Source organism: Cryptomeria japonica, chromosome 7, assembly GCF_030272615.1.
Source record: "Cryptomeria japonica chromosome 7, Sugi_1.0, whole genome shotgun sequence".
In the NCBI taxonomy this organism is placed as follows: Eukaryota; Viridiplantae; Streptophyta; class Pinopsida; order Cupressales; family Cupressaceae; genus Cryptomeria; species Cryptomeria japonica.
In genome coordinates, this window is record NC_081411.1 from 736856475 (window position 1) to 737000653 (window position 144179).

At 36.1% G+C, this 144179-nt stretch overlaps 1 protein-coding gene across 1 annotated transcript; it reads right to left on the reverse strand.

Annotated features, from left to right (window-relative positions):
- Positions 1 to 28950: 28950 nt before the first annotated feature.
- Positions 28951 to 86437, reverse strand: LOC131044373 (receptor-like protein 33). The gene is made up of 7 exons (XM_059208949.1): positions 86143 to 86437; positions 83612 to 83800; positions 73787 to 73909; positions 50633 to 52607; positions 50446 to 50516; positions 49354 to 50171; positions 28951 to 29073 (listed from the first exon to the last, which is right to left on the reverse strand). The coding sequence occupies exons 1-7, from the start codon at positions 86435 to 86437 to the stop codon at positions 28951 to 28953; spliced, it is 3594 nt and encodes a 1197-aa protein (XP_059064932.1).
- Between the last annotated feature and the right edge of the window lie 57742 nt (positions 86438 to 144179).

Consider the following 144179-nt stretch of genomic DNA (forward strand, 5'->3'; position numbering starts at 1 on the left):
TTCTTCCAATACCCTATCCATTATCCAATGCATATTTTCCATCCTTTGATCCCTTTGATCCCATCCTTTGCATAAATCCTTGCCTTAATTTCATCTCTTTTTCCATGTCCTTATCCTACCAACTTCTTTGAGCATACTTTTAAAGGTCATGGTCTATTTTTTTCAAGGCTACTATCCAAACAAAAAGATGTTTGAGTCCTTCTTCCATCCCCTATCATGTGTCCATCTTCTATTGAAAAAGTCGAAAAAAAAAAAGTCAAAAAAAAAAAGTGAAAAAAAAAAAGTAAAGCAAAAATAATTCGTCCACTGGCCTGGCAAAAAGGCGCCTTGGGCAAGTACCGTGATGAAAACCTGGCAAACAGGCATCATGTGTAATCTGTGAACTTCTTGCATATTGTACTTGGGGACAGGTTTTATCCTATCATATCCTTTTGTCCTTCATTGTTCCATTATCCTATCAAACCCTTGTCATTACCCTTCATATCCTATTGTCCCTCATGTCCAGTTTCCCTTTCCACCTTTGATCTTGACAAGGCTGAGGATCGTCATGAGCATCATGCATCTTGTTTGCAGCTTTTAGTCCATCATAGCTTTTGGTCATTTATCCATTTGCTTATTACAATCTTTCATCCATATTCCCTGGCTTATTGCAACTTTCTGCCACTATCCCTTAGCCTATCCCAACCTTTAGTCCATATCCCTTACCCATTCTTGGTCTTTTTTATCCTATCCATATCTTATCACTATCCATACACTCTTTTTCATTCCTTGATCTTGATCTGACATAAAGACGCAAAATTTAAACATGGTTTCAAAAACCTCTTGACATGTCCCTCATGCCATGTCACTGCTTTACATTGTCATATCCAGTCCCTTGTCCCATCACGCAATAGCCCTTGAAAATTGCATCTGTATTGTCTCCATAATAAAAGGCCTTTGTCTTCCCTCTATCCACCAACATTTCAGAAAGCCTATTTATTCACCTGTCATATTCCTTGCCTTGCTAGACACTGGGGGCAAAATAAAAAAAAATTGAAAAAATGTCCTGAAATAATCCAAAAACATTCGTAAAATGTCCTAAAATAAATCCCTAAAAAACCAAATAATGTCTTGAAAAAATCCCTAAAAATCAAATAATGTCCTGAAAAAATCATAAAAATTGAAATAATGTCCTGAAAAAATCCCTAAAAATCAAATAATGTCCTAAAAAAATCCCTAAAAATCAAATAATGTCCTGAAAAAAGTCCCTAAAAAGTCAAATAAGGTCCTGAAAAAAATGAACAACAAAAAAAAATGTAAAAATTTGAAAAAAACAAAACAAAAATATCCCCTTTGTGCATAGACAGATCACTGAGCATACATCCAATGGCAATCAATCACACACTGCGCTTTACTGAAATCACGCATTTCACAAATGAACTTTTCAATCAAACCAGACATTCAAACTAATTAAACTTTTCATATCAATCAATCAACATCAATATCATTTGTCCTTGTCACTACTATCATGGGTCTTATACAGGGTGTAGTATACTCGAAACTAGACTATGTCCTGTCTTAGATGGGGTACCGCATTCCCTGAAACCAGACAACATGATCATCCTATAAACACTTTCAACTTTTGACAATGAAGATCAAGATGTTTGTTTGACTTGTTGGAATTAGCAAGTCTTATCATTTATTGATTTATCTTCAATCGTGTTCCTATGTTGCTCGATGATGTCACTGAGTGATTTAGAGTGACCGGGATGGTTCATGGTCCTTTTTTTGTGGTGTTTGCTGTTTGTGGAATGTTTGTCACAAACTGGGGCAACTCTATCATTGGGTGTCCGTGATAAGTAAGTTCGCTTTGTGAACACCGCACATACCTCGACCCTTGATGTCTGCACCCTAGGATGCTTCACTCATTCCTTGTGTGCGATGTGTCTGTCTTTTGCAAAAAGGGTTGTGTTTTAGCTCTGGCCTTCAATGCCATGATGCTCTGCATCCGTTTTGCTACATTAAATAAAGGTTCTCACCTACAAAGTGCATTGGTGAAAGCAAGCTTTTCTTCGTCTCTAACTGTCCTTTGTCTAATTTCTTTTTACTAACATTTCTTTTGTCAGTTTAGGTAGTCAGTTCAGTCTAGTTCCCCGATCTCCAAACACATAAGTTGCGACCTGCATTCATTGATTAGTACATTTGCATTATATCAAGCCCATATCAAGCATTTTATTCATTTCATATTATAAATGCATCAAAAAACATAAACATAAATGGTACATAAATAATTCATAAGCCATCCATACATGGAAAGTAAACATAAGCCATAACACATTGCATCCCATCATATAGCTGCATATCATATCATATATCAAAACAATATTGGAGTACAAAATTGGACTGTCTGTCCTAAGTATGGCTCGCAAGCTGAATACATAATGTCAAACTACATATGTCTTTGTCATATGGAGCATGTGCCTCTGCCACTGGGTGCTTCCTCTATCCTCCTCATCCCTGCCATGTCTCAAGGATGATGTCCCTCCTGTCCTCGGTCCTGGCTATGGTGGTCTCATAGGTCCACTCACCCCCATGCTACTCACTAACCTCCGAGAACGTGGCCTGCTCTCTATCCTCGATCATGCCCGATATGATGTTGCTCTCTGGTGGAACTGCACTCTTATATAGTGTCCTCCAATGGCGTATCTCCTCTCCAGTCTCTACCAACATCTGTGCCATCTCACGTGCACTGGCATCCCTAATCGACCCAATAAACTCAGTCACTCTCTTCTTTGCTTGTTGTGTCTGCACTATTGTTGTATCTCGAGCCGCTATCAGTCTGGCTATCTCTGCTCTAAACTAATCCTTCTCTTTCCTCAAGGTACCATTCTGTCTTTCTAATGTCGCAATGTGATCATGCTGACTCGCTATGGTAGCCCTACATATCTCCATCTCCTCTATGCTAGCTATCTCTGGCTCTATGGGTATATCCTGTAATGACTCTTGATCAGCTGAATCTGGCTCATACTCCTCATCATCATCGTCTCCTCCATCCTTGTCATCTTCCTCATCCTCATCATCTCCCTCATCCTCATCTCTATCCTCATCATCTCCCTCCTCCTCTCCAGTGAGTGGGAAGTCCTCCTGTCTCCTCGATACTGGAATATCAGGATCTGTCAATGGCACTGGCCATCATCATGCAAACCATCACTCATAATCCTCTATCGTTCCAGCATCCACCACATCTGATCTCCAATCCTACTATCTCTTCTATAGCTATGTGAAGTCAGCATATGCTATGTGTGGCTGAATCATCCTTCCACACTGACTCGTCTCTCTGTGAGATCGGGCGAAGTGTGCAGTCCCTCTTGGTACATCCTGTCTCTCTCCAAACTGTCATCTGACTCTCTTTGGCAGGTACATCTCAATCACTCTCTGGTGATTCATTGGTCGCCCAATCAGGTATCTCTCTTGTCTACAATACGGTAGCTCATCACTATCATCTGACCATCTAGGGCAATCAAGATATGGCCTCCATGTGAACTCTCTCAATTTGTCTAGCTCATGTCGCCAATATAATATGTATCCAAAAGGACCCTGTCTTAGTGCCCCCCATAGCAGTACACATATGGTTGGTGTGGTACTATCTGTCTCTCTACAAGCAGTCGACATATGGCTATGTGCTCAAATGCCCATACCTGTAACAGTGTGACCCCACAGCTCAATGTCTGCACCCCCTGATATGCTATTTGATGCAACTGAAAATATAGCATGGCAAGCACACATGGTCCCCATGTGTATACCGTCCCCTTTGTCACCATCCACTCTAGCACTCTTCCCCATCCAATAGGGAATCCATGTCCTCGTCTATCTCCTGCTAATAGGCATGCTATAACCACGGCTATCACCACATATCGCTGATCGTACTCTGCTGCCATGGTCTCCCAGCCAATCTCCCTCTGTATGATATCCAGATCATCTACGTCGCACTCAAATAATCTACACAAAGCATCTCTCCCTGTCCCTAGGTCATACTCTATCATCTCCCCATGAATCAGAATGCGGAGGATACGCCATACATCCTCTAGTCTCACAGTCACCTCTCCAGTCGCTAGATGGAAAGAGGAAGTCTCTGAATGCCATCGCTCTGCCAATGCGGTGAGCAGTCCTGTGTTTGCCCTAATCTCGGGCATGAATGTAATATAGTATAATCCAAGTCCTGCTAATGTATCTCTATTGGTACTCCTAAGTCTATGTCATAACATGAAGCAGTCAGGTCTATTCTCCCGTGTAATCAATGGATACTGTCGACTCTGCATCACAATTGGGGCACACTTTGTCAGTTTTAGGGTTTTCTCCTAAGGGCTGCATTTTCTTGTTTCATGCACAAATTAGGGTGTTTCTAATCTATTTTGACCTATCCTACCCTTATCCCCTTTTCCGGGATCATCCGCATGCTGTTTTTGGTCAAATTAGGGTTCTCAGTGCACAACTGCACCTGGGTACCCTGTCCTACACCTGTGTAGCATCAAGTTGCACCTGTGTACCCTACACAAGTGCAGAACATCCTACACAAGCGCAGGATGCACCCACACAGGCGCATAAGTCATTGATTTTATTCCCTGTGGGCCCCGCAATGTCCCGCAAGCAAGTCAAATTCATGAAATTGACAATATGGGTTTTTGAGATACATACTGCTGCTCTCATGTCATTTAGTCATCTGTAGGTGCATACACATTCCCCAAGGTGATCTTCCATTGGAATGTTCACCATCTCTTTGCAAGGGTCCTTTTCCAGAGCGACAAATCCTCCACTTTGGCTAGTGCAAATGAGCTCTTTTCCCTCTCTTTGTCTCATTTATAGATCTTTGTCAGTGCATAGATGGACGTGCACCCTCTCCATCTTATGCTGGTCATGGTCTTTTACACCTTCCATTGCTTGTCATCCATGCATCCGACCTTCAATTCTTGATCTGTTCGAACCTATCATTTTCTATCATTCTTATCGATCAATTGGCCTCTTTTCTGGCTGTTTCCAGCCAATTCCTTGAGGGGGCATGCATATGTCATTGTTATTTTCTGGGGCATTTTCATTATTGTTCTTTGAAACAACGATTAGAATCACATTGTCTCAAAGAGGGGCAAAATGTAGACGTCTAAAAATGGTCAATGCTTATGGAGTCATACTTTAACATTTGCGCATTGCCTTATTTTAGGGTTTTTGCATCGCATTAACATTTCTTCTATGTTGCGCACTTGTTCCCTATCATTTACGAGCATCGAGTCCTTTTTCTGCATTCTTCATTTGTCTCGCTTTCGAATTTGGTCTTGTTGATAATAATCTTCAGTCATGATTTTGGTCGATCTTATCCTGTCGCATCAATGTCCATGCTCATTTGGCATATTTTGACATCGTCAATTCGATTTCATTTTGGACATCATCAATCCTAATCGATGATAGAATTAGGGTTTTGTCCTCTTTTCAATCTTGCCATTTTGTGATCGATTTGTCATCGATTCTTGTTCTTGTCAATCTCATCAATTTTGCGATCGATTTGTCATCGATCGTTGTCCTTTTCAATCGTGTGAATTTGGATCAATTAGTCATTGTTCCTCGTTAATTGGCGCCTATCAATTTGGTCTCTTTATCAATCTTGGTCAGTTTGTCAACCAATCTCAATCGTTTGTCAGCATTGGTCCTTTGTTAATCAGAATCATGATCGAATCGACATCAATTATCTTTTTGTCAAGACCTAATTGTCATCCTTGCACTTCTAATTCATCTTCTAAGGTTTTATTATTTATTCATTTAATCTTGTTTGTCATTTTCCCTCTAGGTTAAATAATTTATTTATTCATCCTAAGTCTTCTTGTCACAATTAAATATTTATTTAATTGGCTAACTAATTCCTCCCTCTTTTTGTGAATTAATTAATGAATGAAAAATTATGAATTAATTTACCTAATTTTCCAATTTCCCAATTTTCTATTTTCTCCTATTTTTCTAATATTTCGCCTAATTTCATGGGAATGACATAGCAATCTTGTCATAATTTGTCATAATTTGTCAATCAATCAATTTTGCATAGCAACTTTGTCAATTTTGTCATAATTTGTCATATTTGTCATTCTTAAGGAGATATCTGCATTTGGTTTGCTTTAATTTCATTTTGAATATCTTGTCTTCATGTTTTCTATCGGATGTTTGTAGGATTTGTCATTGCAATTTAGTTTTCGTGATTGAGCTAGTTTAATTTATTTTTTGCTTTGATGATTTCCAAATTCCTATCTATAGTCAGATAACTGTACGGGTCAATTCAAGAATTCCCGTGTGTTTTATTAGTTGAGTAGAATGCATGTAGAGAGGCATATACCTCATATTTGGTTTTTTTTTTAGATAGGGCATGGGAAGGGGGAGCATGATGGAGCAAGTGCATGTTTGAAGAGAGCTCTAGTTAAAGAGAAATTGAGGATTTCAAGTGCAAATTTATCTGATGCATGTTCTATTGTTGATTGGTGTAGTTCAGCATTATCACATGGAGGTACTCTTGATTTAGCAGTGACCGGATTCTTTTGGTTGGTTGAGGAGGGCACAATGGGAGACAGATTGGATTCTCAAACAATTAAAGATTCTTCAAAGATGCATTCATTTCTCAGTTTAGATGCAAGTACATGGACCATTTGGACACGAACGTTGGCTTGTTTTTGTCAAAGTTGTGTTCGGTTTGAATGGGATCAGTGCGATTCAAGTGAGTGGGTTGATATGTGGGTTCCACAATATCTAACTCCTTTATCTCAAACAATATCCTTGTCAAATGATGACATGGAAAGCTCACTTGAGTATGACTGTCTATCAGATCTTGTACAACCAGGACATGTTTTTGTAGTTGTTGCACCGCAAAGGAATGAAGAGAGATCAAAATATTGGTTGATACGATGTGTATAGTGAAAATAGAAGCTAACACAACCAGTGACAGATGATGATGGGTTCACATATCCTACAGGTTGAGTTGTTGTTGTGGGAACTTGGTTGCGAACATACATGATTAGAAATAATGGCATACCTGCATTTGAAGACTATGAGAGACACAAAACCATTCTCATGTATTCACACCTTATTATAGCTACAAATGTCAAGTTGTTGAAGCATCAAGAAAAACCAAAGACTAAAGAGCTATGGATAGTGACTACTGTTGATCATGAAGCAATACTGGATACTCTTAAGCAAAGAGATGACCCTTCAGACACACTTGAGTAGTAGGTCTTTAATGGTGTCTTGTTTTTTTTATCATGTATTTCATTTCAAACAATGATCATAAAACCTTAATGTTCAAGTTTGTTATGTGTATATTAAGGATGTGTTCAAAATGTAGGTCTACTGATGAACATATTTTTTTGCAACACGGTTTTTGCATGCACATAGCTAGTACACTCGATATAATTAGAAGGGACATATTTTGCAACACGACTTATTATCATGCATTTGATGAGCATTACAATTTTTGATAATAGACAACACTATTTGACAATTTTTGATGATATAATTATTGCAAAACCTTTATGCTCATGCAAGCCTTTTTGATGATAAACAACACTATCACATTATGATTTTTGCATCAACATAGTGGGTTCACTCGATATTATTTGAGGGGATGTGTTTTTATGGTATATAATCCCACCTTTTCATTTATTATCATGCATTTCAGTTGAAGTGATTATCATAAAGCCTTTATGTTCATGCATATGCATTTTATGTGTCGACTAACAATTCTTAAAAATACAAGTTCATGCTAGATCATTCGCCGTTGATTAGTTTACTCTTGGTGATGGTACATATTCCTTGGGGTTATCAATATTTAGCTACTTTTTAGGTTTTCTTTTCAAGATCTACAAAAATTTACAGCCAAACACAACACCGTATGCTCTATGTGCATTAATGAGATTAAATTTTTGTTTGTAAACACTAAGTCCCTCACTTTGTCAGTGTGATTAAATTTTGTAAACTTTCACACACTATGTCAAGTGAATGTATTGCCATTCAGAAATGACAATATCTACCATTGTCTTCAACCATGCAGACAATGCAGTGAGAAGGGATTTAATCAACATGCATCTTTCTTCAAAGTTATGCTTGTAGACTTTGTAGAGAAATTGGTAAGTTTCATAATTATACAATCTTATACGTCTTAAAAATGTTTCAAATGATCTTTTTATAATTTGACAAAATAATTTATATTAAGTGTTCTAATTTGTTTCTTGTAGCACATTCATTCCACATAAAAAGGTTGCTTATTTTGGTCTTCATTTATATACAGGCATTGCACTATGTAAGCCTTTCTCTTAGAACATGAGGATGTATGATGCAGATGAAGTGGGATGTTGTATTTGTATATGGATGTGAATTTATGTAACTTTGTTATGATGATACGTGATGTCCATTAGCAAACCGGTTTAGTTATATTGATGATATACAATGTATATGTACATGAGTACATTGGTGTAGTTGTATTGATAATGATGAAAAATCATGTTTACATATTTGTTCATGGATGTCACATGCAAGTGTAATGGTAATTATGTGTCTACAGTGTAATGCTTGTTTATCTATATTTTTTCATCTATTGAAAAAATTTTGCCCTGATAAAATCGTAGGGAATCCTGAAAATAGAGATAGTAGGAAACCCTCTCATGGCTCCATAGATTCAAACAAATCATTCGCAGGTACCACAGATTTTGATTTAGGGCCCCTCAAAGTTTGACAATTTTTAGTACTTAGGACACTCAAGGGACGACGTCAGTAGGGTATGACCCTGAGCGTTCGTCCAAGTGGGGGGGGGGAATAGAAGCATGCATAGGGTAAGAATTCCTAATTGGAAATTTCAGAACCGATGGTTCATATCACAACGAGCAGAACGAGAAATTGGCCATGCGACAACATTTGATTGAATGAGACTGACGATTTTTTCATCAACTGAAAAAATGTTGCCCTAATAAAACCTTAGGGAATCTTGAAAAACCAAGATAGGATTTTGTAGGGACCCCTCTTGTGGCCTCGTAGGTTCAAATAGATCATTCACAGGTGCCACAGATTCTGAGTTAGTGCCTGTCAAAGTTTGACAATTTTTAGCACTTAGGGTGCTCAAGGGACGACGCACGTAGGGTATGTCCCCGAGCGTTCGATCAAGTGGGGAGGCCAAATAAGAGCATGCATAGGGTAAGAATGCCTAACTAGACATGTCAGAACTGATGGTTCATGATCATGACAAGCAAAATGAGAAATTGGTCACATGATAACATTTGATTGAATGAGACTGATGATTTTTTCCTGAACTGAAAAAATGTTTCTTAATAAAACCATAGGGAATATTGAAAAACTGAGATTGGATTTTTTAGGGACCCCTCTCGTGGCCCCGTAGGTGCAAATAGATCATTCGCAGGTGCCATGGATTCTGAGTTAGGGCACATCAAAGTTTGACAATATTTAGCACTTAGGGTGCTCAAGGGACAATGTCGGTAGGGTATGACCCCAAGCGTTCAGCCGAGTGGGGGGAATAGGAGCATGCATAGGGTAAGAATGCCTAACTTGACATGTCGGAACTGACGGTTCATGATCACGATGAGCAAAATGAGAAATTGGCCACGCGACAACATTTGATTGAATGAGACTGACAATTTTTTCACCAATTGAAAAAATGATGCCCTAATAAAACTGTAGGGAATCTTGAAAAACCAAGATAGGATTTTGTAGGGACCCCTCTCTTGGCGTTGTAGGTTCAAACAGATTATTAGCCGATGCCATAGATTCTGACTTATGACCCATCAAAGTTTGATAATTTTCAGCACTTAGGGCGCTCAAGGGACGACGTCAGTAGGGTATGACCCCGAGTGTTCAACCGAGTGGGGGGGAGAAAATAGGAGCATGTATAGGGTAAGAATGCCTAATTGATGTCGGAACTGATGGTTCATGATCACAATGAGCAGAACGAGAAATTGGCCACATAGCAACATTTGATCAAATGAGACTGACGATGTTTTCGCCAACTGAAAAAATGCTGCCCTAATAAAACCGTAGGGATTATTGAAAAATCGAGATGAATCATTTCAACACATGAATCCCCCATTGACAACTTTTTACAACTTTTGAGCAATTTTGCTAATATGAGTAACCTATGACTAGACAGAACAAATATTGGTCTAGATGACCTTATTGCATAAAAAATGATTATATTTCACCTTATTTACATAGAGAATCCATCAAAACACTTGTCTTCCAAATTTGACCTCGTGGAGGCCTAATGAGAAAGGAGGTCATTAAGTTTGGTGAAGTTGCCAAAGGCAACCAAATTTTACACTTACGATTTAGATGAAATGAATTATATATAATCTGAAGATTATACAAACAACACTTACGATGAAATGAAATGAATTGTATTGTTCATTAAATAACCATTATTAACCATTGTTAATTATTGGATTGAAGATTAAAGTTTAAAATGATAACACCATGCACACATGAGCAACAATTTATATGATCAAATATCAACTTCTGTATATATGAAAATGTCAAATGATTACAAGTGTATGTCCATACACAAATATGGCATAAATGCTAACTCAAACAAAATACATATGTCTATATACATGAATGTATGTCCATATACAAAATATGCATGCCAATTAGACATGTAAGCATCCAAAAACTATCTATAACATCCTAAGCTACTGATGGATCATCAAAATCAATCCTCTTCGTTGAACTTCTCGGCTCTAAAGGATCCTACACGAGAAAAAATAAATCATGATTAAGATTAGTTATATTATATAACTCACATTTGAAAAGTTAACATAAAAATGAACTATAATTGAACTATTCTTGTTTACCTCATCTCCATGTTTTCTCTTCGGCTTTAGAGGACTCTTGATGTATGTCTTCAATAGAGGAGGTATGTTTTCAATATTTTCATACACAACCTACATATGTTCACAAACATGATATTGATACAAGTTAGCATATAATTGTCGCTGATAATAACAAATTATATCTACTAAACATAGATAAAATAAACACACGCACCCGAGGCATCTCTTATTCTTCTTCTTCTTCTTCTTCAAGTACAGTGGGTGTAGTCAACAAGGATGTGAAGCCAAGAATTTTTTGTACATATACACAACAAGTATGTGAAACTATCAATCTATGTCTAGACATGTATAATCATTATAAGTTATTTAAACTATTCAGTCAATCATATTTGCATTCAATTACCTTTCCCTTGTCTCCAGTTGCACTACCAAATCCCGAATCACATAGCCCCGCACTCGTGCTACTTGTGCCCTACAAGAGTAAAATAAGATATACATGCGAGTTACTACATAATCCAATTAATGCCAATATAAATGATGAGCATGTATGTACAATAAAATACAAATGACTAGGTGCAATAATATATGTATCGTAAAGCTATCAAGGCCAAATGAAATGGCCGTCAAGGTACCCTCCTGGATCTATGTCAACTCCTCCTCTATCATCAACTATTAAATAGACCATGTAAATAAACATTAGTACTTAATATTATCTAGATTATAAATATTTATTTAAAATATAGAATAAACCGTGAAAATACAAATCTTACCACTACATCATCAATGTATGATGATGGTGCCTCCTCGCCTCTAGCATGCGAGGACTCTCCGGGCTATCCTCCAATCCCTGTCATAACATCTCATGCATTGTGCATCTCATGCACTTCATTATCTGTAGTGTGCGTAGGAGGATCAACAAGTTGTCCAACTAGACCCAAGCATAGGTGCCCACACATGACACAACTATGGGGCACACAAATGTGTGAAGCTGAGGAGGACATGTCAGTGCCACTAGATGCACTGCTACCATCAAAAGAAGGCTGAGCTACTGCCCCAGCCTGAGAAACCAAAAGGCTACTCAAAGAGTGAATAGTCAATATGGTTTGTGATGCCGCCTCGCAGATGATATCTGGATGTTGCACTGGAGGTGGGGGATCAACACGAGGAGGGGGGACATATGGGACCTAGACTACTCTGACTGCCCTAGGTCTCTCTTGGGGCATCCCTAAACCCACACCCTAGAAAGGTTGGATGTTAAAGTAGTTCATATGTTTTCCTAAAATAAACTCAACATACAATTTTTTGATGAAGTAGAAGGGGACATCAACATTGTTGTTGGGTGGTTTATTGAAAACCATCCACCAACGATCCCAAAAGTTTTCTATAATATCATCATTTGTGCACCATTTAATAGAAAGTTTTGTTTTTTGGGGGTCTATGGGTTGACCAGTGCGGGGATTCGCAAACAATGCAGCGATATCGGCTTTGGATATCTCAAGATCCTTGATCTTCTTATAGGATAACCCATCTGCATATTTTTCCCTCATAGAATCTTGCCACAAAAGAGTGCCATTGTGCTCCTCAGTATATACTCTTTATGGTGGACATGAGGGGATCTAACATTGGGTTTAGGCGAGGGATCCTACGATAGACAACTGCAATCCCCCTCAATTGGTTCAAATTTTATGAAATTAAATCCTAAATTGAGGGGGGGTTTGGCAAAGGAGGGTTTTGTGCAGGAGGTTTTGATTGCTACGGTTGTGGTTGATCAATATTTTCACTGTTATCCCCCATTTTAAACCTAATTGAATGTAAACAATTGAATTTAGTTAACAAATTTGAACAATTTTGTATTTGATTTTTAAAAAAACCTAGTTTTCATGAAAAAAACATATTTTGAATGAAAAAACAAATAAACATTAAAAAAAATGCAAACATTTAAATGAAAATGATGAAAAACAATAAAAATCCTACCTTTTATTAGATTTTTTTGCAAATTTGGGTCACAAAATCAGATATCGGGTCCAATTGGATATCGAATTTGCTTGAATTCACACAGCCCATGGGTAAAAATTAACCCACAGGCTATCACAATCCTCTTTTATTATCTCAGAGAAATCGGATATCCGATAAAATCGGATTTATCAGATATCTGAATTTTATAGTTAAATTATTTTAAAATAACAATATATTATATAATATATAATATATATTATAATTATATTATATATTATGTATTATTTAATATATAATATATATTATATAATACGTATTATTTATATAATATATAATTTATTTTTTAATTTAAAATTACCTATAAAAATCAGATATCTGATTTGCCCAGGTGTTTACCGTGCCAAGGTGTACTGACACCCAGACTAAGCAAAAAGTCAACATGGATTTTCAATTTTTTAGGTGAGTGGAAAAGGCTATTTTTTTCACATCCTCACTTTTTGGCCTCCCATGATCCTGCACTAACCCTTTAATTGGATAGAATGGGATAAGGTCAAGTGTGGTCAAGTATGGACAAATTTATGTGTGTACATTTTACCCCTCTTCAATATAGTGTCATGAAGTGATGTTATATCAAAGACAAATAAAACATAATGGATATAAATGGATAATGACTAGTAGCATGATACCCTAGTCACTAATAGGATTTAGGGAGGATGAGGAGGAGGTAGTAGTATGCCCCCTTGAGAGGACATGCGGGGTTCAAATAACGTGAGTGTGCTCTCAAAATGGATAGGAGGACTATAAGATGAAAGATGAAAGGGAAAAAGGTAGAGATGATGAAGGTTTTGATAAGAGGTAGTCTGAAGGAGACTCATGTTGCAATGTTATGAGCAACATAGATTTGATATTGTACTTGACGTTAAATGCACCAAGGTATAATGAACCAGGATGACAATGTGTGAAGTACACAATCAAAAAGTTCAAGTACAAACATATATACCTGTAGACACTTAAAAATAATTATTTTAATTATTTTAAGTTCTTTGCATAATTAATTTATTAATTCTGCCAATTCTTATTCCTCCTCAATATTAATCAGATATTATTAATGTTGTCACTATAGTTTGTTGATTGATAAATCAATCTACCCTTATTCTTTTAAAAATCCCTAATATTAAGTCTTCTCAAATTCCTCCTTTTAATTAATTAATTTCAAAGTTAATTAATCTAGGTGATTCCTACAAATCACCTTTTTCCTAATCCTTCATTAACCTAATGAATTCTTCTAGAAGCTCCCTAAACTCACTTGGCATTATTCTTCTAATTTTTAATTCCCCCCACTTATTCTCTCTCCTAGTCAAATCCTCCTACAAATCTTGTCTACCCTAATCCCACCTAATCATTCTTCTAACCCCTCCTAATGAGTTGCTAGTGGCTAATCATCATGATTATCCACAAAGTCAACCCTTTGTCCCTTCCATCCAACCACCTTCCTTAAATGATCTTTTCCTAGGTGAATGTGAGATTTTCAAAATCTCACATTCATCTAGGCATCCCATCCTCCAAGGAATTTTTAATTCCTCCTTATTCCTCCAATCCCCATGAACATACATTTTGAAGAATTTTTAATTCTTCATCCCCATCCCTCAAGGAATATTTTATTCCTTGTTCTTCCTTAGGCACATTGGGAAGTCTTCCCGATGAGCCTTGAGGAGTGTGGGGACAAGAAATGCCTTTAAGGCATATCTCTTGGTCTCCACACTTGTCTTGTCATATCCTCTTGGGCCTTGTGTGGGCTCACAAGAGATCTTGACCCTCCATCTTGGATCAATCCTAGCCCTCCATTTCTCCTCTTCTCCTCCTATAAATTGAGGACTCCATCCCCTTATAACTCATCTCCAAGTTTAGTAAATCCATGTTGTTGTTTTGTGCCTAAGAAATCATCCTCATACCCTTACTATACCAAAATTTGCACTCATCCATACAGCCATTTCATCCTTTGATCATCAATCCATCCTATATCATTTGTGCATAGTATTGGAGAGCCAATCACATCATTCCCATTGGACCGATCATATCAAACTAGAAAGAGGCACGTTCTTGGCTTCAACAAGAGTCTGAATCGGAGGAACAAGAGAACTCTATTGGCAAGGTATAAAGGTTGTTTTCATATTTTGTTATTTGGTTGTTTTATGTCTTTTTGTTCATTGATTCAATCTAACCTTGCAACAAAGAGTTTTTCCTTGGTTCATTTTGGCATGCTTGGTGGGACCCACATCCCTGAAATTTAATATCTTTCAAGCTCTCTTTGTGAGTTTTGATTGCAGGTATTGGAACAACTTGAGTGCCTGCAAATTAGCACGACCGACTTGAGATCAGTGCGAGTGAAAGACATTTCAGTGCGAGCGCTCCATATTCAAATTTATTTTCCCTCTCCCCTGTAGGTCTGCACATCGACGCGAGTGCTTCTAGAACAGCGCATTCAATCTAAGAATTTCCTACCTAATCTAACAATCTTTTCTATTTCTCATTCTGCTTTTTTATCTTGCTACTAACAGTCAAAATACATAAAAAATAAAATTAAAAAATCTAGGAAGAAAAATTTGTTAGTTTTACTAATTAGACGTTTTTTTTAGTACTCCCAGTTCAACGCAAGCAACCTGCAAATAATGCGAGCGCTCTACTGGATCCCCGCCCAAATTCAAAATTTTGAATTTTTTGAATTCTGCTGACTATATTGACCTTTTTCAGCGTGTACACTCGTGTTTCAGTGCAAGCAAAACTGTATCAGCGTGACCATTTCTCAGAATCCCGTCCAGCTTTAAAAATTGAAAAAAATTGAATTTTTAGCCTAATCACTAACTTTTTTTTTCTGATTTGTTGTGTTTTAGCGCAAGTGTAGGCACTTCAATGCAACCGAATCGAAACAGCGCAATAGTCAGGTATAAATCAACAACTCTTCTTTATTTTATTTTTTGTATTCATTTTTTGCTTTCGGTCCACTTCAGCGAGTATGCAAGCGTTTCAGCACCTACGTAGGCGCTTCAGCGCACTTGACTATAGATCAATGCATGCGCTGTTTCTACAGGCCTGTGGCTACTAATTGCATTTATTTTTTGTGATTTGTGCAACTTCTTTGATTGTCCAAGACTTAAAAAGACAAAACTACTAATCAAATGGTTTTGCAGGTTGCCTAGGAGTTTCAAACAAACATTGTGTCTCCTTTTTACTAGGCACCTAGATCTAATGAGGGGGTAAATAAATAATTTCTTTTTGTGTTTGTGAAAAGCATAAAGGTAGGAGAGTATGCTCTCGTCTATATAGAAGATTAGAAATCCAGGCCCTCCAAAATTTTCATGTTTGTCGCATGTTAGCGGGTCCGCCCTCCCAAGTTGCTCTTTGAGTCGGTGAGAGGGGAATGACCCAAGTGAGTACACCCAGACCTGGGGTTCCCAAGTCACTAGAATAAATAAGCCATTGAGATCAAAATAATCAATGGTTGGGGCTATATGAGAGTTCACTCTCACATTGGGTGCTTAGTAGGATCTTAGAGATCTCAATCACGCTTGCGTGACTACTCAGTTCTTGGTGCTTCGTTGGGCTATAGGCCTCAATTGCGCTTGCACAACTGTGAAGATTAGCTCCTAACGGGAAGCCATATTAAACACCTTGTGCATAGTGGCAAAAAAACTTCTAGTCATTAGTGCAAGAGATCGGACCTCCAAAGCTGCCCATATTTTTACGGCCCTTAGTAGAGACACATAGCTCGCCATGAGAAATTTTAATGGGAATTGATGCTTGGCTGCCCCATAGAAGTGAGTGTCGTGGAGGGGAGCCAGTAGGGTCAAGCATCTACGTGTCCGCTTTGGGTAAGTGTAGTTGGGAAACCAATTGGGATCTAATGAATATTGTCCTTGCTAGCCTTAGGAATGTTGTATATGAGCATGAGTGTCTTTGAGCTAAAATTCATTTGATTATTATGTTTTCTTTGCTTGATACTTACTTGCCAAGAGTAGATTAAACACATCATTATCCTCAAACACTTTGCAAAAACACTTGTCTAAAAACAAACAATTATCCAAGTCAAAGTCCTAGTCACAATTCCAATCATAGTCATACCCAAGTCACATCCTAGTCACTTTCCACACAAAGTCCCAATTGCGTCAAAACTCCATTTGTCTCATGTTTCATAAACCCAATTCATATAAGCATCCTAAGAAGTCAATCCACCGACCTATCAAGAAGAAGAAGCTCACACAAACACAACTCATTAGACATCAGAAATTTTGGTACACAAACCACAAACTCTTGCTTAAACATAGGACCTTCTTGCATCATTACCACGATTACGTCCATGGACATAGCAATGAGTTTGATGCTAGTGATGAATTAAGAGTTTGTGTCCTCCATCAAGGTTCAGGTTTGTCTTTTATCACCAACTATTGTCAAAATCAGGGTGGTTGTATCCCTTCGTACAACTTGCCATCCGAACCAATCATCTATTGAGTCATGTTCATGCCAAGGATAGCCTAATCACCAAATTTCTTCTAATCATCACTATCATCCCTCTTCAATCAATCATCCTCAATCTTTTCCTAAGGACTTAGCACATCAATTGATCATAAAATCAATCACCTTCAATTATCAAATCAATTCTCAAATCCAAATCAAATCATCTAATCCAATTTAACCTCACGTTAAGGTTGCATGCCTTATGGAGTTTCATTTAGACCTCATCCTTAATCAATCAATCAATCACTCAACTTTGTGCTTGAAGAAGAATCCTCTCCAAGTACCTTTGCCTTATCCTTTGATTCAATCAAGACTCTTATCTCATGTCTTTATTTTGCTTAGGGTCATTAGTCAACCCTTAGTGGAAGAAAGGCTTTTAATCATCATTCCAAGGTCTAAATTCTACCCAACTTGGTCATTACCTCACTTGTGGTTTCATCAACATTTCCCACCTAAAATCCTCATCCAAGGACTAAGGTGCAATCCTAATCAAATCCATGTCCTAATCCAAGGACCCTATCGATCAACAAAATCCATTCAAATCCTAAAATCCAAGAGCCTTGCTAAGTCCTCTCATCAAAATTTCTTCTCTCTTCAATCGATCTTTTCTAAGGATATTCTTGTATGGTCACAACTCGATCTCAAAAGAAAAAGATGGCTGAACAACAATACGGTATGCCAAACATTAGTGTCCTATATGAAGACCCTACATAAGATCCTACACAAAGTGTGCAACCTAGCATTCAAAATCCACTACAAGATCCTAATATGGTTGACCAAGATGAACTCTCACTGGAAGTGTGAACTTTCTTAGAAGACTCTTATAATCAAGAAATGATGGAGAAATTTATCCGACATAATCTTAATGCTCTTCTAAAGTATCTCCTTGAAAATGGAGCTCAACTCCCACCCGATTTTGATAGATCTACCCTTGGTCAACAACCACAAGGAGACCTTGCTTCCACTCATACCGCCACACCTGTTGTTCAAACTCAATCAATTGTGGCCCCACCGATCATTCAACCCCAATCAATAGTGCCCGCGACATCTGCCCCTGTGGTCTCCATTTTGCCTTCTTCCTTCTTACCATCTATACCACGATCAAATCCGATTTTGTCTATTCTCCAACATGCCTCTATACCATCTTCTTCTACCCAACCATACATTTCTATTCCACAAACCTCCATTCCCATCAATAATGTCGCTAACTTCATTTGAGCCTCACTTACTCTTGTCACAACAGTTTGCGGGTCACAACCGACTGTCACTCAGGTCCCTGTGACATCGGTCATCACATCTCACATCCCCGCTTCCTCATCATATCAATACATTAGTGGACCTTCCATAACTCATCCGATTCTAGGGGCAAACACAATTAATCATGTCCAAAATCCACAACAAGACCTCATTAAAGAAATTCAGGACATGAAAAACATCATCAAAGACATGAAGGAAGGGACTAATAAAAGCAAACCTTACTTATTTGAGGAATTTTGTCCTTGTCCTTATGACCCATCTATATCAGTTGCCCCATACCCACCAAGATTTGAGATCCCTAATTTCACAAAGTATGAGGGCAAAGGGGACCCTCGAGACCATGTTCAATAATTTAACATCCTATGTCAAGAAGTCTCTTATAGCGACCTATACCTTCGAAGACTCTTCCCTAAAAGTCTCACAGGAGATTCTCTTTCATGGTTCTCATCCTTACCTCAAGGTTCCATTACCTCCTTCCTAGACTTGGCAGAGAAGTTCATGGCACACTATGCCTACAACATGGCTAATAATGTTTCCATGATGGACCTTTGTAACACAAAGCAAAGGCCTGGAGAAAATTTTGCTAATTTCTTGCAAAGATGGCAACACCTCATCAATAAATTCCAATGGGACATGCCATAACAACATCAAATTGAATTATTTCAAAATAATCTGGTGCTCGAACTATCAAGGCCTCTGACATCTCAATGTATTAAATCTTTCCAAAAATTGACTGATAAGGGCCTATCACTTGAACGTGTCTTGTTAGAGGAACGAACCATGAAACATTACCAAAAATCAAGTCAAAATTATTCCTCTTATCATAATGATAAACCAAAATTCTGGTCCAAAAACAAGAACGTAGTCAATGATGGTGTGACTGATGCAAAACGGGTCCAGACCGTGGCCGCTCATCCAAATCCCACCACCACCAATCGCCAATTCAACAATCAAAATAATCAAAATCAATCTCAGGACCCAATAACAGGACTCCAAGAGATTTCACTCCTCTTGCTAAACCCACTGAAGTGGTGTTTCAAAAGCTTGTTCAAGTAGTCACAGTGGTCTTCTTGATTACTCACTCATTGGATCCCAATCAACCCAAACCTAGGTGGTATAATGAGAATGAATATTGTGAGTATCATCATATCAAGGGGCATGATACATGAAAGTGCATGAAGCTTAAAATCTACATACAAGATCTCATTGATAGGGGTGAAATTGAGGTAGCAAATGCAAAACTTGGTAATAGAAATGACAAACTCAAAATGTACCGGGAACCCTTCCCAAAACATGATAAAGGAAAAGTCTCATCATCTAACGCTATGAACTATGACTACATTAATCATATAATAGGCTTTGACTCTTTAGTAGGTCACATTGAGCCCGCATACAATCATGTCAATGTCATAACTATCCAAGGAGCTAACCCTCCCCCTTCCCAAAGCAGACCTAACCCTGCTAGGATAGTCATTCAAGGTGCCACACCTTCCACTTCCCACTCTCAGAGTGACTGCAATGTAACCACCCGCCGAGGCAGAGTCACTATTCAAGGAGCCCCTCCCCCACCAAACCCTCCCCCCATGTCTTCCACCCGCCGATATGACTTCCTTGACCAACTTGGGAAGACCCCTGCATAGATCTCCATCCTAGAACTTCTCAAGACTTCCCCTATGCATAAAGAAATCTTGGAACAACCCCTCCTTGAGTCTCACATTCCCGTTAATGTTAATGCTACCCAATTTCAAGCTCTCATTGGAAACCTTGTTGCCTAGCAACACCTTGTGTTCACTTCCAATGATGTTTCTGAAAATGAAGACCATAATAAACCTTTGCACATCGAAGCCCTTATCCAGAAACATAAGGTCAAATGTATCCTAATAGATGGTGGATCTGGACTAAATTTGTGTACATACAAGTTAATAAAACAATTGGGACTTTCTGAGGACCTGGTAGATACATCAAGAAGGATCACAATAAAAGCATATGATGATGCATAAAGAGTTTCTAAAGGCATGATAACCTTACCTCTTCAAGTGGGCCCTATCACAATTGAAACCCCTTGCCAAGTCCTAGATCTTGATCTCCCCTACAACATCCTTCTCTGTCGGCCATGGATTCACTCCTTGTAGGTCATACCCTCCACTTATCACCAATGCATCAAATTACCCTTCAATGGAAGAGAGATCACTATCAAAGGTGATCCACAACCTTTTCAATATTGCAAGCTCCTAGAAGGGAATAATCCATATCATTTCCCACTAAATAGACCCTTGCCAACTCCTCCATATGACGCATCAAATTTTGCCTCCACCTCATCCCAAGCGGACCCACAAATCAAGATCTTGGATAATGGCTATAGAGAATACAAATTAGAGGATGTCTTATTAATAGGCAACCTCCCCTTATCTCCCAAGTCATTTGGAAAACCAAAAGAACTCAAAAAAGATCAAAAACTAGTTATACAATGCAAAGACACCACCTTTCAGCAATGGGGCCCACTTGATGAGGAGAGCCTAAACATAGATGTTTCTTCATCGTTGTACCAGGAAGAAGATTAAGACCCAACAAAAATACCTAAAAAAATGTATCCAAAAGCATCACCTATAGTAAAAAAAATGGGTTACAAAGGACACGGCTTGGGACTAGAGGAGAAAGGAAGAAAAGCACACACAAATCCTATCTCCTACAAGTACAACAGAGGCTTGAGGTACACCCTAGTGTTTGAGATCACTATCATTGGTGCCCCTTCAAGTCTTTCTTTGGATATCGAAAATTCTGACAAAGAGGAGTTCCATGAAATGCCTTATGAATACGAAAATGACATCTTCTTTGACACTCATGTCAACACCATCACCCCCATAACCCCTCCCATTTCACACAAGCTACATCTTGTCCATCCTAAACTCATAGACTGGGGCCAATGAGACAAACCCACTTTAGATATCTGCGTTGATGATAACGCTCTCATTACTCTCTTGACTATATGAAATTTGGAAGACTGCAACAGAGTACATGGGATTCAACTACATGAAAATGGATACTTTGGTAGTCAATTCAATGCCCTTAGCCACAAAAAAGATAATAAAAGGAAAAAACATGATTCCCCAGGTGAAAACCTCTCTGAGGCACCTTTGGATGAGAAAAAAGTAAAAACAAACGGCATATCCAAAAGTGAAAACCTAGAAAAGGCACTTGAGGATGAGGGACTTGACCTCCCTACCATTGGTCACCTTCCACAAGACAGGTCAAATTTGTTAATAGAGGAAACATACAGTATCAATATGGGCACTGAAGACATTCCAAAAAATGTGCTCATTGCCAAGTCCCTCACAGAGAAAGAGAAGCAAGACTTCATCAATTTCCTCATAGAGAAAAATCAACTTCACATGGTCCTATGCTAACATGCCAAGTCTAGATCCTAACTTGGTGGTTCATAATCTTGCGGTCCACCCAGATGCAAAACCCGTAAAAAAAAAGTTGCACAAAATGCATCCACATATCGCACTCCTGGTCAAGGTAGAAATCCAAAAGATGTTGGATGCAAAATTCATCAAACCAATAGACTATGTTGAATGGGTATCCAACATTGTACATGTTGGCAAACCTGTTGGGGGCATGCACATCTGTACTAATTTTCGAGATCTAAACAAGGCTTGCCCTAAAGATGATTTCCCACTCCCCAACATAGATATGATTGTAGACCTTATAGTAGGACATGAGATTCTATCACTTATGGATGGATTTTTTTGGATATAATCAAATTAGGATTGCAGAAGAAGATCAACACAAAACTTCGTTCACAACACCATGGGGGACTTTATGTTACCGGGTCATGCCTTTTGGCCTCAAAAATGTTGGAGCCACATACCAATGTGCTATGACAACAATTTTTCATGACCTCTTGCACAAAATTATGGAGGACTATGTGGACGATATTCTAGGCAAATCAAAGACAAGATAGGAGCACATCCCTATCTTAAGGCAGATCTTTGAAAGATTGGAAAAATACAAACAGTGCCTCAATCCTAAGAAGTGTGTTTTTGGTGTCACATCGGGAAAACTACTAGGTTTCATTGTTTCTCACCGAGGCATCGAGGTCAATCCTATAAAGGTGAAAGCCATCATGGAAATGCCTCCCCCAAAGACCCTCAGACAACTACGCAACCTCCATGGGAAACTCCAATCTGTTAGACATTTTATTTCACAACTTGCAGATAAATGCCATCCATTTGCACCCATGTTGTGCAAAGACACAAAATTCAAATGGGACTGCTTGTGTCAAAAGGCCTTTGAAAATATCAAAGAATATCTGGTGTCACCTCCAGTTCTTATGCCTCCTACTCCTGGAAAGCCCCTTATTTTGTACATATGTGCTACTACGGTGGCATTGGGGGCATTATTGGCACAAACAGATGATCAAGCGAAGGAACATGCCATATATTACATCAGTTGGACACTACTGGGGTATGAACTCAATTATACCCCCATTGAAAGAGCATGCTTGGCATTGGTATTTAGTACACAGAAACTCTGACACTACATACTAAACAACAAAACAAAACTGGTTGCTAAGATTGACCCTCTTAAATATCTCTTGTCAAAAGTTGCCCTCATGAGCAAAAATGCTAAATTGGTCATGTTATTAAGTGAGTTTGACATTGAATATGTAGACAGAAAAGAAATCAAGGGACATGTTATCGCAGACCAACTGGTTGACGCTCCACTTCCAAATGACCATCCTATCCTTAAAGAACTGCCAGATGAATTCATAATGATTGTCACCACATCCTCCACATGGCAATTGTACTTTGATGGCTCTTGCACCCAAAATGGATCGTGGGTAGGAATACTATTGATCACACCTCAAGGAGATTGCATCCCAAAGTAATACAAGATAGCTTTTGCATGTACCAACAACATCGCAAAATATGAGGCACACATTACTGGACTATGCTTAGCTATTGAGTGGAAGATAAGGGAATTACAAGTCTATGGTGATTCCCAACTTGTCATAAAACAAGTCAATGACGAATACCAAACAAAAGATGACAAACTTCTCCCCTATCGTAGCATGGTTGAAGATCTTAAGAAGCACTTCACAACAATAAAGTTTGATCAAGTCACGCAAACAAACAATAGAGCTACATATGCAATGGCCACCATTGGCACCCTCCTTCAGATGCCAGCACATAGTCAGAAGTGTGAGTTCTTGCTTGAGAAATTATTCATACCAGCATATGATCTACTAGAATCCAAAATGGTGTGTGTACTCATTGGTCCCGAATCCCCTTGGTACCAAGAGACCTTCGCTTTCCTAAAAGATAACACCATTCCCCCACACCTTACCAAAACCCAACAACAAACCTTCATCCGCTGATGTGCTCATTACACTATCCTTGGAGACACCTTATTCAAAAGGCATTTTGATGGGTCCCTCCTAAGGTGTTTAGATAAACAAGAGGTTGAATGGGCACTATGTGAAGTGCATGAAGGCATCTGTGGGGCACACTCAAGTGAGATCACCTTGGCTAAAAATATTTTGAGAATAGGATATTACTAGCCTAAAATGGAAGTAGATGCATATAACTATGTGAAGAAATACATCCCTTGCCAACAACATGGCGACAAGATCCATGTGCCATCATAAGAATTGCAGTCATTCATTACACCCTGACCCTTCTCACAGTGGGGGCTTGATATCATTGGGGAAATCCACCCTACATCCTCCAATGGGCATAAATTAATTTTCACTGCTACCGATTATTTCACCAAGTGGGTAGAGGCCATCCCTCTTACTTTCACCACTAGTAAGAAGATATCCAAATTCATCTGGAACTACTTGATCTGTTGATATGGGATCCCAAAAGTTATCATTATAGATAATGGTAGACAATTCAAAAACTAGGATGTTAAAGAACTCTGCCTGAAATTCGACATCCAACATCACTTCTCCACCCCATATTACCCATAAGGTAATGGTCAAGTTGAGGCTTCTAAGAAAACCCTAATCAAAATCCTCAAAAAGACAGTCAATGAAGCTGGTTGTGATTGGCACCTACAACTCCACCCTTCTTTGTGGGCTTACCACACTTCCATTTGCACACCCACAGGCACCACCCCCTATTCCCTTGTCTTTGGTTCTGAAATCATCCTCCCGCTTGAGATTGAGATACCCTCTCTAAGGGTGTCACTGCAGAATATCCTACCAGATGAAGAATACAGAATTGCCAGACTACAAGAGCTAGAATTGTTAGATGAAAGGTGCCTCAAGGCCTTGAACCATCTCTGGGTATATCAAAATTTCCTACGCATGAGTTACCACAAGAAGGTCAGAACCCAGGAATTTGAAATTGGTGATCTTGTCCTCATGGAGAATCAGAAAAACCTTCAAGAAAGAGAAAAGAAAGGCAAGTTCGAGCCTAATTGGCTTGGACCATATGTAATCACAACAAAATATGGATCAGGGGCCTATCAGTTGGCTACTCCTAAAGGAGATCCTTTGAATGATCCAATGAATATCATGCACCTAAAAAGATTCTATGCCTAGTCCTCAGAAAGTCATCCATTGTCAAAAAATAAAAATAAAAAAATCATGAAAAATACATAAAAATGAGAAAAAGATTCTGAAAAAAGACCGCAACTTTGGTGAAAACCTGGTAAACAGGCACCTTGTGACACCAAAAAAAAAATAGAAAAAACAAAACATTCGTCCATCAGTAAAAACCACTTTGTGGCGCAATGGGCAAGTACCTTGGTGAAAACATCCATGCAGGTGTCAAGGTAAATAATATAGATCCATTGTCTATCAGGTTGGTACTCCATCATCCTCATTATCCAATTCGCCCATCGTGACATCCCCCCCCCCCCCCTCTCCCACCTTGGAATAAATCATGCGTATGATGATAAGTCTTACCCTAGATCATGAATAAAAAGTGTCCCATCAAACTGAGTTTGTGTGCCTCTATGTAAGATTCATGAAGTCTTGAGAACAGTCCTAAGTTCATAAGTTAATCTTCAAGGTCATCTGATCACTTGCCTAATCCAAAAATCCACCCACTCTATCCTTTGCCCTAGGGATGAATCCTTCCCTCACCTAGTAATTTAATCCTCCATCCTAATCCTACTCTTGGCAAGAGGTGTTAGTAGGTCATGAAGGAGTGACTTGTTTGATTTCTTGGATTTTTAATTTAGACTTGCATCTTTTGCCCTATGACTGCACCTATCGACGACTACCCACATTTTCCATATCCAGGTATGTTTACAATAGATGCATACTGGGGCATATTTTCATAGCATGGCATTTTTTGGATCTCTCTTGTATGAACTGGTGACCTGGTACTAGTGTTTATCAACACTTACTTTCTCAGGTACAAGAGATATCGGTGTGTTTGAGGGTTTTCTTGCATGCACCCACAACTTTGTATTAGTGTTCCTCAACACTTGCATAACTGTGTGTAAGGAATTCTCATTTGACTGTGAGTCAGTCCATGCCTTGGGTTTCTCATGGGATCTTGATTTCTATAATCAGTGGTGCAGGTTACCTAGGGCAATATCAAACTAGATTGACTCTCCACATTTTTGTGCACAACTCTCACCATCATTCCATCAAGTCCTGATCTAATAACCCCATGGAGTCCTCAATTCCCCTCCTCCCCCTACTATTCCATATTCTTCTATTTTCTATCTAAGTTCATTGTATTACTACTGGCATATTCCCTCTTTGAATTATGCATTCATTTCATCCACCTAGGTGGCATTGTTCATATAGATTTCATTGTCTATCCATCTAGGTGGCATTACCTATTCATTTCATTACATTACTCATTTAGATTCTCATAGATTGCATTTAGATTTCATTACATACGTCATTTAAGTTGCATTATCAATTCATAGTAGATGACATTAATGCATTCATTTAGATTACATTACATTACACATATATTTCATCATTCATTTATATGACATCATTTGCATAGCATTGATGATTTACATCGCAATAGCTGTATAAGTGACATTACATTCATTCCTCATATAGATTGCACCTATGCTAATTAATCATTCATCATAAATCATTTACATCTACATCTACTATTGCATTACATATCCATCATACATCTGCACATACAACATATATACACATAAAAAACATGATCACTCATCCTACATCAATAAACATGTCAGCAGCATATCATAAGCATACATATATAAGTATCCACACTGCACCACAAACAGGTCAGCACAACATATCCATAATCATCATCTATGAATCACATCACAAAAAATAAATAAAGTCCATCATAATAAAATACACACATCATTCGCCGTTGCAAATCATATATATGCATATAAGCTCAAAAAGATGAATATCTCTGTCATAATACAATGATCACCACGAAGGTTCAAAATATGATACACAAGCCAAAATGGAGCTATCTCTCCCCTCCTGTGTCTCCAACCCCCTCCTCTACACCTCCTCCACCTGATCCTCCTCCTCCCCCTCCTCTAGGTGGCCTAAAACCCACTGATCCTGACTCTGTGTGGGTCGTTGACTCTATGTCTTGTGGGATCGCACACTCTTAGTGTACGAGGCTGCTCATTGTGCCATGGGTACTACTCTATGGTATAGTCCCTGTAGTATCCTACCTCCCAAACTACCCTCTCTTCCCTATCCCTTTGCTGCATCATGTCAGAGTACATCTTCCCAAGCCTTACAAGAACCAACATCTGACGGGCCGCATCCCTCTCCCCCTGCAGTCGTGTCACATATGCCTCTACCCTTTGTTCTCAGCCCCATAGCTCCTCTAACTCGTCATCTTGCTGATGGAGAGCATCCTGTAAGGCCTTAATATCTATCCTTGTATGTCCTCCTCTAGCATCTGCTCAGATTCCTCCCTCTCCTCCCTGAGATCATCTACCTCTGTCCTTGTTGTATGGAGGCTCTCTATCAAATTTGCTATCTCTCACCACAATCACTACATCTCTGCCTCCATGCTCTCCCTCCCAGCTCTCTCTATCTATCTCTCATCCTCGAGGGAGTGAAGCCTCACCCGATTTGCATCTCTCACGCTATACTCTGTCAAGATCAGCCTGTGATACTCTTACCCTGTGCTCCACCTATGCCTCGGGAATATCCATGGGTACAACATCCTCTCCCTCAGCAACCCCTCCCTCAGCAGGCTCTCTTGCTGGTACTGCTCCTACCTCCTCCTCTCTGACCTTAGGATCCCTCCTCTATACCACCCTAACCATCCTCCGATGTCCACCAGCACCACGCTTTGCTCCAACCATGACTCTCTCACCTGGTCTGTCATCCTCCCTGCCAACTATCTGGTCTACCGCTTGCTGCAGCTCATCCTCCTCCAAAACCCTAGGAATGGTAAGACGTACTGGAAAGTGCCCCTCCCACCTTCTCCTATATTCCCCTATCATCCCCGAATCCTCTCCTTCCCCCAGTCGCTCATTCTAGACCAAGTATGACACTGTCTGAAAACTGGTCCTACCCTCCATTGGACTCACTGTCGGGCCCCAAGATCTCACCTCTCGTGTAATCCGAGGATATAATGGTATGTCTGCCACTATGTCGTGAACCTGCCTGAGTTGTCTCGCTACTCTATATGGTGCATAATAATCCATGATGTATACTAACCTGCCAAACATCTACATCTTCACTCCAGCCTAGTGTAGCTACCAATCCCCCCTCCATCTCTCACAACCCAAAAATGGCTGCCATGTAAACTGCATAAGCTCATCAAAGATACATCACCAAAACTATATAGATCCTATCTGGGTGTAATGTAGCAATCCCTTGTACCTATCTATATATGGTTGATGACCCTACCTATCCTGTACACCTAGTGGCCGAGTAACCGCAATATGCTCCCAAGCCTAGATATGGAGAAGTGTCACTCCCATAAACAAGCTAGCATACTCCCTATACACCACCAAATGTATATCATGATATAAGTGAGCCAACATCATGGCTCCCTAGGCATACTGTATGCCATCATGTACCATGAAATAAAGACACTGGCTCCATCCAACAGGAAATCCATGCGCTCTGAGATCCGGTATAATCCATCCACTCAAAAATTCATAAATCACCAGTACCACACGAGGAATATGCCGAATACCCATTGCCCTACCCAAATGCATTCTACTCATGTCCAGCATCGGTAGGGTCTCATACTTGCAAACCTCCTGAAGGTAAAAATTTGCTGCATCTAAATGGTACTCTGGGATGACACTGCGAACAAGGATCTTCAAGATCCTCCATACATAGAAGAGTCAATGTCGCCTTGCCAGTAGGTAGACGGAAGGTGTTATATCTACTGTCCCACCTCTCAACTAAAGTCATCATCATCGCATTATGAGCTCAAATCCTTGGTCAACTGCCCATAAAATGCAACCCTAGAGCAGCTAAGATCTCCAACTCATTCGACCGCAACCATCGATATAATCTCAAGGTAGCAGGCCAATGCTCCCTCGATGCCAGTGGCCCCAACTCAGCCTGCATCCAACAGTCCAATTCATCATTCCACATCCTTGACTCCTATTGTACCCTTAGGTACACCCATACCTTCAACCAATCCCAAAAATTCTAAACCTATTTCTAATTTTTTTCTTTTCCCAGTGCACATGCTGATTCCCTCCACGCTCGCACCAAAACCATGGCACTCATGCCATTTTGTAGGCGTAGGCACTAGCAGACACCCCTAACCTATCCTAACCCTAACCTTAAAGCTCCTCCATTGCAAGCGCTCGTGCAGTAGCATGAGCGCCTGCGCAATACCTTGAGTGCCCGCACAGTTGTGCGAGCGCACACGCTAAACACCAGTAAATCCCCAAAACCCCCTTTCTTTATGCCTTTTGCCTGCGAGTACTCACGCTACCCTATAGGCCCGCGCATTGAAACGATGATCAGTGCATCCACCTCACCTAAATATGGCCCTAAACTAAGCCCTAATTCTACCCTAAACCTAAAAATCCACAAAGGAGGATAGTCCTAGGTACCAGTGCTCCGTAGCCTATGGGTCTCCGTATCATTGGATCCTCTCGGTGTGATGCTCATGTGTGGGAATACGATCCATCTATCCTTCTCTCCTTCTAGGCTTTGATTGGCTCCAAGGCTTGTGTGTAACAATGACTCCTCATTGGGCCCTTTGTGGCTTATATGGACCCCCTTGAGGGCCGATTCTCTTCGTGGCCTCCCTCCTTCTATTTCCTCTTCTAGTTTTTCTTCATTTGCTTCCTCTTTCTTTTTCAATTATCTCCTCCACCCTAATTCTTCCTTCTTCATTTCAAGAATTTTTTGTCAATTTTCTACAAAAAACTCCGAAAAAAATTCTCGAGGGGGCATACACCACCCACGCTTTATGCTGGGCATATATTTCTTTTTACTTCTATCTTTCAGCCATCGCCAAATTTGCCACTGCATAAAAGAGGGGCAAAATGTAGACACTTAAAAAAAATATTTTTTATTTTAAGTTCTTTGCATAATTAATTTATTATTGTGCCAATTCCTATTCCTCAATATTAATTAAATATTATTAATGTTGTTACTACAGTTTGTTGATTGATTTATATAAATCAATCCACCTTTATTCTTCTAAAAATCCCTAATATTAAGTCTTCTCAAATTCCTCCTTGTAATTAATTAATTTCAATTAGTTAATTAATCTAGGTGATTCCTACAAATCACCTTTTTCCTAATCCATCATTAACCTAATGAATTCTTCTAGAATCTCCCTAAACTCACTTAGCATTATTCTTGTAATTTTTAATTCCCCCCACTTATTCTCTCTCCTAGTCAAAATCCTCCTACAAATCTTGTCTACCCGAATCCCACCTAATCATTCTTCTAACCCCTCTCCTAATGAGTTGCTAGTGGCTAATCATCATAATTAGCCACAAGTCAACTCTTTGTCCCTTCCATCCAACCACCTTCCTTAAATGCTCTTTTCCTAGGTGAATGTGAGATTTTCAAAATCTCACATTTCTCTAGGCATCCCATCCTCCAAGGAATTTTTAATTCCTCCTTATTCTTCCAATCCCCATGAACATCCTTTTTGAAGAATTTTTAATTCTTCATCCCCATCCCTCAAGGAATATTTTATTCCTTGTTCTTCCCTAGGCACATTGGGAAGTCTTCCCAATGAGCCTTGAGGAGTGTGGGGAGAAGAAATGCCTTTAAGGCATATCTCTTGGTCTCCACAGTTGTCTTGCCATCTCCTCTTGGGCCTTGTGTGGGCTCACAAGAGATCTTGACCCTCCATTTCTCCTCTTCTCCTCCTATAAATTGAGGACTCCATCCCCTTATATCTCATCTCCAATTTTAGTAAATCCATGCTGCTATTTTGTGCCCAGGAAATCATCCTCATACCCTTACTAAACTAAAATTTGCACTCATCCATACTTAGCCATTTCATCCTTTGATCATTAATCCATCCTTCCTCATCCATCCATCCTATATAATTTGTGCACAATATTGGAGAGTCAACCACATCATTCCCATTAGACCGATCATATCAAGCTAGGAAGAGGTGAGTTCTTGGCTTCAACAAGAGTTTGAATTGGAGGAACAAGAGAACTCTCTTGGCAAGGTATAAAGGTTGTTTTCATATTTTGTTATTTGGTTGTTTTATGTCTTTTTGTTCATTGATTCAATCTAACCTTGCAACCAAGAGTTTTCCCTTGGTTCAATACCTTATGACACCATGATATGGAAGACCATGATGCCCTTATTGCAATAGGATCCAAAGACCATGATAAATGAAAACAATTATAACACACAAAAGAAACAAATAAGCATGGACAACAAACCAAAAGAAAACCAAAATTTTTCCCCTAGAGACAAGTTGTAAACCAATTTTGATTGATTGATAAGGATGATAGAAAAGTTAATGATAAGAAAAATGCATACCCCAAGGATTGGGAAGGATACATCCCATGATAATGATTGGATTATAGATGATAAATAGATTATCAGTTGATTTAGATTAACTTTGATGGATTTCTTAAGAATAATGGGCTAGATTGCAAGATTGGATTGCATGAATTAGGATTTATTACATTTGGTTGGACTAATTTCAGATTTCTGGATTATAGGGATGAAACATGGATAATGTATTAGATATGATGGAAAGAGGATAAATAGATGGGACTTAATGGTGGTTAAAGGAGAATAAAGGGACATGATATTATAGAATTTAATGGAGGATATTATTGTTAAGATATAAGAATGTATGGGAACTAATGATAAGGGAGAACCAAGGATTCATAAAATGATGGATTAGATGGAGAGATTGCTTGTATAGGAGAAGGATGTATTGAGTGTATGGATAGTGATAGGATATAGAGGACTAAAGGATGAAGGATAGGTGAATGGAAATCCAAGGAATATGTTGCAAAGGAGTGCAATGCCCCACAATAGAGGTAATGGAATGAAAAATGGAAGGATGGTGGGTAAATATGTATGAGATGGAAGGTTAGCATGTAATATATTTGGATGATAGAGGAATTATGGCTTGTATTGTCCAAAGAATGCATGGATATTATTTTGCCTCTAGGTTGATCAAAATGATATGTAGGATGGATTTGGATAAGATGATGGATAGGATAGTCAAGATCAAAGATATGAAAGGGGGATGGAGTTACATAGGATATTGGATGAAGAATAAGGGATATAGGGAATGTGGACAATAGGATGGCATGGATGAAGCTTGCCCCCAAGTGTAGAGTTCAATAGGATGGGGGATTCCATATGACACTTTTTACCAATTTTTCATCATCGTACTTACCCAAGGCACCATAAGAAGTATTTTTCACGATTGGATGGATTTTTTCTCTTTATTTTTGTTATCTTCTTTCTTTCTTCTTTTTTTTGGGGGGGGAAATTTTTGGATGGATAGGGATGAGCATAAGGATATAGACAAGTTGACTTGGAAGATAATGGATAGGTGATAGGGGATGGAGGAAGGACTCAATTCAAATCCAAATTTAAAATTTAATGTAATTAAAAAAAAAAGAAAGAAAAGTAATAAATACACATGCATAAGAGAACATCAAATTTATGTGGAAAATCCAAGAAGGGAAAAACCACAGTGAGAATTAACTCACACTATATAAATAATATTATATAATTTTTTGGAGGGCTCACTACAAATCTCAGTACTCCCAGAAGGACTTGCAAATTGAGGGTTGGTTTCTTGGAGTAAGATACAAAGGACTTGCAAGGGAGGCACACTATCTTTGAGGAAAATACATGAATATCTGAGTTACAATGGATAAGCCTTCAACAACATTGAAAATAATCTCCTCTAAATGTAGTTGCTCTTGAATAACTATCTTAAGTAACCATTAGGCAACTTAGCTCCAATAATTCCACCACGTGCACTTACAGCTTCACATTTACATCTTCCACATTTTACTTCAATCCAACCAACTTGCAATTTATTTGGTCTTCTTTATATACCATTTAGAACTTCTCAAAACATTAATTAGTTGGGCTAGCATAGGGAACAAAAGAGAAATCCCACAATGTCAACCAAACAACATAATTATGGTGAAAGTGGTCATATTGAGGAGATAGAGAGGACTTATAAGCATCTTAATACATCATCAAATGTAGTCCCAACAAACACAAACTGGTTTTTATCCTCCAAGGTCAGTAACATGGTAACATCTAGGTAGAATGTATAGCACATAACCAGTCGGCCCAAAAACACTTTTCCCAGATGAATTCATACAATCTGGATCCCCACATAATATATTAGGAACCAAATGCAGGCCAACACAAACTCCAACACTGGCATAGTACCTTAGAGATACAATTCAAGTAGGAGAACAAACCTTGTTAGCCATATAACAACAAATTACCCTAAAACCCAACATCAGAGCAAACATGACACCAAATAGACTATCTAGCATCATTCAACTTACATAGAGATGTTACATAAACTCTTAACAATATCCTCATACACTTCTTGCACACCATCAAAACAAAATTAGCTTGCAAAACCAAACTAATATAAGATTATTCATTACCAAAACACTGGTCAACATAGTCATAAGATAAACATTGATAAACACACTTCCAAAACATTTCATCATTTAAAATCCAAATTGAGACACTACATGTAAACATTATATGCATTTCCTCTAAGCCATAGCAAAAGGAACATCAAAGGAAATCAATGTGGAACATTCTCTTGACTAGTGCTAACCAATCAATACACTACCAACATATTGCCATCACCAAAAACATCAAATCTAACACAAGGGACTTAAAAATATAAGAGTGCAACATCCATAGAGAGTAGAAATTATATCCAAAACCACAAGAACATATCTGTGAATGTGGAAGAATGCAAAAAATTATTCGAGACCATCTTCAACACACTTCCTACAATTTTCACTATTCATCAACTTTTGGATACTAAAAGAGCATTTTCTCACATAGAAGCAACAAAGGATACACTAAAACAACTTGTAGTATGCACAAGATCATTTGGATAAGATCACTTCATCATAATGCTTCTAATCTTCATCTTAATATCATTTGATATCATATCTACAATTAATCATAAACATTATCATCTTTGTTCTCCAACATATCAATAGCATCACCACAACATATTGAGTGTAGACATCAATACCAAGAAGGTGGAAATCCACAACAAAGGACCTCTCTCATCAACATAAAATATCAATGATCACAAGTTTCAATAGAATATATTAGAAATAACAAACTGTAACAACATGTACTATTATTAGTAAACACAACATATCAAAGCCATTCGACAACATCATAAATGTACTAGTGATGATCTCCAATCTCTTCCTCAACACTAATCCAATAACCTCTCTATATTCTAAGAATCATAATACTGAGTATCACATGAAATAATATAACAATATCAAGCTCATCAATGACAATACCAAGTCATTAAGACAAAACCTTCCAACACATGGTACATTATCTTTTCCATCTCAAGTTGAAGGTACATCATCTTTCCCATATTAATTTAATTTTGAATAAATTTCAAATATTGAGGTAGGTTTATGTTGGAATTACATGAAGATTGCATTAATGAAGTATAAGTGTTGTCATTGATGTCAATAGTAACTAGTAATAGAGTTGTATTGCAACTGGTAGTGATGCAGTAATGCAACCGGTAGTAGAGAAGTGAAGGAAACTAGTATTGGTATTTGAAGTAGAGTGATAAACCGGTAACCCTAACCTATTTATATGGTGAACCCTAACCGATGGATCTTGGTGAATAGGTTATGATGATCTATGATTGGATGATGATTAAAGATGGAGATGCCACATATGCATGATCCACGTGATGATTTTCAAAGTGGTTCTGGTGCGTAGAGATAACTGTTTTATCTTGGAAATGAGCAAATGCATAGCATGAAGTGAATAACGCATGATGAGTTACAAGATCCAATGTGCGGTGATCCAGGAGCAGTCGAAGTTGCCTTAAACAATGTGTAGCTGATTGCTATGTAATCCAACGGTCATGTTTGAACCGATATGTTTGTAAATTCTATGAGATCTTAGGTTTTGTGATGTGTTACCGACCTATTGTATTTGCTTTTAAGGCCGATGAGTTGTTTGTAATTTGTTGGCAATTTTGTTAAGTGTGGTAGTGTGATTGATTGCCAAACCAGAAGGAGTATCTGCATAATGTTTTGAAGGCAGATAAGAGTATAAAAGGATTTGATTAAGCAGAGTTGTGCTACTACTAGATCAACAAAGACCCTGTTGTTCTCTAACCATTACAACAGTTGAATCCCTTAACCGAGTAAGCTTTAACAGGCTTGGTGATTTATAAATCCTCTAACCAGGTGATCCATTAGCTTGGATTTGTAATCCTCTATCGAGGTTACTCCTAACAGGGTATTGTAGTCAATCCCTTAACCGGGTGGTCCTTAACCGGATCTGTTCCTAATAGGACATTTTTGTAAAGCTTCTAACAAGGCTTGGCTCATAACAAGGTGAACTTGAGAAGAGTTCAAAATACTTGTGGGTATTCATCCCCACCATGGTTTTTCCCATTTGGGTTTCCATGTCAAAAATCATTGTGTCAAGTGGTGAATGATTTTTTGGTTATATTTTGATAAGGTTGATATGATTAACTGGTAAAGCCACTTAGATATGATTACATGACCAGAAGTGATCTAAAATGAGTGATTACTGATGTTAGTAAAGTGGTTTAATTTTTTGGTTAAATGGTATGTGAGCTTTAGATCCATTCCACTATTATATTGATATTTTGGTCAACCAGTAAACTTGATAGTGTAGTTGTAGTTTTAGTACATAGTCTAAACTAGTTTTGCAAGTTGTTTATGAGTTGGGTTTAAGTTTGGTGAAAGTTTAGTTTGTTTTCTATCTACTAATTCAGCCCCCCCTCTCAGTAGTTGACTGGATCCTTATTGATTCATCATATCATCAATTGGTATCAGAGCATTTTAGGTCCTCTTGTGTTTAAGCCTAATAGCTTGAGGTAAAGATCTAGGAGAACATGATGAAGAAAGAAGGTCTGAAGTTCCATAGGAAAAAATACAGAATCTGGAGTGATAGGATGAAGATCTATATCAAAAGCTTAGGAAGTCAATATTAGGAACATGTTATTACTAAATATAACTTGCCTAGTGGGATTTTGTCAGATGATCAAAATAAGGAGCAACAAGAGAATAATCAAGCATTGGAGGCCATTATCAGTTCCTTATCCGATTAAGAGTATGTTGATGTCCATGGTTTGGAGAATGAGTTTGAAGTGTGGAATAAACTTGAGGATATCTATAGTGGTGATGAGCATGTGAAGATTTCCAAAGAGGAGAGTCTGAGAGGTAGATTTGATGATATGCAGATGGCTGAAGGAGAGAACATTCAACAGTATGGTCAGAGGATCAAGGAGATAGTCAGTGAGATCAAAAGTGTTGGTGGTATAGTGGAGGATACCACAATGGTTAGCAAGGTGTTGAGAACCCTTCTACTGGTCTACGCTATTTGAGTTGTAGTCATTCAAGAACTCAAGTCTATTGATAAATCAATTGTAACTCTTGACTCCATCATTGGTAAATTAACTGCATTTGAATTAAATGGTTTTGATGGAAGTGTTCAGAGATCGAAATATACATTTAGAGCTTTAGTTTCAAATCCACCGGTAAGAAAAAGCAGAGAAGCTAGTTACAGTAATGAGTCTAGATCCAACAGATTGGTTGATGATGAAGACAGTTTGATTGAGCTTGAAGAATTGTTGGCCAAGCGGTTACCCAGAGGTACTGGTAAATACACAGGTAAATTACCTTTGAAGTGTTTTGCATGTAACTGGATTGGACATATTGCTGCTAACTGTCCAAATAGAGATAATGAGCAAAAATGTGAGAAGTATAAGAAGTACAAAGGAAAAGGTAAAAGAGATTGTCTCATTACAGTGGATGGAGGAATTATAGATGAGGAATCTGAGGAAGATGCAAATGAGGATATTGTCTTTGTTTCCATTAAAGAAGAGACATAAGATCATAAGGCATTAGTCTCTCGCATGGATAGTTACGATGACTGGATTATAGACAGTGGTTGTTCACACCACATGATCGGTGAACGAAGTAAGTTTCTTACTTTGAAGGAATTTGATGGAGGTGTTGTGAGATTTGGAAATGACTCACCCTACATGGTAAAAGGAAAGGGAACCATCTCTTTGAATGAAAAAAGAAGTGCAAATGATGTCTACTGGGTTGAAGGACTGAAACACAATCTTTTGAGTGTTGCTCAACCCAATGACAAAGGTTATCCACTGGAATTCAAGAATGGAATGTGCAAAATATATGGAAGAAAAGGTCAACTAATTGCAACCGACAAGCAGACAAAAGGTAACTTGTTTCATTTAAGTTATAAACTCAACAATTGTTTAATTGAAAAAGTAGAAGATAGTATGCTTTGACATCGAAGATTCTATCATGTAAATTTTGATAACATTGTAAAAGTCAGTAAGTCCAAATGCCCTGTGTAAAAGTCTGGTTTGCCTCAGTTGGACAAACCGGTGAATGCCCTGTGTAAGGAATGTCAGTTAGGAAAGATGACATCCTCAACCTTTAAGAGAAAATCTTTCTCAGCAAAACATTTGCTAGATTTGGTTCATACCAACCTTTGTGGACCAATAAGGACTAGGAGTATTCAAGGTGATTGATATTTTATGATTTTTACTGATGATTGCTCAAGAATGATGTGGGTCACATTCTTGAAGGACAAAACATAAGCCTTTATCAAGTTTAAGGCATTCAGAGCCTTAGTTGAAAAAGAAAGTGGAAGAAAGCTTAAGTGCTTAAGAATTGATCAAGGTGGTGAATTTACTTTAGAGGAATTCACTAGATATTGTGAAGACAATGAAATTAAGAGGCAACTTTCTGCACCTAGGACACCACAACAGAATGGTATTGCAGAGAGGAACAACCTGTCAGTTGTTGAAGCTACAAGGACTATGCTAATACAAGGAGGTGTAGCTAAGACATTTTGGAGAGAAGCTGTCAACACAACTGTCTACACAATGAACCAGATACTGGTTAAAAAGGTAAGGATAAAACTCCTTATGAATACTGGTATGGTAGACCACCTAATGTCAATTATTTTAAGATTTTTGGTAGCATATGTTTTATCAAGAGAGGTGACTATGTTGGTAAGTTTTATGCTAAGAGTGATGAAGGCATATTTCTTGGTTACTCCACCAAGAGAAAAGCCTACAAGTGTTACAACAATCGGACAAAGAAGATCATTGAAAGTGCTAATGTCCAAGTGGATGAGTTTCCTAAAAATTTAGGAGAAATCAGTAAGGAGAAGGAGGAAGATGAACCTTACATTTTAGTTTTGGAACCAGAAGTTGGTGAAATGAATACTGTAGCACCAGCTCAGCCTGAATAGGTAGATTCTGTAGAAGATGGAGAAAGTGAAGAAGAAGAACCTAAAGACCATGATCATGTTATTCCAAGGTTTGTTAGACTCAATCATAATCTTGATCAGATTATTGGAGATAAATATGTTGGTGTGTTAATCAAAAGCAGAATAAGAGACAATTCTTGTATGATCTCCACTATTGAGCCTAGAACAACAAAGGAAGATTTTGGGGATGATCATTGGATAAAGGATACGGAAGAAGAACTTGATCAAATTGAGAAGAACAATACTTGGTCATTGGTACCTAGACCAGAGAACAAGAATGTAATAGGTACTAAATGGGTATTTAGGAATAAACTAAATGAAGATGTAGTGGTCAAAAATAAAGCCATACTGGTATGCAAAGGTTATGCACAAGAAGGTGAATACTATGGTGAGACATTTGCACCAGTTGGAAGATTGGAAGGTGTTAGGACTCTATTTGCATTTGCAGCATACAGAGGATTCAAAGTATATCAGATGGATGTGAAGTCAACATTTCTAAATGGAATATTGGAAGAGGAAGTCTATATTAAACATACAGATGGTTATGTTTTGACTAAAGCAAAGGATATGGTTTGCAAACTACACAAGGCACTATATGGTTTGAAGCAAGCACCTAGGGCATGGTATGAAAGACTGCATTCTCACTTGGTGAAGATAGGTTTTCAGAGAACTAGTGAAGACAACAATATATATCTCAAGACTAAAGGAGATAAGATACTGGTTAGTGAGGTATTTGTGGATGATATTATTTTTGGGGGCAATGATGACATGAGTGATGACTTTTCTAATGAGATGAAAAGTGATTTTGAGATGTCCCTAGTAGGAGAGATTATTTTTTTTATAGGTTTGCAAATTAAACAGATGAAGGAAGGTATTTTTATCACACAGTCCAAATATGTGAAAGAGGTATTGAAGACTTTTGGAATGAGAGACTGCAAACTAGTTGGAACACCAATGGTTACAGGTTATAAACTGTCTAAGGATGATTCTGCATCAGTGGATGAAAAGGACTATAGGTAAATGATAGGTAAACTACATTTGTTGTTCACAACAGACCGAATATTGGGCATGCAGTTGGATTAGTTGTTAGATTTCAGAAAAAGTCCTAAGGAGAAACACATGGTAGCAACTATAAGAATTTTTAGATATCTAAAAGGCACAATTAATTATGGATTATGGTATCCATATGTAGGTAGCTTTTATTTGAAAGTCTATATAGATGTAGACTAGGCAGGAAATGTTGATGACAGGAAGAGTACAATCGAAGGAGCATTCTCTATTGGAGGAAGGCTTGTATCTTGGAGCAGTAAGAAGAAAAGTTGCATATCACAATTAACTGTAGAAGTTGAATATGCTGCAGCGTACATGAACTGTACACAAGCAATCAGGATGAAACACATTTTGGAAGGTTTCAAGTTGAAGATTACAGAATCGGTAAGGATTTTCTGTGATAACACCATTGCAATAAACATTTCAAATAACCCAGTGTTGCATGCAAGAACCAAGCATATTGAGCTGAAGTATCATTTCTTGAGAGAGAAAGTGCAGAGTAAAGATGTGTCACTAGAGCATGTATCTACTAAGGAACAGTTAGCGGATATCTTTACTAAACCTCTGCCTAATGCTACTTTCGAGTATCTTAGAGGTTAGCTAGGGGTTGTACCCCTACATGAGGTCAATTAAACCGACGTGGAAGACATCAGTCTTGACTTATTGAAGATCTTAAAGCAGGATTGGTGTAGAGTGGAGCTATTCCACAAGGGGAGAAACAAGTTGCAGATTGGTGAAGCATGGAATGGTTAGCCAGCTGATATTGATAGTCACTTTGGCATTATTGTCAAAGGGGGAGAAGAACTAAATGATTGATAGGGAGAAGAACTATATATGATTGATAGCTAGTTACCAGCTTAAGACATGGAGACACAGTTAAAGGAGAGTACATGGAAAATGCAAACTAGGATTCCTATACCTGTGTATGTGCATTACTCTCAATCATCACAATCAAAAGGGTATTGATATTTGTATTGCCATCAATGTCAAAGAGGGAGTTTGTTGGCAGTGCATGAAGATTGCATTAATGAAGTATAAGTATTGTCATTGATGTCAATAGTAACCGGTAATGGAGTTGTATTGCAACCAGTATTGATGTAGTAATGGAACTAGTAGTAGAGAAGTGAAGGAAACTAGTATTGATATTTCAAGCAGAGTGATCAACCGGTAACCCTAACCTGTTGATATGTCGAACCCTAACCGATGGAGCTTATTGAATCGGTTATGATGATCTATGATTGAATGGTGATTAAAGATGGAGATGCCACGTATGCATGATGCATGTGATGAGTTTCAAAGTGGTTTTGGTGTGTAGAGATAACTGTTTTATCTTGGGAATGAGAAATGCATAGTATGAAGTTAATAACACGTGATGAGTTACAAGATCCAATGTGCAATGATCCAAGAGAGGTCAAAGTTGTCTTGAACAATGTGCAGTTGATTGCTATGTAATCCAATGGTCATGTTTGAACCGATATGTTTGTAATCTCTATGAGATCTTAGGTTTTGTGATGTGTTACCGACCTATTGTATTTGCTTTTAAGGTCAATGAGTTGTTTGTAATTTGTTGGCAATTTTGTTAAGTGTGGTAGTGTGATTGATTGCCGAACCAAAAGGAGTATCTATAGAATGTTTTGAAGGCAGATAGGAGCATAAAAGGATTTGATTAAGTAGAATAGTGATATTACTTGACCAACAAATAATTAAATCCGTTAACCGGGTAAGCTTTAATAGGCTTGGTGCTTTCTAAATCCTCTAACCAGGTGGTCCATTAGCTTGGATTTGAAATCCTCTATCGAGGTTACTCCTAACAGGGTATTGTAGTCAATCCCTTAACCGGGTGGTCCTTAACCAAATCTATTCCTAATAGGACATTTTTGTAAAGCTTCTAAAAAGGGTTGGCTCCTAATGGGACGAACTTAAGAAGAGTTCAAAATACTTATGGGTATTCATCCCCACCATGGTTTTTCCCATTTGGGTTTCCACGTCAAAAATCATTGTGCCAAGTGGTGAATGATTTTGTGGTTATGTTTTGATATGGTTGATATGATTAACTAGTAAAGCCACTTAGATATGATTAGATGACTGGAAGTAATCTGAAATGAGTTATTACTGATGTTAGTAAAGTGGTTTAATGTTTTGGTTAAATGGTATGTGAATTTCATATCTGTTACACTGTTATATTATTGATATTTGGTCAACCGGTAAACTTGACAGTGTAGTTGTAGTTTTGGTACAGAGTCTAAACCAGTTAGTTTTGCATGTTGTTTATGAGTTGGGTTTAAGTTTGGTGAAAGTTTAGTTTGTTTTCTATCTACTGATTCCCCCCCCCCCCCTCTCTCAATAGTTGATCGGATCCTTATTGATTCATCATATCATCAATTTACTATTGAGAACACTTCCTAGAATTTTGCATGGAAAGCTTAATATTTTTAATTGATACCAATGGGAATATTTAAAAATAAATTATTGATAAGACTCTATATATAATTATCAAAGATATTTGATTAAAATATGAAAATTATTTGTTATAAAGTTAAATAAAATTGAAAGATGTCAAATATTTGTTTTTTATTAAAGGAGTCAAGCAGGTTTAGAAGGGACCTGAAACCCTATTTACAAGAAGCTGCCATCAAACAACCATCAACAAACCATCAATAAGCAGGAAACTAGTACACACAAAAATAAAGAAAAAATCAACACAAAAAAATAAGAAGAAGCAGCTAATTCAAATTCTTTAAAGCTTCTTCTACCTCCACTTCAAGCTAAGAAAGGTTCATGGATAAATTCTTCATATATCTCACATCTTGTGCAGCTTGATCCACCATCTTCTTATTGCTCACCCTGGTCTGAGTACAAGGTCCTCTTGGACCTCCTCCTAAGTTGCCTTCTTTCCTTTCTCAATGGTATCAATGTCAATGAAGAAATATTTTTCCTCCTAATCCCTCTCAAATTTCTCAATTATAACTCTAACGCTCTCTGCACTAGACTGGATAACCTTGTAGTTGAAGCTAACCAAGGTTATTAAATTATTATTGATCCTTGTAGCTGAAGATGCCAATTATTTGTTGAAATGATGAGAAGTCTTAAATTTAGACACATAATGAAGATTCTTGGCCTAGGAACATTGGACACTTCAAGTAAAAAATCTATTTAAAAAAATAAAATGAATTCATATAAAAGTTTGGGTTCAACCTCACACACTAAAGATAGTAATGTCACTCAGCATATAATTACATTAGATATAATAGATAATCAAACAAAGAACACTTCTCTAGTAAGAAAAACAAGTGAAACACTAAAAATAAGTAGAAAAACACTAATGACAGTTGTTCGGAGATGTGAAAGATTTGACAACCCAAAAAACAATGAATTATGAGGGCAAAAGCATGGAGTTGTGTCACACTTTGGGCCAACGGAGGGTAGTCTGGCCGAACTGAGTTCGATCAGACTACTCCTTGATTGTGTGGCACTGAAATGGCTCTAGGAGTTTAGCCGAACTCCCTTAGTTGAAAAGCCACCATAAAAAAAAATCAATTTTTTTTGAAATGTTGAAACTATCCTATGTGGCTAGCCATGTGGCACCAAAAAGGCCAATTTTTGTGCATTTTTGCCAGATTCAACTTCTGGCTAATTTTTCATCAATTTGAATTTTTTTTCAACAAATAAAAAATACCTTTTGCAGATCTCAAAGTCACAAATCCTGTCATATTATTTTTTTACTATTTTGATAATTTTGAATATTTTTTATTAATTAAACATTGCGAGTAGCTTTTTAAAGTAAAAAAAGAGGCTCATTCGAAATTATAAAATAAATATCAATTGAATAAAATTAAAAAATAATTTTTCACTAGATGAGAGAATCTTCTTGAAAAGGGTATTTTTTGTTTTTGGTTAATGATAAATTTACTAGTCAAGAGGTGGCACCAACCAAAAATTGTCAAATTTAGCTATCTTGGACTTCAAAATATTATAATGAGAAAAATATACATCAAAATTTAAATTTTTATTTATTTAACACTGCATATATATGTTCTCTACTTGGAAAAATTTTTTTTTTAAAAAAAAAGTCCATTTTCATTTTCTTGTGTGACGCCAACTAGAACCCCTGATTTTAAGCATTTTTTAGCAATGAAAAATCTGTCATTGAAATTATAAAAAAAAAAATCAATTTTTTTCCTAAAAAATTTTAAAAATAACATACATAAATTTCATTAATATTTCTACATTTGGTCAGTTTATATCATTTCAAAATTCAATTTAGAAATATCACTTTAGTTAGATAGTTTTAGTTCTGTTGTCCGATGCCTTTATAAAAGTGTGACACAACATTATGCTTTTACCCATGAGCATTCTTTGGTAGAATCCCATGGAAATATAAAACTATATTTGAAGCCTTGAAATCCCTAATTGAGGTTTAGGAAAAATAACATAAGAGTATCAATTAATCCAAGAGAGATTGTAGAAAAGAGAATTGGTTGTCCAAACCATGAGCCACATCTAAAGAATTTTTTGGATATGACTAAACCTATTTTTTCTCCTAATTTGTAGAGATGTATCCACAAATCAAAATTATTGATTGAAGGTATTTTGAAATGGAAAATATTTTTAATATAAAAATAAATCATACATGCACAACTTGTTGTGTAGAGTATAGATTAAACTTTTTAATCATTATCATGTTTATCGACATATATGTGTAGGTTTATAGACTACTATGGTTTTACATGAGTGTACGTATGATAAAGACATCTTGATGAAAAATTAGGGTTTCCATCACAATAAGGATAAAAAATGCTAATTTTTTTACTTGGGGACCAATACATTAGGGAAAGATAGGAATTAGATAGATCTAGATTTTGATCTGATTCTAGGGGTTTAAGTGTGCCTCTTCTTTCCCTTGAGTTGAATTGATTTATTGAGGATGTTGAGATTAGGGTAAATGGGCTAGAATCGAAGTAACAATGTGTGAATAGTGATCTACAATTATCGGATCGAGCCACAAAGCTGGATTTAAGGATTATAAGAGTATTAAGACTTGTTCTTAAAAGGAGCTCCTAATTGGCTAGTCCACTAGGATGGTGGTCGCTTTGGTCCTCCACACCTTTTGCACTCCAATAGGGGATTGATTCGTCACTATAAATAAAGCCAATTTTGAAGATTGTAGTTCCATAATTGTTCCTGCACACACTAGAGAAGGTAAATAGGTTGGGGAAAAGGGTTTGCCTAAGTTAAACCTCGTTTAGGAATTAACCTTAACTGAATTATTACAAATATTGAAATAAACAATGGAAAGATATACCTCAGATCTACAATGGCTGATAATGATGCTTTGCTTCTTGAATGCGTAATCATCTATGTTGTATGAAATGGCATGAACAAGACAAAACCCTAATCACATAGACATGATTGCATATGAATGTTGTAATTTTCTCCAGAATGGCTGAATGAAGGAAATGTAGCCTTGAAAATCTCTAGAAATGCTTGATTGCTTGAATGAAATTGCTAGTTATGAAATTAGGTTGATCAAATACCGAGTTATATATGATGATCTAGGTCAATTTACTGGTTAGGCCAACCTCCAATGGTCACATAGAGCCACCAAATTCATTTCCCACTAGAGAGATAGGTCTCATCCCTCTCTTGAAAAATGGGCCTCATTGAGGGGGATTCAAGCACTGGGCACTCTTCTCCAGGACTAGTGTGCTAGCACCCTGGTCCTCCTCTATTAGGGGCCAATATTTTGGCCTAGTGAGGTGGACACCCCTCCAGAGAGTCATTTGGTAGGTGTATGTGGCATTGAAATTAGAGTTAAGGCACTTAACGAACTTTGATAAGAGATGAGGGGGATACACGCTAAAGTAGGGACACAAACATGAAGTGTAAATTGGCCTGATGATAATTTACTACAAAAGGTTCCACCTAGATAATCAAGGTATTTTATTTTAAATTTTTTATGTGAAAGAGTAGATGGTCAATTACTATACAAGAATTCGTGCTTATATGGAACATGTGATAGTTGTGGTCGCTTGCAATGTTTGATTTATAGTGTACACATAGATAATACACATGAAATTGAAAATAAAAAATGTAAGTTTTGAAAACTATGTCAGTTGCATATAGACTAAAAGATGGCAAAGAAGGAAAAACGAGTGAATTGGTGAGTTAAAATATAGTATTGAATCAATTTATTCCTATTTTGGAGATAATGTAGCGTATGAGTATGCAACACATACCCATAGAGCTTAATGGTTTGTCATGCAAGGACACATTTTCACTTGGTACCATCATTTTAGTTATAAATTTTGTAGAGAACTATACATAACAACTATAGAACGAGGTTCAGTCATAGTATTAACGCCACTCAATTTGCTATATTTTTATATATACTATTTAGTCATGTAATTCATAGTACAAAGGAAGATAAGAAGATCTTGAGGGAGTATTACTTTTATATCAATGATGATCGCCCACATTCTACAAAGTTTGTCGAGGGTTTCTTTTATAAATTCTACCATGATTTGATTAGTAGGAACACCAAATTTTGTTATCATACCATATGTTTAGATGATTGTGCATCGCAATTCAAGAACTTATAAATCTTTTTTTGGCTGCATAGGATACATAAGATCATTGGTGCTCAACATGTATGATTTTTTTTAGGATGAGAATGGAAAGAGTGAGCATGATGATGTAGAAGCGTGCATTAAAAGATCCTTAGCACAAGAGGAATTTGTTGGAGTAATTAGGATACCACCTTAGTAACTAGTTAATCAATAATTAATTACTTAAGGATCTTATGCTTTTATATTCTTAGATTGGGATAAATATAGGTCAAGTTGTCTCAAGCCATATGATTAAGACACTCATTATGTTGTAATTTAATCCTCCCCTAGGGTTCACATCTAGGATTTTTTTTATCTTTATGCTTTTATAAACATTCTTTGTATACATCGTAATAAATGCAAGTTAATTTAATATAATCTATTTGCAAGTTTGTCTCAATATCATATTCCTTTGTGGATCAATCTCTCTCAAGGTTGTATAACAATAATCATGGTTTTTTCTCTTTGAATTTGATAGGGATTTTAGTTGTAAGTTATTTTTGGGAGCTATGGGGCTAGCTATCATCTCCAACATGGTATTAGAGCTCAATATCTACTCTTTAATGGTATTAGAGCACAAGATCTATGACTTCCTATCCATTTTTTGTAAGGACCACCATAATACCAAATTAAGATAATTTACATAATTCACAAAGATACACATAATCAAGCATAAATAATTGCCACGCATTCAAATATACAAGGTCAGAGACATGAAATTACATTTCAACAAGAAGTTAGAGTGCACAAGCCAACAAGAAGGACATACATAATGATACATCTTTGAAGAAAAGTGTGTTTGATTTTGATTAGGTGCTTGATTGGAATAGTGTGTTTGATTTTGATTAGGTGCTTGATTGGAATGCTCTTCATTTGAAGGTGTTTTGTAACTTTTGGCACCTTGGGTTCATTTCTTATGCCATCTTACAACTATGACATACTAATTTGAGATCACCCATTGCCTTTATCTATAATGTTTAAAGATGCAATACTATCAACTAGTAACTATTCCTATTCCTATGGGAATGCAAATGTTTTAGTTAGGTAGTGTTCTTGGACACCAAATGTTGTTGAGAGTATGATCCAAATTCATGATATGGATTGTTGGTAGTATGATGTATGCTATTGTCTAGACTAAACTATACATTAACCAAGTAGTTGGAGTGCTAAGCAAGTATATATGTCCAAATGGGGCAAGGAGTATTAGATTAGAAATGATATTATTAATATACATTTATGACACTCTATATATTATTCTAATTTTTATTAAAGGACTTATTGTGTTAAATATAATTGATATGCAAGGATTCATCAATGTAGAATAAGCAAGATTTGTGGATAGAAAAGTTCTACTAGTGGTTATCTTTTTAATCTATTTACTATCTAGTGGTTAGCTGAATGAGAAAGAGATGAGTTATTCTTTTTCTTTTGGCTATAGAGGTAGTATACATAATAGCTACCCGTGCATACATTAGGGGATATTTTAGATTCAAAGATTATGATTAGATATATGTTTGGGAATGGATATAGTTTTTTTACTTTAAATATGCATAAATGTCACATGAATGTATAATAACAATTTTTTGAGACACGTTGAAGGTTAAAATATTATTATTGAGAAGGTGGATACTCCAATAAAAATTAAAAATAATGTGACAAAATAAAGAAGTGGGTAGATGTAAAATTGGTGAATTCAACATATAGTAGTTACATTATTTTTTAGAACAAACTCATGTGATCTTTTAGTTAACATATATAAAAATTGGGATATTGTTAAGACTAGGTGTAGTAGACTTTATAAATCCTAAAGGATGTGTTATTGTGGTATATTAATAGGTCCTCAAGGAAAGAGGCACACATGGTGAGAAATTTAATATTCCTTGGTTCAAATAGTAAGCCATTTATCACAACTCATCTCATGATAATTGTAAGAAGTGTTTAATATAGCATTTTATATATTGTGTATTAATTATTATTTTTAATATTGAAAATCAAATATATTAAAGAGATCAATTAATTTTAAAAAAAGGCATTACTAGTGGTCATTCTATATTGCCTTTTTTGAGCATAAAATAACATTTTCCATAATCTCATATACTTGTGAAAACAACCTACATAGTGGGCTCATAATTTATTTGAATTTTTGTAGATAAATTTAATCAATTTTTTAGTTTGACTTTTAAAAAATATTAATTAATATTTTTTTTTAGTGTCCTAATTTTATTAGATTAAAAAAAATGAGCATTTAGTCAATAAATTACATAGTGTGCATTAAAATTTGGATTTGAAAAATGATGTATAGATTGAAAGATATGATTACTTTTCCGTATAAACATTTATTAGTTGTATATCCTTAAAAATAATTATTAATCATCTATTGAAGTTGTGAGAAAAAAACTATAGTTTTTTTGTCCTAATTTGAGTTTCTTCTACAATTATTTTCCATTTTATCAAATCAAATTAAAGGTGGGCCATGTAAACTTCAAGCCAAAGTCAAAGAAACTACCAAGATAATGTTGATTATTTGGTTTGAAAAGTTCTAGCTAGAAATGTTAACACTTCTACGTTCCACAGGTTTCCAACCATTAAGATTGTTTGTCTTACAAATAACTTGAATTCACTCATGAAACCATCTACTTTGACATTTCTCTATTTCTATACATTATTAAGAAAGTTGTACATTGGATGCATCTTTCTTTTGAATGATACATTCTTTTTACAATGATACCTAACATGACCTTATTGTCAAGACCCATCCTTTTCATCCACCTAAACTACACCTAAAAAAGATTCTTTGTATTAATCACATTTTATTATATCTTAGGTTATATTCATGTTGCTTGGATCTATATAATTGATATTACATATAGATTACACATCTACTTTATTTCTAATTTTTTCTAAATCATATTATTTTTTAAAGATCAAATTATATCATCCCTTTTTATATTTTTCTATAGATTATAAAATTATCATATTTTATAGAATCTCAATTTAAACATTATTTATAAACAAATTCGTGAATAAGAATCTTCTTTCTAGAAATTGGTATTTTTGATCTTTACCCCTAATTTTTATTATAGCCACCATTAAATTTAGATCTTTACATAGATAATATGTGATTTTGTCAACATATACAATTAGTATGAAGAATACTTTTAGTATCTCTGTCGATTTGAGTACAATGTACGCAAAAGCGTATCAATTTCTTGCTTTCATCGGAATTCTCTTGATCTTCACGGTCCGAAACATTCGCCATCTCCAACTTGGCACAGGGAATCAAATCAACAAACCAAATCAATCTACTGTCTAACAAATCAAAGAACTTTACCCTCCATTTCTTCAGAAACAACAATGGAGCTACAATTATGCCCGCGCCCACTCCGAAGCTCATACCCATCAAAACAATGAAACTGTCAATTTTCTCTCTTGCCCTCATTTTATTCGCCCTTTCTTTCTTCTTAGGCTTGCTTTCATCCTTTGGCGAAGGCGACCATGACTCTTTAAGTTGTAACCCGAATAGACCTGGATTATGTGAGAAGGATGAGGCTTCAAATGTAAAAAACTGTCCTCCTTGCGGTATCTTTCCTGTAAGATGATTGTATGACAGGTTCAAGTAACTTAGGTATGTGAGAAGTTGCAATTCACTAGGGATTACTCCAGACAGTTGGTTTCGCGAGAGGTCAAGGGACTCCAACTGTGCCATGTTTCCCAAGGACTTGGGTATACCACCATCAATATGGTTTCTTGAAATATTAAGAATGATCAAACCAATCAGAGATCCCATGCCTTGAGGGATATGACCTGATAATCTATTGCTTGATAGATCAAGGCATCTTACCAAACGCAAAGCTTTCACATACTCTAGCTCTAATCCTTTGCTTCTGATGATTATTTTCTCTACATATTTTGAGCCTTTTATCGACCCAAACTCAAACTCAAAGAATTCTGTATACTCTAAGACATTTGACATACCCTTCATCTCTGAAATGTTGCCCGGAATGACACCTGTAAAACTATTCATTGAAAGGTCTAATATTTGAAGATGCAGTAACTTGCTTACATCAGCAGGTACATTTCCTTCGAATCTGTTTGATCTTAAGATTAGGAAGCTCTAGAATCCAATTTGAAGAAATGTTCCCTGTCAGTATGTTGTCTCCCACATCTAATATCTGCAACTGCGTACAATTTGCAAGTGTTGGCAGAGTTCCATTTAGACGATTTCTCCTGATTTTCAGTGTTTGTAGGGAAGTCATGCTTCCCAACTCCGCTGGCAACTCACCTTCCAAACAATTGTTCTCCAAATTCAATACCTCAAGATAACTGCAGTTTACAAAACCTGGAGGAATCTTCCTGTAAGTCGATTATTTGACAAATCCAGAATCTCTATAAACCCCCCTTCACAAATTGTGGATGGAATGCTACCACTGATATTGTTCTGAGACAGAGACAGGTAACTAGATTGATACTCGCCAATTTCAGCTGGAATGGATCCATAAAAGTGATTTTCAGACAGGTCTAACGCAACCACTGAAGGAGGAGGAAGCGGGAGCGGACCATGAAAGTTATTGTGATGCAAGTCCAGAATCTTTAATGCTTTAAGCCCCATTAGCTTGGAAAGTGAATCGCCTGCAAAACTGTTATAAGACAGGTTGAGCTTTTGAAGAGGAAGGGAATCCCATATCCACGCAGGAATATTACCCCACAATCTATTGTCTGACAAATCCAGATCGGAAATTTGGATTTGAGTTGATAAGAAGGCCGGGAACTCACCCTCCATGTTACATGATCTTAATTTCAAAGTTCTAAACGAGTTTTGGGGAACCCACGTCGGACTGACTTTCACAGTTAACGCATTGTTTGAAATGTCTAGAGATACCAGACTGGAGAGATTATGAAGGTGGGACTCTGTAAGGTTCCCACTTAACCAATTTGAGGATAGGGAAAGAACCTTCAGTCGAGATAGATATGAAATGTTGTCAGGTATGCAATCTGTTAACAAGTTGTTGCTTAGATCAAGCGTCTCAAGGGAAATTAGTTGACTAACGGAAGCCGGGATTTTGCCAATCAAGTGGTTATTACTCAGATCAACCAGAACAAGGGACTTAGTGTTGGCCAAGGAAGGAATTGTGCCGTTCAGTTTATTGTGGCTCAGATCAAGGTGTGTGAGGGAGGTAAGATTCATGTCAGGGGATGGAATGGCACCGGTTAATAGGTTCTGCCTCAAGTGAACATTACGGAGCTTCCCAAATGCACCTAACAACTTAGAGGGTATGTTGCCCTGCAACTGATTGTATGAAAGGTCGATATAGGCTAAAGGAAATGTTCCTAATGGATGCTTAGCGCCAAAGGATGGTATACTTCCTATTAACTTGTTATTTGAGATATCCAACATTATGAGTCCTGTAAGATTAACAATGGTGGGAGGAAGCTGACCTTGGATAAGGCAGTTCGAGAGATCCAAGAGTGTTAACGAAGAGATGTTCGCAATTGAATCTGGAATAGCTCCTGCTACGTTGGTTGTAGTAAGAACAAGGCTGTTAAGCTTCGCAGAGTGTCGCGGAAGAATGCTTGAAAGTTGCCCTCCCAAGTCTAGATTTGCAGACAAGTCAACTTCTTGCAGGTTTTGTAGGCTCAACAGATGAGGAGGGATGGAGCCATTGAGGTCACAGCTGCTAAGCTTGAGAGAAACAAGGTTGGAAAGGTTGTGTAAGCTAGAAGGTATGGACGAGAAGAAGGAATTGCCACCAAGTTGGAGGTGGGTTAGATAGGTAAGATTTGCAAGGGAAGGGGGAATCGGGCCAGAGAGCATACAGTTGTACATTTGAAGACGCCTGAGACTGTGCATGGTGGAGATAGCTTTGCCCCATTCATCGCTTGCCACTTGCATCATATTCACCCCGTCCAGCAGCAGCACCTCTAAGTCCCTCATGTTTCCTATCCACATCCGCATGTCTTCAATTGTGATGGAGGAAGAGGAAATGTAGTAATCTGTGGAAAGATCCAAGTAGCGCAAGGTGGACGTGTTGCCCAGCTCCCTAGGTGTCTTTCCAACGATTCCAGCGTTTGACAAGCTGAGACAGCGCAAATCTTTCAGCGTGTGGAGTTGCTGAGGGAACCCAACACCACTGAAGTCGTTGCAGCTCAAATCCAAGACTTGTAACATCTTTAGATCAAACAGAGGAGAAAGAACGTCTTTTTTATTACTCTCAACAGAAAGCCTAGTGATCTCGGAACGAACATCAGAGGTTGAATTCTGCGAAGCCACCGCCGGGTTGTTGGCGAAAGGATCGTGGAGATCCAACTGAATGACATGATTTGCTGTATCATCACATCGGATTCCTTCCCACTGGCAACAGTCAGTGGAATTATTCCAATTGTTCAGTCGACCAGACGGGTCGTGAAGACCCCGCTTGAAATCCAAGAGGGATTTTTTCTCATTTTCTGAACAGCAAGATACCCAACAAATCGGCAGCCACAGCACAAATCCCCCAAAGGTCCAGAACAAACTCTTTGAGAATTTCATTGGGTTTTGTTCAATTTCGCCCTTTGAAACGCCTGCAATTAACACCCCTTCCAAGAAATATTCGGAGGGACCATTCTTAGCAGAACAATATGAAGCAATCAACAATCAGTACTTGTTTGCATAAAGTCCCAGCAAGCGATCGGGAAATGGGAGGACCCCATTCCTATCGAAAGACACAAAATTGGAGTAATTTGTGACAAGTTGGCAACGTGCCAAGGACAACTTCTTCCACTGACGAGAAGGACAAAAAATTGATTGAGTTGCCAAGGCTATTACTGTGATCAACTGAATTATTGAAACTCAATAGTAAGACGAATATTATAAGTGGGAGGTGTGAACGAAGTCATTGAAAAAGCTTAGACAGGACGACCTATTAAAGTTGTATGGTATTTCCAGGAAGGTTCGTAAACGTGTAGAGATGAGAAAGCGAATAAATCTGCGACATATCCTAGTTCTACGGGGAAAAAATCTAGCGAAGCCGTAAAACAAACGTCAGGTTGTCGTAGGGGACGGGGATCTTTATCGAAAATTATCAACCGTTGGAATTGCATCGGGATTCTTTCTCAATTTTGTTTGAATATGGGCTTCAATCATGTGGACTTGTCGGCATAACTCATATTTTAATCTTATGCGGGTACCTTATTCTCATGGGATTTTGATTTTACACATGATTGCAGCTTATATATACTATGTAATTACTCGTGAATATTAATAGAGTTGTCTTTCCAAAATGACTACTTTTTGAGTAAAGAAATGTCAAGACAATATTCAGCAATATTGTAATGGTTTAAAAATATTCAAGATTAGCATATATTTTTATTTAGTTTTGTGTTTAATTTGGTGTAATGTCTTTGTATAGTTATATAGTTAAAAATTGTAAATATCTTTATAAAATTGGATATGTGCTTAGTTTATATGTATCACTTATCTTTATGTTTGCATGTGTCCATCCAAGTCAATTGATGTATCTTTTTTATTATAATCATTAATCCAATCTTAATCCATAGTCTATTCTTAACAAACACTATCCAACATACTATGTCTATGGTTGTGAGTCATCCTCATAACTATGATGTCAATTCACTTGATTGTAAAATCATAATCAAACATTTTAGTCCACCAACCTCTTGTACACTTGGGTCCCAAGCACACAATGCACAAATATTCGCAAGATAGTGTTATATCAATGTATAAAAACACATACATTAATTTGCATTCATTTAAACACATGTGAACAAAAATCTTAGAAGACGTGAAAAAACACAAGCACATTTCTCAATATAAAGACATTCAAAACTAATCATTCACATAATTTAATCTAACAAACACTCATCCTACCACATATTGCTTTTGAGGAGAAAGGCCTCATCAGAGCAGGGGAATCAAGCTTGAGGGTAGAAAGACCATGGGCTAGTGATGAGGCCTTTCTCCTCAAAAGCAATTGGAGACCAATATGAACCTATGGACAAGGAAGAACCCAAATCTTTATAATCCTCTTCCTCCTTAGAGTGCACCAAATCAACTTCCTTAGAAGGGGGAGAAAGGATTTTTTCTATTTAGCCCCATGAATAGGGTTGAATCAGGTAGGGACAAGTTTAGTCTTGGATAAGGAGGTTGTGCATTGGGGTCAATTTTGAAATAGGGGATCTAGAGAGATCAACAACCAAGTTAGAGTTTGGCATGAGACCAAAGGAAATCAAAGGGGTCTCGCTAGATGAGGTAAAAGCCAAGTGAAATTTATAAAGCCTTAGGATTAAGCCTTGCTAGAGAGGGAAGACACTCCCAACTTCAGCCATAACAACTAACTGGGATAAAGAGGAACAATTAACCAAAAAGGGAAATTCCTTTTGATGCCATACCTGAGATGGTTTAGCATTAGAAAGAGTTGGGTGTGGAATCGTTTGAATCTCCCATCCAACATGAAATACTTTATAAGCATGAGCACCACATCCTTCCAAACCTAGGGAAGGTTTTCTCTATTGTAACCACTCTACAATCTCAGGACACCTTTTCTCGACATAAAGAACCTCTTGAAGTCATCTTTATAGGTCCCCTTCAACATTTTGGGAAAATTCAAGTTTGGGTGAACTCACAATAATGGTTCCCACTTTTTTGCCACTTTTGACACTGAGATGAACATTTTTAAAATAATCTTCAACTTCCGACAACTATAACTTTTAAACTATTAAGAATTTGAAGATGATGTAAATTAGTGATTTGTAGCATTTTGTCTATAGATTCTAAATATATTTTTTTCAAATTTTTTTTGAAGATTTTTTTTTAATTTTTCCATCTCCCTCGAAAAGTAGTTTTTTACACCAAACTACATTTTTTAAGAGTGATGTGCCTCCCGAAACACATAAATTTGTTTCTATAAATGATAAAAAACTCTATTCTTTCGAATTTTGGTTTTTAACATCAATATCCAGGACTTGCAGTTGGTTTGATAGTGATATGTTGAATATTTTTTATTTTATTATTTTTTGAAATCTGACTAGTTATAATTTGGACATAGGTTTAGGTTTGAACACATAAATTGTTTTATATATATCGAAATTAATTTATGTTTTTGTTAGAAAGAAGACATCAATATGGAGGGCTTATATTTTTTTAATCTTTTTTGAATTAGTTTCCTATTTTTCCTAATGCATTGAATAGAGAAGTTCATGTTCGGTTAAAAACCAATATTTCATAAAATTAAAAAAACAAGATCATAATAAATTCACAATGTAATAAAATTATACTCGTTGGAAAGATTGCTCTTAGTACTACCATCTTATATTTTTGGGTTATCAAGATTCTTTCATTTGAGCCTAGAACCAAAGGTTTGAAGGCCAAAATTTCTTAGAATTGTGAAGAATTTTGGGAAAGGTGTCAAAAAAGGTTAGTTTGTATGAACAAATGTTTGAACGAAGGGTGTTCGCTCGAACCCCCTGGGCAAAATAATGGCACAAACATTCACATAATGACCTAGTTCGAACGAACCCGGCCTTTTGTAACGGACGATGTTCGTATGAACCCCAGCCAACCCAAATTTTCATTTTTCTAACAATTTAATATGTCATATAAATATAGATATTTTTTTTATTTTTTTAAACATAAATGATCAATATAATTCACATTTTTTAATGAAAGAAGACATTTGAAAGTTATTTTGAGGGAAATAATTTGAAGATATTTGAAGGTTATTTTAAAAGCATGGGGAACAAGAAGAGATGGCAAAATAAGACTTCAAGGAATTATTCACCCAAAATGGAACAAAGATATCGAGAACAAAGAAGGAAAATATATTATGATGCAAATATGTATTTTTATTTAATTTCTATTTAAATTTATATGTATTACATACCAAAAATTGTGTTTATTTGATAGTATTAGTTAAATATTTTTATGTAATAATTTTATGAAAATTATTTTAACTATTATTAATTTAATTTATATAATAATTTTGTCTTAATTAATTCTAAATGATGTTATTTTTATTAAATAAATTGGAAATGGTAAGATTAAAAATAATTTTGTTTTAATTTGAAATATGTGTGTTTTTGCATTTCAAATTCCATTAACTTGCTTGTTGTGTAATTGACATTTTCTCTCCCACCTTAAGTCCATTTATAATAGAGAGTTTTAATTTAAAATTTAGATCTTTAGGACCCCTCTCTTTCCCATTTATAATTTAATTTAGATAGTCCATAAATATATAATTTAATTTAGATTTTGAAACCATGTGTCTTTTTAGTTTAGCAAACACTTCAATTGGTGCTCTAAAATTAATAAACTTGTCTTCTGTGTCTTGAGCAATGGGTTCTTTTTGTTTTATCCTTAGAAAGGGGCCTGCCTCCCAAGTAGCCCTTAAGGATCAGTGAGATGGAACAACCCAAAGTGGTAACAAGATAAAGCCAATCTCTTCTAGACCACTATAAATAAAAGTGATTGTAACGAAAGTTGCAAGTAACAGGTGCTGGAATGGCATAGCAATGTTAAATTGCCAGATCTATGCCCACCTGAATGGATGCCCTTACTAGTGCCTTTTATGTGTTAGAAGCTCAAAACCTTCTAGTTGTTGGGGCAGGAGGTCAGACCTCTGGAGCGGCTTACACACATACGGTTCTTAGTAGAAATACAAAGTTCGCCACAGGGAGTTTTCATGGGGACTGGTACTTGTCTGCCCTGGAGAAGTGAATGTTGTGGAGGGGAGCCAGTGGGGTCAAGCACCTAAGTATTCGTTATGAATTGCATAGCTCAGAGTAATCCCCCAAGTGAGATTCAACAACGATTGTCTTGGCCAGCCCTAGGATTTGTGCTTGCATAATCAAAATGATCAAACACTTTCAAACAAACAAACATTGTGTCTAATTTGATTTCAAGTGTATGCAAAAATATTTCACATTATACTTGAGTCCCCTTAAGACCTATATTGATAATAGGACCTATTATGTGATATTAGGGCCTATTATATGCGATTATAGGTATGTCTTAAATATGACATAATATGTCTTATTATGACTTAATATGGCCACGTATGCAAATACATTTCACATTATATACTTGAGTTCCCGTATGACCTATATTATGTGATATTAGGGCCTATTATGTATGTGATATTAATGACCTATTATCGCATAATTTAGGTCCTAATATCACATGTAATAGGTCCTAATATATGCATAATATAGGTCTTAAGGGGACTCAAGTATAATGTGATTTTTTGCATACGTGGTCATATTAAGTCATAATAAGACCTATTATGTCATAATAAGTTCTAGTATGTCATATTTAAGACCTATAATCGCATAATAGGTCCTAAAATCACATAATATAGATCTTAATGGGAGTCAAGTATAATGTTCAAAATATTTTTGCATTCGTGGTCATAGTAAAAAATATTCTCTGTCATCTTAAATTATGTGCAGAACGGGCTCGAAAAGAGATGGGAGATAAAATAAGGTACTCTAGAGAGATGCCTTGAGTAACTATAGTTTCCCGACTTTACTCAAAATAACACCTTTCCAACCTGCAAGTTTTCTCTAGATTCTTTAAAGAAGCCCGGTCTAGATCGACTCCTCCACCTTCCAAGTAGTTAAAGGTAATCCCTAAAAAGAAGATGAGAGGCTTGCAATGTTACATTTCAAAATCATGGCATTCTAATTTGGATGTTCTAGGGGACATTCATAAAGTAAAGAGCACTCTTACCCAATTAAAATTTTTTCCCCAAAGCACAAGATGTATAGTCTAAGAGTAAGGAACCTTCTTTGAATTTGATCTAGCTTCTTGGCCCATGAAACCAAAATATAGAAAAGAGATAGGAGATAAAAATAAGGTACTCTGCAAAAATGCCTTGAGTAATTATAGTTTCCCAACACTACTCAAAATAATACCTTTCCAACCTGCAAGTTTTCTCTAGATTCTTCAAAGAATCCCATCCTAGATCGACTCCTCCACCTTCCTAGTAGTTAAAGGTAAGCCCAGATAAGAAGATGAGAGGCTTTCAATGTTGCATTTCAAATCATGGCATTCTAATTTTGGATTTTCTAAGGGACATTCATAAAGTAAAGAACGCTCTTATCCAAGTTAATTTTTTTCCACAAAGCACAACTTGTATAGTTTGAGAGTATAGAACACCAGCCTTTAGCCTCTACCACCAAAGACAAGCCAAGCAAAAGGGTGTTATCCACAAATTGCTGATGAGAGATCACAAAAGGGGCAGAAGAAGGTTTAATCCCATTGAGAATGCCCTACTAAACACAAAGATTGATATTTCACTCCAAAACATCTTCCATGAGAATGAAGAGATAGGGGGAAAAGAGGGTCTCCTTGCTTGAGTCCACTAGAAGAAAAGAAAAAACCTATAGGAGCACCATTGACCAACACCAAATACATAGGAATTTTGAAGCAAGCCTTAATCAACTTTAAGAATTTACCCCTAAAACCAAATTTTATGAGCACCAAGGAAAGAAAGGGCCATGAAACCATATTGTATTCTTTAGAGATATCTAGTTTCAAGAGAATACTCTCTCTTCGGTTGTTCTCCATAGAGTGGAGAGTTTTGTGGACAACAAGAACAACATAAAAAATCTAACAACTTGGAATAAAGCCTTTTTTATTAATATGCGATAATAGGCAAATAATATTTTTTATATTTTTTACTAATTATATTAGATTGATATAAAATTAAACCTTGAATACCAAAAGTTGGCAAAAAAATGACATTTTGGAGGGATGTGAAGCCAAAAAAGAACTATACAATATCATGCAATTATTGAAATGAAATCTCAAATTTTAAGGTATGTTCTCTTTTTCTTTCTTTCTTTTGTTCATGCCATCTTATCAACATATTTCATGTGCTACATATTATAATATTAATTCACTTCATTGCAACCCAATTATTGACCTGAAACAAATAGCCATGTAGAAGAAAACAAGTGGACTAAAGTATACACACTATAAATACCAAGGATGATATGATATCATTACACTCTTTGGATGGTTCACCATCCGATCTTCTTGTAGTTTTGTAAATTTTATGGCTCTACAATTTCACACTCACTTTGGATCCACTTTGATGATCATATCATGTCTCATCGTGCTTAGTTTCAAGCCATTTCTAGGAGGTTAGTGCAATACCCTACTTAGTGAACTTTGTTTCAACCCAAACTATTGGGACTACAACACATAGCATCCCTATCCTCCTAGACTACGACACCTAGTGCTCCTGCCCAAGCATTTTGGCCCCAAATTTAAAATTACAATGGTTGGCTTTGTGAGAAATGACAAAGCATTCATAAAATAAGGTTTCCTTCTAGGGAAAATGAAGCACACAAAATATCCACCTTTAGATTCATGACCTAATGATAAATAGTCAAGGTTTACAATGATAAAGTATACATGACCTAATGATAAATGGTCAAGGTTTACAATTTTAAATTATGCATAACATGAATAAGTTTTCTTTTTTTCTTTTTAGGTTTTTGCATGGCCTAAAAAACGTTTATGATCTTGAATATGAATCTTGGATGGGGTATTTTTTATTAGTTTATTTTTATGGCAAATTATTATTTTCTTTGATGATCATATTGTAGCAACAAAGACCTATTTACATCACTTATCTTCAACAATAACAATGTATTTTAAATTTTTTCTATTTAAGACTTCAATCTTTTACCTATTATATTCTCCAATCCATCTTTATTGACCAAATGGATATGTGCATGATATAGTAGTAATTTTCAACAAATAATATTATGTCTTCAACTTGTAACTTTACTCATCAATTTTGTTAACTTCATTTCGAGATTTGACACAAACATGCAATAAACTTTTCGAAATTGTAGATTTCTTTCTTGCAAATTTAGAACAAATCTATACACATTAATTTTGAACTTCATTTCCTTTTTGTCTTTGACTAAAATTATAATTGTTTTGGCTACAAATTGTTTTTCACTTTTGAAAGCAACTTTTCTTTTCAATTAACAACAAGAGCTTTTTTATGGAAGCAATATAAGAAGAAAAATAAACTATAGTCCTCTTCCTTTAACGGTGACAGATACCTTCAGGGCTACTACATATTCTTTTTAAAAAAATACAATGTTTCTCCTTACTCCAATTGATTTAAATAATCACGTTAAAAAAATTGTAGTGTGATGTAAAAACCGGTCCAAATTGTCATGGGATGTCTAAGGAAATATGGTCCTTCTTTCATTTAATTTAATGTTGAAATACTTAAAATTGATAGAGTTTTATGTTGGGAATGTGAAGTCTAATAGTCACATGACCATTCCTCTTCTCTCATCTATTCGTTTCATAGCTGAATACGATTGTATAAATGGCTGTGTGCAGCCCATGTATGTAGTGGATTTAGATATCGATTAATCAAGAGTTATTCCTTGCTTGAGAGTGGACATAACCTTTATGGTGAACCACTATAATTTTGTGTCTCGTGTCCTTGTTGTATTGTTATTTTAGTTTCAGTTTTTGTATAAATAGATGTGTGCAGTCCATGTACGAATGTCTATTAAAGATTGATTAATAAAAAATTTTCCCTGCTTTCTGATGGATGAAATCAGTTATGGTGAACCACGAATATAGCTGTATTATATGTCAAATAGTTAAAGCTGCCCTATCTGTGTTTCCACATTCTGAATGCAAGTCTACGAGGGGAATTTCATCTATTACATGAGACAAAAATTCCCCTTTTGTTATGATTTGGCAGTCTGGGAGAATGCAAGGAAAGGTGGTAGAGTCTGGCTCTACACCTGCCAGTTCCATTTACTTGAAAGTTTCTAAAGACTTTTCAATTAATCCATTTTGTGCATATTCTGCAACCATTTCAGTCCGTGAAACCACATGTCTCGGAGGCATTTTGTCAAACACTTCGCATGCTCTGAACAACATATGTAAGAACAACTGGTGGTGAGAACTGATCCATCATGTTTAGTTCAAACAAGGCACAGGCACTCATCCGACATATCATGGGTATTCTCTCATATCCAATCTTTTATTTTCAGTGGTAAAATATATTCATGTTATTCACATCGCATTTGGCAAAGGTGTTTGTCCGTGGAGAACCCCCGGACTTGAGGTGTGTTTTAAATTTTTTAATTATGTTAAAAAAAAAAACGAGCTGTTATATTTTTCTAAAATATTATGCCCTGTTGTTTGTTTTATATTTGTTATTATTATTAATGAGCACACAGTCAATGCAGAAATGGGTTTTGACTCTGATATTGTTCTACACTCGATTGTCAACTTTGTTTTTAGTATTGATTCTAAATTTTATGGTTAATATTGGGAGTAGTGTACCATATAAATAATGTTTGAACACAATGATGTTACAGAAAGAGAATTTAGAATTACTATCTGTCGATCTTTCTTGTGTTATGGTTTACTTTGATTAAAATAGTTTGAAGTATTTGGTCACCTTTTTTCAAGGTTTCTGAAACTAACTAAAAACTAACTAATTATTGAAAAGATTAGATTTTATTCTTGAAAAGATTTGATTAAAATTGTTTGAAATCCATGACTTTATAAGCAATTATGAACTCTTATTTAGTAGCTCACTTAAATATAAAATATCATGATTTTGGAAGTTTGAGTCTTCTATAGATGTCATTAAATCTCTATCTACCTACTCAATCTATCATTACATGTTTTCCTACTCTTAACTCATTGGAAATTTTGCATTTATAGTGATCCAAATTATGGATTCGGATGACAACACCTGAGTGAGAACCTGCGGTATTGTGGATTTGTTTACATGAACAAGATAAACATAGAATTGAAGCAAGCCAAAAAGTAATCTATTCAATTCAAAAATCCAACATATATCAGTTCATGAGATTCCAAGGTCACCAAAACCCCTTGAGAATCAAAACCCAATAGTCATATCTGATTATTTACATAATAAAATCCAAAACTACGAAAATTTAAAAAAACTATATGAAATTTTGTCCTAACTTTAACTAGACATAACTTTCTACTCGGGACTCGAAATCGCAAGCCGTTTAACTTGTTGGAAAGGTCTCCAAGAGTTGAAGGCGAAGTCCTAAAAGAACTTGCCTATGGTAATGTTCTAAAAGACATGCCAAAGTTTCAAGGGCTGAAAATGCCCCGAAGGCCTTCAAAAACGCCAATTACTAACTTATAGAAAAACTAAAAAAAATATGAATTTTTTTTTTTTTAATATTTCAAATTTGCTCCTGATCATATAGCCTACAACTAACATATCCACTAATCATCACAAAATATCAACAAAAATAGTCCGATAGCTAGATATGCACATCATTTCCACTAGACTACTATCAAACCCAGCCATTTGAACATACATGAACAGACATTTTTATTGATTTTTTCAAAGGACCAATGAAAATTGACTAAAAAATAGCCATCTAGTACCCTTGTATTCACTTGAGCACACCATTGGTGAACCTGCATAAATAAGTCAATTACATGCAACAAGGAAAATTTATCTAGATGCTACAAACTTTATAGTCACAAACATGGGATATATGGGTTAATTTAGCTCTAAGTGCATTGCATTATGTAAATTTCCTACAACAAGTTGTATAAGTAAATTTGATCTTTGAACAAGTGTTTAATATATCATATCTAATATTGTTATCGTTAGGTTTTAGAAGTAGACTTAATCTTAGTTCAAGTGTAGATTATGCCATAATCCTCACTAGAGCCATAGGTGTCAAAGGTGGTTCCTACAAATCAATATATATTTGTATATATTTCTTTAAAGGTAGTGTATGTGGCCCCTACAATCCTCCCATAGAAGATAAATAAATAAATATATGATTATTTACAAAATAAAATGATAGGCCCTATCCACTTATGATTTGTACTTAAAACATGTTTTAACCTCAACAACATGCGAGAAAGATTGTAACTCATCTATAGATCCAAGCTAGATTTTCAAAAACTAGATGAAGAAGTAACACCTTTCATGGATGATCTTGTCTAAAGGAGAGAGAATAATATAGGTACAAATACCACTCAATATATTTTAACCCAACATTTGTAATATAGTGACAACTTCATCTATCTATCTACCTAGCCTTACCACTAAATTTAGTTTATTTTTAATTTCATTTTAAGGGATTAAACATCTCTATATTTTGGGACCCAAATGGTTTATACATACAAATATATTTAGGCCACTGGAGAATTTATTTAATGTTTAGTGGACTAAGGGACACCAAAGTCCCCACATGTATTCTAGTTGACTAGGTTGTGTCCTCAACATCAAATTTCTAAAAATCCACATGTAATCAAAATTAAATATTAAATCTTGCTTGTGTTTAAAATTTTATGGATTTCAATTTTTGAGTCTCTAATAGATGTGATTATTTTTCTTCACTATAAGATTAAAATCATGGATTTGATACACCTATGAAGTGACAGTGTATGATTCATATGTGTCAATATATGTGAAAAATTATTATCTTTACATTATCAATATTTTATGTGCTTTGAATAAGTTAATTCTCATTTAGAGTTACCTAAGTAGGTTATCAAGAGTGAGGGACCATGGTGCTTGAGAACCACCATAGTGATATCATCCATACCCAATTCATTTTTGAAAATATTTCAGTTTCTATAGTATCTATGTAAACTAACATATGCCAACTTCTAAACACAATCTATGTAACCAAATTATCTCCTTATAGAAATGTGTTTCTATTATATATAGTACTTTAATAGCATAAAAACATAGCTTTAAGCTTCCTCATACTCATCCAGCTATCAACACCAATCAAATAAAACAAGTAGCCACTAGTGGATCTTTGACTATGCAAGTCACCTGCCTAATCTACATAAAAAATAAATGCATGTTTAATAAATTTCCCATGTCATTACAACAATGATAACATAATCAATAATCAAAATTTTCCCATGTCATTACAACAATGATAACCTCTTGACACAAGTCCAATACTCTATACCTAGGTTAGACATAAATTGTTATTTGAACTCTCACTATTTGGGAAATATTCTAGTTCTAGTATAGTTTATTACATACATCAAACTACCAACAATACTAGAATAATACACATTAAATACACATCCTTAAAATAATCATCTAACTTAGGATACATATCAAGTCTTAATTTCTATAGGTAGATAAATGCTCACTAGTTTGTAATCATGGATAGTAAATTATTGCAAAGAAATGTCAAAATTCTTATTCTAGCCAAGACAAATATATTTTAATGAACTCTATCTCGATTCATTTATTTTTTATAAAAATTAATTCTACCCCTAAATCCTTCATTTCAACATGTAGGGTAATGATTAAAATTTAATTATTATAACATTTAATGTAAACTGGAGATCCTCTTTTCTTTTAACACTACCTAGCTTCAATGCAAAAAAATAACAAAATTTTGATAACATGTCAAGGTGATTATTTCAAACATTAGAATGACTATTTTAACTTGGAAACCAATTTTCTTTATAATTTACCTCAAACCCATTTAGTAGTCACATAGGAATTTCCTCTTCAAGATCCCTATGCAAGAAAGTATTTTTAACATCTACTTTCTCTACTTAGAATTAACAAGTTACAAAAATAGAAATTACAAAAGTTAATGGAAGATATTTTTCAATAGGATAGAAAATTTTACCAAAATCAAATCTATCTCTCTAAGAGTATCCCTAGGCCACCAATCTAGCTATGCACCTCTATAAGTTATTGTCTAACCTTATCTTAAATAGCCACTTGAAACCAAGGGGATTCATTTCTTTATGAAAATTCATAAGATCTTAGGTGTCACATATGTTCAAGACCATTTTTTAGTCTTGCATGGCCTCTATACAATAATCAAACTCAATTGAAGAAGTATATTTCCTAAAAGATCCCAATTCATGATCAATAGATGACAAAGTAAACACACAATATAAATTATGTGGGCTATATTTCTAAGCTAGGTTATATTGTCTTATGGAACATCTCATGAGTAGAGTAAGAGACTTTTCATACTTATCCTATTTATAACTTTCACCTAAATATTCTTCCACTCCACCTTTTAATTTGTCATTTTGTTCTTCAATATGTGCATCTTCTTATTTCTTAACCTTAATCTCAAAGTATAATATTTTATTTCCTTGTTTTTACTTTGACTACATAATATCTTAAAATAATCTAAGCTCCTTAAAAATCACATCCTTAGAATAAATAATTTTCATGGTTAGAGGATCCCAAAGATAATAGTCTTTGACATTCTCACTACAACCAATAAATGTGCATTTCTCTACTTTTAATTCCAACTTGTATCATTTTTCCTTAGGAAAGTCAACAAAAGCCTTAAACTCAAATACACTTAATTATGAAATATAAGATTTCATACTTTTTTCGCACATTATAAGGAGTCTTTTATGAAATATTCAAACAAGGAGATCATATAATCAAGTGACAAGTCATAGTGTCTACTTAAAAGAATGGATCTAACTAATCATACTTCTAGCTTTTTCCTTTAAGATTCAATTCCTCCTCTATACAGCCCCATTCCACTCGGGCATATAAGAGATATTTTTCTGGAAAACAATACTTACATATTACAAAAATCATCATATTCATCACTATTGTCAATCTCAACTCATATACTTTCTTATTCCACTATTTCTCTACAACTACTTTAATATCTATAAAATTTAGAGAAAACATTAGATTTAAAACAAAAATTATATAGGTATGTCTTAAGTAATCAACAATAAATTTAATATAATAATAAAATTTACCCATTGAACCCATTCACTAGACCAAACACATGCAAGTGAATGACTTATAATAATCTATTTGCTCAGTTACTCCAAACAAGAAAGGTAAATCTATTTTTCTTATTAGACACGCAATGTTCATTAAAAGTAAATAAAAAAATTTATCATCAAAATAAATAGAAAAAAATCAACAATATTTTTGTTAATTAGTTTTTTAATACCCTTTTTTAATCAATGTGACCCAAACATTGGTGCCATAACATACATTCATTTTCAAAAGCAAATTATATTGACAAAATTATAAAATATAAAGACATCAAACCTAAGTAGAATCCCACATCATTAGCCTCCCATCACCATGGAATTCTCTCTAACCAATCTACAACTAAAATTATCAAATATTACATTTATTCTAAAATAATTCTAACTTGAATATAGAAATAAAATTTCTCACTAATCCCGAAAGGGTGGTGTATTTGACTAAGAGCTTTGGGTTTGTCCCATATAAATTCCGAGGTCAATTCTCTCCACCTTAATTTACCTTACTGTATGTTTCTTCAAAGCTGGTCTACAACCCAAAAGATTTATCGAGGACTCACAGGTAAATTCTCTAAGTTGAACTCCAAGTCACTGAACTACCCCTCGTTAAGAAAATAAAAATAAAAAACTCATTGAAGTCCTAGAATATGTAAAACAACAATTGATTTTTAAATATTGAGATCGATAGATTTTAACAGTTGGTGCCTAAGAATGAATAACGCCTCCATTTTGGAAAGCAAACACTGCTTACGTGTACCAAATGTTGATTACACCTGGAATGCACTTCAAACTCCCTCAAATGAATCTACTGCCTTACACATCTGTAAATCTCCGATTTTCATTTCGTACATGGCGGTGGGAGCTTTTGAAGCAAGGTCGTAGAAAATCCCATTCATTCGCTTTGCAAGTGATATTCGCCTTGCAATTCAATGGAGAAACAACCTACAAACTGCTACAAGTATGCACCATCGAGCACGTTGGTGTTCATTGGAGTGTGTGCTGTTTAAGCCTTAGGTGGATGTGTGCATTTGTTTTATCGCCGTCTGCAAATCAGATGTGAATATAGGTTTAGGAGTATTTCAGCAATGCTATTTTTTTATTTGGATCTTAAAAAATATTTGATTAATATTTTTATACCTTGCAACACCATCTCTAATTTTAGATAAAATCATGGAACCTTTTGTTGATCTTGGTCCTTTTAAGCCTTTACTCTATACATTATTCCCATTGAAAGGACTCTAATGTGCTTCTCATTTCTTTTAGTTTGACTTTGTTATCTATGGAGCTCATCATTGACATTTTATCAAAAATTTATGTTTTTGTCCCTATAGTTATGTGATATATGTCTTACCCCTTTCTAGGTGATATTGGGGTCTATATTAGGAAGTGCAAATTTATCTAAGGCAAGTGCCTTCCTTTCTTAATAAAACCATGTTTTGGCTACTATCTATAGCCAATCTAAGAAATCCTTCAATAGACCTCCTTATCAAAAAATGTTCTTGTTGTAGTGTTTTGTCTTTCTTATACTTGTCACATGCCTGAATATCTTAACCTATAGAAATTTATAAGTATTAGAGGTGATTGTGTCTATTTGTAGCCTTTATTGGGCTTATAGGTTTCCTCTTGCCAATACTCTTTCCCTCCATTCCTTGAAACCAAACATTTACATTTTTGTTTAAGACCTTTGATTATTTTAGTCATTTAGACTCCTCATTACCTATGTACTTTATCATGGATTTTCTTATGCTTCTACTCACTACTTTACCTTTGGCACTAAGATTTATGTCTCCATGTATTTATGTACCTATTAAGCTAAAAGACTAATCCACGAGCCTCAATTATTGTCCATTTACAATTTCCATGATTTCTCTCCTTTAGCATTAAGTATTCACCATGATTCCTAATTTGTGGATTCACTTTTCTTTTAGCCCTAAAACACTTGGGTTTGTTTATTTTCCCTACTCATTTTTCTCAACCCACTTCCCTTCTCCCTTCCTTCTTGTGGAACCCGTACTTGTAGGATTACTCATACCATCATATGCAAAAGGTATAAAGTATGTGGTAAAACCAAATTTTAAACCTTGAAAGTCTTCCACCTTATTTCCCTTGCCATTTTTTCTTCTAGCAATAGATACACCACATTTATAATCCTTAACCCATTTCCATTCACCTAATGTATGAACAAAAAATGGAAGATGAAAAAAACCAAGGAATCAATAGAATATTATGAACAATGATTTTTAAAGTGTGGTTAGAAAGATAGAAGATACAGTCACATAAAAGAAATGAAATGATTTTTTAACCTCTCAAATTATAGTAGAAATAGGTGAGAAGATTTTCTCTTGATATAAGGATGTAGTACAATTAATTGCCATAATAGAATCAAAGTCAAAGATAAGGGAGAATGATTTAGTAGGAAAGGATGAAATTGATCAATTTAATTAGAGTTCATAAATGTAATGTTGAAGTGATAAATTATAATGAAAGGTGAGAAAAATGAGACTTCTCCCCCACCTAGAGGAAGTACTTGAGTTTTGGTTTGAAAATTACATTAGGGAATAAATCTAAGGAGTGATGTTTGATAATTAAAGGCATGAAGAGGGCTATCGCAGTAAGAGAACTTGAGAAATTCTCTAGAAAGATAGAAAGTATATATTGTATGGTATAAAGTGGGACAAAGATGAAACAAATAGGTGTCCAATGTTACTTCATGAAGAAGAAGAATATGAACCAATAGTTCATGGATTGCCTAGGGAAGAATTTTTTGGATGTGTATGGAGAGAACATAGGGTTTAACCATAAGATAATTCAATGTTTGTTTGGCCTATGGCTATGGGAACTTTAATTGAGAGAAAGTATAAGACCACTTCACCATATATAGTACATGGTACTACAAATTAGTTGACATATATGAGCTTCCATGAGTTACCACGATAACTATTAAGGAGATGGTAGTGGAGGATACCATGATAATAATAGAGGTACCAAACAAAGGAACAAAAGGCCAAGATATTATAATGATGGTAAACTACCTAGACATTATGCTAATAAGTGCAAAATAAAAAGGAGGAAAATATTTATATAATTTTGTGGTGATAAAAGACATGATATTTATAATTCTTCCAAATTGAATAGCTCTATAATAACTTGTTGGCACCAATGATTAGAAAGTGAATAATTGTCTAGTCAAGATGTAAGATATGATGCTAAAGAAGGTAAGAATAACTAAGATAGAGGAGAAAACAAATCAAATATAGAAAGTGAATGTAGAAAAGGAGAATCCTCGTTGACAAAAGGAAATTTAAAAGTAATACAAAGGAGGAAAAAAAAAGGAAAACTCAAGAAAAAGGTGTCAAGTAGAAAAAAAGAGAAAAAAAAACTTCAGTAGAACGTTAGTAGCGTTGGATTAATAGAAACATATCCTAGGAGAACCTTATGAAGGTGAAGATGAAAAAACTGTATTTAGTTATTTAAGGGGGGACATGATTCGGTGATAGGGAATTCCAAAGAGATAATTAAGAAAAATAGGTCTATATACTAAAAAGAATTGGTGAAATTTGTAGAATAAGAAGAGGTTGGGGTTCAATGGTTGGATAGGATGAAGGTGGATAAGGTTATTCAAATAAACTCATGAAAGATGGAACTAAGGTTTTTTTTTTGACAAAGAGAAGTAATGAAAACTCAATTAGTTTAGTCAATTCTAGGGTTGGATTAAGGAGAAAACTTTAAGCTATTAATGTTCTTTGTAGAATTATGGGTTTCTTAAGAAGTGGACATTGTCAAAAAATAGAGGCATCGAGGTGAAATATATTACCTTAAAGCGATCTATCACCTATAATACAAGGCAGTACAAAGTTTTATAAACGTTGGATATTTATGCAAGATATTTTGATAGCAAAGCTTTGCAAAATATTCTTAATAAATACCCTCTTGATATTACAATAAAAAAGAACATACGAGATCTATGAAAGAGGACATTAATAATAGAAGATCAAATCCATAACATCCTCATTTATGCCTTGATTACAGTACATCGTTGATGAAATTGACCTACAATCCTATATTGACTTGAATGTGTTCCATGAAAAGATAAGTGAGATAAAGAAAGAAACCCATATAATAGGTAGCTAAAGAGTAGAAACATTTTAAGATGTTTTCATTAATGAAGTGAGGAAATGATTAGCTATAAATTGATCATCAAAGTAGTAATTAATGCACATTGATCTATAAAGGATTGAATGTGTATGTTAGGATCACTTATGTAATTAAATACATGCATATGTCAATGTTTAGCATGATGAAATACAACTCTTGTGGATGATTTATTATAGCCTAATATATTATTTTGTGGATGAGGTTTAAGGTTCCATCCCCCAAGGTATAAGATAGTGAGATAATAGATAATTAGCATTAAAATTATTAGCATTTCTTGAACTAGATGGTAAATGATAGATATAGGGGATAGGTTGGGAATATGCTCGGGTAAGAGACATTATTTATTTTGTTATATGATAAAAGTATGTCAAGGGTTGTGAGGTTTAGGGTAGGATAGGATAGATGGTGACAAAAGTGGAAAGAGAGAATGAAGAAAGACAAGTGAAGGATAAGGGTTAAGAGGATGGCATATAGGGGTAGGAGATAAAGTGGTTTCTTAAAATAATACGATCATAGTTAAATGGAGAGAGAGAGAGAGAGAGAGAGAGAGAGAGAGAGAGAGAGGCTGGATAAGTAGACATGAAAATTTAGGTGGAGGAATATTGAGTGACAGGAAAAATAAAAGAGGTTGGGTAGAAGAGAGGGATGAAGGTATGAGAACTAGATTGTAAAGGGACTTGAGTGTGGATTTAATATACGATATATCTTAAAGTGATGGTAATATTTGTCAAGGAGTGTGCAAGTAGTCTAATTTTGATATAATGATGTTAGCACACCTGTAGATTATAACCATGCCTAGTTTTACAAGTATTATTTATTAAGGAGTGTGTAAGTAGTCTAGTTTTGATATAAGGATGTTGGTACACCTGTAGATTGCAACCATGCCTATATTACGTATATTATTTTAGAAAAAGGTAGAATAGATAATAACAATCAAAGAATGCTAAAAATTTAAACGAAACAAATAATATAGAATAAGGATGGATAATTCCTTGTAAATGGATAATTCACACCCCTTGTCTATGCTTCCATATTTTGCATAAATGTCTATTAGGGTAGTTCTAACCACACCATCTAATAAATTGATCTATCCTTTATGATTTGAAGGATGTGCATATCATGTCCTAAAGCTCCAATTTTGGTACAAGCTATGAGGATGCTAGAAAAGGTTGCAAAGTTTGGATTTACACCTACCAATTACATTTTCTTGAAATTTCCCAAAGACTGTTGAAAATTTTGATTTTGTGTATAATCTGTAATGGGTGCATTCCATGAGTACAATTTTCTTCAAGAAATTCTATCAAATATTTCACATAATTATGCATATCTTGTGATCATGGTATTCCATGGGACCACATTTATTTGAGGTATTTTATCAAATAGTTTATGTTCCTTGTTTATCCTTCTCAATTCTCTATATATGTCTATTAGAGCATTTCAAATGATAATATTTGACAAATAATTTGGCATTTTTTTTAAGCTTTTATGGATGTCCATACATATGATAAAGTCTCTCTGACTTTTATCTTTTGATTGATTGCATACCTTGTTCCAAAGCTCCATTTTGGCACGGGAGGGGAGGATGTTGGAAAAGGTTTTGGATTATGTGTTTACACCTACCAATTTTATTTTCTTGAAAGTTTTTGAATCCTATTCAACAAATCCCTTTTGTGTATATCCTACAATCATGACATTCCATGAGATCATATTTATTCGAGGCATTTTATAGAATAGTTTGTGTGCCTATATTTGTGCTAAACTTATCACAAATAATCTCTTCTATGCACTACAATAATCATATTTGATCAAAGGCTATCCCTTTTTTTATGTGATCAAACACTTTATTATAATCATGCAAGAATAATGACGAGTTTGAATTTGAACATGAGTTTCCTTATGCCCAGGAATTGCTTGTTAATTGGTGGCTCTAACAAGAACTATTTAGGAGAAGTGACTCTATATTCTAGGTTGTAGATGCAATAGGGAAGTTCATACCATTAAGTATTTGTGATTGCAATTTTTTTACCAAACCCTAGGAAGAGAGTATTGTCCAAGTTGAGTAAGAGGTGAGTGAACAATGAATTTTATGAAAATTAAAACTTTGGCCAAAGTGTCATACTTGTCACTCTTTAATGTATGGTTGTGGAATCTTTAATAGCCATGGACCCATGAGCTACTAATTCATTGAGTCATTGCTTTGTTACATTAGCAATATATTCATCTCATCAATTGCTAAGGCATGCTCATGAGAGATAATAGTAGGTATAGAAAGCAACACTTGATAACTAGGTGTTTAATACAAGAGGTCAATTGAAGTCCCTATTCTTTTATCTTATGCTTGGTCTAATTGCTTATTTATTTTACAAATGATGGAAGTAATGATAGATTGATTATTCTCAATTTATAATTGTCTTATCCATACTCCCAAATTAACCTTCAACACTTGATAATCAGATGGTTGGGGATCTCTTTATCTTTATCCACAATTAGAGTACCAATTTTTTTATCCTTGACTATGGTGTATTAGTATAAATTAATAAATAACTATTATTTTCTTTGCTTGAGGTGGTTTGTATAACATTGTTGAAATTGTTTGCAAATCCATTACTAAACATTTAGAAACCTTCTTTATTTTCTTGGTAGTGATATTAGGCCATGTTAAAAATTCAACAAGAGATGAATTGACTTCTTTTGACTCTTTCCCCTACTCTTAGCATCTTGAACATATTGCACATAAGTTTGCAGGGGAGTAGAAGAAATAGGTGGGAACTATATGCAAACATTAGAAATTAGATGAAACAATTTCCTAACTTTGCAATTGTAGTTTTATCCTCCATAGATAGACATTTCTTTATATTTTCTCTATCAATTTGATCAAATAGAACATAACATTTTTATCCCTTTTTAAAATGTTTTTGTCTTGCCTAATTAAGAATAGGATTCATAAACCTTTTTTTCCTTAGAGCAATAATTCCAACTTTAACTAGTCCAAGGTAAGGAGCTTTCCTTGTTATCAAATAAACTCGATATGAAGTCATAGAATTTTGGCATCTTGAATTTGCAACAATGTCTTATGTAAGGTGTCACTAAACAGATTTTCCTAATCATTTGTTTCTTTATTTTCAAGGATGATAGTCACAAATTTGAACATCCAAGGTTAAAAATTTCTAGCATTTTGATTTCATACTAATATATTTAAAATGGATTTTGAAAATTGTTCATTTATGTTTGAGAATTACTCTTGATTGACACCTTAGGCAACCTTAAATCATAAATTAGGATCCAAGTTAAGTCTAGACACCTTCAACGATAGTTAGAGCATTATACTTTTGCATGATGATAAATTTGAAATGTCTCCTCAATCCACTCTTGCATGATATCTATCTAGGAACACTTACAGACCATCTCCATCTCTCTTGCATGATATCCAGGAACACTTACAGACCATCTTTAAAGTAAAGATTTAAGGTTTTTACAGACCATCTTTGGATATTTTCGCAATCCGTGAAGATAACCCAAACTCCATTTTGTTAATAGTATGCAATCAAGAGCGATCAGATGAGAACACATTTCTTTGAGGCATTCTGTCAATCAGTTCGCGTGCCTTGTCTAGGCTTACACATTTTGATTACGTCTACCATGGTAGTTGCAGCTACATCATCTCTGTGATGGATGTCAATACCCTGTTCCAAAGCTCTCATTTTCCCACAGGCTGGCAAAGGTTGCAGAGTCTGGCTGTATACCCGCCAATCACATTTGATTGCAAGTTTTAAATCCTTTTCAACAAATGCGTTTTGTGCATATCCTGCAACAATAGCATTCCATTAGACCATGTTTCTTTTAGGCATCCGATCAAACAGTTCCTATGCCTTGTCTAGTATACTCCCACATTTTGCAAACATGTCAAACATAGTATTTCCATTTGTAGCATCTGATAATAATTGCCATTACGTCCCGCTTTAATGGATGTCCTTACGTTCTACTTTAATGGATGCCCATACCCTATTTCAAAGCTCCCATTTTGGCACAGGCAGAGAGTACGTTGGCAAATAAGACTGATCGGAATGGAAGCCTGTTTGGTGCATTGACTGCGTTGTGAGGATACCCATTTCTTCTGTCCGCTGCATAAAGCAAGAAAGTCGTGAAAATATCACAGTGACGAGGTATTCCATGAAAGTTGCGAGGTAGATGAGAGTGCCCTCTCCCATTCGCTTTATTCTATGCAATGAAGCACGCGGGAACATGTTCAAATTCAAAATTCAAAATCTTAACGGCGATTGTTTCCTAAACGGAAACGGATGGGAATGAACCGGGCCTGGAATTTGACGGTCACCCCTACCTGTCATATGAATTTTTGATGACGGTTTAGTCATTTCAATGTCTTTCAATTAACGTTTTAAGAAAAATTTTAACTGTCAAAAAATATAAAAGTAGAAGATTGAAGCAATGAAATGAAAATCAATGCACATCTTTCTTGGGAAGAAATGAAAATCATTATCTTAATGAGAAAATAATGATAAATTAGTAATATATGCAAAAAATTTAAATTTACGAAATAAGTTTATAAATTAATACACTAACATATATTATATATTAACATTAAATGATAATCAATTAATAATTACTAATTTAGTAATAATAAGCATTTAAATTTTAAAATTATATATATTAAGACAAGTTTCTATAACAATCTTATTAAATATATTTAAAAAATTAAATTGAATAAGTTTGTAAATTCATATATAAAAAAATAGAATATATTATAAAAATTCATATTAAAATATTTTATCAATTATATTCTATCATTTGAATTATGACAAGTTTCTAAATTCATATGAAAAAATAAAACTATTCTAAAAAATCATATTAAAATATTATAAAATTAGAAACAACTACATCCTTCCATATTCTAAATCCTTCCATTTCAAAATATTCTAAATAAATTTGTATTTTTATAATAAACATTCTAAACTAATATATATATTACCTAATATATTTTTTTACGGTTTATTTATAATTTGAAATGTGATCTATACGGTTTTAGAAAAAAATAGCATGTCAATGCATACGTTCTACTAATTTTTTAAGCTGTCAAATACGGTTTAAAAGTGAAAAAACGGCCATTTTACTTGTCAAATTCCAGGCCTGGAATGAACTGTCAGGGGAAGGAATGGCCCATAGCCACCTAAGCAGTCAAAGCTTAGTGTGTGCTGTTTAAGGGTGGCCGGTAGTGTGCGTGGGCTGGTGAAACAAAAGACGTAGGCCTCATAATATCTACTGCAATACGTAGTGGACCATGCAAATGAATTGAACGGTTTATGGAGATGCACCGTATAAGAAGATCTAACGTCGGTAAGTTTTGTTTGCCACAGCTTATATGCCCACAACCAGTCATAATAATCTACCTACCAATGGGCACTTGAGGACAACACAAAAGTGGGCTGGTCAACAACCATAGGGGTCAACACAGAGGAATAAAGAAAGTCAACAACGATAGGGGTCAACACAAAGCCATAAAAAAAACATCAAAGAAAGATTTAAAATTCTCACTGATTTATTTCCAAAGGAAAAGCTTATATTGAGAGGGTTTAGGGTGAACCCACAATAGTGGGATATATTTTTTTGGACGAAGAAATTGCATTCACTTGTCTAAAACATAATTTTTATTGCTTTCGATTGAATGATATGTTCGATCAAACCAAAAACACCTTTTGATGAAATGCATTATTTTAAGTATGTTCAATCAAATATTATATTATTATTTAAAGGGGTTTGATCGAACCTCTTTTAATAATGATTTTTAAAAAAATGTATATTGTCGTTTAAAAAACCAAGTTCGATAGAAAGGAGGTTCAATCAAACCTGGGAGGTTCTTCGAACATATGTTCTATCGAAAGTCCTTGTTAGAGGTCTGTCCCCCAAACTCTCCTAGTTTCTGCAAATTTTTGGCCTTCGAAGCTCAAATTGTGTGCTCAAATGGATGAATTTTGACAAACCCAAATGCATGATAGTAGTACTTGAAGTGATCTTTCCAATTATTATTATTTTGTAGACACCCAAATCTGTCTACTTAATTGAAAGAATATTTAGTATTTATTTGATTATATAAACCATTGATCAACAGTTAATTAAATTAATATTTAATTAATTCATCTTGAACCTCTTCTCCTATTAATTAATTAAATTATTCAATTTATTTAAATTAACTCATTAAACCATATTCTGACAATTAATTAAATGAATAAAGCATATTTATTTAATTAACCACTCTCCACATTTAAATAAATAAATATTTATTTAAATTTCTAAAACCCTCTCACTTGCATTCTCCTACAAATGCAAGTTGCACAATTTTAGTTGAATTAAATGAATTTTATTTTAATTAAAATCCTCTTTTATCCTCACCCACTTGCCCACTAAATTTCTTCTAGACTCTTCTAACCCCTTCTAATTAGCCTAATCCCCCTCTCTAATCATTTGTACATTCCCAAACAAAGGTCACTTCTCAAAAATGCCTCAAAGTCTTTGAAATGCATTAAAGACTTTTATTTTTCAACAATTTAACCCCCAAAGTCTTTCACAGCCTTTATGGCTCTTACATAACCATTAATGGTTAATTCCACCTCCCCACATGGTTAGAGACTTTCTCTATAACTCAACCCTCATTTAACTCATGGGTCTCTTCAAGCATTTATTGCTTTGACCATGGTTATCTCCATAAACTCTTGCACAAGAGTTTATCCATTGGATAAAAGCTTTATCCACTAACTCAAGCCTAACCAAACCCTCCTAGGGTAACCCTCATGTCATCTCAAGCATTTAATGCTTCTTCTCTCTCCTCTCAAGCCATCTCATGTTGACACTTGCCATCATGGGATTGGGTTGAAAGCCATCACATGGATCTCAAACCCATCAATCTTGACCCTTCATATGCCCACTCAATCTTGGCCCTCTTTGAAGCGAGGTGTGATGACGCATTGATTCAAAGAATAATCTCATTTTGATGATGATATTGGTTCGATAGGATGCCATGGACATTGATTGATAAATTATGGTATGATGATGTCCTCTTGGGAGATCAATTGAGATAATTGACTTTTGGAACGTGTTGATTTTTGGCAAAATTCACATCCCGATTAGAAATGATTCGATTTTTGCAACTGTTGTTGATGAAAGTGTGAGTTCTACAATCACGATGATGTGATTCTTGAAGATTGATAAAGCGTGATTAATTAGATTGATAAGATCGAGATTAAGTCTGGTTTAAGGAATGACATCTCCTATATAAGACAAAGATGATCAAAGCATCTAGTTTTAGGAACGATATATCATGTATAAGACTTGATCAGAACGTCTGGTTTCAGGAAAGATACATCCTGTATAAGATATGATAGAATCGATCTAGATGTGATCGATTGATAGAATTGATAAGGTTGATTGAGTAAAGAACTGATAGTTTGTTGATATCAAGTTGCAGGAAGATTCAGATATGCTGATGTTGGTTCTATTGAGGGAGTAACATAAAATTTGTGTTGGGTCGACAATATCTAGAGAGAGATGAGTCATCAGTCTGATTGTGTATACACTTATGATGATACCTTAATGATTCCTGCAATAGATTTAACCTTGGATAAAATGAGCATGTGGGATCCCATGCAAGAATGAAATGCAAGCTAAATGCAAATTAAACCATGATGACCTCAGAACTACTTTCCCTAATTTTAGCACAAGCATCGAGGTATAATTGAACCAAGATGACTTGAGTGTTGCTTGCGTCAAATGGGCAATATTAACCATTTCAATATGCAAATCGGAAATGTCTTTGATGATACTCTGATGATCGTGTCCTGAGACAAATTTGCACACATTAATGATTAATTTATAGACACTAGATAAGAAAAATATCATGTTCCTTCCTTGTTCCTCTAGTCATAGCCATCCTGGAGTCACTCAGAAATCATGATAGCAAAAATCAAGATAGAAAAGTTGAACAAGCATGTTAAAATCATTAACCAAAAGATATCATCCATTGAAAAGTGTGTGATGTGTTTAGACTGATATGTGATAGTTTGATGGCTGGCAATTTGATCTCGTGTTCAATGTTGGATGTGTCTCAGTTTTTGCTTGATAAGAGTTGCCTGACTATTGTTCTTCCTGTTTGATTAAGCTCAAAATGATCAAAATTTTTGCCCCCAGCTAGGTGTAGGATTTTGCCCCAAGCCTAGAAACAAAGCCATTATGATATGCCCAATGATCCAAACTACGATGATAAGCCACCTGGGATGCCTGCATATCTACAAAGGCTTTATGATGGATATGAACAACACTGACGGAAAATGAATGCAAGCAGAGGGATGCATGAACTAATAGAAGGAAGAGCTAGCAGACAGATAGCGCTTGTTTGCTAGGTTTTCACCATCTGTTTTTGTTGCACTTTTTCTCGTATTTGATTTTTATTTATTTTTTCATTGTTTTTGTATTTTCTACTTTTTCACTGTTTTTGTATTTTCTGCTTTTTCATTGTTTTTGGATTTTTTTTGTTTTTCCACTGTTTTTGGATTTTTTTGTTTTTCCACTGTTTTTGGATTTTTTTTGCTTTTTCAGACATAAAAATTCTACAGATGCATGTTATTGATGGGTTCCTCAAGCTGATCCCCATCCTATGTTGATAGTTGATATGCTTCTGACCCAAATATTGTTATGACCACAAACGGACCTAACCAGTTTGGTTCAAACTTTCCTTTCTTTTCTCGATCTGACTGGTTTCGTGGATTTTCCTTTAGTACTAGTTCCCCGATTTGAAAGGTTTCTGGTTTGACCTTGTGATTATAACTACGGCACATTCTTTGTTGATATGCCTTTAAATGATCAAAGGTATTTTGTCTTCATTCATGGATTAATTCTAACTCCTGCAATCTAGATACTCATTTTTCATCTGGGATAAGACCTTTTAATGATACTCATAGAGAAGGTATCTCTACTTCTATTGGCAGTATTCCTTCTAATCCATAAACAAGAGAGAAAGGTGTGGTACCTTTTGGTGTGCAGATACTAGTATGGTAGGCTTATAGAGCAAGGTTCAATTGAATATGCCAATCTCCGCCAGCATCATTCACTGTCTTTTTGAGGATTTTCAAAATAGTTTTGTTTGATGCTTCTGCTTACCCATTTCCTTGTGGATAGTAGGGTGTGAAAAATCTGTGTTGGATCTTGAATTTCTCACATAGTTCTTGGACATCTTGATTCTTGAACGGTCACCCATTATCAATGATAATGATTATGGGTATTCCATAACAATAGATGATGTAGTTCAATATAAACACAACAATCTGTTTTCCTGTGATATTGATGAGAGGTACTGCCTCAATCCATTTTGTGAAATATTCTATAGCTACAAGAAAAAATTTGTGATCATTGGATGAAGAAGGATTTATCTTTCCTACTAGATCAAGACCCCATTGGTAGAAAGGCCAAGATGTTGCCAAAGCATGAAGTTCTTGTGTTGGTACATGAATTAAATTCCTATGGATCTGACATTGTTTGCATGTTTTAGGTATTTGAAAAATAATCTCGTTCAATAGTTGGCCAATAATAGCCCAAGCGTATGAGTTTTTTTGAAAGGGTAAGACCACTTGAATGAGTGCCACAAATGCCATTATGGACTTCATTTAAGGCCTTCTCAGATTATTCTTGTTCGATACATCTTAAAAGAGTACCATCAAGACCTCATTTAAAAAGGGTATCCGCGACGAGAGTATAATGGGAGGATTAGCGAATAAAGTTTCTCTTTTGATTTTTTGATAAGTCTATTGTCCTCGATTTCAGCGCGGCCAAAATCATGAGGCAACCCTACGAAACTGGTTCGTTTCATACCTTATGGTCTCCAGGAGAGCTTAATCGACTTGGTCGGTTAGTTTGCTTTGTTCTTTGCTTTCCATTTTTATTGTTTTCCTTGTTCCTTAAGTTTGCAGTTTTACCTGCAGTTCGGACTTTAAAGTCTGAACTGCAGGGTTCTTTGTTGCCAAATAAACTTTGGACTTTAAATTTCGGTATGTATTTGTATGTTGTTTAACCTACAGTTCCAACTTTAAAGTCCGAACTACATGTGGTTTCAACTTGCAGTTCGGATTTTAAAGTGCGAACTGCATGTTGTTTAGCTTGTAGTTCAGACTTTAAAGTTCGAACTGCATGTGTCTTGTCCATGGCTTGCATGTCGGACTTTAAAGTCCGACGTGCAAGTGTTCCTAGCTTGCATGTCAGACTTTAAAGCCCGAAATCCAACTGCGTGTTGGCTTTATTACAGCATTAATTGCTAATTAGGGTTTGTTAAAAATCTTTTAAAAGTTAATTTTTGTGTTTTTCATTTTCATTTTTATTTGTCTTGCGCATCCTCCTCAGTTTCTCCATCGCAACTCGGTTTTTCTTCTCAATGGCTCGATCGAATCGCTCCATTGTCGGATTTTTCGATCAGTAAAGCGGAAAAGGAAGGGTTTTGTTTTCTTTTTAGGTTTTTTGTTCTTGTTTGTTTTCTCTTTGTTTTTGTTTGTCTTTCTTGGCCTTCTTTCCAGAGGGCAATCGGATTTTGTAGTCCGATTGCCTCCCTTGTTCCGGAGGATAATCGGACTTCAAAACCAGATCGTCCTTTAGACTTCCCCCCCTTTCTAAAGTTGCATACCGGACTTTAAAGTCCGGTGTGCAGCTGAAGAAATGTATCTCCACATATTGGATTTTAAAGTTCGATATGCGAGATCTTTACCTTCGCATATCAGACTTTAAAATCCGATATGCGGAGGGGAGTAGGTTGGCATGTCGGGTTTTAAAACCTGAAATGCTGACCGATTGTCCTTTCCCTTTGAAAGCACATCGAACATTAAAGTTTGATGTGCCCTTAAACCTTTTCTAGGAAGCACATAGGACTTTAAAGTCCGATGTGCTTGTTTAAATTTTTTTTTCCCCTACACATTGGACTTTAAGGTTCGATGTGTTAATGTTTTTCCCCAGATTGACACATCAGACTTTAAAGTCTGATGTGTTGATAACCTTTCACAAGATTGCACATTAGACTTTAAAGTTCGATGTGCAGATCAAGGTGTTTTTATTGCACTTCGGACTTTAAAGTCCAATGTGCAGTTTTTGTTTTCAAAAGAGCAGATTGGACTTTTTTCCCCGACCTGTTGTTTTTGGTAGTTTTACTCCTAAACCTGTTTTGAGTCCCATTTTTTGATCCGTTTGAGAAAAATTGATTTTGATAATGATGAATAGCTAATCATTAGTGTTGAATGCATTCATTATGCACGAATGTCAAAGCTCTCTCACAAAAAACCCGAGTCTTCCTCGGGACAACCTTCTCTAAGTAAAGCATCATCAAAAAAGATAAAATACAAGTACGATAGGTACTTGAATCTATACCTAGAGATTTTAGTGGACTCAAATATTAAGGAGATCAGAGACACCAAAATTGGGCATGTTGATATGCAAGAATTTGTTGACTGGGTCCAAAGGGCTCCTGCACGTCTAACCAGTTTAATCAAATCTGAGCTGCATAAGTATGCATCTTTCCCAGTTGTGGCTCATGATCCTGAATTTGTACTGGCAGAAGGTGATCACTTTGATCCAAGCACAAGGCAAGTGAAACATGAAGATCAGAATGTCATCATGACTCTAGACAGTGTATTCTTCAATAGTATCTTTAAAGGTTCATCAGTTGAAGAAGTAGCTGATATGTCTCAAGGGAGTGCTCAAGAGTACTATGAGAAACATGAGGATAAATGCAAAAAAGTGATCAATGTTGTTTATCTCTCTACTACAAGAACTTACCTCACCTCACGATAGCCTAAGTCTTTCCATAGGAGTTATTTTAATGAGGAATATAACGACATGGTCACCACGTTATCCAGAGTGAGAGGATTAAAGGACTCTCATTATTTTCAAAGCTGGATGTCTTATTACATAAATATAATCAGAAAAGGGGCCGCAAGAATTGATTGGGGAGAACAGATCAGTGATGTGCTTTGTGCTCAATTAAAGGAGGTCAAGGTAACACTGAAGTTTTACATGACCTCATACCTAGTTTATGTAGCTGCTTCAATGAGGCAATATCCAGGCTTGTCTACCAGGGGTGACAGAAGAGTGGTGCTCATTTGGGAGTGCTATGACCAGCTGACAATCAAGAATCAAGGTAATCATTATAGAAGGGTTAATGACACCTTCTTTGCTGTATGGAAGTGCATTTTTGATAAAGGCCTGCAGAAGAGAAGAATATCAGAGGCCGCTTATAGCAGGGTGTCTCATTTTGGGTGTGTATTTCTACAGTTTCCCACATTCACCTATATCCGAATTGGATGTTTCTCAGGTGAGCCCTTCATTCTTCCAAGGTTCCCTTCAGACAAAATCATCCTTATGGAGTTTTTCAAACAACTGATTAATGTGCATGAGAAACAATCACAAGCACATAAGACTTGGCTGAAATTCCCAGAGTCAATTGGCAAGTATTCAGTTCTAACCAACCCCAAGGCCAAAAATATGGAGGAGGAAATGTAGTGGAATACCATGAGAAGATTCAAGGCCCACACCGATTTTGATTTATGGGGTATAAAGAACAAACTCAAAAGGACTTATACTCATATTTATAGGTTCGAGGATGTTTGGGCAGATTGTTAGAATGAGGATGATATAAGAAGGATGGATTTCAGTTGCCTTACTCTAGAACAAATTGAAAATTTGGATTTAGCTAAGATCCCAATGACCATGGAAGACACAGATGATATAGTGGACCCTATTTATTACGAGAAGAAGATTACTGACTCCCCAATTCCACTTGTGCAATGGTCAAAGAAAGAAAGCAAATCTATTACACAGAGGATTTCTTCTATTTCAGCGAACACCAATGCTTGGTTACTAAAACAGAACCTTAGGATGAAATAACTTCCCACTAGTTCAGGAGATGATGAAAATAGTGATGGCCCATTAGGCAAGACAACAACGGCTAAAATAAGAACAAAGAGTAGGGCAGACTCACAAGCACTATCCTCCGCTCCTATGATACAATTGAAAGGTAAAGGACCCAAAATCAAATTTATAGTTAAAGGGTTGAAGAAGGGTGAGTCATCATCTCCATCATAGGAAGCAGTGGTCAAGGAGCCAGAACAACCGCCTGCCAGTGAAGTTGGAAAAGAAAAGGAGGTTGAAGAAGGTGAAATTCCTCAACAAGAGGAAGTACAGGCAGAGGAAGTATCACATCCATCTAAAGTTGATGCCCCGATTACTTCACAGGTAATCGTCCATTCTATTGACTCTGACTCTGACTCTGACCAAGAAGATGAATATTTTCAAGAAGATGGAGATCTAAGTATGGGTATGACACAATCAGAGACCGTTGGTCAGTTTTTTACAATAACCAACTTCTCTAATTTAGATGATATTCCTTCATCTACTTTTGAATCCACCATGATGGATTTTAATGAGACCTTGTGAGATGCACTTATAGAACAGGTTTCAATAAATTTACCTGTCACTACTACCACCACCACGACAATTCCTCCATCGGTAAGTGCTGAAGTTACATTCACAACACCCTCTACTCTTCCATCTGTAACTAAAGAGGTAGCAGCAACAAATGTTTTGCTGGATGCCTCAATATCAGCACCATCAGTAACACTCACAATTGCACCAAGTTCTAGTCTCCCTACTTCCAAAGCTTCATGTTCGAGTCAGCAAGGAGCTACTACTCCATCAGCTAATCTAGAACTACCCCCTGGATGGAAGTAGTGGCCCCTAAAAGGAAAAAATAGGTGATATTCCTAGATGAGTTTGAATTTGAACTTTTAGTTCCCCCAAAGCCTAAGGGAACAAAAAAGCCAAAGACAGTATCCCGGGTGGTAATAGACCTAGGTTCCAAGAGAAAATACATAGAAGTTATGGTGCCATCATCAGACAAGGACAAAGGCAACATACAATTTGAAGACTATACCATGTAGGTCGTAGAGCTCTGGGTGGAAACACATGAGAGTGTGAAATTAGATTCTTAGACAGCCCTTAACTCTTTATTGAGAAGATTGGATCAAGAGAGGGATGAGAAAAATGTCTTGAAGTAGAAGTGTGAACAACTAACCAATGTTCTTCTAAAGGTCACACAATCTTCTCAAGAGATAGAGCCTATAGGATCTTCAATAGATACCGAAGCTCTCAAGAAGATTGAATAGGTGGGAGCTAAAGGTTGAGTAATGGATGAGTGGATTTCAAGGCTAAGGTCAGAAGGCTCTCATCTTCTGAGCTCAATAGTGGAACTATTGTTTGATTATGAAGTAATCTAGAGTCGGATGCAAGGACTCAAAACCTCTTTATCACAAGAGATTGAGGAGGTTGTGAAAAGTACTACCTTGTGGAGCAAAATGGAGGACTTCAGGATAGATGTCCTGGTTGAGAATAAGGTAATTCCCACAAGGGAAAAGTACATTCAAATCTTGTCTTTATTGTCTCATAAAAAAGAGACAATGAAGTTAATGATTGCAGAGATGGACAGGGAGAAGAAAGAAGGTGACGACGAGGTTGACCTTATTTTTTCTAAAGTTGGTGATCTCCCTTGCTATTTATATGATAGCGATCAAAAGCTCATCACTGCTGAAGTTGTCATGCAAGAATTCCTTTCTTTGATGGATCAATGCACAGGACAAGATTTTTCTTTTAATACATTTGATAAACTGTTAGAAATCTAGGTTAGCTTCGAAGTCCTCACATCCATGTTGAAGGATGTAAAAAAGAAACCGGTGAAGATTCAAGATGCAATGTCCCACGTCCAAATCATCACAAGTTCTACCTTGATGTCGAACGAAGCAGAAATGAAAGCCATCCTTGTTAAATTTGAAGATTTCCAGAAATCCAATGAAGAGGGGAATCAAGAATGAAGTTCCCCCTCCTGACATCCTTTCTTCATGCAGCCGCACCGATAAATGTTGTCAATTTTTGTGTAGCTGCACATTTTCTTTATGTAGTAGTTGTAGTAAAATGGGAGTGTGCAGTTGAATAAGTCAGTTGTGCCCACCTTTTTCTCAACTTCTTTTCCTATATAAGGAGGACCGTTTTGTAAATATTTTATCTTTTTCATGCTTAGCAAAACTCTGCTGATTTTTTTATCCCAACTAAGACTTTGGGCTTTTTGTGGTGAAAATCCTATCAAACAAATAAAGAAAATAGTTTTGTTGATTACAAACTTTGTGTTGTATCAAGAAACTCATTTATATAATTTGATGTTCCTATGTCCATTGAATCTATATTATCTTTACTTCTTTGATCTTTAAGATATTGCTACGTGGTTAGAGAGATCTCAAATCTTGCAAAGTAGACTTTGTGCTCTTAGCATACTTGAGAAATCTGCTGATAAATTAAGTAACTTGTGGTAAGCTTTGTATTGCTGCGGTTATTTGTAGTTTAGTGGATGAGAAATCCATACTTGAAGACTTTGAGCTTGAAGCTAAGTTTCTAATTGTTTAATTTGTAACGATCGGTACGAATTAGTGTTACCATAAAGGAGACTTTGTGCTACTTAATAGTAACTCTTGGTGTAGTTTGTTAGATTAATAGTTCTTTTCTTTAAGTATCTGAAGAGGTAGATAAATTGTAACTAGGTGAAGGGAGAATACATAATCTCTGAAAAAAGAGAGTTATATGCCCAACACCAACCCACAAATTTAATTTCTTATTAATTAGAGGAGAAATTTCATAGGGAACCTCCCCTTGATGAGAGGAGAGATTAATTTCTTAGCATAGTGTTGTGTGAATTATATATTTTGTCATTAGTACGCTAGTGACAAAATATTCACCCAACAGTTTTTTGGCGACTTTGCTGGGGAGCGACGTGCAACCGGTTTGTCTTTTGGGTTGCAATGCGCTTTCATTGTAATTTCCATATTGTTGTTTTTATTTAAATCATAATCTGGCTGATCGAAGTTACACTCGTGGGCAATGATTAGTAGGAATTATTGATCCTACTTTTGAAGTATTGCAGTGGTTTAATTTTCCCTTTGTGACACCTCCACAGACGCTTTTCCCTTGCAGCGGACATGAAGTTTTCCTCCATCTGCATGACGATCTCCCGTACCAAGTGAGGCATCAAATTTGCAAGTTTCAGTTGTTCCACTTGCAAATCATTTTGTAATACCACCTTATAATCCATTAAGGATGGCCGCTGCTGGCCCTTGGGGCACTTCTTTTGGTCCTCTGAACCTAACCGCACCTTTGCATGAACTTCCCAAAGGTACGCGGAAAAATTTACCCAGATTTTTTGGGGATGGTTCTCAACACCCGAACTAACACATTGCTGCCTTCTACATCGCATGTAGAGTCCTAGGTGTTGAGCATGAAGATGTTTCAGTGAGATTATTCATTGAGACTTTGCATGGAGCTGCTATTGATTAGTTCTATCATCTTACTAACGCTTGTATCACAAATTGGGCAACTCTCTGAACGTTGTTTGAGGCAAGATTCAAGTCTTTCGAAGATGATCATTCTTTATTGGCACAATTAACTCAATTGAAGAAAGAGCCTCAAGAACCCATGCGTGAGTTTGTAGCAAAATTTGACAAGTTAGATAATCGTATTCCAGTTGCTTCAAGACCCACTACTAGAAACTTGAAATGTTTTTTTATCAACTCCCAATTGCCAGAGGTGAGTTTCCTTTTGCGAAGGAACAAACCTACAGATTTGGCTGCAGCTCAACAAATGGCCATATCGGTTGAAGATGATCTTATCCTTGTTGGCAAGATAAGGAGAGATCCTAACAAGGTTAGGAGTAATCAAGCTGCCGATACGTCTCTCCCTTCAACTAGTTCTGCTGATCCTATGATACAAAAGCTAGCAAATGAGTTGTTGGCGCTTAAGAAGCAAATTTCCTCACAAGGAAATACTTCTTATCGTGATGTTCCAAGAAGGACTTATCCAAACAATGCTTCCAATTACGCCATGCATAATCAGAATAAATTACCTCCTGCTCTAGAGAGGCTTACATTAGAAGCACCACCCCAAAGTTCAGCTACTGGATATTATGAATCTGAACAGAATGATCTTCCTCCTTTTGGTGAAGAAAATGCTAATTCGCATCAAGAATGTGATGTAGATTTGGCTGGCGACTCTAATATAAGGTTTATGCAATATCAAGAAGATGATATGCCAGGCACACATGATGGAGACATCTTTGTAGTATTCACTCGTTCGCAAACACAGGCAGCTCAGCCACCTGTCATTGCGAAAAGTGATGATTCTACTCAAATAAAGGACTCTCAACATTTGCCAATTTCTATTGCGAAGCGTGGGACTCCCATACCAAATCCTGAAAAGGACAACACTATCTCAATGGACGTTGCGAAGGATAAAAATGTAAGTGATTCTTCGACTGCTGTCAATTTTTCTGCACCTGTCAATTCTTCTACACATGCATCGAAGACTAGTGTACCAAATATTTTTAATTCTCAAAATGAGAATCCAAATCCCTCTTTGATGATGAATTCCTCTCAGTCATTTGATATTTTAGATCATGAAAAGAAAACCAAAATACAAATGTCTGAAGTTGAATTTTTGAGATCTAAAGATCAATTTGACCGTTATGTCAAATTTGTTAAAGAAAAAGATACTACCCCTAGAAATCTTCCGAAATCAAACTTGCTTCAAAACAACCTAGTATCTTCTCCTTCTCTTATCGAGAAGATAGAACCATTTTACATCTCTTTGTTAATAAATGGTTACAAGCTTAGTAACTGCGTAATTGATTCTGGGGCATCTGATAATGTTATGTTGTCAAAAATTGCCAATGCCCTTGGTTTAACTTTGACCAAAACATTTGGAAGGTGTTTCTCTATGGATAACAAACAAGTTCCTTTGATTGGTCAAATCAAGGATGCACAGTTTGCCTTTACTTCATTCCCAGAAAAGAAAATCAAGATGATAGTACTGGTAGCCGATGTACCGGCCTCCTATGGGCTATTATTGGGAAGAAACTTTTGTAGAGATGTTGGGGGTGAGTTAAACATGGATATGACTGAGGCTCGTATCCCAGTTAAAGGAGTTGTCCAAAGGTTACTTCCAGAAAAAGAATCAAAATATACCGTTGTCAAGTCCAAAGATCAGTAGGCCCAGATTATTTTCGAATCATCAGGCATGGGTAATTATTTCATGCATGCTGATGATGGTTTAAAGACGACTCCTGAGAGTGAAGTTGACACTTCACTCAATTATTTCCCAGTTGATTGTGAAAGTAGTTGTGAAAGTAGTTTTATGGAATCAGAAGGATCTTCAACTTCACAACAAGAAATTCTCAATTTTGATACCATCAGCATTGGTAGTCCAGATGATGTTTAGACACTGGATTTTGATGGCAGTTGTTCTTCTATCGGATCAGGAGCTGGTATTGTTTTGGTTTCTCCTGAGGGTAATCTTTTCGCTTTCTCCTTCAAATTGTAGTTCGATAACACAACTAACACTGCTGAGTGCGAATCTCTCCTTCTGGGAATGAATGTTGCTCAGAAGAAGGGAATCAAGAACTTGCATTCTCAAGGAGATGCCAAGTTAATAGTCTGTCAGATCAGGAACATATATCAAACAAGGAGTGAAAGGTTGCGGCATTACCGCAACCTTGTTTGGGATCTAATAGAAACATTTGATGCTTGTGATATATCTGTGGTTTCCTATGAATTCAATGATAGGGTTCACTCATTAGCAATATCAGCAACTTCTTTGGCTCCTCACAAAGATTTTTTAGGATCAACTTATGTTGTTGAGTTAGTTTTCCAGCCAAGCTCTCCTGACAAGTCTGATCATTGGCAGGTGTTTAATGATGATCATCATGCAATAAATTTCTTACAGACTTGGGACAATTTTGATGATTTGTACTTTGAAGGTAGTCACTGCCCTTCAAAGGATGCAATTGAAAGTGTTGACGCAGAAACATGAGAGAAATTTCTGCAATTAAAAGGAAACAAGATCCCCAAAGGGTCTAGTTTCGCTAGGAAAGCTTTTTGACAAACATGGTCGCTATGTTAAGAAGCAACAAAGATCAACTACAGGGTCAATGAAATATGAATAAATAAACATTAGGACTGAAGACAATCCAAAAATGATAAACATTGGAAAGTGTTGTTCACAAGGAGAAAGGCAGAAATTTGTTGCATTATTGCAGTAGTATGTTGACGTCTTAGCATACTCCTATGAAGATCTAAAGTCTTTTCATCCCAAAGAACTCTGCCATGACATTCCATTGAAACCAGGTATTATGCCTTTCCGTCAGAAGCAAAGGCAATACAACCCAAAAATCTCCGACACTATCTTTGTTGAAGTACAAAAGATGTTGAAAGCAAGGATAATCTTCCCCATCCACCATTCTTCTTGGACAGCCAATATTGTACCTGTACATAAGAAGAATGGCGAAATTTGAATATATGTAGATTTCTGAAACTTGAATCAAGCATCCTTGAAGGATAATTATCCTTTACCTATCATGGACCATGTCATACAAGTTGTTACTGGAGTAGAAATGATGTCCATGTTGGATGGGTTTTCAGGTTATAATCAGGTAGAAGTGTTGGAGCAAGATCAACATAAGACTGCATTCACTACACCTTGGGGTACCTTTGAATATCGCAAGATGCCTTTTGGATTAATAAATGCGGGAGCAACTTTCCAACGTGCAATGGACTTGGCCTTCCGAAGTTTTCTTGGTAAGTTCATTGTGGTCTATTTGGATGATTTAACAATTTATTCTAAGGAACGTCAAGATTATTTTTCTCACCTGCAACGAGTCTTAGAAAAATGTCATCAGCATGGAATTTCCCGCAATCCCAAGAAATCTATTTTTGGGGTCACTGAAGGTAAATTGCTTGGGCATATTGTTTCGAAGGAAGGTATAAAAATTGATGCAAATTGGGTAAAAGCTATTCGTGACCTTTCCTTGCCAACAAGTAAGTCTATTGTTCATTCTTTCTTTGGTAAAGTTAATTTCCTGCGAAGATTCATTCTAGACTTTGCTAAATAGACTCATCATATAGTTAATATGATGAAAGGTAATTCTCTCTTCAAATGGACTCCCGAGGGAAAGAAATCTTTCCATCAGATCAAGGAATCCATGGCAAATGCTCGAGTCTTAGTATGCCCCGATTATACCAAAGAGTTCATCATGTATAGCTATGCGTCAGATCATACCTGTTCAGTTATACTAATGCAGCGAAATAATGAAGGTGTAGAATCACCTATTGCATTCATGAGTTATCCACTGAAGGCTCATGAGTTGAAATACTCAGAAATGGAGAAGCATGCTTTTGCTGTGGTGAAAGCGGTTAAACATTTCAGGTTTTATATTCTGAATTTGCAATTCATTGCTCTTGTTCCTGATGCTATTATCAAGTCGGTTCTGATGCAACAAGAGTTTGGGACTAAAAGGGGCAACTGGGTTGCCAAGATTCAAGAATATGATATGGAAATCAAGCCCACTAAGTTGGTTCGTGTAAAAGGTCTATGTCAGTTGATAGCTGACAACAAATCAATAGATGAAGTGGTGCTTGAAAATGAAGGTGTTAATCAAGATCTTCCTCATGTTCTATTTGTTAGCACTAGTGATGAGTGGTATTCCGACTTGGCATATCTCTTAACATATGGAGATTGTCCTGCACACCTATCAAGGAAAGAAAAGCGAACCTTAAAGCTTAAAGTAGTGAATTTTGTCCTATGGGACAAAGGTTTGTACAAGAAGGGTCTAGACAGAAATTTCCTGCGCTATGTGGACAAATAACAAGTAAGATTACTTCAAGCTTTTCATGATCTTGCTTGTGGAGGACATTTTTCTGCCCCTGTTACTGCACACAAAATCTTATGTGCAAGGTATTACTGGCCAACATTGTTTAAAGATACATACAGTTGGGTTCGTAAGTGTGAGCAATATCAGCAATTTGTTGGCAAGCCTAAATTAGCTTCTCTCCCACTAAAGCCAGTAATAATTGAAGAGCCTTTCAAATAGTGGGGGTTGGACTTCATTGGACCTGTCAATCCAACATCAAGTGCAGGTCACATATATATCCTCACAACAATAGATTACTTCACCAAGTTTGTGGAGGCAATTCCAACTAAGAAATCTACCTCGGCGATGGTTTGTCAATTTCTGAAGGAGAACATCGTCCCAAGGTTTGGTGTTCCTCATAAGATTGTAGCTCATAATGCTTCATGTTTTTCATCTTATGAGATAATTAACTTTTGCTTTGATCATAGTATTACTCTTTCACATTCATCTGACTATTATCTGCAAGGAAATGGTCAGGCTGAGTCAAGCAACAAGAATCTGGTTACTATTATGAGGAAACTTGTTGATGAGAAACAACGGACTTGGCATAGAGCTCTTTATGATGCGCTATGGGTGGATCGTATAACTCCAAAAAGAGCAATCAGTATGTCACCTTTTCAACTTTTGTATGGGTTGAATGCTGAGATTCTGATCACTATAGAACTTCCAGCATTAAAGCTCGCCAAGGTCATTGAAGACGAAACATATCACGATCCACTAGATAAGCGAATCATGTTTCTTTCTCAGCTGGAAGAAACAAGTGTTGAAGTGGTAGATAGAATTGCTACACACCAAAGCCAAGTGAAGGCATTGTTTGACAGGAAAACAACTTCCCATGACTTCTCAATTGGTGATCGTCTTGTTATGGGACAAGAGGAGGGAACCAAAGGGTTTACATGGAAAGTTTGATTCTTTATGGAGAGGTCCCTTCACTATTCATTAAGTATGTGGCGAGCATAGCTACTTACTTGCATATGCATATGGTACCTCATTCTTGCTACCTCATAGTGGAGAACATTTAAAGCTCTTTACTTAATAGAGAGTGATGTAAAGGAAGTTGTACTTTTTGTAAAACATGTACCGTCTTTTATTTTCAATCTTTTCGTCGCCTGACTCTATAGCCCAATGGATACAAGTACTCGGAGTTCTGGATTCTACAAGCTTCAAGTGGTGCAGCTTGTTCCCCAGTTAGAGTTAGCTGTTGTCCTCGATTTCAGCACGGCCAAAATCATGAGGCAACCCTACAAAACTGGTCCGTTTCGTACCTTATGGTCTCTAGGAGAGCTTAATCGACTTGGTCAGTTAGTTCACTTCATTCTTTGCTTTCCGTTTTTATTGTTTTCTTTGTTCCTTAAGTTTGCAGTTTTACCTGCAGTTCAAACTTTAAAGTCTGAACTGCAGGGTTCTTTGTTGCCAAATACACTACGGACTTTAAAGTCCGGTATGTATTTGTATGTTGTTTAACCTGCAGTTTGGACTTTAAAGTCCAAACTACATGTGGTTTAAACCTGCAGTTCGGACTTTAAAGTTCGAACTGCATGTTGTTTAGCTTGTAGTTCGGACTTTAAAGTCTGAATTGCATGTGTCTTGTCCATGGCTTGCATGTCGGACTTTAAAGTCTGATGTGCAAGTGTTCCTAGCTTGCATGTCGGACTTTAAAGCCCGACATGCAACAATGTGTTGGCTTTATTGCTGCATTAATTGCTAATTAGGGTTTGTTAAAAAGCTTTTTAAAGTTAATTTTTGCGTTTTTGGTTTTCATTTTTATTTGTCTTACACGCATCCTCCTCAGTTTCTCCATCGCAACTTGGTTTTTCTTCTCCGTGGCTTGATCGGATAGCTCCATTGTCGGATTTTTCAATCAGTAAAGCGAAAAAGGTAGGGTTTTGTTTTCTTTTCGGGCTTTTTGTTCTTGTTTGTTTTCTCTTTGTTTTTATTTGTCTTTCTCGACCTTTTTTCCAGAGGGCAATCAGATTTTGTAGTCTGATTGCCTCCCTTGTTTCGGAGGACAATCTAACTTCAAAACCCGATCCTCCTTTGAAGCCCCCCCTCTTTCTAAAGATGCATACCAGGCCTTAAAGTCCGCTGTGCAGCAGGAGAAATGTATCGCCGCATATCGGATTTTAAAGTCTGATATGCGGGATCTTTACCTTCGCATATCTGACCTTAAAATCCGATATGCGGAGGGGAGTAGGTCAGCATGTCGGGTTTTAAAACTCGACATGCTAACCAGTTGTCCTTCCCCTTTGAAAGCACATTGGACTTTAAAGTCCGATGTGCCTTTAAACCTTTTCTAGGAAGCACATCAGACATTAAAGTCCGATGTGCTTGTTTAAAGTTTTTTTTTCCCTACACATCGGACTTTAAGGTCCAATGTGTTAATGTTTTTCCCCAAATTGACACTTCAGAATTTAAAGTCCGATGTGCAGATCAAGGTGTTTTTATTGCACTTCTAACTTTAAAGTATGATGTGCAATTTTTGTTTTCAAAAGAGCAGGTTGGACTTTTTTCCCCGACCTGCTGTTTTTGGCAGTTTTACTCCTAAGCCTGTTTTGAGTCCCATTTTTCGATCCGTTTGAAAAAAATTGATTTTGATAATGATGAATAGCTAATAATCAGTGTTGAATGTAGTCATTATGCATGAATGTCAAATCTCTCTCACAACAAACCCGAGTCTTCCTCAAGACAACCTTCTCCAAGTAAAGCATCATCAAAAAAGATGAAATACAAGTATGATAGGTACTTGAACCTATACCCAGAGAGTTCAGTGGACTAAAATATTAAGGAGATCAGAGACACCAAAATTGGGCATGTTGATATGCAAAAATTTGTTGACCGGGTTCAAAGGGCTCCTGCACGTCTAACCAGTTTAATCAAATCTGAGCTGCATAAGTATGCATCTTTCCCAGTTGTGGCTCATGATCCTGAATTTGTACTGGCAGAAGATGATCACTTTGATCCAAGCACAAGGCAAGTGAAACATGAAGATCAGAATGTCATCATGACTCTAGACGGTGTATTCTTCAATATTGTTTTTAAAGGTTCATCAGTTGAAGAAGTAGCTGATATTTCTCAAGAGAGTGCTCAAGAGTACTACGAGAAACACGAGGATAAATGCAAAAAAGTGATCAATACTGTTTATCTCTCTACTGCAAGAACTTCCCTCACCTCACGATGGCCTAAGTCTTTCCACATGAGTGATTTTAATGAGGAATATAATGACATGGTCACCATGTTACCCAGAGTGAGAGGATTAAAGGACTCTCATTGTTTTTAAAGTTGGATGTCTTATTATATAAATATAATCAGAAAAGGGGCTGCAAGAATTGATTGGGGAGAATAGATCAGTGATGTGCTTTGTGCTCAATTGAAGGAGGTCAAGGTAACACTGAAGGTTTACATGACCTCATAACTAGTTTATGCAGCTGCTTCAGTGAGGCAATATCCAGGCTTGTCTACCAGGGGTGACAGAAGAGTGGTACCCATTTGGGAGTACTATGACCAGCTGACAATCAAGAATCAAGGTAATCATTACAGAAGCATTAATGACGCCTTCTTTTCTATATGGAAGTGCATTTTTGATAAAGACCTACAGAAGAGAAGAATATCAGAGGCCGCTTATAGCAAGGTGTCTCATTTTGGGTGTGTATTTCTACAGTTTCCCACATTCACCTATATCCGAATTGGATGTTTCTCAGGTGAGCCCTTCATTCTTCCAAGGTTCCCTTCAGACAAAATCGTCCTTATGGAGTTGTGCAGACAACTGATTGATGTGCATGAGAAACAATCACAAGCACATAAGACTAGGCTGAAATTCCCAGAGTCAATTGGCAGGTATTCAGTTCTAAGCAACCCCAAGGCCAAAAATATGGAGGAGGAAATGCAGTGGAATACCATGAGAAGATTCAAGGCCCACACTAATTTTGATTTACGGGGTATAAAGAACAAACTCAAAAGGACTTATACTCATGTTTATAGGTTTGAGGATGTTTGGGCAGATTGTCAGAATGAGGAAGATATAAGAAGGATGGATTTCAGCCGCCCTACTCTAGAACAAATTGAAAATTTGGATTTAGCTAAGATCCCAATGACCATGGAAGACACAGATGATATAGTGGACCCTGTTTATTATGAGATGAAGATTGCTGACTGCCCAATTCCACTTGTACAATGGTCAAAGAAAGAAAGGAAATCTATTACACAGAGGATTTCTCCTATTTTAGCGAACATCGATTCTTGGTTACTAAAACAAAACCTTAGGATGAAACAACTTCCCACTAGTTCAGGAGATGATGAAAATAGTGATGGTCCATTAGGCAAGATAGCAATGACTGAAACAAGAACAAAGAGCAGGGCAGTCTCACAAGCACTATCCTCAGCTCCTGTGATACAATCGAAAGGTAAAGGACCCAAAATCAAATTTATAGTTAAAGGGTCGAAGAAGGGTGAGTCATCATCTGCATCACAGGAAGCAGTGGTGAAGGAGACAAAACAACCGCCTGCCAGTGAAGTTGGAAAAGGAAAGGAGGTTGAAGAAGGTGAAATTCCTCAGCAAGAGCAAGTACAAGGAGAGGAAGTATCACATCCATCTGAAGTTGATGCCCTGATTACTTCACAGGTAATCGTCCATTCTATTGACTCTGACTCTGACTCTGACCAAGAAGATGAATATTTTCAAGAAGATGGAGATCTAAGTATGGGTATGATGCAATTAGAGACTGTTGGTCAATTTTTTATAATAACCAACTTCTGTAAATTAGATGATATCCCTTCATCTACTTTTGAATCCACCATTATGGATTTTAATGAGACCTTGCAAGATACACTTATAGAACAGGTTTCAATAGATTTACCCATCACTACTACCACCACCATGGAAATTCCTCCTTGGTAAGTGCTACAGTTACATTCACAACACCCTCTACTCTTCTATCTGTAACTAAAGAGGTAGCAGCAACAATTGTTTCACTGGATGCCTCAATATTAGCACCATCGGTAAAACACACAATTGCACCAAGTTGTAGTCTCCCTGCTTCCGAAGCTTCAACTCCAAGTCAGCAAGGAGCTACTACTCCATTAGCTAATCCAGAACTACCCCCCTGGATGGAAGTAGCGGCCCCTAAAAGGAAAAAATAGGTGATATCCCCAGATGAGTTTTACTTTGAACTTTTAGGTCCCCCAAAGCCTAAGGGAACAAAAAAGCCAAAGATGGTATCTCGGGTGGTAATAGACCCAGCTTCCAAGAGAAAATATGTAGAAGTTATGGTGCCATCGTCAAACAAGGACAAGGGCAACATACAATCTGAAGACTATACCATGCATGTCATAGAGCTTGCAGTGGAAGCACATGAGAGTGTGAAATTAGATTCTCAGACAGCCCTTAATTATTTATTTAGAAGATTGGATCAAGAGAGGGATGAGAAAAATATCTTGAAGCAGAAGTGTGAGCAACTGACCAATGTTCTTCTACAAGCCACACAATCTTGTCAAGAGATAGAGCCTATAGGAACTTCAATAGATACTAAAGCTCTCAAGAAGATTGAAAAGGTGGGAGCTAAAGGTCGAGTAATGGATGAGTGGATTTTAGGGCTAAGGTCAGAAGGCTCTCATATTCTAAGCTCAATAGTGGAACTATTGTTTGATTATGAAGTAATCTAGAGTCAGATGCAAGGACTCAAAACCTCTTTATCACAGGAGATTGAGGAGGTTGTGAAAAGTACTACCTTGTGGAGCAAAATGGAGGACTTTAGGATAGATGTCCTGGTTGAGAATAAGGTAATTCCCACAAGGGAAAAGTACATTCAAATCTTGTCTTTATTGTCTCATAAAGAAGAGACAATGAAGTTAATGATTGCAGAGCTAGACCGCGAGAAGAAAGAAGGTGACGATGAGGTTGACCTTATTTTTTCTAAAGTTGGTGATCTCCCTTGCTATTTATATGATAGCAATCAAAATCTCGTCACTGTTGAATTTGTCATGCAAGAATTCCTTTCTTTGATGGATCAATGCATAGGACAAGATTTTTCTCTTGATACATTTGATAAACTATTAGAAATCCAGGTTAGCTTCAAAGTCCTTGCGTCAATGTTGAAGGATGTAAAAAAGAAACACGTGAAGATTCGAGATGCAATGTCCCGCGTCCAAATCATCACAAGTTCTACCTTGATGTGGAATGATGCAGAAATGAAAGCCATCCTTGTTAAATTTGAAGATTTCCAGAAATCCAATGAAGAGGGGAATCAAGAATGAATTTCCCCCTCCCAGCATCCTTTCTTCATGCAGCCGCACTGATAAATGTTAATTTTTGTGCAGCTACACATTTTCTTTATGTAGTAGTTGTAGTAAAATGGGAATTTGCAGTTGAATAAGTCAACTGTGCCCACCTTTTTCCCAACTTCTTTTCCTATATAAGGAGGGCCTTTTTGTAAATATTTTATTTTTTTCATGCTTAGCAAAGCTTTGCTGATTTTTTTATCCCAACTAAGACTTTGGGCTTTTTGTGGTGAAAATCCTATCAAACGAATAAAGAAAATAGTTTTGTTGATTACAAACTTTGTGTTGTATCAAGAAACTCATTTATATAATTTGATGTTCCTATGTCCATTGAATCTATATTATCTTTACTTCTTTGATCTTTAAGATATTGCTACGTGATTAGAGAGCTCTCAAATCTTGCAAAGTAGACTTTTTGCTCTTAGCATACTTGAGAAATCTTTTGATAAATTAAGTAACTTGTCATAAGATTTGTATTGATGCAGTTATTTCTAGTTTAGTGGATTAGAAATCCATACTTGAAGACTTTGAGCTTTAAGCTAAGTTTATAATTGTTTAATTTGTAATGATCAGTGCGAATTAGTGTTACCATAAAGGAGACTTTGTGCTACTTAATAGTAACTCTTGGTGTAGTTTGTTAGATTAATAGTTCTTTTCTTTAAGTATCTGAAGAGCTAGAGAAATTATAACTAGGTGAAGGGAGAATACATAAACTCTGAAAAAAGAGAGATATATGCCCAACACCAACCCACAAATTTAATTTCTTATTAATTAGAGGAGAAATTTCATAGGGAACCTCCCCTTGATGAGAGGAGAGATTAATTTCTTAGCATAGCGTTGTGTGAATTATATATTTTGTCATTAGTACACTGGTGACAAATTATTCACCCAACAAAGTCAAGAGGGAGGATATTATCTTTCAGGTATGTGTAGGTTTGGCCATAGTGGGAGGAATCATGCCCTACAAGGTGACAAATAGTTTGGGAATCATAACAATTATGTGCAGGGTAAAACAACTCTTCCACCAGGAATTCGTAACGCTCTTGATTTTCCTGTGTCTGAAGGAGAGAAGCATGTGTTTTCATGGAATCTGTTGCTTTGTTGTCATTCCTTGGGATCTGCCGAAAAGTTTTTTGTACAAAGTATATCTTGAAATCATCGACCATCTTCTTATAAGGCATTTACTTTTCATCCTTTGTTTGATAATCCTCATTGATTTGATTGATGACGAGCTGAGAGTCTCCAAAGACTTGAAGCTATGTAATTTTCCATACTATAGCCATTTTGATACCTGTAACCAAAGCTTTATATTCTACTATATTGTTGGTGCATGGAAAGCTTAGTTTGTATGCTTTTAGAATTGTATGATCTTGTGGTGTGATGAATAGAATACCTTCTCCTAGACTAATATTTGGGTGATGTATTATAAGATCTGGATTTAACCCTGAAATGTTTGCATATGACCAGGCAAAATTGATTTTCCATATTTTGAAGGGTTCCAAATATTTTGGTCTTTCTTATTTTCATAGAGCGGTTGTTGGATGTAGATCAATTGTGCCAATGGTAACTGTTTTTGTTAGTTCTATTAGGATAGATGACCTCTCTTGATAGTGCTCAGGTAAAGTGTCAAATCTCCCATCTTTTGGCGCCTCAAGGAAGTTTTCACCGTTAGATGCATCCATTCTTTTTACTTTTTCTTGGTCTAATGTTGGCAATAAATAGTTTTCAGCATTAGACCTAATATTGTTTTCTTTATTTTCATTTTTGTGACTAGGAGATTTGGCATCCTCTTGACTCAAAGATATGTTAGTGAAATCCTTGGTGAAAGTTTTTGCGGGTTCGATTGCATTAAGATATAAAGATATGGCATGGTCATTAGGAAAGGTATCAATGGCAGTATGTTTTTCATTTTCCCAGCCCATAGGTTCAGGATGGATTAAGGGTAAAGGATGCTCAGGTTGAATTATTTCAAAGATATTAGGGGTCATGATAGAGATGTCAGAGCTTTGAATATGCATTTCCATGTCTAGAATGATACTCTCGTCAGAATAACCTCATGCAAGTAGCTCCTGATCGTCCTTGATTAAGTCCAAGTCAGCTGAATGTGATTCTGATTCAAGTATTCTAGTTCCTAACATTTGCCCCACATACACATGAACTACATCGACTCCTACATCTTCTTCTTCCTCTTCAATTTCAAGTTGCTCTTGTTTGTTTTTCCATGATAGCAGATATTCTTCATTCCCTCGATCTCTTAGCCACATTTTCTTTTCCATGCTTGACAAAGTTGATGCAAATGATTGTTCCTTGGATTGTGTGCTTGAAGATGCTGCCTCTTTGTTATGAGGAACGATGACCTCTTGAGCTGGTTTTAGATTACTACAACACTACAATGGATTTGAGTCTACTGAGATTGTGATTTCCTACCCATTGTAGGGAAATTTTAGGCACTGATGACATGTTGATGGAATAGCTTGCATGTCACGTATACAGGGTCTTCCCAAGAGTATATTGTATGGTAAGTCCAAGTCTAGAAATTGGCATGCTGTGTCTTTCTGCAAAGGTCCCACTCTGATGGATAATATCACAATTCCTTTAGAGGAATGCTCTTCTTCATCATATGCTTTCACTGTGATCTTTTTCTAGGGATCAACTGCATCTTCTGAATAACCTAGAGCACAAACAAGACTCAATAAGAAAATGTTTAAGCCAACTCCCCCATCTATTAGGACATGTTTAATGAGCATTCTATGAATGAGGACTTCAATTTGCAAGGAATCAATTCTTAGATATGAAGGAGATGGGCTTTGAATAGGATCCTGTGAAATAGGTTTGATGGCCATTATGGATATCCCTTGGGGAACTTCATCGTTGGGTGTATTGTTTGGTGAGGATGCTATGGAAGGTTCTTGCAAGTTTTAAAGAGGTGTAAGAATAGATGCCTTTGGAGAGTCAATTTAATTATTAGGGGATGAGCCATTGCTAGACATAGGTGCACGATTTTGATCTTCCTTAGCAAAATCCTTTAAGGATCTCTTTAAGAGTTGCATAAAAGAGCCACCTTTATTTGGAGAGGCATTTGAATCCTTGTGTGGTTTTGACATAGTTGGGTTTTGATTTTGGACTTGTTTGATTTCTCGGATATGTTGACTTGTTATGTCTTCTGCTTGTATTTTTCTTTGGTATTCCATGTTCCTATGATCTTCAACTATTTTGAATATTTTTGTTTCCATTGCAAGGATTCGATTGTCTAAAAGGTGTTCTGATAAGTGATCAACTGTCAATGTAAATGTGATAGACTGATATGACACAAAAAATGATTCAAGTGTTTAAAAGTTTGCAAGTTTTTTGATATTCGGTTTTGGAGTGCAATGATGATGATTTTGATAAAACCAAGTCCAATAGGAATGATATATCCTACGATGTGGGACAAGGTTGTCCTAACCAAATGTTGTAGTTTTGTGTTAGAGGATGATAGATCCTGATGAGAAACTATGTTTTGAGTGATTAGTTTATCAAAGAGGGTGATAATGCACTTTGAGATGTTTAGATCTTGAAATTGTTGAAGGAGAATACTTAAAAATCATGACGTGTCTATTTCTAGAATTTGATTTGACAGATGATAACTCGACCAAGCGAACCAAAAAGACAATCTAAGCATAGAATGACAAATATTAGGTGTTTATGCTCACTATAAATTGACCAACCAAATATGACAGATCTAAAAAAGACATGCAAGAAGACAACTCTAGACTGACAGAGACAGAAATTCGTACACCTTATACAACCTTGAATGACAATTTAGACAGGCTCATACGACAAACTAGAAAACTTGGACAACAAAGGCATAAACTCATATGAGCTTTCTCATAGAACCACACGACAAAAGATGACACAAGATTCTCTGCTAAACTGACTCATACGACAATTCCAACTGGACCAGACGATAAAAGATAGCACAAATTTTTCTGCTGAGATGACTCGTACGACAATTCCCACTGGACCAGACAATAAACTAGATGCTTCGTACGACAAACTAACAAACTCATACGACTAAGGATAGAACAAAGACAAAAATTTTGTTTGGACAGATTTTTTATCAATGAAGTTTGATGTTTTGCTTTTGTTTTCTAGTTTTAGATGTTTGATTTTATGTTTTAGGGATGAAGACACAACAAACATGTGATATGATAAGTGATCTCAAGCACAACACGCTAAATCCTAAGGAAGTTGGCTGAGAGAGAAAACCTTTGCTTGCAAACTTAGGTACACGCCCAGTACCTAATCAGAATACGACCACTGAGTATCAGGTAATGGATTCTCAACATTGTATTATCTGACTCCAAATGCTAATGGGGCACGATATGGCAAGTGTCTTGGGAGAGTTACTATCTGTCTTGCACAAAGATTATCCCCCTTTCGAAGGTGAATTGGGTAGCTTCTATCTTAGGGTTCATAGTAAGGGTTTCCGTTTGAAATTACCCCTTGTAGTCACACAAGCACAATTGAGGCCTATAGCCCTACAAAGTACCAAAACAAGAAGTAGTCATGCAAGCGTGATTGAGATCACGAGGCCCTACTAAATGTACGATATGAGAGATCTCAAAAGGGAAAATTAAAATAATCCCATCCTCTGAGATTTTAATCCCAAGAGGTTTATTTTTTAGAGTGAGTCAGAAAGCTTAGGTCTAGTTGTACTCACTTAAGTCATTCTCACAGGGTGATTACTTTTTCCCACTATGACAGGCCCGCTAAAGGTAATCAAATCTCAAACATAGAAGCGCTTCAAGGGTTGGTATTTTTGATTGTCCAAATGGACAAGAGCATACTCTCCTACCTCTTAGAGAACTTCTCAAGCATAGAAAATAAGATGTTCATTTACCATTAGCAAAATAAGTGTGCCTAGAAAAGTTAAAGAAGACACAAAGTTTGGTTGAGTCCTCTTAGGTAACTTGCAAAACATATACGTTCGTAGTCATGTTGTGTTTTAATAAAATGAATCTTTGACAAGCATAATGTTTGACAATCGTCTTGCAAAAACTAGTTAGGTTGTTGAAAAACTCACAAATAGACTAGGGTTAGCATTAGTAGTAATCAAATTGAAGCATGAAAACCCTAAAATGTAATTTGTTTTGAAAACAAAGAAGCAGAAATTTGTACGACAATTCTCACCTGCTTGTACGAGGGCACAAAGGAGCTCATACGAGACAAAAAGGGAACTCGTACAAAATTATGAATCAGGACCGGCCAGAAACCTGGTAGATTGAAAATTTGATGATGTTAAGAGGCCAAAAATGAGATTCCCAACCCCACGATGGGTGCCAAAATGTCGTTCACGTGAAGTGTGATACCTGCAGTTGCAACACAAACACTCATTAGATCATTATCCGCATGGTTAGAAAATTAAAAGCAAATGAAAGATAAACCATGACAAAGCAACCTATCTCCTCCTAAGAGATGTGGGTATGGATTTGCCCTCAGATCTGGATAAGCAATCCCAGTGACTTGACTACACCTAGATGGAGGATTTGAAATGATGATGATATGCAAGCTATATGAGATTGATTATGCTAGATTGATCCAAGAGTCTAATTTAGCTAATGATATGCATGATTAAGCTATGATAATGATGCAATTAAGCTGGAAAATAGATTGACTAAGCTACATGATTCAACAATTATGCTAGAAAATGATCAAATTAAGTTAATACAATTACCTATAACAATGCTCAAATGATATGCCTATAGTAACAATGCCTAAATTGATAATGAGATGGGATCCTTTGTGCTCTTAAATGAGGGATATTTATAGAATTTCCAAGGCCAGGGGTGAGGTTGCAAGAATCAACGGTCAAGATTGAGTCTGAAGATATTAAGGGTGAAATTGGAGGAGGTTGAAGAAGAGGTTGGAGGGAGGGATACTTGTCATCTCTGTGGTGACAAGTGTCAAGGAGCCTTTCTCATGAGAGGGAAAGTGTCCAAGAGAGGATACATGTGGCCAAAGTGCCATGTGTCTCAAAGAGAGAATATCCACACCATAGAAGGCTAGGCTAAGGAGGTTAGAATGTGCAAGATAGGATAGGGTTAGACAAACCCAAGGTTAGATGGAATGGGTTAGGATAGAGGGATGGTTAGGTTAGTGGTTAGAAGTTAGGAGGCATGTGGGTAATTTAAATTTAAAATTTAAAATAATACGAAAAGACTAATTAATTTTCAACAACTCATAAGTTGATTTTGTTTTGATTAATTAGAGGATTAGAAGAATTGATTGAAATAGGGGGGGGGGATTAATTAATTTGAATTAATTAATCAAAGGGGACTATTGAAATGAACCTATTAAATAAATCCTTAGATTTATTAATAAGTAGATGAAAGGGAGAATTTAATCAAATTGCTAATGAATTCAATTAAATTAGGAAGGGGGATTAATTAAATAATTTCTTATTTAATTAATTATCTTCAGACCATTTTTAGGTGTATACAGAGATTGTTAACTTGAAGGTAACTATATCTCAGATTTATGAGAGTATACCAACCCCTTTCAAGGAGCATGCTTGGGAAGTCATGTTGGTCTGGTTTCAAGACCTGACATTCAAAACTCAACTTGTGGATAACTGAAGGCCTCAACAAAGACAAGGCACTATGTCTGAGAATAGTAGTTGTGTTTGTGTTTTACAAAATGTTGTCAAAAGTCTATGTCGCTAATCTATATGGTCCTGCTCATATACGGAACTATGACGAAACTGGTGTTATGACTAGTACAAATGGGGCTATGAGGGTGCTTGCAAGGAGAGGAAGCTAGAATGTGTCTTATATACTTCTGAAGAGTCGTGAATGGATAAATATTCTTTGATGTGTTAACACTTTCGGGAAAAGCATTCCAAGCTTATATTTGCTCAAAGGCAAGAATCACTTACAAAATTACATCTCCAAATGCGAACCAGGTGCTTGCATGGCAGCACACAAACATGCGTGGATGACAAAGGAACCATTCCTTAATTGGTTGCACCACTTCAAGTGTTGTGTTCAAGGGGGTGTATCACCCACCAATAGGCACTTGCTTGATATTTGACAACCATGACAACCATGTTGTATTGTCAAACATCTAGGAGGCAAGGATGCTAGGTATAGACTTGCTCACATTGTCGGCTCGCACCTCTCACAAGCTGCAACCACTCAATGTGAGTGTGTTCTCTCCATTCAAAACCGACTTCAAACAAGAAAGAGTTGCATAGATAGTGTAGACACCTAAAAATGTCTCATTAATCGCACACTAATTATTCATCTTATCAATTAAGAAATTCTTTAATTATTTAATTAAACAAATTATTTAATTATTTAATTAAACTAGTTATTCTTCTCAACCAACTGAATCATCACCTTTCACATTACTAATCATTCAATTTCTATCTTTCAATCAATTTATCATTAAATCCCTATCTCAAATATTAATTAAATATTGATTATTAATTATGATTAAAATTCCCTTAATTAAATAATATTATTTTTTAATTAATCCCATTTCTAATGACTAAATAATTTCATTTAAATTATTTATTTAATTCATTCATTCCTCCAATTCCCCAAATTCAAATTTCAACTCATTTCAACCAATTTCATTTTCTCCAAAATTCACATTTCACCAAATCTAAATTTCAAAAAAATTTAGTAAATCTCATGTGCATTTCATCATTTGAAAATCCAAATTCAAATTCAAATCAAAATGAAAATAAATTTCAATTAAAAGTCCTACAGTACATGTTGAAAATCCTGACTTATTGATCAAATCAGTTAACTCTCCAATCTCCCCTTTTCACTCTCAATCACCTTTTTTGACTAATCAATCAAATCAATCATCTCCCTAACCAATTCAGTTAGTCAATCAATTGAGTCAACTATCCAATCAATCTTATTAATATATTAATCAAATGAGTTAACAAATCAATCAATCCACTTAACTAATCAATCAAAATCAATGAACTATCAATCAATACTTCAGTTCCAAATCTCACCTCATCTCACCTAAAATTCTATAAAAGAAAGGCTTATTTCTCAATTTCAACCTAGAATCACGATCTTCAAAATAATTGTGTCTATCATATGCAGGAAAGCTAGTGCAACACCTGAGAGCCACCTATCACACAATTTAGAGAAGAGCAAAGGAAGCGTATTTAGATCAATTGAGGGAGTTTCATTATGTTATTTTTTATATTCAATTGATTTGATGTATTTCATTGTCATTTTACGAGTTGGTTTTAATTAGATTAGAGTTTTTGATTCTCTCTTATATATCTAATTAATTTTTACCCTTGAAACAAATGGTGAACCCGACTTGAAGTAAAAGCATTTTAACCATTTTATCTAATTTTGTGTCTTGTAGGATCTGTATGGACGCACAAAAAAACATAATGCATTCGAACACAGAAATTTGCATTCGCTCATATCACTATGCATTCGATATGATAGAAATTCGCAATCGCCTACACACTAGTTCACATTCACCTACATGATGATTTGCATTCATAGGGATTAGTTGCATGTTAGATTTATTTTGTCACTTTTTTCTCTCATTTATTTGTGTTGCTAACCTTTCATTCTTTTTGAAATCTGGAAAAATTTATTTTGCTGCATAAAATGTATCTAACACCATGGCAGGGAAGGTAAGATTCAATATTTTAGGTGCCAGGAAGAGAACCGAAGAAAGAAGACAATGGAGAGCTTGTCGACGAATGATAAGAGTAGATAAAATATTCCAAGATCTTGAAGAATTGGCTACCCTATCTCGATACTATCATATTGTGCACAAATACCTGGAAAAATTTGACATATTTGATGACATTGAGGACATGGGAAATATGATAATGGATGAAACCCATGTCTTTTAAGAACTTCTATTTTCTATCTTTTCTTTCTGTGTTTAACTAGCTCATTTTGAGCTAATCATTATCTTGCAGGTTCCGGTTATCTTTCCAAATTATGTTTTTTGCACTTTTTCCAAACTATGTCTTCTGCATCACATTAGATAACACATAAATGTGCATTCTCTCAAACATTTATGTGCATTTGATCAAATAGTAATTTGCAAATGATGACACAAAAATTTGCATCCAAGTACACAAAAATGCATTTGATCAAAAAGTGGTTTGCATTCGATAGATATAATTGAAACCTTTTTGTTCTATCATCTTCTCAAATTTTGTTTTTTTTAGTGTTCTGTTTTCTAGCAGATCATTAACATACAGTGAGTCAAATTCTATAGCTGAAGGAAAAACTTAGGCTTGTGAGCCCACAATACAAACTAATGCTTTCATGGGTTTTTGCAGGTATAGCTGGACATAGTTTAACCCACACTTCCTTTGGTGTTATTAAAAAAGATCAAAACAAATTTGCTTCATTACAAGTTATTCATCACTGTTTTGTGGATTAAAATGAACATCATGCTTGTTGGAGAAACATTTCCAAATAGTTTTTAGAAAACTTTGCAATGAAAGGATAAAAGGAATAATATGTATTTCGTGTCTTGAAGGTGATAGGCATATGCTCTCCCCTTAACTAGGTGATCAAAAATCCAAACCCACCCTTTATGCTTTCTATCAATTTTGCAATAGGATAAAACCCTTAGGAGGCCTACCCTCTCGAGAAGCCCATAAGGTCGGTGAGAGGGGAACAACCTAAGTGGCAATTACTAAAGCTAAGTAATCCAAGCCACTATAAATAAATGTGTTTGTGATGAAAGTCATAAGCGACGAGTGGTATATGTTATCACAACGACGTCATGCATCCCTCAGTGTCTATATGGCACGTAAAAATTTGTAGAGCATAACCTCTGGAAACTGGGAGACCTCCTTTAACGGAGTGGAAAACACTTCTATTTGTGACCACTCAAACAAAACCCTCATTAAAAACTTTAGGAATTAGTGGCCAAGCTGAGTCAGTAACCAGACACTTGTAATATCATAGTGCAAGGGTGGGGAAGAATCTGCCCCCAAGACACTCACCATATATCTCCTAGGAAAATGAGCCAATTGAGGAGCAATTCTCTCTAGTTCAAATTTCGAATAAAGGAAAACAAACGGGTGCACCCTAGGGTGTGATGAGACTATTTGAGTTGACTGAGTATCAAGATGTGGGTTGTGGTATTATTTGTGACCTTTTGACCCTAGAAGAGTTTGACTGTTTTATGATCGTATCACCAAAATTTATTGAAAATAAATGAGGTTTGAAAATACCCCAACAATCATTAGGATTTGAAATATCCTTTAAACGGTACTCTCTTTGGGTTATATTAGATTTTTTTCTTACTTTGTTGTTGTGTCTTATGCAACACTTTCAAAAAATCAAACATTCACGACATAGCCAAAACAAAGTAAAAAACTATCAAGTCTTTTCAAGAATCTTTCAACCACAAATATACTTTGAGAGCCTCAAGAGAAAACATTGCAATATCAAATATCAACATCAACAAATCAAATAGAATTGTCACATTCAAAGAAATGGAGAATATGCTACCTTTTGTGAACTTAGGTCCCATGCATTTAATCCATACATAGTCAAAACTTATGTCCTCATTTTGCACAAGTCCTCACCACATACTTAGGAAGTAAGGTCAACTATTCACATCCAAAATAGTCTTTTCAAAGCCATCATTTACATCCCTCCTAGGATATAATCAATCTTGCACACTTCAATAGGTTGCAATGAATTCCATCATCTTAATTCTTGCATTGTTTGCACCTACATCAAGCGTAGTCTATCACCCTTAGAAGTCTTAAGAGCATTTCATTTGCATGGGTCTACTAGGGGATGGAGAATTTCCATTTGAGAAACCAAACCTTGGACCAGATAATGATCAATTGGAAATAATTGATGTTTTGGACATTGGGAATTAAGAATAGACCTCCCATAGTATGAAGAGATTGAAGTTGTCTTAGATAACAAAGTTCGTAAGTCAATCTGAATTCAAAGGCAAGTTGAATGATAAATCAAGAGACAAAAAGAACAAGAAATTGTTTGATAGCTTGCCAGACTTACCATCAAAGAACAAATTCCCCAGTTGTAGAGAGTCCTCATAGTAGTTTAAGTTTGCATATGTAATCCCACAGTCAATAGATCAAAGTATTACATATCAGTTGTCCAAGTCCTTCACACTACTTTTAGGTACATCATAGAGAGTCAAGATCACTTTGAAGTTAAATTCATGCCATTAACACAATCTCAAAAGGCAAAACACCAAATGGACCCAAATAGTGACCCCTATTACAATCCTACTTGGCATATGAGCCCACCTACAAGCTCAAATTCACAATCAAGAGGGGGTGCTATGTTATCTACAAACACAAATCAACTACTCATAATTGAGGAGTTACATACTAGATTAACACAAGAAGATATTGAGGCTGCTCAACAAGACCCACAAGTACTAACAGTCCTCAATGCTCTCATCAACAACAATAGAGATAGGCACCTCTCTCTTTTGATCCAAAATGGAGCAAAGTTACCCCCAAATGTTGACATTTCTGCAATCTTGTCGCTTGGGGTAACTCTAAGCCAAAATACAACTCAAATGCCAATAACAACAACAAATTCAATGTAAAATGTTGTTCAAACTACGTCAACATAATAAAATGCAATACAAGCTACCATGGCTTCAAAACAAATGTCAGGAATCATGTTTGATACATTCCAAACAACACCCATGGCCAGTTCACAATTGGCAAATACTTCACAAGTGAAAATGATAGTATCTACAGGATCTACTGTTAGGGGTCAAGGGACACAACAAGGATCTACCAGTCCCTTTGGGTCCACTAAATCCAATACAAGATCACAATTTGCCTACTTTATAATGCCTAGTGGAGGTTTCAACTCACAATCCCACAATCAAAGAATGTCCTCAATGATACTTGTCTATACAACAAATTCACCATATGTTTCTAATACATACACATCCAAAGTACCCTTGACTCAAACAGAGGTTTTGGCTCAGCAAGTACAAAATCTACAAAGGCAAATGGTGACAATGCAGTCAAGTAAAGAGAAAAATAATTACACTATGAAAGATCTCAGACCTTATCCTTTTGATAGGTCATTATACATGCCACCCTTTCCTCCTCATTTTGAAACACCAAAGTTTGACAAGTATAGAGGAAAGGGTGATCCAAGAGATCACATCAGAGAATTATTTACATCATGCATTGAAGTAGCCCATGAAGATGTATACCTTTTATGACTTTTTTCCAAAAGTCTAGGAGGGTCTGCACTAGAGTGGTTTTCACATCCACCACTAAGGATCACCTCATGGGGAGAGCTAGAAGAGTTGTTCATTACAAACTTCTCTCACAATATTGACAACCCAGTAACTCTCATAGACTTGTGCTCTACAAAGAAAAAGAAAAGTGAGACCTTTGCTACATTTTTGTAAAGATGGAGATCTTTATATCATCGGTATCCAAGCCACATACTAGAAATAGAACAATTGGATATTTTTAATGAAAACCTTATACCTCTATTGAAATATCATTTACAAATGCAATTTTTGAGTACCTTCAAAGATATCACTGAAAAAAGGATTAAAATGTGAGAAAGGATTGCTAGAACAAGGCATCCTTAAAAATAGCAAAGACAATGGTACATCCAACACAACGAATGTAAATAAGCCTAAATTTTGGTCCAGGAATAACAATGTGACGAATAATGGAGTGGTAGATACTCATATGTTAAATAGAGTTCAACCAGCAGTATCACTGCAAGGACCAACAAGTTCTCCTTCACCGAATGTGACTCATACACAAGTTAACAATGCAACATCTACCAACACAAATGCAATACAATCCAATAGCTTCAAACCTCCAAGGAATAATGCACCAAAAAGAAATTTTACACCCTTGGGAGAGCCAATAGACTCTGCATTGAAGAAGCTTGTGCAAACCAATGTAATAACATTGTTTTGAGGTGTGGTAATATAAATCAGGTCCATTCAAACCAGCATGGTGGAATGACAATGACTTTTGTGAGTACCATCGAGCAAAAGGCCACAAGACATCTAGTTGTTATAAGATAAAGAGCCTCACTCAAGATCTAATAGACCAAGGAGATGTCACAGTGGATGCCAATAAAAAATCTATAAATCAAACCCACATCATCTACAAATATCCATTTGTTAAGAACAATCAAGTTCAAGCTTCTAGTTCAAGAACACAAGATAACACTGCCAACAACACAAAGGTTGATTATGACTACACCATTAATACACTTAGTGAAGGAGATGCAGTGGTGGCCACTATCAATGTTAATCCTAGGAATAGAGATTGTATTATTGTGACTCACAGATCAAAGGTTACACTATTGGCAATTTGGAGGAATTGATTGTGTTGCATTGATGTTTGCCATTGATGGAAACACCAGTTACACTAGTTGCTTTGGTTGTTTACCGATATCCTTCTAGTCCCGGTAAGTTGTGTGGTGTCTAGTTGGATTAGATCATTATGATCCATTAGGCTCTGGTATGTTTGGGTTATGGAATTGGCTTATTCATGCTACTCAGATTCATGTTCAGTCACTTGGTTTTGATTTCTTGATCGGATGCTATCTTTTATGTTGGCAAGCTTGGTTTGTTGTTCTGGTGAGGGTTTCTTCAATAGAGCTTTGTTGAAGATATTTGATGTTATGCATAAGCGGTGTTGTTGCGGCTTCTAGTAGAGAGTCAGGATGTTGATGGTGATCATGTTCGAGACTTGGTTGATTGGGATCATTGCTTTAGCATGTGTGGACCTAAACTAGGTCCTATGCTATCTAGGTTATGGACTGGTTTCTATAACGTGTTGGAGGATGTTCCTAATGTGTTATCGATGGGATTTAAGGATTGGTCTACATTTTTTTCTGCCTAAGCTGACTTGGTTGATTATTTGATTATGGGTTGAAGTTATGAATTTATTGTATTATCTTGGAGGTGGCCGACCTAATTGTTTAGGTCCCAGGTTGGTAAATATGATGTAAGATCTCATTGTAGATCACATGTGAGGATGAAAAAGATGTATAGGAGTGAATAATGTAATAATCATTTATGCAGAGGATTTGGTCGATCATAGGTGATTGATCTGGGATTGTGGAAGAGGTTTTAGGCCTCTGGTATTGAGCTTAACCAGAACTGTACTCAAACATGGGAGATGTTATTCTTGCAGTTCAATTTTCATTCTGGATTGTTGTCCGATGTTTTTATGTAGTCAGTGAGACTCCTTTTGTGATGAGAAGTGTGCTCTAGGTTGTTGGCCTTCTTGCATGTGGAGGCCCCTTATTGTAATATTTATTCATCTGATAAGTGGATAGATATTTTAGGTCTCCAATCCCATATTGGTTTTTCCTCTTTGAAGTTTTCTATGTATAAATCTATGGTGTTAAGGTGTTCATCTTTGTGATTACATTGTTGCTTATTGTTATATGCTTTTATATTTACCAGTTTATAAGTTGTTGTATTAATAAGGTCTAAATTCTCCATTCTGATAGAACACTGATTCACCCCCCCTCTGAGTGTTCTTGGTCTCCAACAATTGGTATTAGAGCCTGGTGCCTCGGAGGAAGTCTAACACTTGAGGAAGATCATGTTTCTAGAATCTATGGAGATCAATTTAAGGAAGGAACTTCAAGTAGCACTTGAAGACTATGATGTTGAAAGATTCAGGAAAATGAAGATGCAAGATGAGTTGACGTCTACGAAGGAATTCATTTTTACCCTGCAGGAGAGGTTGTCAACTGCATAAGCTAGGAGGAAGGAACTTTTATAAAATCAGGATGATGAAGAGAAGGATTCCCTTAAGGAACAATGTCAGAATATGAGTTAGGAGAATATGGGCATGAAGAATGAAATGCAAGCCCTAACTATGAGGATGTCAAAGGAGATTGAAGAACGGATGAAGAAGGAAGAAAATATTTCTATATCTTTGAAAGACAAATATGAGGAATGTATTAGGTTGGTTCATGAGAATGATATGTTGAGAACTGAATTGGTGTAGTCATAGAACAATGAGCGGGAATTGGAAAGAATGGTAACAATCCTAAGAGATGTTCTGACAATTGCAAATGAGTACAAAGATAAGTTCAAGGTTAGTTTTGCTAAGCTTGATAAATTATTGAAGGATCAAAGGGACACTGGACACACTAGAGGTCTTGGATTTGAGCATGGAGAGAGCTCTGGTACGGCAAATGAAGATCAGAAGGTCAATTAGAATCAGAGGTCACTGGTAAGGCAACCCAATGCTTATAAATTTAGTGGTAGATATTTTGTTTGTAATATATTTGGTCATATGGCTAGGCATTATAGAAATAGAGCAGATCGGAATAATGATGTTGTTCCCGGTGAATGTTCAAATTGTAAGAAGTATGGTCATAAGACAAAATATTGCATAATGAATGTAAAATGTCATGCATGTGGAAGGTTTGGACATATGGCTAATCAATGCAGGTCAAGGAATGTTCAAGGTTACAGTAAGACAATTTAGAAGAACAATGTCACTTGTTATACATGCAACAAAGTGGGACATATTGCTAAATTTTGCAAAAGCAAGGATCCACCGATAGGAAGTGATAAAGCTAATGAGAAGGGAAAGAAGAGGGTTGATGACACTAGGAAGGAGCATGAGAAGAAGTAGATTATGAAGTCCGAGGCTCAACCAACAAAATCAATTGCCCCAAATGTTGATTTGGCTGAAGGATATAACCCGATTACCAACCGACAGAGCAAATTGTTCCTACACTAGTAGGAAATACATCCGATAACTAAGGCATTCACCTTAGGGGGAGGCAAATTGATGACAGATCTTGCATTGCCCCTAGTAGTGGTCTGAAAGCCTGTTTCAGATCTTTGGAAGTCAGTTTGGAGGTTAATCGGAAAAGATTTCTTGGATCTTGGATCCTTGATCTTTTTTGGTTTATCAGTAAGTCATTTTATGAGTTATGGTTTGGTCATACATCTATAGTTAAGTATTTCAGTATCTTTGATATTAAATATTATATTAGGAGAGTTGATTTCATTCAAAGATTAATCCTAGATGTGATGGAGGAATATTTCTTGGTTATTCTAATGGATTCAAAGCATATAGATGTTATAACAAGAGATTGCAGAGAATCATGGAGAGTGCTAATGTCAAGGTGGATAAGCAGAATAGAAGTCAAATCAAAGTTTATGAGCAAGAACCGGTAGTGGAAGTGATCTTAACTGAACCGATAACACCTTTACCAGAATAGAATGTTGAACCAGTTACTCTGGCAGTATTAAAAAATTCAACTATAACTGAAGATTAGGAAAGAGAAACAGAGAGTTAGAAGATTCATAGGTATGTAAGGTTGAGTCATTCAGAAGATCAGATGATTGGACAAGAAGAAGGTTGGCAGCTGATGAGGTATGCTTAATTTCTTTAATTGTACCAACATTAGTTATTGAAGCATGTAAAGATGAATATTGGATGAAAGCTATGGAAGAGGAATTGGATCAGTTAGATAAGGACAACACATGGACTTGGATGGTATTAGAACTTGGCTTGATTGGTTTGCAATGGATATTCTCAAAAGGAAGGAATTGATTATGTTGAATCCTTGCTCTGGTAGCTAGGATTTTTAGATGTTTTCAAGGATTATATGGTATGGTTTCTGTTTTATGATGACTTTACACTTTGAGCATGTTCAAATACAGATTGGGCTAGAGATATAGGTAACTGGATAGGCTCATCCAGTGAATCTTTCTTTCTTGGAAAGAAACTTGTTTCATGGATCAGCAAGGAGCAATCATGTACTTCATTATTTACTGTTGAAGCTGAGTATGTTGTTTCTACTATTAATTGTACATAGGTTCTATGGTTGAAGCATATGTTGAAGGATATATGGCTAGATTTGTAATGTACCGGTAGTTATTCACTATAATAACTCTGTTGCTATTATCATCCAGTATTTCTATTAAGTATATCTTTCTGAAGGAGTAGGTGGAAGCAAATGAGGTTAGATTGGTTTGAGGAATCATTTGAGCATTTGAGAGACAGGTTGAGGTTTTTTGCCCCTTCGGTAGAGACCTAAGTAATACTATTTGGCATCAGTCCGGTATGCATTATCAGAGTTATTATTCATTCTGGATTGATGTGGGGATGCTACTACTTAGAGGGAGTAGTTAGTCTTGTGATTCAATGGTTTATGTTTTTTATTTGATATTTATGTCATATTTCTAGCATTGATGTCAAAGGGGGAGAGATATTCATGTGAAAAACATCAGGAGTTATATACATTAAGGGGAGAGATACTTATGTGTCGAACATAGCTTAACAGAGATATCAGTCTAAGGGGGAGATTATTGGAACAAAGAGGAGGAAAAAAAATTCAGATTGGTTGTATCCCATTGGGGGAGTTTGGTTCAGGTCTATGGATGGTTAATTGGTATAGAGATATCTTGTTTAGAACTTCATTGTCATATCATGTTATGGGAGATTGTTGGTTGTCTTCCATTAGGGGAGACTTGTTTGGCAGTTCTTGGCACTTGGATGTTTTTCACATCTAGTGTTGCCATAAATGCCAAAGGGGGAGATTGTTGACAATTTGGAGGAATTGATTATGTGTTGCATTGATGTTTGTCATTGATGGCAACACCAATTGTGCTAGCTACTTTGGTTGTTTACCGGTATCCTTCTGGTCCTAGTAAGTTGTGTGGTTTCTGGTTGGATTAGATCATGATGATCTGACAGGCTCCAATATGTTTGGGTTATGGAATTGGATTATTCATGCTACTCAAATTCATGTTCAGTCAGTTGGTTTTGATTTGGTGATCGTATGCTATCTTGTATGCTGGCAAGCTTGGTTTGTTGCTCTGGTGAGGGTTTCACTGATAGAGCTTTGTTGAATATCTTTGATGTTATGCATAAGTGGTGTTGGTGCGGCTTCTAGTGGAGATGCAAGATGCTGATGGTGATCATGTTCGAGACTTGGTTGATTTGGATCATTGCTTTAGCATGTGTGGAACTAAATTGGGTCCTATGCTATCTAGGTTATGGACCAGTTTCTTTAATATTTTGGAGGATGTTCCTAATGCGTTACCAGTGGGATTTAAGGATTGGTCTACATTGTTTTTGGCCTAAGATGACTTGGTTGATCATTTGATTATGGGTTTAAGTTATGAATTTATTGTATTATCTTTTAGGTGGCCGACCTAATTGTTTAGGTCCCGAGTTGGTATAAATATGATGTAAGATCTCATTGTAGATCATATGTGAGGATGAAAAAGATGTATAGGAGCAAATAATGTAATAATCATTTATGTAGAGGATTTGGTCGATCATAGGTGATCAAGATGAGATTATGGAAGAGGTTTTAGGCCTCTGGTATTGAGCTTAATCGGAACTGTACTCAGGCGTGGGAGATTCTATTCTTGTAGTTCAATCTTCATTCTGTATTTTTGTCTGATGTTTTTATGTAGTCAGTGAGACTCCTTTTGTGATGAGAAGTGTGCTTTAGGCTGTTGGCCTTCCTACATATGCAGGCCCCTTATTGTAATATTTATTCATCTGATCAGTGGATAGATATTGTGGGTCTCCAATCCCCACCATGGTTTTTCCTCTTTGAGGTTTTCCACATATAAATATATGGTGTTATGGTGTTCATCTTTGTGATTACATTGTTGCTTATTGTTATATGCTTTTATGTTTACCGGTTGATAAGTTGTTGTATTAATAAGGTTTAGATTCTCCATTCTAGTAGAACACAGATTCACCCCCCCTCTCAATGTTCTTGGTTTCCAACATACACTACAAGGAGTACCTTCTCATACACCTCATAAAACAAGAAACTTCAATGTTTTGATCTATTAAAGAAGACACCAGCACAAATATTGCTCTTTGAACTACTTTGTATATCATCAAGTCATAGGAAAATATTAGACAAGGCACTCCAAGATTCAATTGTCTCAAGAGATATGGATGAGACTACATTTCAATCAATGGTGGGAAACATAGTTGCTTCATCTAAGGTTGCTTTCACAGAACAAGATGCCCCCACAGATAGAATCATGCACAATGATCCTTTACATGTAGTAGCATATATTCATAAGAAAAGGATCAAAAGAGTGTTGATTGATGGAGGAGCAGGGATGAACATATGCACCCTCAAATTGCTTCAAGCACTAGGTTATTCTCATTTTCACATAGACCCTAGAAAGAAGATCAACATACCTGGGCATATGATGATGAGGAGCGTCCTTCAAAAGGGATAGTCACATTGCCAGTACAAGTTGGACCTGTCACTACCAATATTATTTTCCAAGTATTAGACAAGGAAATGGGATAAAATATGTTATTGGGTCATCCATGGATACATGCCATGTAGGGTGTACCCTCTGCATTCCATCAATGCATCAAGTTTACATTCAATGGAATTGAAATAACAATACATGGAGACCCAGATCCTTTTCAACATTGCAACTACTTGGGAGAAAGTATAGACAACCAAGTCCCAATCATTCAGGAATCCACATTCCATAATTGGGATCCCTAGCACCATCAGATGCACAAAATTCTACACCATACATACCCACTGTACCTCCATTGTAAATCAAGGATGAGGGGTGTGGAGAATATTCTATTGCTAGACCATCATCAACAAGACCATTATCTCTATCTACTAGAAATTTTAGGAGACCCTCATCTACTCTCACAAAGAAAGATAAAGGATTTAAGATATTGTCATATATTCAGACTCTTGCTCATTTATTAGATGGGGAGATATACAAAATGGAGCCCTAGAGGAAGACATGAATGCTTGGATAAACAAGGATGAAGAAGACTACCATGTTATCAAACTTCCCTTAGACCTATATAGGAATGAATTCACAATGCTACAAAGACATGGCTACGATGGAAAAACAAGATTGGGACCAAATGCTCAAGGCATAATGAAACCCATCTTACCCACAGACAACCTAAAACACCAAGGGTTGGGATACATCCACACAACAAAAAGGTCTAAAAAATCAACCACTCCAGTAATTATGAACATGCCACTAGCAATACAACAACAGTTAACCAACAAAATCAGAATTCTTAATAATGTTACATTGGGAAACTTGTCAATAGCATTATGTCCACCATCAAGTCGCGTGCCAATGTAGTAATAGAGATAGACATATCACCTGCCAATGAAAGAAACACATGGATCACTTCTTCATGCACAAGCATAAGACCGCCAAATAAGATCAAAACCTAGTTGGCCTCATCCTCATCTTCAAGTGCATCAATAGATACTGACATAACACCAGAAAATGTCATAATAAAAAGGCTAGAGTCAATCATCCAAGTAATGAGCAACATGTCAATAAATGAAGTTGGATCATCAAGTCATGAGAATATTCCATGCATCATCAATACTGTAGAGTTCCCTCTAACTCCAATTAAGGAGGAACCATATGATGACATATTATATATATGCATCTATGTAGAGACAATCACTGACTCACATGACTATGAGTTTCTACCTCTCATAGCAATAACACAAGAGATGTGGACAAATATTATGATCATCTACCACCTGTAGATGATGTCATTGTTTACAAAGATATAGGAATAGACCCAAATTCCTTCACAAATAAATTTGATAATCAAGTCTGCATGATAAAAACAAGCCCAAACTTTGGTGATGAGAGAGATATATGCCTTATGTACCCACATTTAATAGACTGGGGGTAAGAAGAGAAACCAAAACTAGATTGGTTTGAGAATGATGAGGCTATAGCAGAGTTCTTGAGTGCCAGAGATGGATTCCCATTCGATGACCAGAAGGCAGTATTTGCCATAGATCTAGATAGAAAAACATATTTTGGAGAGGCAAGCTCTTCCTCCTATCCATATGACTCAGAAGAAACAGAAAATATGACCAGAGGTAAGCTCGATGATCTTCCAATAGATCAAGAGAAATTGGAACTCCTAATGGAAGAAACCGAAGAGATCAACATAGGAGATGCCAAGAATGTAGATAAAATTCATCTGGCACAATCCCTAAATCCTCTGAAAAAAGAAATTTTTTTTCAATTTTTCAAACAAAGGCCTACCAACTTTGCATGGTCCTATGTCGATATGCCAAGACTGAATCTTGAATTGGTTTAACTCCATCTACCACCATTACCAGGAACAAAGCCCTACAAGAAAAAGTTAAGAAAGATGCATCCACAAATAGCCCTACTAGTCAAAATTGAATTGCAAAAATTATTAGATGTGGGTTTCATAAGACTCGTAGATTATGCAAAGTGGATCTCCAACCTAGTCCCAGTAACCAAGCACACTAGGGGCATCACAATCTACACTAAAATCAAAGATTTAAACAAGGCTTGTCCAAAGGATGATTTTCCACTTCCAAATATTGATATGATTGTAGACCTTACAATAGGGAATGAAATGATTTCACTCATGGAAGGTTTCTTTGGTTATAATCAAATCAGGATTGCACCAGAAGACCAAGAAAGACAATATTCACATGTCCTTGGGTAACATACTATTGGAATGTCATGTCATTTGGTTTAAAGAATGTAGGTGCAACATATTAATGATCTAGAAGGGGGATTAGAACATGTTATGGGAAACAAGGGAACGAATCATAATGTTGTCTGAGTCTATTGAAAGATTTGATTTGTTGAAGCCCATTGTTGCTACTTTGTCTCATCTGAACTGACTGAATCCATGAAACTGATACTTTATTGCGGAGAATACGGACTTTATTGCGGATCTGTGATGCAAGTGTTGCTTTATTGTGGATTGTGCACGAATAGATTGAAGAAAATTGGAAGAAATTGTAATCCTCGAAACATGTGATGCTCTCAGTTCCACACCCATCACTAGACTTAAGATTTGCCTTAGCCATAGATAGGAACTGATTTATTATGGATGGAAAGGGGTGAAAAGGAGGGATTATTATGAATGGCTAACCAAACTTAGGTAGATCAATAACAAGCCATGATGGGAATGTGTAAAGTTTATTATGGATGAATAGGCTGTGAGTGTGTGCAAAGTGAAGGATGAAAGTGAATCCTGAAGGAGGGAGGAGCAATGTCTCTACACATGGCATCGGTGACCCAGTTTTCACCATGGTACTTACCCAAGGCGCCACCAAAGTGGTTTTTACCGTTGGATGAATTTATTTATCTTTACTTTTTTTTATTTTTTCAAAAACAAATTGTGTCACAAAGCGCCTGTTTGCCAAGTTTTCACCAAGTAACAATTTTTTATTTTTATGATTTTTTGTCTTTTTTGATTTTTTTATATTTTTTATTTTTTTTATTTTTTTGTATTTTTGAATTTTTTGATTTTTTTTGTATTTTTGAATTTTTTGATTTTTTTGTATTTTTGTATTTTTGTATTTTTTGATTTTTTTGTATTTTTGCATTAGGATACTATGAAGAGCTATGTGTAAAACCTACGAAGATGCATGTTGTTGATAGGATCCTCCAAAGGTTTGCAATCTGGAGTTGAGAGCTGATATGCACCAAATCCATAGGCTGTTGTAATGATGTAACGACCAACCCAATTTGGTTCGAATTTGCCCTTCTTCTCTCTATCTTGTTGATTCTTAGGATTTTCTTTTAGAACTAAGTCACCCACCTCAAATGTGCGAGGATTGACCTTATGATTGTAGTTGTTTTATTCCTTGACTGAATGATGTGTAGCTCGAGTGACTATCTTCCTTAATAAAGGAACCAAGATAGAATTACTAGTGTGTAAACTACATACGCCCATATGCGTGTCACCTAAAGAAGTATGTATGTAGTAGAGTAGGTGTGGCTTTGAAAGAGATGATAGTTTTTCTTAATGAGGTATGTTGACCTTGACTCTAAGTAAGACCAAATGAGACCCAAAGGTGATAGACCTTGATGAGGGACCACTTAGCAAAATGTTGTTGTATGTAGTGTGTTGACAAAGTAAGATGAGGACAAGCAAGCGACCTTTTGACTCAAGTTTAGACAAATGTGAACGTAATGCAAGATGTAAAGCAATGATGGACTTTGTGAGACCCAGAAATAGGTTGAATTTTAGATGAAAACCCGAAGAGATAACCTAGGAAGCTCAATAAGTCTGAAACTGACTGCTCTTGCTTGCTGGACTGTAAAATTTTCCAATTCTGAAAGCAAATGTGCCCATATACTTCACAGATGCGGTTAAATTACACAGACATGGTTGAACACTGCACAGATGCATTTCTAAGATTTTGTGAATACAACTTTCTTTAGGATGACACAAACACATTTATGTACTTCACAAATGTGGTTAAATGACCCAAACGTATTTCTGTCAGACACAGATGCGTTTCTCGAAATTGAGTGTAATTTTTCCAATTTGTGAAGTTGATGTTGTGACCAAATCTGAATTTGTTTGACTATTTTTCCATGACAAGAGGACACAATGTTGATGAGGACTCAATGTTTGCAAGTGTTTGGACTCAAAAAGATTCAAAGAAAAGTGTGTTGTTTAATGTAAAAATGTTTTTGCATACACTTGAAGACACAAAAGACACAATGTTTTGATGTTTGGTCTTGAATGTTTGAATGTTCAAAAGAAGACAAGCACAATTCTTATAGTTGGCCAGGACAATAGTTGTTGATCCCACATGGGGTTTCCCTCAAGGCTACGCTATTCAGAGTGGATACTTAGATGCTTGACCCCACTAGATCCACCCTCAACATTCACTTCTATGGGGCAACCAAGCACTAGTCTCCATGAAAACTCCCCATGAAAAACTTTGTATCTCTACTAAGGACCATATGTGTGTGGGTCGCTCCAGAGGTCCAACCTCCTGCCCCAATAACTAGAAGGATTTTGGCTTTCTAAAACAAAAAGGTGCTAGTAAGGGCATCCGCTCGTGTGGCCATACATGCAGCACTTTCAGCTCTGTAAATATAGAAGGCTCCCAACCGGTAGGGGTTATGCCCTATTATTGATCAAACGGGTTTATGGGGAGACATAGTGTCGGTATGAACTAATTAGCACCCGTTACCCATGGATTTCACCATGGATACAGTTATTTATAGTGGTTCGAAGAGGTGGGTTTTCCTCACTACCACTTGGGTCGTTCCCTCCTCGCTAGTAGTCCTAATGACCACACAGGGAGGCAGGCCTCTAGAGATTAAACAAAAAGAGCCTATTGCTCAAGACACAAAAGACACTGGTTCAATTTTAGTGCACCAATTGAAGTGTTTGAAAATATATGAAAACAAAGCACAAAATAAAGATCAAAAACCCTTGCCAAAATTGCGCAACAAAGATTTGTTAGTAGTTTTGCAATAATACCCCTCCCGCAAGCACACAAGCTAGGTAAATTTTAGATCCAAAAGACTTTTTGAGAAAAGGGGCCTTTGACAATGCGATTCACTTCAAGGACAAGCTTGACCAATTTGTTAGCTAGATCACAAGATATTAGCTCAAATAAACTAGATCTGAAACATTTAATGCAAGACAAAATGGCAAAAATGAAAACCCTAAATGAGGAAAAAAAAAAATTGAAAACATAGACGTGATTATGCCCTACATAGATGCGATTCTGTAACATAGACGTGTTTTAACACCTCACAGGTGCGTTTCTGCAAAAAAATGCAAAACAAGAAAATCCTGCAGGACATAGATGCGATTAAAATGATCACAGACGCGATTAGATTTCACAGACGCAATTATACTCCCCACAGATGCACCTATAATGAAAGTCTATAATCTGGAAAATGAAAATACTATTGGAAACATAGACATGATTCAAAGGTTCATAGACGCAACAGAAAAGCAAAAATGAGGTTCCAGAATACGCAGACGTGAAAAGTCGAAATGTTGTCGAAAATGTCAGATCTGCAACTTCAAAAACACAAAATCTGCAACAAAAGATGTTAAATGCAAAAGGGACAAGAGTCCCATTGGGCTTGCCAAAATATTTATGGTAAAAATGGAAACAACAACATTGAAAGACTAAATGAATTCAACCACAAAACCCTAGCCTAACAACAACAAAGATCCACTATAACATATGAAGATTACCTAAGACAATTCAAATCAAATAAAATCACAAAGATTATACCATCACATGTCCAATAGGGTTTGAATCTCTATTCTTCCTATCTCCATTGATCTTGCTTGATATATTTTCTCTCAGATTTTATGTGTGCACAAGTGTTCAACAAAGAACGGAAATGTGGTTGCAAGTAGGCTTGATTTCATATGAAAGTTAGAAACCGTAGTTGGGAGTTTGATAATGAAGGAAGCATCTCCTTATATAGAAGACACTATAAGAAATGGAGGGATAAGATTGAGAGGTGTAAAAGATAAATGGCCGGCTAGGATTAGAGGGTAGGTAGAGAAAATAAGAAAATAATGAGAGGGTAGGTAGTGTAGGAACTAAGAGATGAATGACATGTGTCAAGGGTAGAAAAGGTTAATGAATGAATTAAATAAATAAAGATTTATTTAATTAATAGAAAAAGTGGGATCAATTAAATAAATAAAAGATTTATTTAATTTAGGAAAAGGGGAATTTAAATAAATAAAGGTATTTATTTAAATGAGAAATAAGGCTAGAAGAGGATAAATGAATTAATTAAATAAATAAAGATTTATTAAATTAATAGAAGAATTAGGATAAAATAATTAAATAAATAAAGATATTTATTTAATTAGACAAGACAATTTTGGGTGTCTACAGTTATGATTTCTCCATTATGAGGAAATTTCAAACACTTATGGATTGGAGAGGCAATAGCCCTCATGGAAGATAGCCAAGGGTAATCTAACTTCATACGGAATAGTTAAGATGAAGGAATGACAACAAAGTTGACATCTATAGATTTAGTGTGAACCTAAATAGGGAGTGTGATAGAACCAATGGTAGGACAAGAAAATCCATCAAATAACCTAACGACCACATTAGTATCATCATAGATTGGTTTATGCAAACTCAAAGTGAAAAGATACTCCTCAGTGATGACATTAACCATGCAAGAGGGATTGACAAGCACACCATGACAAGGTTTATCTTGAATCTTCGCAACTATGCATAAAGGTCCATCAGGTGCTTTAATGGTCTCACTAAGGTCAAATGTGATACATGAATCCTTAGGTGTTTCTTGTTTCTCTACCGTATTCACCAAATTTGGATTTGTGGTAGTAAGATTAGAGGGAGAGAAAGAGCTATGTTTAGTCTCAATCACGTTAGAGGTATGAGAGGGTAAAGGATCAATAAAAATCTTAAGATTTTGCTTAGGAGGGGCTACTAATTTGTTTCCCTTATCATTCACACCTGCCACAAATATAGTATTATTATCAACCAGGTCTTGAATTTTACTTTTTAATGCAAAACATTTCTCAGTATCATGACTAGGTTGACGATGAAATTGACAAAAAGAATTATTATTAAAGTAAGTTGAGGTTGCCTTAGAAGGGTCAACTGGTTTTATTTGAGGAAGTATGATAACATTTATTTGTAATTGAGACATAATTCTATGTAAAGATTCATTCAAATGAGTAAATTGTCTTTCTCTTTTGAAAAATTAAAAAATAGGAGACACACACGTTGTAGCATTCGCATTGTTGTTGTTGATGGTGTGATTAAATTTGATGAAGCCTTTATTCGGTTTGAACTTCGTAAACATTTGTTGAGCACTCTCACCCTTATCACTTGGAGCCATAGGAGTATATTACTCCAGTTGACTCACAGTCAGTTGATAATTATGAAGTGTTGCGCACAACTATAGAAAGGAAGTAAACTCAGAAAGGAGAAGTTTGTCCCTAATGTCTTTTTGCAAATTAGAAATGAAAATTCTTTGAATATCATTATCAAGCATTGAAAAAAAAATTGAGAATACAAATGCTTATATCTACCAATGAAATCAGTCACTTTTTCTTTAACACCTTGTTTACAATACATTAAATCAGTCAAAGTGATTTTAGGACGTATGTTGTTTTCAAATTGTTGAATAAAAGAATTTGCTAATTGTTGAAAATAAGTAATAGAATAGGAAGGAAAAGAACAATACCATTGTAAAGCTTTATCTCTTAGTGTTTGAGTAAACAGTTTGGCAAGCAATCTTTTATCATATGCAAAGTCAGTACATAAAGTTTGGAATGTCTTTACATGTGTTAAAGGATCACCTTTTCCATTATAAACTTCCAAATGAGGGACTTCAATGTGTTTAAGAGGGACAACTCTAACCATATCAAGAGAAAGTGAGCTCACAACATCAAATGTGGGCACACTAAACTTGGATTGACTCATAGAAGCAATTTGTTGTTGCAATGATGACACAGTTTGGGAAAGGCTATAAATGGTTGCTTTGGTTGAAGAATTTATGTTAGACATGTTTGATTGAGAAGGTGGTGTGATGTTGTTGAAAGAAGGCATTGATTGGGAATAGGGTGGTGGAACATTATGGTAAGTAGGCATAGGTGATGATTGACTAGGAAATGGGACACTAAAAGGAGGGATAGAATGATTGGATGAATTACCCCCTTGTCTCACATTGATTGGCTGAGGGACAATAGGAATACTCATGGAAGGCATAGATAAAGATGAATGATTGAATGAAGAAAATGGATTGCCCCCATGACTAATGGTTGTAGGTATAACATTTTGAGTTGATTTGGTCATGATATTTGAAGTGAAAGTAGGAATGCTAGTCATTGAAGTGGTCAAAGGAATAGAATGCTTGACTTGTGTAGGAGGTTGTGAATAGCCTAAGTTCTCAGCACAACTCTTTATAGGCATGACATTAGAATCAATAATATTGGCAGTGCCACACAATATATCAATTCCATTCTTATCACTTTGAATCGTGCGTTTTTGACATTCAATTAAAGAAAGAGCTTCACTACTAGGATATTCTTGGGATATCCATTGTTGAAAGTTGTAAAATTGATTGTCCAATTTTGAAAGTTGATCTATGGAAACTCTAGTCAAAGCTTCTTCTTCATCATTGGAATCATCATTTGGGTAGACAGGGATGTTTTTAGGATGAAAAGAATTAGCATTATCCTCATTGAAGAAGTTGCCCAAATTAGGCTCCATCTCTTTGAGAATTAAACCTTGGGAAGCCTTAACTCTAATGCTTTGTCTAATGGGGATAGTAGACGTAGGAGTAATAGTGGTAAAACTCATGCACAAAAGGGAAAATTTTAAATTTGAATTTGAGTTTTGAATTTGGGGAACAAAGTTTGCAAAATTGAATAATGCAAAAATGATGATTATACAATTTGAACTTTGTTGAAGGAAGAAATGACATAATTTCCAAAATAATGATTTGAAATTTTAAAATTAGGGCATATGGGATACCACTTAACTTTAAAATTAAAATTGACAAAATTTTGAAAATCAAGGTTGATTACAATTAACCACTTAATTTTAAATTTTTTCTTGAAAGTTGTGATGTTGAATTTGTGAAGTATTTTTTATTTAGAGGGATCAAAATTGGACAAAATCAGTCAATTTTATGGATTTAAGCAATTAAATACAGTCATAACAGTCTCCTGAAATTTTGAGAAAAAAGTTAGGGACCGTGCTGAAGTTGCACACAGTCTGCCCAACTTTTTTGAAAATTTTCAGGGATGAAAGTTACGATGGTTTTATAGTTAACATCAAAAAATTGGTTGATTTTGTGAAGTTTAGATATTCAAAATTAAGGTTTGAATGTGAAAATAGGACCCTATTAGGGTTTTGAAAAGGATAAGAAATTGAATTGCAAATTTGAAAAAGGTCAAACCTAATAGATAAGGCCACCTTGGATAATGTTTTGAAAACTGAAATTGGTTGAAATTGATTGAATTTTACACAAAATCCAAGTGAATTTGAAAATTAGGGTTTTAGGACCTAACCACTGAATTTTTAAATTTTGAATTTTGGAAAAGCGAGGGAAGTTGAAAATTTGAATTTTAGGCAATAAGACAAAACTGAAAATAGTTCTAAATCTGAAAATTAAATGTAAATCCAATGTTTGCACAAGTTCAAGTTGATTTTTGAAAATTAGGGTTTTGATCATTAACCACTTAATTTTATAAAATTGATTTGCAATTGGAACATGACAAATAAGAAATTGAATTTAATGCAATTTTCAAATCTAAAACAATAGATAGCAATTTTTGCAAAACACAAGTTCAATTCCAATTTTAACAACTAGGGTTTTGAATGAATTAACCACCTAATTTTGCAAGAAAATTAAACTTGTAAAGGAAAAATATGCAATAATGTGAAATGTCAAGCATGTAAGACATTGGGTTCACCAAAATGTAATGGTGAAAAAGGGAGGAGAGGATCAAGTGGAAAGCTTTACCCTCCTCAAGAAAAGAGTGAAAGTTGCACAAAGGATCCTCTTCAACCTCTTTCACACATTACATTTAAAAGGGGGGTTGAATTCACTAGATCCAATATCAATGGATAGAGACTGAATGCTAAGTGAATTGGCAATAAATTTGGAAAGTAAAAGTAACCCCTCTTTTAGAATGGATAGGATGAATTAAGTGAATTGGGACTAAGTGTAAAGATAGCAAAGAAATGATTACAACTTGAGAAAAAAATATGGGATGAAGCCATGCACCTGGAATTAGCAGTAAAATGCCAAGACAAAGCTCCCCTGTAAATTTGAGCGAAAGTTGTAGGGACTATGTTGAAATTGTACTCAGTCCTCCAAAAAATCCATGCATCGAAAAGGGTTTTTCCTTCTCTGAAAATGAAGCTTAAACCTACAAATACAACTGTGCACCTGCAACCTACACACAAAAAAGAGAGGAAATGTTTTTGGGATTGGGGATTTGCCTTCATGTAAAACACCTATTTTGGAATTAACCAAATGATGAAAAGTACTTGCAAGTAAATGAAATTAAATGACTGAAATAGAATTAACCTCAAGAGAGGATGACAAACTTAGAAGGCACTGAGAGGAGGGGTGAATCAGTGCAAGCAAAAACAATAATAGAAATCTGATCACCACTTTAAATAACTTAAATATTAATAAACATAAAAGAAATATCACCACATAAGCTAACACCCAATATATCAAGCTCAACATAACACACAGATTTATATGTGGAAACCCAAAAAGGAAAAACCACAGTGGGAGTTAACACCCACAAGATGAACACTATTTGCAGAATAGAAATCTTTGACTGGTTAAGGTCTTACAAATATGCCCGGTTAGGAGTAGACCCTATTAGGAGTCATCTGGTTAAGGGATTTACCTCAGCCCTATTAAAATCTTTGCCCTGTTAGGAGCAACCTCGTAAGAGGATTTAGACTCAAGTTAATGAGCTACCCTATTAGGGGATTTACAATTTTAGGCTTGTTAGGACCTACCCGGTTAGGGAATTTGACAGTTGTAACTGTTAGGAAAACAATAGTAAAATGATCTTCATGTAGCACCTCTATGCTTGATAAGATCCACTTCAGTTCTGCTCAATACATCAACAACACATCACACTTCAGTTATGCTCACGATCTCATACAATATCTCATAACTCATCTCACTTGTTATAAGAATCAACTTAGTCGGCTACTAACCTTGGAACAATTTCCTAGGTTCAATGATTCTTGACAACCTTGCACTACATGCTTTACTTATATCAGTCACCAGAATAACAACTCAAAAGTAAAACATTATGTGTACCAATTTATCGATCTTAGTGACTTTGTTCTACTGCTTAGTTGTTCTTCTTGATTGACTGCTTTGTACATCATAACTTGCTAATCCTATTGAATCTGCCACTGCGGTATGAAACATAGCTACCTGATACAATCTTCAACACTCCTCCAAAACTGCATCACCTAACTCTTCATTGATCGCTCATACCGGTTGCTTGAATACAACTACGTTCATGTTTACTAGTTGAAGTCCTATTTGTCGGTTCCCTGATAAACTATCTCCTCTACCGGTTATGCTTTATCGGTTGACCTAAAATAATTAGATGACTATCAAAACATAATTTCCATCAATGACAACATAAAACAAGTAATCAATCAACCTATTACATCAAAACATCATCATCAAGCAAATAATCTCCCCCTTTGGCATTGATGGAAACACTTCAAAATAAAATTGTCTAAGTGTGCAATACAAAAATTTACTCAACACATGACACATACTCCCCCTAATAAATTAAAACATTTTACAAGACTCATCTACTACTCCCCATTTCAATCCAAAATTTTACCTCATACTACTACTCCACCTTTGATAGCAATGGCAAAGGTAAGCAAATACATGAAAGATAAATGCAATATACATCAAAATTTGCATTATCATATATAGATATAAAAGTTCAAAATGTTTTACAATGCCATCTTAGAAAATGCATCTCCAAAATGTAACTTTAACTACTTCAAGTCATTGTGCCAAGTCTCCAAAAGAGTGTCAGTTATCTCAACATGTGTTCTTATCTAGCAAGCCAACTCCTCCATGGCATCAATTGTACTCATCTCAGGTGTAGCTAGAATAGCTTCAGTTTCCTTGTAGCCTCTTTGCAAAATTTCAACCTTAGGGATCAAAAGTGTTTTTAGCTCCTGTTGTGACTTAGTCCTTTTGATTTGTTCTTTCTTATAAGAAAAGCTTATGTTGAAGTTCAACTATCTATCTACCATAAGTTATAGCAAAATCATTTAGGGGGCTAAATGATTTACTTGGAACTTCAAGTTCCTTTTCAACTTCCTATTTCTTTTTCATCAGATCATCACACAATAATGAAAACTTTGCAACAGTGGATAGAATTTTACCTCCGATTTCAAGTGCATCTTTAATATGATCTATATTAACTGTCAAAGAAAATTTTTCTTTATCAATATCATTCATCAACTACTCTATTATCTTCTTCTTAAATTCCTTTTCCACATTCAAATAAGCTGCATAAATCCATATTAAAATGATATGTCATGTCATCTTAGGACCAAAACAACAATAACAAATCCATAAATCATCCTGAAACATCTCGGTAACGTGTAGAGTACATGTTAACATGATATCGGTCCATAACCTAGATAGGTATCAAACCTATTATGTGTCCACCACACCAAAGAAATGTCTTCAAGCAGTTGAAGAACAATCAAAGAACATCTTCAGTATCCTGAAATCCATGTAGAAACTGCACCAACACCAATTATGCATCTTGTCAAGATTCCTCAGTGAGAGATTTGTTGGTAAAGCCTTAAACTATTGCCGGTAAGGGTTTACAAGAGTGTATGATAGTATTTGATTACCAAGTCAATACCAACTAACAAAAACATTCTCTAGAAGCATGTACCACATGTAACCAATCACATTCCATAGATTCAAACATCTGGAAGTGTCCAGCAGATAGTCTCTTCTGGTGGTAACACTTGATCTTCTACTAGTAACCAAAACCTATTTGTCAGTAACCAACCATAATAGCTAGTGTTGACATCAATGCAACACATAATAAATTCATCCAACAATACCAACAATCTCCCCTTTTGGCATTGATGGCAACACTAGATGTGAAAAACATCTAAGTACCAAGAAATACGAAACAAGTCTCCCACTCTAGAAGACAACCAACAATCTCCTGAATATCAACAACTATCACCCTAATGTATACAACTCCTTTTCTTATTTTTCACATCAATATCTCTCCCCCTTTGACATCAATGCCAAAAATCTGACAAAAATATCAAAGCAATAATATAAACCTTTGAATCTCAAAGCTAACTACTCACCCTGAGTAGTAGCACCACTCATCAGTGCTGGAATGAATAATGTCTCTAGTAATGCATGTCAAACTGATGACAAACTGCATCAATCAAGTCTCTGTCGGAAGGGCAGAAACCCCTAACCTGTCTCTCAAATACTCAAATGATTCCTTAGATAGTGGTTTAGTGAATATATCTGTAATTTGTTCTTTAGTGTTCACATAAACCAATTTGACTTCCTTTGCTTCTACCTTGTCCTTCAAAAAGTTATACTTTATTGATATATGCTTAGTCTTAGAGTGAAATACCAGATTCTTAGACATGTCAATAGCTGCAGAGTTATCACAATAGATAACTACCGGTTCACTATAATTTACCTTGATATCCTTCAACATTTGCTTCATCCACAAGACTTGAGTGCAATTAGTTGTTGTTCCAACATACTCAGTTTCTGCAGTAGATAAAGAAATGCATGACTATATTTTGTTGATCCATGAAACTAGTTTCTTTCCAAGAAAGAAATCTCCACCAAAAGTGGTCTTCCTGTCATGAGTATCTCTTGCACAATCTGAGCCAGTATATGCACATAAAGTGAAATCATCATTTTTAGAATACCATAAACCATATTTGTTGTTCCTTGCAAATACTGAAATATCCTCTTTATTGCAAATTCATAATTTTCTTTAGGATTACTTTGATATCTTGAAACAATACTTACCGCATTCATAATATCTGGTCTAGTCTGAGTTAAATATAATAGACCACCAATCATAGACTTATACCTTGTCGGATTTACCAGTGTGTAAATATCCTTGATAGATAAATTCTCACTTTTCACCATAGGAGTACTTACCGGTTTGAAATTATCCATATCAAACTTCTTCAGCAATTCCCTCAGATACTTAGTTTGACAAGTAAAAATGCCTTTGTCAGTTTGAGTAATCTGCAAACCTAAGAAAAATTTCATATCACCAATCATGGATATTTCAAATTCATTATTCTTATTGTTAGCAAATTCCATGCACAATTTATCTTCTCCTCCAAAAATGATATCATCAACAAATACTTCAGCAATCAGAATATCATTATCAGTGATCTTATAATATAGATTACTATCAGCACTGCCTTTAGTAAAACCAAGCTTCAAAAGATATTTATCCAATCTTGCATACCAAGCTCTAGGAGCTTGTTTCAATCCATATAAAGATTTCTTCAATTTGCAAACCATATCTTTATCATCTGTCAGTGAAAATCCATCAAGTTTCTCAATGTGTACTTATTCTTCAAGTTCACCATTCAAAAATATACATTTAACATCCATTTGATTAACCTTATAGTTCTTATAAGTTCCATAGGCAAGAAATAGTCTAACAGCCTCAATTCTAGCTACATGTGCAAATGTCACACCATAATCAATTCCTTCCATTTGAGAATATCCTTTACAAACCAATCTAGCCTTGTTTCTTACAACTTGACCATCCTCATTTAGTTCCAATAACATTCTTATTTTTAGGTCAAGGAACTAAAGTCCAAGTTTCATTATTTTCTATCTGATCTAATTCATCTTCCATAGCCTTTAACCAATGTTTATCCTTACAAGCTTCAATAACAGATGTTGGTTCAACTTGAGAAACAAGACATACCTCTTCATTTGTCAGTATACTTCTTGTCATAACTCCCTTGTTCCTATCTCCAATGATTTGATCTTTAGAATGATTTAATCTTACATACCTTGGTTTCTTCTTAACTTCAAGTTCACTGCTCTAATCATCATTCACAATTGAATTTTCTAATTGTACTCACTGTTTCTCTCTAGTAGATATGAGGCAATTTGGCTTCCATCATCATAGATCTTGCTACATCCAAAATGGTTTTGTTATTTCTTTCCACTACTCCATTCTGTTGAGGAGTCCTAGGTGCAAATAACTGTCTCTTGATTCCATTTGTCTCATAATAACTGCTAAATTCATGAGAAGTGAACTCACCGCCATGATATGATCTTAGACATTTGATTTTCAATCCAGTTTCTATTTCAACCTTTTCTCTAAAGATCTTGAATTTCTCAAAAGCTTCAGACTTCTCCTTAAGAAAAGTCACCCACATCATCCTAGAATTGTCATCAATAATCAACATGAAATACCTATCACCTTGAAATATTCTAGTCCTTGATGGACCACATAAGTCAATGCGAATCAAATCAAGTACATCATTAGATTTAAAAGAACTTCTAACTTTCTTTCCCAATTGACACTCCTTACATACCGGATTATGAGGCTTCATAATCTTAGGTATATCTCTAACTGCCTTAGTTGAACTGATCTTAATAATACAATCAAAATTAACACGACACAACCTCTTATGCCATAACCAACTCTCATCAATATGAGAAAACAAACATGTCTTATTACCAGTGTTCAAGTGAAAGATATTACCTCTAGTCTGAACACCGGTTGCAATCTCCAAACCAGTCTTGTTAATGATTTTCCATTTTCTATCTTTAAACTAAATTTGGAAACCCTTGTCTACCAATTGACCAACACTCAAAATATTATTCTTTAAACCTTTTGCATAATAGACATTAACAGTGTTATGGTTTCCATCCAAAGAAATAATACCTCTACCTCTGATCATACATGCTTTGTCATCTCCAAATCTGACTTGACCGCCATTGTATTCTTGCAGGGACAAAAATTTCTCTTTATCTCCAGTCATATGATGTGAGCATCCACTATCAATTACCCATTCATCCTTATCTTCAACTTTTGTTGTCAAAGCCTTTTCTTCATTTATGATAGCTGATTCCGGTTCATCTTCCTTTAAAGAATAGAACACCCATTTTTTTCTATTGTCGGATCCACTAGTAGGTTCTTCTGTTGGTTCATCTCCAGAGTCATCAGTTAATCCTTCCTCATCCGCTATGTGGCATTGTTTACTTTTCTTGAATCTATATCTATTCTGGTTAGGATTAAATGATTTCTTAACTCTTTGCTCAAACCTTGCATTCCTTTCAGGACATCTAGATGCAAAATGACCAATCTTATTACATGAAAAACATTTAAAAGGTGATTTTCCTTCATACTTACTTCCTATCAGACCTTTAGGTACTCTTCTAGCAAATAAGGCTTCAAGTTGCTCAAATTCTTCATCTTCTTTCCTCATGTCTTCCAATTATTTTGCATATTAAATTTTCCAACCACTTTTGTTGGTAGATGACTATGATGATGCATGAAAAGTAGGTTCAAACTTTACAGCTCCAGAAGATCCAAATTCTTCAAGCTCAAAATCAAATAATTTCCCAATCAGAATGTCTTTGTTAACTGAAGAGTTTTCCATTGTTCTCAACTTATTAATTGTAGTTGCCTTCAACTTGTAAGACAATGGAAGGGATCTCAAGACTTTGCAAACTATTTCATCTTCTCTCAGAAAACCTCCACAACATTGAATTCCCATAACAATATCATTTACTCTTTCCATAAACACAACAATTCTTTCATTAAATCTTCCATCTTCAAGTTTTCATATCTTACCCGGTAGCCATCAAGTTTAGCAATTTTGACAGTAGGATCACCTTCATTTAGAGTTTTCAATTTGTCCCACATAACCCTTGCTAATTATTTATCAGTCAATCCCATGATCTGTTGATCCCTAAGTGCACACAAGAGGGCTTCTCTAGCTTTGCAATCATTTTTCAATATTCTTGTCCAAGTCTGCAGGAGCAGGATTGCCAGATGTCAGATCATAAGGTGTGTATAATTTCTCAGTGATCTGGCAAATATCTTTGCCAAGACATCTAAGATGAGTCTCCATTCAAATTTTCAATATCCCATAATTTGTTCCATCAAGCTTAGGGATTTATCTTCTGAAAAATAGTTGCTAGTGGATTAGAAGTGTTAGTTACCATAAGATCTACCTCAAGCGGTTAAGGTTCTGCAAAAGAGGACCAAAGATCTGATACCAATTGTTAGGATAACTGGTGAAAAACTGAGAGGGGGGTTGAATCAGTTGTTAACAGATTATAACATTTAATCCACTTAATAATCCTTAAACATATTAAGTACCGGTAGAGCAAAAATAGATACCGGTAAACAATACAACTTAACAATTAAATAGATAATCAATGCAAATCAACCATACCACATAACACCATTATTTGTATGTGGAAAACCCAGAAAGAGAAAAACCACAGTGGGAAGCCTACCCATAGTTAGATGATACTTCTGTAGAAAGTATGTGATACAATGAGGGGCCTGAACATGCAAGAAGGCACACTGCCTAGAGTGTACTTATCATTACAAAAGACTCTCATTGACTATAGAGAGGAAACAACCATCTCAAGATAAATGGACAACAATCCAATAGAGTGAACTGCTATAGATAGCATCTACCATGCGTGATTACAGTCATGGTTAAGCTCAATACCAGGGGTCTTTGACCTCTTCCTTAATTCCAATTCAATCACCTATGATCGACCAAATATCCTTTGCATATAATATAGCATTCCAAGACCACAAACACTTATTCCATTCCATACCACGATATACAATGAGATCTTACATCATTTTATACAAACCCTAAGGCCTAAACCAGTTAGGTCAACCACCTATAAGATATTACAATAAGATCATTACATAAATCCATATTACAATGATATGCCATGTCGTCTTAAGACCAAAACAATAATAACAAATCCATAAATCATCCCAAAACATCTCAATGATGTGTAGAGTATACGTTAACATGATACTGGTCCATAACCTAGATAGGTACTAGACCTATTCTGGGTCCACAACGCCAAAGAAATGTCTTCAAGTAGTTGAAGCACGATCAAAGAACATCTTCAGCATCTTGAAATCCATGTAGAAACTGCACCAACACCAAATATGCATCCTGTCAAGATTCCTCAGTGAGAGCTCTATCGGTAAAGCCTTAAACTAGTGCCAGTAAGGGTTTACCAGAGTGTATGATAGCATCCAATTACCAAGTCAATACCAAGTGACCAAAACATGCTCCAGAAGCATGTACCACATGTAACCAATCACATTCCATAGATCAAAAAATGTCAGAAGTGTCCAACAGATAGTCTCTTCTGTCGGTAACACTTGATCTTCTGTCGGTAACACTTGATCTTCTATCGGTAACCAAAACCTACTTGTCGGTAACCAACCATAACAACTAGTGTTGACATGAATGACAAAACATGAATGCAACACATAATCAATTCATCCAATAATGCCAACAGTATCAGTTTTGTCTTTTCTTCTTCGTCTACCGTTGGTTTCCCATAACAATGTCATTAGGTGTAAAATCACTAATATCAACATTGTTTGGAATATCTTCTGCCTTAAAATTATTTGATTGCTCTTCTTCCTCATCAGGTATCAAACCCAGTAACTTCTTCAATATCTGCTTGATTTCCATATGAACTGATTGGGTCTCACCAATTAACAATCTTGTCAATCTTTTCTTAGATCTAAAATATGATTTAGCCTTTGCAAGAATTTCATATCTCCTCCTTTTTGCCTTCAGGTTGCATGTTTTTAAGAATAAATTTGATAAATTCTATATCCCGTTTTATGGATGCCTACCATCTAGCATCAAGCTTATTATACAAAGAATTTGAAATCTGCCCTTGCAATTCAATTAGGTCTTTACTATATTTATTCAACATAAAAACAATTGCCTCATCTATCTACCTTTGTTCATCCTCACTAAACCTATCATACAGTTTATCCACCCTTAAGAATACCATATTTCTTAATACTTATTAACAACTTTTCAAAAGATGTAGGTTTAGTTACCGGTTTCTTGATGGATTTGACAATAGATGCTCCTACAACCTTTGACTTTTTGCCACTAGCTCTCAGAGCTTTCTTCTCACCTTCTGATTTAGTTTCTTCTTCATCATCAGTTGTCGGTTTGTTTGCTTGCTCCTTTTTCATCTTCCCTATAGTTACCAGTGCTTTAGGTGGAGGGGGCTTAATGAATTTACCTTTTCTCTTGAATTGTATCTTGGAAGGTTTCTCTTTCTTTGCCTCTACAAGTTTATCCTTCTTAACCTCAACACTTCTTGTCTTCATACCAGTGTTGGTACTGGTTAGGGCACTAGATACTCCTGCTTGTTTAGCTTCATATTTTTCTCTAGCCTCTGCTATTGCCTCCTTGGTAACACCTTGTTGCTCAGAAAAATGCTCAACTTCCTTTCTCACTTTCTTAGCAATTATTGGTTTTCTTAACTCTGAGTGCACTAGTAAATATTTCTCTTTATAGGTTCCAAACCTCTTGACAGTAGTATCTACCAGTTGTGCTAGCAAGTTTTCAACGTAAGCAACCAAAATATCTTCTTCAACTTCATAGCCCATAGGAATCACCCAAGTTGTCATGGGATCAACTTCCTCCATCTGACATGTGTCCGTGTCAACCCAAAAATAGATGGTATCCTCATATCTACTGACAACCTATGTCAATATCCTTTCTCTTGCATGCATCTTTTTATGAAAATATTTAAAATAACCCCAAGCAATCTTACCAAAATCATTACCCAACATCCTAATGTTGTTCTTCATCTGTAACAATGTCGGCAATGTCCTTAGACCATTGAACATCATCGATACTAGGAAAGAAATTCTGAAAATAGAAGAACAATCTAACAATCAATTGTCCAAATTTAAACTTCAGTCTTTTGTCTTTCTTCATGGATTCAAGATTGAGCACCAACTGACTTCTCAATGCCTTAGATAAATCATAATCAACATTTTCTTTGATCATCTAGTAAGCAGTATGGACAACTGCAATAGGGATGTTATTCATCCTGCTAGAATGATATACCCACTATCTTATGACCTTTGAAGAAAATTTTACTGCGGGATCATCAATCTTATTAATAGTCATAGCTCTTCCATCCCATTGTGACTTGGTCAGCTCGGCAACATTCTTAGGAGCTGATCTTAGTACTGGAACTTCACCAGTGGAACACAATCCAATTACTACATGAATCGATTCTTTGGTGATCTTATGTGGTTGATCAAGCCACATAAACTGGTCATGCACACGACTCAAAACATATCTCACAAGATCATCTTCAAAATCATCAATAGAATTTAGTGCATGCTGAAAACTTTTATCGGTAACACTCTTAAATTGTTCCTTCAGCAATCCATTCTTATCACACATTACCCTGTATTGATCAAATATAGAAAAAATTCCAAGATCTTCCAACTTACAGTGAATGTATCCGGCGGGATTCGTTTCAATGGATTTAAAAGGGTTCCTCTTAAACTCTAGACGAGGCCTGACTGTAACATCTACCAGATGTGGTGCATCCATCTTCAAAAATTTAGACTTAGAAATAGATAACATGATTTTTTGGATAAATACCTTTCAACGCTTCCACAACTAGGGTTTCAACACTGAGAATGCACTTTCACCGATTGTCGATCATAGATCACTCCAAATCTTCTGTTAATCTGATCAAATGTTTCTCACACAAGCTCTTCTCTTCTCTTTTCTCTCTCCAAGTGCTCTCAAGAATGAAAGGTGGAAAATGATATTCAAAAAGTCATTTTATTTGCTCAATACCTATCACATTAAATTCTATTCCCAGTTGTATAAATAAACAAACCCTAAAACACCATTCAATATACTACCGGTTCTCATATCACATCAAATCTACCGGTTTGATCATAAAATCACTTCACAATATCATAATGCATCAAGATATGCAGATTTATCTTACCGAACACCATATAGGGGGTCCAGAAATGGATCTGACATTAAGCTCCCCCTAAGCCTTTTAACAACTTAGTTTGTCGATGATGAGTTCTCCACACTAGGTGAAGAATTAGGATCTTTCGATGGTTTCTCATCACTCTTCTTTTTCTAGATCTTGTTCATCTCTTCTCTAGTCTCTTCCACATCAACTTTCTTCTTCCCTTTCTGGTTAGCAGAATGATTTATCGGTTGACTCATTTTAGCTCTGCAAAAATTTGCAAGGTGTCCCAGTTGGTGACACTAAAAACATGTCATACGAGATGCTCTCCAGGGTCCAACATTGCCTCTACCAGTCCTTCTTTTGCAATTTATAGCTACATGATCATAGTTATGACAGATTGTGCAAATCACATTCATTCTCTTTCCCATCTCATAGGGACTAGACCAATTAGCATAGGGTCTCTGCCAATTTGCATTTCTCTAGTCATTAAAATTTCTTTGCCAATCTCCACCAAAACTTTGATTCATGTGGGGTGTTGGATTATTTGCTCCATACCTACAATCAACAACTCTATGCCCATACATGTTGCAAGTGTAACAATATCCATTAAAGGTTCTAGGTTTGTATCCTTGATATGCATTAGGTCTATAACCATCAAAAGAATTAGATCTACAAACATTAGCAATATGTCCTAGCTTATGACAATTAAAGAATACTAGTTTGTAGGGTTTCTTACTGGTGGATTTCTAGATCTTAGGTGCATATTTACCTTCTTCAATGTTGTCCTTTGTACCGGAAGGCTCACCTTTCTCAAAGGTAGTGTATCCCAAGCCTTGTGTCTCACCTTTCATCCTCTATGATTGAATCTGTTCATCAAGCATAGTAGAACTTTTGTTAAACTTCACAAGTGTTTCATTAGCATCAACAAGTTCCTTTGTAAGATCTTCATTCTTTTTCATCAGGCTTTCTCTTAGAGACATTGCCATGTCTAGATCAGCCTTTATTTCTTCTTTTTCTTCTTGTTCCTCATGAAGATGAGCATACAGGGTTCCAACCACCTAGTTCAACTTAAAGATCTCATGTTCTTTTTCTCTGATCTTGTCTTTAGTTGTCCTCCTTGCTTCAAGCTCTTGACTCGTCCTAATGGTTAGGGCTTCCAACTCTCTCCTTGAGTTTGCCTTCTCATAATTCAATTTTTAAACTTCAATAACCAATGCATCCATGTTTTCTTCATCAGAAGAACTATTTTCAGTAAACTCCATCAATTGTTCAACAAGCTCTCTTCTCTTAGCAAGTGAGACTTTATACTTGCCTTTCAATGTATCTAGGGCTTCTTCAGATTCTACAAGTCAGTTAGATAGCTCTCTATAGCTCATAGCCCTCATGATACCCTTAGGGATCTTTCCTAAGTGCTTAAGCCTTAAGGGAATTAGGCTCTGATACCAATTGATAAACTTATAAGGCACTAAGAGGGGGGGGTGAGTCAGTGCAAGAAAAAATAATAACACAAATCTGATCACCACTCTAAATAACTTAAATCATAATAAGCATAAAAGAAATATCACCACATAAGCTAACACCCAATATATCAAGCTCCACATAACACAAAGATTTATATGTGGAAACCCAAAAGGCAAAAACCATAGTGGGATTTAATACCCACAAGATTCACTATTTGTAGAATAGAAATATTTGACCGGTTAAGGTCTTACAAATAGGCCCGGTTAGGAGTAGACCCTGCTAGGAGTCACTCGGTTAAGGGATTTACCTTAGCCCTGCTAAAAGATTTTCCCTATTAGGAGAAACCTCACAAGAGGATTTAGACTCAAGTTAATGAGCTACCCTGTTAGGGGATTTATAATTTCAAGCATGTTAGGACCTACCCGGATAGGGGATTTGACTGCTCCAACTGTTAGGAGACAGTAAAATGATCTACATGTAGCACCTCTATGTTTGATAAAATCCACTTCAGTTCTTCTCAATACATCAACAACACATCAATACAAAGTTTCTCAAATTACCGCACAATCAAACTCTCAATATTCACTCACGATCTCATACAACATCTCATAACTCATCACACTTTTTATAAGCATCAACTTAGTCGGCTACTGACCTTGGATCAATTTCCTAGGTTTAATGAATCTGGACAATCTTACACTACACGCTTTACTTATGTCAGCCACCGACATAACAACTCAAAAGTAAAACATTATGTGTACCAGTTTACTGATCTTAGTGACTTTGTTCTACCGATTAGTTGTTCTTCTTGATTGATTGCTTTGTACATCATAACTTGCTCATCTTGTTGAATCCACCATTGTGGTATGTAACATAGCTACCTGATACAATCTTCAACACTCTTGCAAAACCACATCACCTAACTCTTCATGGATCGCTCATACCGGTTGCTTGAATACAACTTTGTTCATGTTTATCGATTGAAGTCCTATTTGTCGATTCACTGATAAATTGTCTCCTCTACTGGTTATGCTTTACTGGTTGGCCTAAAAGACTTAGATGACTATCAGAACATAGTTTCCATCAATGACAACATAAAACAAGTCATCAATCAACCTATTACATCAAAACATCATCATCAAGCCAACAGAGGGTGCAATTGGAATGTTGATAGAGTTGTTTGAAAGGATATGTGAAGTTGAATGTTTTGAATGTTAATAGGGATCTCCTCTTCAATGGTTAAATTCTTGACTTGAATGCAACACCTAGCCTTGAAAGGAGACTTGAGATGCTCAATGTTTGAATGAAATTTCACTTAGGATCACAAATTCCACTTCTTTGTCCAATTTTGCATATCGAACCTGTAAAGCGGAAAATCGATCGAACCCTAGTTGCTCTCCCCTCTTCCAACTCCAAGGAGAGAGAAGGGAGGTTGCTAGGGTTGATGGTTTTCACTTAGGGAGACTTTACATTCAAAAGAGGGGTTGAAACCCACAAGATCCAATCCCACACAATGCAAGATTGGATGCTAAATGCATTTCAAGGGTTAAGACAGCAAGGCTACCCTCTTTTGTAAAGAATGTGCATAGAAGAATTAAGCTAGGAATGCATAGAAAGTGAGAAAGATTCGCTTATAAACTTAGATAGGGATATAGGATGAAGCTGCGGACCTAGAATTAGCTGTAAAATGTCGACACGGCACTGTCCTGCAAATTTGAGCCAAAGTTGACGGGACGATGGCGCCCGGCGTGCACACGGTCCTCCGAAAAATCTGCGAAACGAAGGGGGATCTGTTCGTCTCTGCACAAGGATTCCAGATCTTCAATTTCAGCCATGTACCTGCAACCTACACACAGAAAAGCGAAGATGATTGGGGGGTTGGGGATTAGGGGTTTGCCTTTAGGTCAAACCCCGGTTTTGGAATTAACCAAGAAATGAGAAATGTTGTAAATGTAAATGTCTGTAATGTAAAACAAGTACTAATACCTTGTTGTAAGGATGTTTGTATCCTTATGTGCAAAGGTATAGATGTTGTTGTATGTTGTATGTTGTAATAGTATGTAGTAAGTGATCTCCTCTTCAATGGTTGAATCCTTGTCTTGAATGCAACACTTAGCCTTGAATGGAGACTTAGAATGATCAATTGCTTGAAGGAATGCTTGAATGCTTGAATGTTTGAGTATCGTTTCCACCCTTTTTCCATCCATCCAAATGAGAGAGGAAAATGTAGTTTATATACTTGTCAATTAGGGTTAATAGACTGATTTTCCCGACCTTAGGCCGACCAGGAAATATTATTTCCAATTTGCAAACAAAAAGACCCGAAGTCCCATAGGAGACCGGGCCCAAAATAGGGCCAGGGACCAGGGCGCTGGGTGCCATGGTCTTGGGGGACCAGGGCACTGGGCACCCTGGTCCTGAAGGACCAGGGCGCTGGGCACTCTGGTCCCACCTCCCGGGACAGCAGGGTGCAAAGGAGGTTTAGGCCAGGGTGCTTGAAAAATGCAGTTTTTGGTGTCGTGGACAAGTTTCGGGGTCTCCATTCAGGTTTTGTGTTGCGTCGCCATCGTGAAGACCAAAATGCAGTCGAAATTGCAAGTGTCACAATTTTAGGACACTACATTTAGCCCCCACTTTAGCAGGAGTATGTATGCTCATACTTCCGGTAAAGTACAAGGAAATAACATTGAAAGACTTTCACCACATCAAGGAGGCAAGATACACCAAGCCCCCAGTGGACTAAGGATCTTACGACTTCGTTTGTCAAAGTAAAAGGGAAGATCACGAGGGAGAACCATGACTGTCAGTAGTAAGGTTCCCTCACTATGAGTCATGCAAGAGAAATACCGAAAATTTTCAAGGCAAAGCTAAGTTCGCCAAGAAATTTTCAAGTATCCTGAAGGGATAGACGGGGTGTATGCCCCCCTACGTTAAAGCGATCGCACACACCTCAACAGGAGTGATTGTTTTAACGTAGTGATACACATAAGAAATGAGAAAGGAAAGGAGCACGTTATCGCAAAGATTTAGCCCCCAAGTGTGAGATAAACCCAAGGATAATAGACACAAAACATGAAGCATGAGGTGACTTCACTTTCCTCGGGGTCAGTATGTTGTATGATAGTTCATGTATATATATCATATGTATGTATAATTGTTCTTCATTCCCCAATCAAGGAAGGTCACCTAGAAGAAGGGAACACATGTGTCTTTTGAGTCAACATGAGAGAGACCAAAAGATATCTCAATGCTTTGCATCGTCCTCAAGTAGACAACACTAAGGTCAAAAAATAGAAGAATGAGAATAACATATAGAAGAAGTAACAAAAGAGAGGAGGAGAGAATCTGCTATGCTAATGAAACTAGTCTAGCACGTCATCTACCCCCCAATCTTGCTGATCAATGTTATGGGAAGGCAGGGAACACGCTAGAGGAGGAACATCCAACATAGCAGATGGAGCTATCACAAGATCTAAACAAGGGCTATGTTCATGTTCCAAGCCACGTTGTTCTTGTCTAGGAGCTAGGATAAGTGCTTTAGAAAATTCGTTAGATAGATGGTTATCAATATCAACAAAGTTCATATTCACTATCGGAAGCAAGAGGAGTAACATTTTCATCATGAATAACATTTTCATCTATAGCATCATCAAGATTTATAAAAATAGGGTCTTTAATTCGCACAGGATCAAGACCATCATGCATCTTATGTTTAGGAGATTTTGGAGAAAATGGAATAATGCTTGTTGAAGGTGTTTTTGGAGATTGTAACGTTTGAGAAGCAACTGCTTGAGCTCTAAGACGACGCTTTCGTCGGCGTTCACGTGCAGAACGATTTCATCTAGTCTTAGTAGGAAGTGGAGAAGATTGAGGAGGAGGAATGTTCTCATCCTTATCACTTGGGTGTTTAGGTTGTGGTCTCTTAGGCTGGATAATAGGAGAAGAAGAAGGTCTCTTCTCTCTATAAAAAGAAGGAGGAGGAACTGCTCCATACAAAGGAGGAATATTTGGTTTAGGAAGGAGACCAAGTCCATCATGACGAGGAGGTATAGGTCTACTTTTAGAAGGTTTATTACGCATAGACATAGTCACATCCATAGGGATGGGTTGGGAATCTTCTTGAGGAAAGACATTAGTTTTATCTTTCAAAGGAAGAACTTCCTTCTCAAGAACGATAGGAATATCAAGTTTAGGTGTTCTAGGTTCACTTAAAGATAGGATCATATCTGTTTTCCACTTTTGATAAGATTTGAAAAGATGATCACTTCGCGGAGGAAGAGATTGGAATTGTTTACGCCAAAAGTAATCAATAGGAACACTAGAAGTTCTTTCAGCTGGTTTAAAGAGACTATGATTGACAGTAACAATTTCACCATTATGGGGAAATTTCAAACACTTATGAATAGGAGAAGCAATAGCTTTCACGGAAGATAGCCAAGGATAGCCAAGTTTCACACGAAATTGTTCGGACGAAGGAATAATAGCAAAGCTCACATCAAGGGATTTGTTATGGACCTCAATAGGTAATGTAATAGAACCAATTGCAGGAGAAGAAAATGCATCAAATAATTTCACAATCACATCTATTTTGTCATAGATCACTTGATTCAATTGCAAAGTAAAAAGGAATTCTTCAGTAATAACATTAACCATGCACGAAGGATCAATAAGCACTCCACGGCAAGGTGTATTCTTGACTTTTGCAACTATGTATAAAGGACCATCAGGTGCCCTAATGGTTTCACTAGAATTAAATGTGATGGAAGGTTCTTTAGGGTTTTCTTGCTGCTCTACAAAGCTAATCACATTCGGAGTCATAGACACAAGACCATCAGATGAGAGAGAGGAATCATTAGCCTCAATCACATTAGAGGTATGAGAAGGTAATGGATCAGTAAAAATCTGAAGATTTTGGTTAGGAGGAGCTACAGATGTATTGCCTTTATCATTCACTCCGGAAACAGAGATAGTATTATTATCAATCAAATCTTGAATTTTACCCTTTAAAAAAAAACATTTTTCAGTATCATGCCCAGGCTGACGATGAAATTGACAAAAAGATTTGTTATCAAAATAAGGTGAAGTAATCTTTGCAAGATCTATTTTCCTTATAGGAGGAAGAGTAAGCACATTTTGTTCCAATAACTTATTC

Excerpts from the sequence above, each read along its gene's own strand:
- LOC131044373 (XM_059208949.1), bottom strand. The coding sequence starts at position 86,437 with ATGCGATGTAGAAGGCAGCAATGTGTTAGTTCGGGTGTTGAGAACCAT. Across the intron at positions 83,801-86,142 it reads GTCCGCTGCAAGGGAAAAGC|CTTTGGAAGTAGGGAGACTA; the intron begins GTCTGTGGAGGT and ends TCGAACATGAAG. Across the intron at positions 73,910-83,611 it reads GGTGGTGGTAGTAGTGACAG|GATATGCACAAAACGCATTT; the intron begins GTAAATTTATTG and ends CTATTGTTGCAG.